General features: G+C 38.2%; 2 protein-coding genes and 2 long non-coding RNA genes across 8 annotated transcripts; 3 read left to right on the top strand and 1 right to left on the bottom strand.

The window, feature by feature from the left end:
• Positions 1–21,354: 21,354 nt before the first annotated feature.
• On the bottom strand, positions 21,355–40,764 carry UBLCP1 (ubiquitin like domain containing CTD phosphatase 1). Of its 3 annotated transcripts, none has more exons than XM_047731442.1 (11): positions 40,627–40,764; positions 37,447–37,644; positions 36,563–36,654; positions 36,076–36,161; positions 35,877–35,992; positions 34,970–35,068; positions 32,341–32,378; positions 31,734–31,832; positions 28,638–28,754; positions 24,222–24,349; positions 21,355–22,456 (listed from the first exon to the last, which is right to left on the bottom strand). In XM_047731442.1, exons 2-11 carry the CDS (start codon positions 37,598–37,600, stop codon positions 22,429–22,431), a joined length of 957 nt encoding a protein of 318 aa, XP_047587398.1. In that variant the 5' UTR covers positions 37,601–37,644; positions 40,627–40,764; the 3' UTR covers positions 21,355–22,428. The 3 variants fall into 3 exon arrangements, with proteins under 3 accessions (XP_047587398.1, XP_047587399.1, XP_047587400.1); XM_047731443.1 differs by lacking the exon at positions 40,627–40,764 and adding an exon at positions 40,369–40,492; XM_047731444.1 differs by lacking the exon at positions 40,627–40,764 and adding an exon at positions 39,099–39,206.
• Positions 40,765–40,979: 215 nt separating this feature from the next.
• LOC125100913 (uncharacterized) lies at positions 40,980–75,381 on the top strand. 3 transcript variants are annotated; one of them, XR_007127695.1, is made up of 3 exons: positions 40,980–41,099; positions 49,727–49,887; positions 75,341–75,381. It is a non-coding gene; the product is annotated as an uncharacterized LOC125100913 (long non-coding RNA). The 3 variants fall into 3 exon arrangements; XR_007127693.1 differs by lacking the exon at positions 75,341–75,381 and adding an exon at positions 66,480–67,166; XR_007127694.1 differs by lacking the exon at positions 75,341–75,381 and adding an exon at positions 54,669–54,703.
• Positions 75,382–82,356: 6,975 nt separating this feature from the next.
• RNF145 (ring finger protein 145) lies at positions 82,357–138,575 on the top strand. Its single transcript, XM_047731441.1, is given in 12 exon segments — positions 82,357–82,641; positions 88,456–88,658; positions 97,147–97,255; positions 109,394–109,485; positions 116,395–116,630; positions 119,334–119,509; positions 123,007–123,147; positions 126,076–126,258; positions 133,115–133,262; positions 134,140–134,426; positions 134,428–134,494; positions 136,957–138,575. Coding segments are annotated over 11 exon segments (2,034 nt in total). The 5' UTR covers positions 82,357–82,641; positions 88,456–88,474; the 3' UTR covers positions 137,368–138,575.
• A 1,281-nt stretch (positions 138,576–139,856) lies between these two features.
• LOC125100914 (uncharacterized) lies at positions 139,857–142,901 on the top strand. The gene is made up of 3 exons (XR_007127696.1): positions 139,857–139,950; positions 140,219–140,424; positions 142,601–142,901. It is a non-coding gene; the product is annotated as an uncharacterized LOC125100914 (long non-coding RNA).
• Positions 142,902–144,179: the final 1,278 nt, after the last annotated feature.

Genomic DNA, 144,179 nt, shown 5'->3' with positions numbered 1-144,179 from the left:
CGAGCCACGCTGGCTTCTCAGCAAGGCCATGAGACCTAGTTTCAGCCCATGATACGTAAGAAAATTTGGCTGGCATTCTCCTGAGAAAAGACAGAGCCAGGGCAAACATTACCCATTCCCTCCTTCCTTTCTTGAGCAGATGAAATTTAAGAAGTCTCAGAGGAAACCCCTGCAATCAGAATGGAAACCACCAGGCTGAGACTATAAAGATAAAAAGACTCAGACCCTAGCAACATCAAGAAGCTGAACCGACCCCTGTAACTACCTACCCCAAACTTCTTGTGTTAGAAAGAGAGACCTATGTGTGTGGTTTTTAAAATTCTGGTAGAATACACATAAGAGAAAATGTACCATTTTAGCCATCTTTAGGTGTCACATTCAGTGGCATCTGCTATATTCAAATTGTTCTGCGACCTGTCACGACCAGCTATCTCCAGAATGTTCTCTTCTTCCCAAGCAAACTCTGTACCCATTAAGCAATCACTCCTTTCATGTTTGTTTCCAAATCAGAAAATGAATAAACTGAAAATTAAATAAAGATATTCTCTTCAACATCTAGCTCCCACTTAGGAGAGGCACCTGACCATGTCTGAAAAAGAAGTTAGGCCAGCCCTGGTGGGAACTGACATTAGAACACCTGAGTCTACTCCTTACGGAGCATCTGATCTACCCCTTGGGACACCCTGGAGCCATATCCAGTGATGCCAAGTGGGGTCCTGGTGATACCCTGCCAGCCTGAAGAGAGGTAACCATGGTCAGGAAGCTTGTGCCAAGGGCAGCTTGAGCCTGAGCAGGACTAAGCTGGGGGTGGTGTTCGGGCAAGCAGCTCCCACAGGAAAGACACCTCTGTTTTTCCTTCATTCACTCAACAATGTTTTTCTGAGTCACACGCTTCCCTGGCACCATCCTCAACTTTCCAGATACAAGGCTAAACAAGACCCTGCTCTCTCATGGCTTCCAGTCTCCAAGGGATTAAGTGCTTAAAATTCTAGACACTGAAGGTCACTTCTTGAGAGTTAAGAGCTCTATAAAATGAGATAATCCGTTTAATGGGGTTAGCACAGTACCTGGCCCATAGGAATCACTCAGTAAGTGGTGGCTATTTCCATGGACTGGCTCTGTGATCTTGAGCAAGTTCCTTAACCTCTTCAAGCCCCAGTTTTCTCATCTGTAAAATGGGATAATAACAGCAACCAGTTCACAGAGTGGTTGTGAGGATTAATGGAATAACCCTTAGAAAGTGCTTATAAAAATCCCTAATCCATAATAAGTACTCAATAAAAGCCGATTGCTAATATTCTTATTATATTACCTATAACCCGAAAAAAGAGTAATTCAGGATCCTATGCTTTTGTGGGGGTAGGGACATGGAGGGACCATAGTTAGGAGGTGGTGACGTGTCTCAGAAGGTGGACTGGGATGGAGGAAGCATTAGTCGGTCAATGAAGAGATCAGTCAAGCTCTTCAGTGTAAAATCCCTTTCTTATAAATAAAATTGCAGAAACATCCCCACATGGGGAATTCCAAGATGCAATGAGCCCAATTCCTGCCTTCAGGGATTTTTGGGTCTAAAAGGGGCAAACATGGTGAATACATATTTTAAAATATAGCTAGGCTGGGATAAGGGTATGTGCATCCTAAAAATTTCTTTTTACAAAGGTTTTCAGCTCCCAGGAAGAGCTTTTTCATTTCCTTTAGCCTTCCTGGATGCAATAATTTGACATAAACCTACCAATTCACCTTACCCATAAATCAGATTTTAATCATCTCTTTCCATTTCATTGCAGTATGGCCCCTCTTCTAGGACAGCATTTGTGAGCAAAATGCATGTGGACAAGACTTTCTCCATAGGGCCATATTATAACCAAGGAAATGAATTTCCTCTCTCAAGCTCATAAAATGCAAAAATAAAATCAGCATTTGGGCTGAGGGCAGAGGAAACCAGGCTCGCATACTGAAAACCCTCCTTCTGCAGGAAGCGAGCTTGGCAGAGCTGATTTGCATTTACCTTCACGCAGGTCTGGGTTCGCAGGTGCGCAGGGCATCCTGGCAGCCGGCCACCGGGGTCCTGTGCAGCCCCTCCGCCCAGGGGCGGGTGTGTGACCCGCTGCAGGACTCTGCAGCTGCTCATTAATCTCCTGGCCTCTTTCATAAGGAACATAAACCATCTCTCCCCTGTCCTTCGCCCCAGCTCACCAGGAGGCTTCCCTGGTTCTTTACAAAAAGGGCCATCGCTAACCCCAGCATGGGGGGATTCCAGAGAGCAGAATATTCTGCCAGTGACCCTGGGGTTTGGAGGAAAGGATAAATTGGGGAGCAAATCTTGGACAAACCATGATGTCCAGTCCACTTCCTCCTTTCCACACCCACCACCCAACAAGCACACAATGAACACTGATGGAATGGGGGCTTCAGTGCCTGGAAGGATCCAGAATGCAGGGGGGTGTGTGCGTGCACCTGGCCCTGGGCAAGAAGACCTCGGCTCAAATCCCTGCTGTCCACTTACCAGCTCTGCTCCCTTAGGTTATTCCTTAATCTCTCCATGCTTCAGTCCCCCCACCCCCAAAACAAGTATGTTAGCAGTGCTGCCACCTCCCTGGGGATGGTGTGAGAATGTAAGGAAACCAGGCTCCCAGCACCCGGCACCTGGCAAGACCTCAAAAGTCAGTTGCAGTTTCTGTGTTTATAAAGTCAGGCCAAAAAGGAGAAGCAGTGCTAATCCCACCGCTTCCTCCCTCTGCGTGGAGATGAGTGCTGGTTCAGGACATGTACAAAAGCTTTCTAGTCCTGACTTGAAATTTCTGTCCTCCCACCCAGCAGCCATCTCCTGGGCCAGCACCCAGCACCCAGCAGTGACATCCCCCACCCAAATCACAGCATGCAGAGCTCTGCTCTGTTTCAGCAACCACTGCACGGGCTCCTGCTTGACCTTATTAAAACATTCTCCAGCCATGGCTGACCTCTTTCTTTGAAATCCCTCCTGTTGCCCTTTTGCAGTCCCTAGAGGCTCACTAGACCCATGGTCTCCTGGCTTGTTCAAGCTGGACTCCCTGTGTCCAAGTGGAAATCTTAAATGAAGTCCCACCCTATACAGGCACTGGGGAGAATGGTGGCCAAAGGGACTTTAGTTTTTTCAGCAATGTTCTAATTCTTTGCAAGAAGAATATATTAGCATAGTCCCTGAATAATTAAAAATGAATTTTTTATAAAGTCCTTTATGGAAAGCAGACAAAAGCTGAGTCGCTCTGGCTGAAGCCCCCCTTCCCCCACTCACCAGTGAGCGCCCTGGGGCCCCACCTCAACACCCCTAAACTCTTCAGAGCCCAGTTTGAAAACCTCTACTTTTATAAAGGAAGAAATTGAAGGCGAGAGAAGTTTGGGGTCTTGCCCAAGCACCCAGAGCCTGATTAAGGCCAGGACTCGAACTTGAATCTGGGTCCCCTGACTCCCATTCTGGCTGTTCCTGACATATTGAGTCAAAATCCCCAGAAGATTGCTTTTAAAATGGCCAGCTTATCACCAGCGAGGGGCGGCACGTGAAAATCTAGGGATTTTCCACAGACACATTCATACTAATCAGCTTCTCAAAATAGTTGTCAGGCTCCTTGGAATGTGGTGCAGGGAAGCCGAAGGGCTTCCTCTGCTCCACTCCATGGGAAAGTGAAAGAGAAGCAGCAAGGACATGTACCCTCTAAGCCAAGAAAAGTCAGGATTTGGGCTGTCACAGCATTGCTACTAGCCCTAGAGCAACTTAAGGCTAATAAGAAAAAAGATGTCCCTTCCTCCGGGCGGACACAACCCCATACCAGAGTACCTGGCTTCCTAAGTGGAAATCAGGCTCGATTTCTGCTCTCTCTCGACCTCTCAACCAGGGCCCTTTGTGCAGGCCACAACCTGCCCAAACACACATGGCAATCCTGGTCATGGAGACAGTGGTAAGTGTTCCATGAAGGAGCACTTCTCCTTGAAGGAGAAGGAGGGCTTTACCTCATTTGTTCATTCATTCATTCATTCATTCAGCAAATAGTTACTCGTGTTTACTGTGCCAGGCGCAGAGGTGCAGGGGAGAATCCATGAGCAAGGTGGGCAGGTCTGCTGCCTCCAAGATCTTAACAGCCTCGGGGCGCCTGGGTGGCTCAGTGGGTTAAAGCCTCTGCCTTCGGCTCAGGTCATGATCCCAGGGTCCTGGGATCGAGCCCCGCATCGGGCTCTCTGCTCAGCGGGGAGCCTGCTTCCTCCTCTCTCTCTGCCTGTCTCTCTACCTACTTGTGATCTCTATCTGTCAAATGAATAAATAAAAAAATCTTAAAAAAAAAAAAAAAGATCTTAACAGCCTCAACAGGGCTGAAGCCAGCAGCAAGGACAGTGAGAGGACAGTGTGGTTTAGGAAAACTCTGTGGAGTTATCTGTGGGGATTGCCTTCACAGGTGCTTGAGGCTGTAAATAAGACAGGTAAGGGGGTGGAAGGATGTAATTCAGCAATTTGATGACATCATCGAGAGCTTAGACGCTTCTCAGCTTTCTTCTCCACTAGCTTTGGTATGCAGGCTTTTGTCCTCATCTGTGCCCCCTCGAGATGGCTGCTGCGGCTCCCTGTGTCATTCCTCATATCATCTTGCCCAAAGACTGGAAAGGCAGTTCCTCCTTGAATACTTGTTTTTAATCAGAGAAGACAGTCTTTCCAGAGTCCTTTCCATGGGCAGACATGTCCATGCCCGACCTACTAGGAGGCTGGGAAAACAAGAATCTGGCAATTGTTCCCTCTGAAGTCAGAGGCAGGCCCTGACGGAAGGAGCTGAGTGGGAAATGGTTCTTGGTTAGGCAACCAACAGTGCCACCCATGGGACTGCAAAGGAGGGACCCAGAACCTCGGTTTGAAGGTGGGCATCGGTGGCAGAAAAATTAATGCCCCCCTCTCCCACAAGATGTCCATGCCTAGTCCTTAGAACCTGTGAATGGGATGAGATCGTCCCAGATAATCCAGGTAGAATGAAGGTAATCCCATGAGCCCTTAGAAGTCCGAAGCAGTAGAGGGAGAAGGGACCGACACCTGAAGCACGAGAAGGATTTGACCTTCAAGCTGTTGCTGGCTTGAACAGGAAGGGGCCACGTTTCAGAGAAATGGGGACCTCACTCCCACAACCACACAGAACTGAATTCTGCCAAGCACCTGAGTTAGTTTAGCACCAGATCGTCCCCCAAGAGTTTCCAGAAAGGAACACAGCCCTGCCTTGTGAAACACTAAGCAGAGAACCAGCCAAGCCCACCTGGACCTCTGACCTTCGTGACAGTAACTGGGTATGGTTGTTAAGCAGCTAAATACACAGTAGTTTGTTGGAGCAGCAATAGAAACTGAAACAGATTCCCAAATGAGAACATATCCATGTTGTGACCGCAAGAATTAAGAGGAATTGCCAGGTAAATGGAGTAGCATGAACGCAAGTCTGGAGGAAAGACATGTTTGGAAACCAGCGGAAGCTCTTCTGAACCGAAGTGAAGTGTGAGGGACAAGAAGGAAAGGAGAAAAATAAAAAATAAGGAAGGGGAGCAAGTAGGAACTAAATCCTCCTAAATAAACTAAAGGAGGTGTGTCCACAAGTGTCAAGCTTGGGCTTCACCATGTGGCAAAAGAAAGCCGTTGAAAGGTTTGAAGCAGATGGTCAAATGAAAATCTGAGCCTATCACTTCACTGCTTAAAACCTGAACCCATCGATGGGTTCAGAGCCCATGTGTGAAATGTGGTCTAGAGATAGGGAGCTGGGGATCACCATTACATGCAAGAAAATCCCCTTCAGCCATTCAGAAGACAACGCCTAGGGGGAGAAGGGTTAAGAACTGAGACATGGGAATGTGCTTTCAAAAGCTTTCACCTCCACTTTGTGCCTTGGGAGCAACCTTGAGTAAGAGACAAACTAAAACTGGGCCTGTCCTCTTCATATCCCGCTGGCTGAGCCTGGTGCCAAGAAGCCCAGGGATGCTCAATAAAGGTTAATTGAATGGGAGAATGACTCAAGAAGGCAAACAAGATGGACCCCAGTGGGCAATTCTCTCTGATTATTTGCTATCAAACGGAGGAAACGTTTACTCTCCACTTTCCTTAAGCAGCACCACTGCCCCAGGATGCAGTCCCGCATGATTTGAATCACTGAATTTAATCCCGATATTCACTTAAATCATTTGCTCACTTTCAAAATGGAACCTCTCCTTGGATGACGAACGCTCCTTTCTTGGGAGGACTAAGACGTCGGATGTCAAGTGTTTCCAAATAAGCAGGCGTTTGATCTCACCATGCTGGGGTGACCACAGAGAAACAGGAGGTGAGTGAACAGGGTTTGGCATCCGCATGTGTACTGTACTACTTTTCATCCCTGGAATTTGTATATAAGGTGTAAAGAGAAACTCATCAAAGGCGACCATTTGACAGCTCGTAAGAGGCCGTTGGGAATGAAAGCCAGGGATAAGAAGATCCTGCCGTCCCTGGGAATTCACGGGTGTCACTGTAGAGGTTTTAACCCACTTGGCCACTTACTAGCTGTATGTAGTTCCCTACCACTCTAAGCATCAACTCTCTTGGCTATCATTTGGAAGCAGTAAGAGCACTTTCTGCAGAGGGCGGAGTGGAGATGAAATGAGATAATGCATGTGAAGAGCTCAAAACAGAGCCTTCCGTATTGCACGTTTTCAGTGCATGTTAAATCGTGTGTTCGTGTGCAGCGGCCCATTCGCAAGGTACCACAAACCACGTGGTGTAAACAACAGATGCTTATGTCTCACTGTTCTAGAGGCTGGACATCCAAGATCAAGCCGTTGGCAAGGTTGGTTTCTTCTGGAGACTGCCGGGGGGGTGGGGGGGGAATGTGTTCCACGTCTCTCTCCAAGCTCCTGGCGGTTTGCAAGCCATCTCTGGTGACCCTTAGCATCTGCTGCCTTACTCGGGTCTCTGCCCGAGTCTTCACATGGCATTCTCCCTGTGCCCACCTGTGTCCAAACTTCCCCTCTTCTGTAAGGACACTGCCTAAGAGACTATCCTACTTCAGGATGCTCTCATCTGAATTGCATCTACAATGACCCTATTGCCAAGTAAGGTGATATTCTGAGGATGTTAGAACATCAACATGCGAACTAGGGGAGGGACACAGTCCAACTTACAATAGAATTATTACTAGTAACATTACTCCTATGCTTGGTTCACATTGCTGAATCAATATACCTATATCTGTATTTAACTTTTTTTATTTTGAATTCATTTCAGACAGAGAGAGAAGATTGCAAAATAGTACAAGAGCTCCCTTTAACTATTACCTAGCTTCCCCTAGTATTAACATCATCCATAATCTTAGTACAAGTATCTGGAGCAGGAATTTAATGTTAATACAATGTGATTAAATAATCCCTAGACCTGATTCGAATTTTGTCGATTGTCCCACCAGTCCTTTTTCAGCCACAGGATCCAATACAGGATGAACACTGCGTTGAATTTCATTCCCCCATAATCACCTCAAATCACAGAGTTTCTTGGTCTTCCCTAATCATTTGTTATCTTGACATTTTTGAAAAGCAGTGATCAGTTATTTTGTAAAATGTCTCTCCACTTGGATTTGCCTGATGTTCCCTCATGATTAAATGTGGGTTCTGCATTTTTGTCAAGAATCCCACACCAGGGGCGCCTGGGTGGCTCAGTGGGTTAAAGCCTCTGCCTTGGGCTCTGGTTGTGATCCCAGGGCCGTGGGATCCAGCCCTGCATTGGGCTCTCTGCTTGGCGGGGAGCCTGCTCCCCTCGACCCTGCCAACACACCCCGCCCCCCATCTGCCTCTCTGCCTACTTGTGGTCTCTGTCAAATAAATAAATAAGATCTTAAAAAAAAAAAAAAAAAAAAAAGAATCCCACACCAGTGCCATTTCCCCCTTCTCAGCAAATCCTAGCAGGAGGTACCCTGAGCTAGGTTATCCCAGGACTGGTGACGCTGACTTTGACTACTTGGTTTAGGTGGTGTCCACCACTTTTCCCCACAAGAAAGCTTCTATTTTTTCCTTTAGAATTAATGTATCTAGTAGAGAGATAGTCTGAGAGTATGTTAGTATGCTCTCTCTTGTCATACTTTTAGCCACAAATTTTAGCATACACTGACACTTGCTACAACAATAGCTTTCCCTGGTGGTGATCTTCTATTTTCATTGTTCTTTCTACATTTATTAACTTGCATTCTACCATAAGGAGGGCTTTCCCTTCTTCCTATATTCTTTTTAACACAACATCCCCAAATCTGAGGTTATATCAGAATAAACCATTGTGTTGACTTTCCCAGGATCCTTGAGTTCTGATTCCTGGGTCTGCACAGTTCTGAGCTATTCACTTACATGCCTGCAAAATTGGGGAAAAAAAAAATCTTCCTTATTCTGCATTTCAACCTCATGGTTTTAGTTCCCATTAATAGAATCTTTGAGGGAACCACGTGCTAAATGCTTTGTGAGGTGAAGACAGTGTTTAAATTATTCAAGAGAACTGCTTTTATACAATTTGGATGTACCCATTTACACATAAAAATTAATGCTAATTAAATATAATTTCCATTTATTCATTAAAACAAATCCCAGAGCATTCCAGAAACTTTAGTTAGCCTCATGTTATTCTAGGCACAACTATTTTTCTTAAAACAGAAAAAAGCCTGACTTCATCTTTTATGAAAACCCTGTCGCACTAAAGGTAGTGCCTTGCCTCTTCTCTTTTGTGGCCACCTCCCCCTGTCCTCCTCCTAATCAGGCAGGCACTCGGTCAAACCTACTGTGCGCCAGCCTCCTCTCCAAGTGCTGGGCCAACACCATGAACAAAACAGCCCCAAACCCCTGGCCTATGGAGAGTCAGGGCGGGAGATAAACTGCAAACACAGTAATGAATCCCGGAAACAGTAGCTTCATGAGGGAACATGAAGCAGTGGAAGAGAAGAGAGTAAGGGGCAAGGGAAGCTCTATTTTCATTCAGATAGCATGGACAGGAGACCCCTCCGATGAGGGTAGGGGGTCAGATGTGACAGAGAGCTGAAGGATGTGAGAGATGAGCACCGCAGTTGGGGGGGTCGGGGGTCGGGGGCTGGGCAGAGAACATTCCAGAAAAAGGATCAGCAGGTGCCCAGTGCTGCTTCAGGGGCAACGATTGGGCCGTATTTGCTAGTGGGAGGAGTTGTATGTCCTTCCCTAAACTGGTGCACTTTTGCTATACATACGCAGCCTTGTTTTACTAAATCTTAGGCTTTTAGTGTCTTATGATTTACTTACTCTCCCCCCACACTCCCGCACTGAATTTTTTTTAATGTGTAATTTTGAATATGTTTCACATGTGGAAGAGTACAGTATATTGGTAGATACATAGATGATAGATAGATATTAATAAAGATACATATACAGAGAGATTCCAACTCTTTTTTTTTTTTGATGATTGACAGTCGATGGCTTTTAATCCCCACCCCTCCTTCTTAACTCCTGCCCCACACCCACATTTGGGCAAGCTCATAAGAAAGCCTGGGTGCAGTGTTCATAGCAGCAGGTCGCCAAACTGTGGAAAGAACCAAGATGCCCTTCAACGGACGAATGGATAAGGAAGATGTGGTCCATATACACTATGGAGTATTATGCCTCCATCAGAAAGGATGAATACCCAACTTTTGTAGCAACATGGACGGGACTGGAAGAGATTATGCTGAGTGAAATAAGTCAAGCAGAGAGAGTCAATTATCATATGGTTTCACTTATTTGTGGAGCATAAGAAATAACACAGAGGACATGGGGAGATGGAGAGGAGAAGGGAGTTGGGGGAAATTGGAGGGGAGATGAACCATGAGAGACTATGGACTCTGAAAAACAATCTGAAGGTTTTGAAGGGGCGGGGGTGGGAGGTTGGGTGGGCCTGGTGGTGGGTATTATGGAGGGCACATATTGCATGGAGCACTGGATGTGGTGCATAAACAATGAATTGTTACACTGAAAAGACATTAAAAAAATAAAAAATCTAAACTATAAAAAAAGAAAAAGAAAGAAAACCTGGTTGCTCCTCCTTTGCTATAGAATCAGAACCAAATTTTGAGTTCAACACACACACACACACACACACACACACACCCCTGCACTGTTCAGTACTAGCACCAGCCACATGGGGCTACTGAGTATTTGAAACATGGTGAGATGTACAATATGTGTAAAACACACTGGGTTTCAAAGATACTATGAAAGAATGTAAAATACCCCATTAATAATTTTATGTTGATTACATGTTGAAATGATATTTTGTATACATTAAGTTAAAGTACTCTTAAAATTCATTTCACCTGTTTCTTTTAACCTTTTTAAATGTGGGTACTAGAAATTTCTACATCACATGCAGAGTTCATATTCGTGGTTCACTTTCTCTTCCTGTTTGAAAGTACTAATACACCAAGGAATTAACAATGGGTATATCTTAGGGTTTTTAAAAAATATCCTTCTTTCATCTTCTCAGTATTTTTTTTGAAAATGTATTTCAAAGTAAAAAAGATACTCTCTTTTCATACAGTTGTCAGTGGAGGTAGGGGAGCTGTTTGGGGGCTCAGAAGAGGAGAGATTGCCCTGCTCAAGAATTCCAGACAGTGAAAATATGTTCCAGTCAGTCATGATTCTAAAACTGAAGTCCAGCCCCTCTCTGCACACGCTCTGTGAGGGTCAGGAAGCCTCTTGGAAGCTTTGGAGGAAATGACTTTCCAAGGGTGATTCTAGAGTTTGCAACTGCATTGATGAGCCGCAGGCTGTCAGGCCCTGGGTCGTTAGCTAGAGGACCTGCGAATCTGGGGTGTTGTCTTACGAAACAAGGCGTGGCTGGCTCCACTTTTTTGTGTACCTCCCTGGGGTGGTCATTTGCACTTAACCCAAACCATGGTCTTTACAAGACTTCAGTGTTTAGATCCTTGTTGACAAACCAGGAGGACCAAGTCAGGATGGGGATCCAGGTGCAGACCAGCCTGCTCTCCTTGGTGATGCTTTGGAACAAACTGTGCATACTTAATCATGAAAAATGCTATTGTTTTGAACAGGTCTGACTTCAGAACATGCCTGACTAGTCCAGCAACTGAGGTCTTTATTGCCACTGACTCTCAACCCAGCCCTTTCTTCCAGAAGAAGAATGGATAGTAAGAGAAGAGGAGCAGAAGAAAAAAAAAAAAAAACCCAAATGGATTTAACTGGATCATCGCATAAAAACCACAAATGTCATATCACTTTTCAGAAAAATTCACCATCTGCTTTCAAATGATTTTGTAATTTGTCTCTTTACACAAATAAATTTAGAAAACTCAATCTGAGTAATTTCAATTCTGTAAATTTTAAAACTTGACTGGGTAAGAAAAATACTGAGTACTGAATCTCAAAAGGCAAGTCTATACAAATAAGCAATTTGTGAGTTTACATTTGGCCGTAGATCCAAAAAAGGGAAGAACTGCACTTTGAAATAATGACAAAGTTATTCAAATATATACAAACAAATGCTCATTTTTGGCTTTATTCTTTCAACTCTATAGACTGAAGCCATCATTAGCTACTAGAATTTGAATGCCAAGTTTTTAAAATAGCTCTAATGAGTATAATTCACATATTACACAATTGACCGTTTAAAGCATACAACTCAATGGCTTTTGGTATATTCACAAAGCTGTGCGTCCATCACCGCAACCTATTTTAGAATGTTTTCAATACTCCAAAAAGAAACCCAGCATTCCTTAGCCATCAGGCTTCAATCCCAGCACCCCTCTCCTCTCTGGGAGCCTGAGGCAACCACTATCTACTCTCTGTGTCTGTGGTTTTGCTTGCTCTATACATATCATGTACATAGAATTACACAATACACAGTCCTCTGTGACTTCCTTTGTAGCATAATGTTTTCAAGGTTCAAACATGTGATAACATGTATCAGGACTTCATTCTTTTTTTAAAAAGATTTTATTTATTCATTAGAGAGATTGAGAGAGAGCACAAGTAGGCAGAGCGGCAGGCAGAGGAAGAGGGAGAAACAAACTCCCTGCTGAGCAGGGAGCCTGATGTGGGGTTCGGTCCCAGGATCCTGGAATCACGACCAGAGCCGAAGGCAGATGCTCAACTGACTGAGCCACCCAGGTGCCCCAGGACTTCATTCTTTTTATTGCTGAACAACATTCCATGGCATTGATAGGCCATGTTTTATTTATGCATTTATTAGTTGATGGACATTTGGGTTGTTTCTGTGTTTGGGCTATTATGAAGAGTGCCCCTAAGAATATTCGCGTACCTAAGAATAATTTTAAACTTAAGTAGTTCTTGCTTTATGGTGTGGATGCATCCAAAGAAAGTGGGTACAAGGCAAACTTCTGCAAAGCAAACTTTGCTTGTCAAAGATTGCCAACCATAAATTGTGTTTTCCCAGGGAAACGTCTCACAGCCTGATTTGGAAACATAAAGAAAGCCTCTCCTAAAACCATTTGGTCCTTTAACATTTTCAAACACACACTACTGCATGCCTACTAAATGTACCATGCTGTTTGTGGTGGATTAATAGTTTCGAAATATTAAACAATATTTTTCTGTGTATTTCTTTGTACCCTCTTCTCCTCTCTCCAGTCAGACATTCCCTGTCTCAGGCAATGGATAACTGAGAAGAGGAGGAGAGGGGAGGGGAGGAGAAAGGGAGGGAAGGGGAAGGGGAGAAGTGGGGAAGGGAAGGGGAGGGTAAGGGGAGAGCAGAACAAAGTAATTGGCTTTTGGCCTTTGAATCTCAAAAGCCTGGTAATAAATTTGGGAACTTAAGTGATGAGTCAGATCAAAGCTTCCTGTCCCTCTGCCCCCCATCTAGATTAAGTTCTTCCAGAATTGAAGAAAAAGGAGTGTAGGAGGAGGAAAAATGAGCCCAGGAGGGGAATATGAAAGAACTCTATGAAGGTCTGTGAGATCAGAGAGCACAGTTAAGGCACGCCTCTCTTTTCAGGTGGAGCCCCTGAGAGGTTCCCAGATCTCAGAGTAGAAATGGCTGCCCGGTGTGCCTGGGGAGAGAGCCTAGACAGCTTCATCGTCTTCCTTTGGCTCCGTTTCACCTTCTGGGAAGGCAGAAGAGTGACTTGCTGCTGCCAAGAGCGGCTCTGAGGTAAGCACAGGGTTTTAGCTCCACTGAGTGTCTCAAGACTGAGGGAAGCAGTTTTTCTGTACATTCAGCACAGACACAAGGGGTGTCCTTCAGACGTCACTCGGAACAAGGGATGATGCAGCACAGACCTATGTGGACTAGTGACGAGGTCTGGCCCAGATTGGGAGACCTTATATCAGCATGGCTAAATACCAACCATAAGACCAGACACCTCCCCATCTCAACCCCATGTCCCCAGTGTCTTGGCATACATTAAGACCACAGACAGACTCAACACTGGGGAAAAGAGAGGCAACTATAGCTGACCAACATTAATTGGTCAATTGGTATAGGTAACAGGCAAAATTAAAAAAAAAATAGGTAAAACTATAATTTACCAAGATTAGGTTTCTACTACTCAGAAGAATAGGGGCTATTAAGTGACGTGTAAGAAAAGTATATTTCTGAGTTAATGGTCTAAGATTTGTACATGTAGGGTTTTTAAAAGAGTACTACTTCAATGATACCAGGAACATAGCTCCGACATTGTCAAAGTTCTTCTTATTCCCTGGATCATAAGATTTTATCTCTTTTCTAGAGGTGACCTACCTGTTCTCCTTGGCCCCCAGAACTTTGGTACCTTCCTGTCCTTGGATATTACCTCAACTCACCCTCCTCATTATATCAGGCCTTCCTATAATATACATCCCAAACTTGGAATCATTTAATGCCTATAATCTTTAGTGGACTGTAAGCTCCATGAGGGAAGGGACCATATCTGTCTTCCACACCCAGGACTTAACATAATGTTTGATACCTAATCGGCTCTCAATAGATGGTTGAGTAGCTTTTTCCTACAGAAACACTCAAGTGCCTAGATGTAGAAGAATTTTTATTGCAGGATTGCTGGTAATAATACTAAATGATTCAAACTAAATGAGCATCAACAGGGAAAGAGTCAAGTGATTTAGAGTAATTAGACTACTCTGTAATATGGAATAATGTGCCTAAGCAAAACAATCAGAGAAAGAAAATAAATCTTACCATTTATTTCAAAGTCAAGTTAGATATTATTCTTGAAATATATCCTGCCTTAGATAATCAATGCCTTTCTTTGCCTTCCTCTCCATATCACAGATAACTGGTTTAATGCTATCCTTTGAAAGATTCAAGTTCAAAATTCTCTACAGTCTAAGGAGTTCTTACAAGGGCCATGATTTAGAAAGTTTGAAAGTAATTATCAGAATATTCATTGATTATCACCAATGATTCTGACCATGATCATCACTGACATTTACTGCATGCTCACGATGCCCCAGGCACCATGCCAACACTTCATAAGTGTCATTCATTTTGAATCTAATCACCTTGTGAAGTATTTTGATACCAACTTTACAGATTAAAAGTATCAGGGACTGTGGCAGAGAAACCATAAAATAAACCTCAATGATTCTATCATTCTATCTCCTGGTGTTCACACCTTTGTGTAATTCCCACCCCTAAGGGTGGGAGGGATTGTCACTTGATTCTAACAGAATATGGCAAATGTAATAGGATGTTGCTCCTAGGATTACTTCATATTATGTAAGACAACTCTGTTCTGGCAGATTGGAGTCAGAGACTCTCCTTGAAGGCTGGATGAGGTAAGTAGCTATATTGGAGAAGCTCGTGTGGGAAGGAATTATGGGAAGCCTCTAGAACCTGAGAGCTCACAGCCACTAAAAAGTAGGGGGGCCATCAGTCATACATCCAGCCATATAGCCTCAAGGAAATGAATTCTGCCAACAACCCGAATGAGCAGATTCTCCCCCAGGCAAGCGTTCTCATGAAATCCAGCCTGGCCGATACCTGATGCATCCTTGTGAGACCCTGAACAGAGGATCCAGCTAAACTGTGCTAATCATGGAAATTGATGAGATAATCAGTGCATGCTGTTTTAAGTCACCAAGCTTGTGGTAATTTGTTATGCAGCAAAAGAAAACAAACACAGGGAGGTTAAGCTTTTAATCCTAGATTCTCCCAGAAGTTATGAAACTGGCTGTCTAACCCAGACCTATTGACTCCCAAGTCCATGCTTATGGGCGCCATACCCTCACCTACTGTCCCCAAGTGCTGCCTTCAAGACTGCGTGAGATCCCAACCTGCACTCCAAAACGTGACTTAGCTGAGTTCCTCCAGTCACTCAAACCACAGGATCATCCGGGACCCAGATCCCCCAGGAGATCCATTTTTTCACGTATGCCAAAGCTGCCTGATGCAGCAGCAATCATATGGGGCCATTTCGGGCCCTATTTGAGACGCGTCAGAGCTCAGTGGCCCTGGAAGGACTTCCTCAACACATGGGCTCCCATGCACATTCACTGCCCTCACAGTGCAGCTGGATGTGTGGACGCTTAGTTACTCAGTGAACTGGATGGCGGCAGGCAAATTGCAGCACTTTGCTTTCAATGGTTTGCTGTTCAGTGGCATCAGTATAATACCTACCTGTGTCCTATTAATCAGAACAGACAATCATCTAGTCTTGAGCTCCCAGAATTCCCTGAGAATATCAGTGTATGAGAAATAATTGACATTAGATATGGTGCTCTGCACTTCTATTACTGTCTGGTGAAGGCATTTGTAAACCACATGAATCAATTTACTACTACACTAAAGGCAAAATGTTATCTAAGAGACAGATGAAAATATCTCTCGTATATCATGGAGACCTAAGACTATTACTAATCCACCCAACATCACTGTATCAGTAACCAGAACTTACAAATTTCTTCTTTACAGTCAGCTTTCATGAAAATATTTTCCTTATATCCTCCTATTAAGGTAGATGGAAAAAATCAATACGGGGATTGATTCTTTTGCAGGGATACAAAACAAAAAGGGAAATAAATATATGTATTCTATTCCGTCATGAGTAGTGTTATAGTTGGGAGCATTTAAAGAAGCAAATGTTAAAAATAATGACATTAAATAAGTGCATATTTTATGGTTTGTTTATTTACACATCTGTTAACTTCTTATTTGTCATAGGTCTGCCAAGTTCAGAAATTTACTATGTACCTGGAAGGAATACACAGCAATAGAAATGCGATCTCTGTTTCCAGAGCCTTTTGATTATATGTATCTAAAAATAACCACACCGGCTAATTCAAGCCCGAAGAGCCACTGAGACATGTCTAGCCATTCTTATACAAATATTTCATCAGTACACATGGATACAGAGAAAAGCCTGGAAGGAAGTGCATCACAATGTTTTTTTTTTTTTTTAAAGATTTTATTTATTTATTTGACAGAGAGAGAGATCACAAGGAGGCAGAGAGGCCGGCAGAGAGAGAGAGGGGGAAACAGGCTCCCCGCTGAGCAGAGAGCCCGATGCGGGGCTCGATCCCAGGACCCTGAGATCACGACCTGAGCCAAAGGCAGAGGCTTTAACCCACTGAGCCACCCAGGCGCCCCATGAAATGCATCACAATGTTAACTGGGTCACCCCAAGATGGTGAGATTATATATAATTTTAAAAAATTATTTGTATTTCTCAAATAAATAGTGCTTAAAAACGAAAACAAAAAGTCTTTTAATTAGGTCTAACATTGACTAAACAGATTCACCAAATCCACCAAAAACAATGATGTACACTCATCCTTCTTTGAGCAAAGAACCAATTAGGGGGAAATAAAGAATATTCACAGTCCCATATTCTTTCTGTTTTCTTGAAACAGTAATATCAGCAATGGCACTTAAGTGTTCATTATTTCCCCCTCAGCAGAAGCTCTGGCTTAGTTTTTTATTTTGTTTATGCTTTGACTAAAATTTCAAAGATTTTACAGCAGTGCATGCTCTGAAAGATTGGATTGTAACGCAGCACCTTTGAACCTGAGTGTTGGAGGAAGGGTGTCTGGGACTGAGAGTTGAGGAAACATCTGGCAGTAGAATTCAGCCACCGACTGAGGGCATCCACTGAAGCCCCGTTAAATGCTGGGGAGGAAGCGGTTATGTTGAGCATAAATACAAAGTCCTCCGTAAATAACTTTCTCTGCTGCCCATGTACCAAACAGCTAGAAGGATGTTCTGTACTCCCTGCAACACTCCCTAGAGAAATGGAAAGGGGTCTTTGACCTTTCTGCCTGCCTGCTCCCCTCCACACCGTCCCAGGCCATGCATGCTTACGCTGCCCGCATCACCACAGGGCCAGCCTCTGGGCAGCAGGGTTGGCTGAAGCCCCAGAGGGCTTTTTCACTAAGGGTGTAGATGGAGTAAGGAAGGTTCTTCATGTTGACTTTCGGTAGGCTGAGCTCTCCATTCGTCAGATGACATACCGTAGCAGGTGGTGAAGCCCCCAGAGGGATGAGTTTGCCATGCATGGTCCCAAAGCCACACGCTCCCTAGGGCAGGGATCATGTCTGCCTCATTCACCACCGGAGACCTGGCAGCTCAAACAGGACCTCGCATGCCACGGGGCCTCCACAGGTAGTGAGGAAGTGATGCACGGAAGGAGTGAAGGAATGCAAACTTTCTTTTGGCACTTTGGAAACCTCTCACCTGGATGAGAGTAACCTCCTAACTGATCTTGTCCTTTCTACTTTTGCCCCTCTACAGTCCATTCTCCACACAAGAGCCAGAATGATCTTTTTTAAAAACAAATAAGGTTCTAAAATTAGATCATGGGGATGGCTGCACAACTCTGTAAATATACTAAAAATCACTGAATCTCATACTTCAGATGCATGAATTTTAGGTTGTGTACATTTGATCTCAATAAGGTGATTAAAAAATTATCATTCCCCTACTTAAAACCCTCCACTGGTTCCCCCTATTTCACTCAGAATTCAGCAGGTTACCTATGGTGACCTGCAAAATCCTATCCCATGGGCTCTGGCTACCTCTCCTACTACCTCTCCTACCCTCTTCTCCCACCAGCCATCACTTACCTCTCACTAGTCTCTGAACCTGCATACCTTGCTCCTGCCTTAAGGCCTTGCCCATGCTCCTGGCTCTACCCACAGTACTCTTCTCCATAATATTCTGAGTGATGCCTCTTTGCATTCTGGTCTTCCCACTCTGGCCCATGCTATTGCCAATCACCAACCTTCAACTCTACTTTCTATCATATTGTTTTTATAGCACTTCTCACTCTCTGAAAATTACCACATCATATTGTTCCCTTTACTCAAAGACAAATTCTGTGAGGGAAGAGAATCTTTTGGTGATTACCTCTGAAGAACGGCACCGACACACAGTAGGTACTAACAAATGTCCGTTAAATGTGGACTGCCCGGTTCCTGCACAGTTTATTCTGCCAAGCCTGTCCAGAAAAACTAGTATCTACCTTAGTACAGCTTTACAAGAAAAATAATGTTGAAAAAAATTCTTATTGCTTTAGAATGATTTTTTTACATGCATGGCAAAATTAGTTAGCTTCTATCTGCAAACAGCTATTCCCAAAATTTTCCACTATCACAAAGAAGTGTGAAGTGTGCGATTTTATATATACACACATATATATATAAAATCGCACACTTCACACTTCACACATACATATATATATATAGTGTTAATATTCCACTATACAAGCTGTAATTATAATGCCCCTAAAGTTTCAAACATACCTACTTTGGGGGGTTTAGGAGCAGGGCTGGCAGATCTTCCAGTCCAGACAATTACTAAAAGCAGCTGAATACTTAGAAAAACATGTAGACTGTAAGAAGTTGTCCTCATTCTACTTTCCTTGTTTGGAACTCTCAGCCATGGTGATATTTGTAAAATATACATACAAAAACATACACATATTTACAAAAAGTTTTCCTTTTACTACTACACTCTTGGTAATTATCATTTCAGGAATGATGTAACTCAATCACAGTCACAACCTCTGAACCACTTCTAATAACATCTAAGATTCACATAAGCTCGATCTCCTTCAAAGTACTTCCTCATGAATTCTCATTTGACCTTTGCAACAGCCTATGGCAAAGAAAAGTGTTATTACTAGTACTTTTTTGAGGAAACATAAGTTCAAAGAATTAGAGAGACTTGTGCAAGATCCCACTGTTAGGAGGGATTCTAGCCAAGGGTTTTTCTGACAAATCACTTGCCTTTTCTTCTTAAGGCCTCATCTGGGAAACTATAGCTGTTGCTACATACTATGTAATAAGAAGTATTAGCAATCAAAAGTGCTCCAGGGAATTAAGACTTGGTAATAGGATTAAGAGGGATTTATATTCAATTAAACTGTTTACTTCATTTTAATAATCTGTATGTTCCTAAAAAGTCCTCAGCTTGGCCTTTACTGTCACAAATTACACACATACAATGTAACTCTTTGTTGTAGCCATACTGACTTATGGAAATAGCACTAATGTTTAAGCAATCTGTTTTGGATAATTTTTGTTTTTGATATTTTTAATGACTGTGTTCCCACTGTTTACAAATGGTTTTATAAACAATAGGTTGAACTTTTAAAGATTTTTCAGAAGGAAATAAGGTTTTAATAAGTAACACTTTATATCAGAAAGTTATCTTCATACCAGCACTTGAGAAGTGCTTGCTTACTTCCAAAGAGTTTTAAAAAATCATCAGTGTCAGAGATTTTCTAAGTTTTACATTCTACATGGAAACTCACAGATATTAAGTAATTGACAGTCTTTTTTTTAAACCCACAGGATGTTTGACATTTCTTTTCTAGTTCTTATCGTGCATTAATTTCTCATAAGTCTTTGATAAATCTGTCAAACTAATCTTCAAGGATTTCTCCTTAAGCTCTAAACACTTAGCATTCCCATCAAGACCGACACAGCTTCTCCAAAGCAATTCCCAAAACTAGTATATCCTTACATAAATTTCTAAGTGTTTATCCTCTAGAGATAACTCTTGGGCTGTTATTCCAGTTAATAAGAGTAAATTCTGATGTAAAATATACTTCAGGGGAAACTGCAACAATTTCTTCCTTGAGAGTTCTGTTGATTACTTGGAATGAGAAAATCCCTCAACCAATCTAGTCACTATTTGCGTGTTTCATTACTATTCTTGGCAACCAACTGTCATTTTAAAACCAAGCAATAACCTACGTAATTTCCGTTTTCCTTTTTTTCTTTTTGCATATCCTTCTTTCCCAGTCCCCCTCTCTCTACACAGCTCCACCTCCTCCACAAAACTGAGTCATTTCACTTTTTGTGAATTAAGAACGTTTCAGTTGCTCACTGTAATGATCCGTGTATCTATTCTTTGCCTTTAAAACGGAGTAACCCCTATGGGTATCATTAGTCCAAATAACTGATTTTCATAAAGGACTTGAGGAGCTACTAGATCTCAAAGTGCCCTCCGAATCAAAGGTTTAATGGTGTTCTGCAATTTTTAGATTAAATATACTTTACTAAGAGCCAACTGCTTAAAAGTTTGGAACGTAATATATTGTAAAACTAACTTGCTGTTTCATCAGCCTATGAATCTGAATTAAGTCATCTCCTGGTTCTGTGGTATGAGCCACATACACAAAGATAGACTGATCTGCTCAGTAAATCATGAGATGCAGAAAACAAAGTAAAACTCCCAATACTCTATTAGAAAACACATGTGATCTCAGTAAGCTGACACGTGATCTCAGTAAGTGACAATGTTCCCCCAGAACTGCTAAATTGTACATATCAGCTAATAAACTTTGGTTTGAGCACCACCTAATGGCAGAGGATTTTTTAAAAAAATCCTACTTGCTTTCTGAGGCTTGCTTACCTTTGTATTTTATATTCATTTAGAAAACGTTCTGCTCTTTATTGAACTGAAGAGTTCTAAGTGTTCAGTTTTCTCAACAAGATTAAAGCCCTTTCCATGCCTACCTTGGAATGATAAACTGCCTTTTATAATGGGAAAATGCCCCAGTGAAATGAATGTTCCAAAAAATTCTACTTCATCTTTAAATATTTAAATTTAGCCTCATAATTTAGTAATATGTTTTTAATTGGATCATTTTAATTATTTAAGTGTTCTCAAACTCTTCTGCACCATATATCTTTATAATAACTTGTCACAAAGAAAACAGCTTATCTTCCCGAAAACATGGTACTTACTAGAACTAAGTAATTTAACATATCTAAGTACCTACTAAAACCAATTCTGAATGAATAACGATAGGCACACTTTTAAACCATACACGTTCAGTTTTTTTTCAAGAGGTCCCTGCTTCAGCCTAAAGTTTGTTTCACTTTGTGATTCAATAAAGAGGCAAAATATTTGGGACAGTAGAGAGCAAAACCAACGTTTTAAAAAAAAGTATTTATTATTTACACCACTGAAATAGTCCCGTAAGAACAATATACACCAAGTTTATTTGAAAGGGTCAGATTCCTTTCAAATACAAGAACTGTATAAAGCAATACTGTCAAGACAAAACAGTGGTCACATTACATATCTGCAGGCGTAAGCATTGCAAATAATTTTTTTTAATCTTATGGCTAAATATTTTCACTGAGACACAGTGTTTACACTTAGACAAGATATAGGTGGAACAGAACAAAAACTCTTTGTTCATGCTTTCTAGGGCTGAACCAGTGAGATGTCCCCTTAAAAATGTATTGCCTTTAATTGCTTTTATGACAATGGTTTTAGGCAGAAGTGCTTCTACTTAGCCATCAAAAAAATAACTTTTGTTCCTTAGTTTTTATTCTTCAGTCTTATGTTTTCTATTTCTCATACTATGAGACACACTTGTATCACAGCTGACGTTTTCCAGTTTTACTCAAAGAACACAGACACACATATAGACCAAGCTGAGACAGCTCAAAATTTAGAGATGTAAATCGTGCACAATAAGAAGAGAAACTGTGTCTATGACAAAAGAATAAAAAATTCTTGGTGATTTTAAGCATACCAAACTAGATTCCTTACACACAAAAAATTTTTTTTGGTTTTAAAGGGAAAAGCAGTAGTTTCAAGATGGATTTGGTCTTAGATTTAGTCAGACAATAACACAAGGAGACAAAAACACAAGACATAACTTGTTTCCAAAGCCACAAAATGACATTGTTGAGTATACATTTTTGTCGACTTGTGTGTGTGTGTGTGTGGAGGGCGGGGGGACTCAGTACTCAATGCTGGAGAAAATATTTTTTAAGAGTAACAGTATATTCATATAGGGGAAAAAAGGATATTTTTAGCATATTGCTATGATCTTCAAAAAATATAAAATTAAATTTACAAAAAACTGGAAGACCAAGTATAAGCAGTCTGATATTCACTGCAGTGTCCAGCACTATCATAATGATTTCTAGCATAAAAGCAAGAAGTTTGTGATCTCAAGTATCCTCAATAACTGCTAGTACAGCTTGTAACTACTGTCCTTGCTTCTTTGACAGATACCTGCAAGAAACAAAGATGTCTTAGCTGAATCATGATACATTCACAATACCATCTAACTCTCTCCCAAAAGCAGTGGTTCATTTTAATAATAAAACTTCTCCAGATGAGTAATAATGGTTAGTAATCGCTCATATCTGCTGATTGTTTTTATGTGCCAACCACTATTTTAAGTACGGATATTAATTCATTCATCCCCACAACAGCTCTGTGAAGAGCTTTCTTCTAGAACTTATTCCTATTTTACAAGCACGAAGAGGCTAAGCAATTTGCCCAAGTTCGACCAACCAGAAAGTGGCAGAGCTGAGATTCAAAACAAGGCTCTGGAAACTGCGCTCCCCTCCCTTTGTACTGCCTGACTTCCTAATGTGAAAGTGATCCATTAACAGTGTAATATCTGAAAAGAACCTCAAACTCATTTAAAGATCTTATTTTTCTTGAGTAAAGACTGTGGGAAACAGACACTAAAGGACTCTGATCAAGAGTGTAAAAATAAAAAGACTTTTATTTACTAAGCAAATAATTTTTCCTTCATATTATTTGATAGGAATCTACCATTAAATTCAAATTTTTACATTTCTATTTCTCACGTTTACAAATTACTACACTCAGCAGTATGGGGGGTGGGGAATGAGGTCTTAAAATCAGAAGACCTGGACATGTTTTAATGGTGCAAAACTTGCTTACTTTGTGGCATTTATTAACTTCATGCCTTTGTTACATCATCAATAATTTGGAGATAAGGATAAAAATGCCTGCCTTACCTTCCTAATAGGATTATGAGAATCATCTAATAAGAAGCTATCTATCAGAGTGATCTAAAAAGCTAAACTGTTGTTATTACATGAATAGTTTCTTTTGTTGCTGCATTAATGCAAGCAGATCTTTAAAAATCAAATTCCAAAAACTGACTTGCAGTATACTATAATCCTGTCCACTTCCCCAGAGGTTTTCCCTGCTTCAGAATCTTGATGTTCATATGCGTGCTATATGTAAATGTGTGCATATGTTTGTGCTTAGAAAAAAGACTAGAAGACCACACATCAAGATGGTTATGGTGGTTTTCTTTAGAAAGGAAAATCATTAAGTGATTGTTTCAATACTGGATTACAGTTTTGTAATTTTTCTGCTATACAGAAAGGTTACCTGTAGAGTGATTTTAACAGGAAACTTTTTAGTGTGTTCTATCGTGACTTTATTTTATAGTATGAGAACAGGGACTACCTTCCTATATGATTCCATAAAACAGTGACCTATCGGGGCGCCTGGGTGGCTCAGTGGGTTGGGCCGCTGCCTTCGGCTCAGGTCATGATCTCAGGGTCCTGGGATCGAGTCCCGCATCGGGCTCTCTGCTCAGCACGGAGCCTGCTTCCCTCTCTCTCTCTCTCTGCCTGCCTCTCTGTCTACTTGTGATCTCTCTCTGTCAAATAAATAAATAAAATCTTAAAAAAAAAAAAAAAAAAAAAAAAAAAACAGTGACCTATCCAGTGTCACAAAATAACTTATAAGTAGCAACACAAATGTATACCAGTCTCAAATCTTCTCTCCTCTAAGTATTAAAGATCTTAAGAGATGCAGGTTTATGAACAAGGTAGAGATTAAGATGAAAGGGAAACAAACTTTTGGGAGAACAGTCACTGCATTAGAAAATAGTTTTAGAATTCGCCCATCTCAAATAAAAGTTCAGAATTATGTGTATACCAGGGTCACCAGACAATGTTTTCATTCACTACTGTGAAAAGGAAATGAATAAACATTTAGCACTTACCTTTCCCAGTATTTGTGATTTAGGTCCAAAAAGTCATCTAATTTTGCTATCTCCTTGAGGTACTGAGTTAACTTTAAAAGTTCTTTGTCTTTATCTCGATTTAGGTGCGCTTTCATAAAAGGCCTTATCTGTTAGAAAACAAACATTCAACACTTCACATTGCAATAAGGAAACTAGCACAAATCTACACTATCCTCTCATTCAAATTCAGTTAACAAGATAAAAATATTACTAAGGATGTCAGTACTAAAAATGACTTCTGCACTATCTCAGTGTAATAAACTGAGAGTCCATGTACAATGTTTACAGTGCCCAGTTAAGAGCCCTTCTACCTCATGTACCTTATTGTTATCTTTGCAGTCTGAACCTGACAACACCAACTTTCTTCAAGCATTTGAGCCCTACATGGCTTCTTACTTTACAAAACTGCTAGATTTTTTTCTCTTCTATCAACTCAGCTGCTTCTTTCTAAATAAATACCTTATGTCACCCAGTTTATAAAAAGTTAACCCAAATAGAAGTGTGATCCAACAGGGGAGTGAGATAAATTTTAACAATAATGATCTTCATTTCAGTATTTTTCTATAAATTTTATATAGCTAATATATTATACGTTTATATAATATGTCCTCTCACATTTTATCACATTATCATTAAAGTCTCCATAAAAATATTTTTTTAATTATACAAGAGTTTTCCCATAAAAAGAAGTCTATTTTCCAAATTTTAAAGGCTGATATATTTTATGATTAAAAGTATTCATTTCAAAAGCATGAAAGTCAGGATGGTAGAGCAGAGAATTGTAATTAGTAGGGGATATTAATACCTTGACTTAGGTGGTAATTACATGTATTATCTTCATAATGATTTGTTAAATTATAGATTTTTTTTAAAAGATTTTATTTATTTATTTGACACACAGAGAGAGATCATAAGTAGGCAGAGAGGCAGACAGAGAGAGAGATGGGGAAGAAGGCTCCCTGCCGAGCAGAGAGCCCGATACAGGGCTCAATCCCAGGACTCTGGGATCACGACTTGAGCCAAAGGCAGAGGCTTTAACCCACTAAGCCACCCAGGTACCCCTTAAATTATAAATTTTAAGCACTTTTCTTAATGTCACAGTTCAAATAGTTTTGCTTTTTCAGATATCAGCTCAAATATCTTTATAAAACTCAAGATAGCCTTCCAAAAATTTTTAATTAATTTCAGATAAGATGATATTCTGGGATTTTCTTCAAAATATTAGAGAGGGAAGTAGGTAGCATACTGAGCAAACATAATCATCTATGAATTAATAAGTTGTTTAAGCTGAATGATGCATAGGTAGGAGCTCCTTGCATAATTCCTATACAGTTCTATTTATATTTGGATTTTTTCATTTTATAAAAATTATTTTTTTATAATCATGCTCCTAAAACACACATATAAGGACTGAATAAATCATACTTAGTAAGGTATTAATATATCCTTATTGTGATTTAGAGAAAATATAAACTGCCTATTAGTTATTAATTTTACACAGTAACACTGAAAAACAGATGACATTTAATTCTGTCTCTGGTTGAGAACAATGAACCTAAAGAAGTCCATACCCTATCAAGAACAGGAAAGGTTTTAAGTATTTCTTTCTTTTTTTTTTTTTAAAGATTTTATTTATTTATTTGACAGACAGAGATCACAAGTAGGCAGAGAGGCAGGCAGAGAGAGAGAGAGAGGAGGAAGCAGGCTCCCCACGGAGCAGAGAGCCCGATGCGGGGCTCGATCCCAGGACCCTGGGATCATGACCTGAGCCGAAGGCAGAGGCTTTAACCCACTGAGCCACCCAGGGGCCCCTAAGTATTTCTTATATACTTTTCTATTATTGGAAAAACACACCACTATTCTTCCACATGTTATACTCCCATCAGAATAGCTTGGTGCCAGGGACCTCCACAGCTGTCAGTCAGCCAGGCTCCCATAACTTTAAGGGCACCAGAGTGAGTCTGTGCAGAAGCAAACACTTGTAGGAGATCCTGCTTCCAAATAGGGAGAGTGGGCAGTGCTGTTTCACAGCAGCAGCAATGAATGTGGGAGATCAAGAGAAGGGTCTTTTGAAGAATCAGACCCTGCTTAAGTCCTGGGGCTGGAAGTAAAGAGGCATGATATCATGATTTGTGAAATGAGTTTCTACATAATCTTGGGTAATATTATAATATTTCAGAGTATTCCTTCATTCAAATAAAAACTGTGAAGACAACATGCTAACTTTTAAACTATTAAGATACAATGTACAATGTGATCCCTAGTTTACCAAGGCCCTGCTAAGTTACTTTTACTTTCTATATATTTGGTTGTAAGCACTATTAAATCGCAAAACTAAAATATTCCTATGACTCTTTTTTAACTTTAAAAGTTAAACTAGTTAAGTGGAAAAAAGTCTACTATTCACTTAACATCACTTGTTCTAGCATAATCACTTATTACTGTATCATTCTTTAAAAACGATCTCACTAGCAGGGCAGAATATATATGACCACTGTAGTCTCATACCAAAGAAACATTTTTAGGAACTTAAGATAGTCTAGATTATCTGCATTCTCTTATATCATTTCCTTATATAAATAAAAATGAAATTTTCAGGGTACTGATTTATCCACGACCAAAACTAAAGTTTTTGTAGTTCAGTACTGTACTCATAATTCACAATGCCTTCTATATTCTGTGTCAAACTTTAAGATTAGCAAGTTTATATCATTAGAAGTTTACTGTTTTAAAAATAAGCAGTCATCTTTAAGATCTCTGTGAAATCTCTTTTGAGACTTCTATCAAGAACATTATGAAACCATAACAAAACACAGAATAGTTCTCAATTTCAAAACTGTTTCTATGTCAATGTGGGCAAATCATTAATAACTACCTTGTTAAAAGAGGTTTTCAAAAAGAGACATGTGAGAGATTATCAGTGGAATGTTTAAAAATACCTCCCCTGAATTAAAATTTGGGGGGATTGTAGACATGTATTTTTAGAAATTCCTTCAATGATTCTATGGAATACCTAGTTAAAAAAAATCCTGTTCTAAAGTAATATGAAAAACTAGACATTTATATCACCTCTACCTCCAGAGATAAGTAGGGCCTAAATGTGGGCTGGGAAAATAAAGTTTGTTCTAAACACATATGAAACTAATGACTGTATTTTTTTTTTTTTTTAAGATAAAGCTTTCCTCAAAAATCATTCTTGAAGATCATGACTTCATCTCTTTTCCTGAACAGGTATTAAACATTAGTTTCATAGAGAATTTGGTTTCGAGCAATTGAAACTTTTTTTTTTTTTTTTTAAAGATTTTATTTATTTGTCAGAGAGAGAGGGAGAGAGAGCAAGCACAGGCAGACAGAATGGCAGGCAGAGGCAGAGGGAGAAGCAGGCTCCCGCTGAGCAAGGAGCCCGATGCGGGACTCGATCCCAGGACGCCGGAATCATGACCTGAGCCGAAGGCAGCCGCTCAACCAACTGAGCCACCCAGGCGTCCCAACGAGCAATTGAAACTTTACTCAAGAATTTATTCCTATACCTCACACCTGGTAAACTTCTCCCAAAGCCTCAAATAGAAACCATTTTTAGAGAGCAACATAATCACCAATCCACCTCAAGTTCTCTTGTTCCAAGTCAGCAGCTTTTATAAGGGTGGCAATTCACTAACAAGATCAGCATTGTCTCTAATCTTTCCTCACACACTAAAGACCACATCCAGAAATGTCAAGTTTCAAATGTTTATCTTACCAATTTTACGATGCTACCAGGATTAAATGTTACTATCATGCCTACACAAGATTGCATATGACTTCATGCGAAGATCACCACTGGCCTTAGGAATCAAGTCACTTAAATTCTAACTCAGATTCTGTCACTAACCAGTTACATACATGATTTTGGGCAAGTTACAAATTTTCTGATCCTCAGATTTTTTATATAAAGTTAAGAAGGGAGACAAAGTGACTGAAATTCCTAGCTCTGGCATTTTATAACTCTAAGATATCTAACTGCCCTGTATGAATTTTCAAAAACCTTAGTTTCAGTTTAAAAAAGAAATAATAAACCCTTACTGCCAGCTTTCCAGCTAACCAGAACATCAGAAATCCTAAGATTTGTATCCCTAATAAATTGCTGCTTTCACTTGAGATGCTGAGAGTCAATGTGAGTAAGCCTATATTGTTCCACAGAGGTAACTAAACAGAAAACACCTGGGTGAATTGGCGAACCAAGAAGGTACCAATGTGGGAGAGAATGTTCAACTGTACATGAATATTCTAAATATGTAAGCTTTCTTGCCTGTGACCATAATACAATACTTCTGAAAATTTATAAAATTCAACAGCGCTCAAGTTCTAGTATAAACTCCAGATTACATAGGCATAGCAAGCAAAATTATGTCTTACCTTTAGTCCATTCTGTGGGTTCATTAGAAAATTTCTTCCTATGTCATCAAACATTATGGTGTTTTTTTTGCTGTAAAACTCCGAAAACTTCCCCCATATAACACCAAGAGGCTTTACCTTAGAACAAAAGTTTAGATTTAACTCAAATTTTATCAATAGTTCATCCTTTCTTAAAAGCAGATATACTTCAAAATGCCCAAACTACATCAGAGCACTCCCTTCCTCCGGTAGGACACTGACCACTCGCTATGTGAACAGACCACAGCTGAGACGCAACACACTGGAAAGCACAATGCATCTCACAATGTTAACTTCTGAAAGGTCCACTCACGTCTACCTAACTAAACCCACTACAAGACTTCCCATAATTTTAACATGAAGATTTGGGGTCAAAAGAGGAGTAATTATTTAAAATAGAAGAATTTAAAGTAATTGTTTGTCTGCTGAGCAGTCACATGACTTCCTAGGCTAATACATGCCCCTCAGAGCTTGAGTGTCACATGGGGGTGTGTTTTCAAAACTAGAAAACCTTTAATAACAAACAATGTGCCCGTTTCTATTAATACAGAACTTAATTATTTTGTAGAGGAAAACCGATTGTCTTAAATTCAGTGGCACAGGTGCACAATTTCCACAGGGCAACTGGTTAACTTCAAAAGCACTATAATTTGCAAATTATTACTTTTATTTCTGAGTGTTAAAATGAGCCTTCAAAAAGATAACTCCTTACATATTCTTACCTGTTGGTACTTGCATAAAGTCTCTGTAAGACCACACAAGAACAGTAGGAAGAGAAGACTAAGCGGCTAGGACCAGGAGGAGGAAGACTTTTCATTACATACTTTATTTTTATTTTTGAATCATATGAGTTTATTTTACACAATCAGAAAATTTTTTTTTAATAAATTAATTTTTAGAAAGTACTTTTTGCTGAAGACAAGAGTCTCTTTTATGGTAATATGAAGTTATATGAGAATAATAATTATAGGAGACTAAATGGTAGTAAATAAATGGTTAAAAGGTTGTCATTTAAAAACGTTTCTCTTTTTCTTTCTAGAACTTATTTTAATATAGAGAGACACTTTTTTCTTAGTGTCCTAGCTACTGCAAAAAATGTTTTTAAAAATTATTTTATTATTCTAAAATATTTTTATTTGCCTTAGTTTTTACTCTTTGTTTACTACTGAAACAAACCCCCCAAATACTTCAAGATAAATATGGAACTGACACAGTAAACCAGAGTCTTCATTTTCTTAGCTAACAAAAGCTTCAAGAAATAGGACAAGAATTTTAGTTTATGACACCCAGGGTTAAAATCCTACATCCTCTTAAGTAGTGCTGTCATTTTCTAATTATGTTAAGTGCCATTTGTTCCCTAAAATGTGGACTACTTTGTTCTCAATTAAAGAAATAATACTGCTGACTGTTAAACAAAACAAAACAAAACAAAACAAAAAACTGAAAACACAGAAAAGCACACAGGAAAATTTTTAATTACGTATAATCCAGTCATTACCAAGGATTTATTTACCTCTGGTCTTTTCTTTCTTTTAAAGATTTTATTTATTTTAGAGAGAGATAGGGAGAGTGCAGGAGCAGGGAAATGGGTAGAGGGAGAGGAAGAGAGAGAATCTCAAGCAAACTCCATGCCTACCACACCCCTTGTGGGGCTGGAGCCCAGAACCCTGAGATCATGACCTGAGCCAAAACCAAGAGTCCAAGTTTAACTGACTGAGCCATCCAGGTGCTCCTCCTCCACTCTTTTTTATAAACATCAATAGCTTAGAATTTATAGTCTTTTGTTAAGGAGAAACCTGAACGGAATAAGGGTTAAAAACTACTTCTAGGGGCACCTGGGTGTCAGTAAGTGTGCCTTCGGCTCAGGTCATGATCCCAGGATCCTGCAAAAGAGCCCCGCACTGGATTACTTGCTCAGCGGGAAACCTGCTTCTCCCTCTCCCACTACCCCTGATTGTGTGCCCTCTCTCGCTGTCTCTCTCTCTCTGTCAAATAAAAAAAATCTTTACAAAACAAAACAATTTCTAACAGTCTGCAAATATTGCTAAGTACTTCTTTATGAAGAATCATGAAAAAATTTTAATCACTAAATATTCTGTTACATCAAATGGCTTCATTCCATTTTATGGATGAACAAAAATTTTTATATCCAATTCCCTACTATTAGATATTGAGGACTTATTCATTTTTTTCTTTAAGTATAATTATCATACAGTGTTATATCAGTTTCAAGTGTACAACACAGTGACTGGACAATTCTATACCTTATTCAGTGCTCACCATGATAAGTATACCATCTGTCATCATACAATGTTATCACATTATTGACTACATACATACCTTATTCTGTACTTTTATCTCCATTATTTATTTCATAACTGGAAATGTGTCTTTCTTTATACCCTTCATCTTTTTCATCCATCCCCTCACCTATCTGCTCTTCAGCGACCACCAGATTTATTTTTATTTTTCTAATTTTTCACTATTATAAACACAACTACATTTAACATTCCCCCAAAAAACAGTGACTATTACAACACCTTCGAGTAAGAACTCAATAACAGGACTGTTACTTGACGAGTAAACAAAGTAAAGAACCCTCATCTTTTTAGCTCAACCCTTTTCTCTAATGGTTATTGTTGCTCTTCTCCAGGGTTACACATACATCACACCAAATTACATGCTTTCTGCTTTTACTTATCAGTTTTATATAGAGCAGGGTGAATATGTTTTGGTTTGCTTCTAGTATCTTCCTTGATGGTATTTCAGTATTTTTTCTCACCTATTCTGTTTTGAGCAACACTATACTCCCATCATCAAGGGACAATTATCCATGATCATTCTTGACAGTCTTGCTCAAGATCCTTAATTCTATCAATAATATTCCAATCTATTAGCCTTACATACATCTTCCCATATCCAACTCAACTGATACTTTACTATCCACTGTTAACTGATACTTTACTAGTATCCAGATGTACTTCTCAACTTTTTCTGTACTTAATTGCATCAACATAAATACAAAAAGTATACTAGAAAATAAACAAGTCTTTAAACAGAAGTAAAATGATTTCTTACATCTATTAATCCTCTCCTTGGAGTATGCACTGTTATCATAGCAGCACTGTCCAACATGAAGGTAATCTTATAATTTGCATTTGTGCTCACTCCCAGCTCCTATAAATCCAAATATCCATGTGGTTAAAATATAATATGAAAAATTCCAGGTTTTCTGAATATTCCAGCTATAATTTCCCATAATGCCAACTTCCTACCCAACTGGCCACCACACCTTGCTCAACAAGTACTAAGTTTTTTAGTTTTGTTTAAGCCAACAAATCAAAGTCCAAAGAAAATAAACTAGAAGTAGATTATATCCCATTATATATTTCAGAAGAACATCACTTCTTCATTACACACCAAAGCAAAAGAAGGGGGGGAAAAGGCATTACTGTAAAATGGGGGTAAAAAGGAATGGAGCTCTGCTGTACTTTTTCTTGAAAAAGACTTAATTACACAATACATTCCACCATTAATCAGACTTTAAACACACCTCTACTCCTGATAATGGCAATTGTTTATCTATTAAATGCCCTCCAATGAGAATGAGATTAATTCAACTTGAAACTTCAAAAAAGACATATACAATTCCAAAACATTCTTAAATGGATTGTCTCACACTTACTTTCATTTTAGCTTCAATCCACTTCATATTTGTTGCGGCTAAAATATGAAGAATGATAATACGATACAAATGAAAAGCTTGAATTTCGTTTAAAAACTTTTTCTTCTGTATAAATAAGTTTTCTAAGCAAGATTAAAAGTTCAAATGCATCACAAATAATAATTCCTAATATATTTAGGATATAATTAAACTTTATTTAGGATAAAATATATTTATATATAATTCCTAATATATTTATGATAATTTTAAGTTTTTATAAACTTACTTTTAGTGCATTAATGCAGAATAGAATGTTAACTTTCATCTAAAAGATACAGGTAACCAATGTTCAAATGAATTTTGAATCTAGGAAATTTATAAATCAAGACCTAAATTCCTGTTTAAAAACAGCCCTGACACTATTCTCTACCAATCCTCATATATAGGGTGCCTGGATCTTCAATTTACTTCCATGTTGCCATGGCCACACAATGCACTGGCATATATATCAATATAAGCAGATTAATGTTATGTGCCAAAAGTTGATGTTAAAGATCACTAGGTCCAGGGGCACCTGGGTGGCTCAGTGGGTTAAAGCCTCTGCCTTCGGCTCGGGTCATGATCCCAGGGTCCTGGGATCGAGCCCTGCATCGGGCTCTCTGCTCAGCGGGGAGCCTGCTTCCTCCTCTCTCTCTGCCTGCCTCTCTGCCTACTTGTGATCTCTCTCTGTCAAATAAATAGGTAAAATCTAAAAAAAAAAAAAAAAAAATCACTAGGTCCAGTAAAAAATCAACATTTTGCCAGGCTCAGGAAACTTACTGAGTCTAGGAGCTTTTAACAATGAGAATGAGACAACTAAATTCATAAATTCTGCTATATACATAACTGCTCACTGCCAGACACCACTGAGTTTTGAGATCACTGATATTAAAATTCAACCTTCAGTTTAATATACCCTTCTGGTCCCACGTTACTGGACTAAACTACATAGCTATTACCAAGTAAAATGTTTAAAAAGGGAAAAGGAGTTAAAATGTTTACAGCATGTGTATGTGTGTACCTATTCTTTTAAAGACGAGAGAGGTACCTGAGTTCTAAAAATAAGAATCTTTAGCACACAAACACAAACTGAAAGAATCACATTACACATGAAACTGGTCAGTTGAACTAAAATTTTAGAGACAAAATAAATAAATAAATAAATAAATAAATAAATAAATAAAATTTTAGAGACTAATATATCTACGATGACAACAGTCATGAGTGAAAAACAATTTTTTAAATTCACTATTTTAGGTCTACAATTTCCAGATGAAAAACAAAAATATTCATAGCTAACTAAAAGGGTTTCCAATTAAGTAATTATTATATATCAGACATAGTACTAGTTGCTATACTGACACTTATTTTTAAAACTACCCTGTAATACAAGTTTACTTATCTTCATTTCTAATGAGGAACTTACGGCTCAGAGATAACTGACCTGTCCAGTATCGCAAAGTAAGGACAAAGTCAGAATTAAAGCTTTAAAATTATTAAAATTTATTCAGCTCCAAAGTGAAGTGCCCCTTTTCAACATACTACCATAAGATATCATAATTTACACAAATAACTTATTTTAAATATAAGATTGTAAAAAATTTTCTAAATTTCTAAGTCTACTTTAGTAATATTTAGAAGAAAACTTTTTTCTCAAATGTCATCTCAGGTATCAGCTGAAGAAAAATTTGTTCCCAAGAAGCTTTCCTCCCTTAAATTAAAAACCAGAAAACCGGTATTTAATCTAAATGGCTGTGAACTCATATTCATACTGAACAATGGGGATACTCTTATTAAAGGAAAAGTACAAAGGAAATTTAAAGACTGAAGTATTATCTTTGTGGTCACTCATCTAAAACCTAGTACAATTAAATGTAGCATTTTTCATGATGAGATTTTATTTAATTCACAATCAGGATAGCTCTTTTCTGCTTTTGGTTTGCCAAGAAGCAACTTTAAATGTCTGTGGTAGGTAAGATATAAATTAATGCACTGTTTCCCTTCTCAATAAACTCTTGCCACAACAAAATGTCCACTGAACTAAACAGTGTGCTCAGCAATGTAGTAAATTTAGTTTCTGGAGCAAACTCATGATCTTATCACAGACCTGTAAGTTCCTGGAATGGTCCACAGACCACAATTTGAGTAATACTGCTTTAGTCCATTTAATTTTCCTTAAGTTAATTCATATTCCTTTATTTCTGAAGAACATCACTGTGATTTTTTTTATACGTCTTTCTCCAAGTGTTTTGAAACTAGAGTAATAAAGAAAGGATAAAGCAACAAAATCCTGAAGCATCAAAGATTCTACAGTAAAGATAAAAAAGAAAAGGTCCTAATCAAGGTGGGGTTTATGAAAATAAGATCATTTTTACTCTGACACCACAATCTACTCTTTCCCCATATTAATCTACTTCAGTGGTACTGGCAAATACATGTATAAGTTTATTCTGTGATGCAACAAAGTCAAATATGTTTCATCAGCTATTTGCTGAGACAAATGAAAAATTTATATTTAACCACAAGTCATTTTAAGTCATATTTTACAAAGCAGAATAATTTATAGAACAAGTTTATTTGCATGGAAATCTAAACAAAAACTATAGCTTACACCAAATAACAATGTCATAATCCTCATATGCAGATGTTAGGAACTCGTGAAGATATGGCCGCATTAATTCTACTCCAGTCTCTGCACAAGACCTATGGTCTAAAAGAAAACCAGTCATAGATGATTACTAGTTTGTTATCCTGGACAAGTACCTGATATATGAAAATTATGAAATGTAATATAAACATTCAAATGCAAACTACTTGAGACTGAATTGCACTGGTTGACAAACAGACATCTTTGAAAACATACAATTTAATATCACTGTGATTCAATTTTAATTAATCAATTTTATTTATTTTGGAAAGAGCAATACCCAGAGTTCAGGCTTATATAGTAAACTGCAAATTTAGTTTTCATATAGTCTATAAAATATAGACGTTATTTTGTGACATGAAAAACAAACTGCTTGTGTTCTGTCAAATAAATAAATAAAATCTTAAAAAAAAGGATCTGAACATAATTAAAAGAAAAACTAGGGGAAAAATATAAAAAATGATTTTTAAATAATCCTCAAAAAATTTAAATGTTAATCAACAGAGAATGATGTGGCTAAATTAAGATACATTCATAAACTAGAGTAGTGGTGACCAAAAAATATGTAACGTTAATTCATAATGAGTAATATTAAATGACTGAGATACTCAAAATATCATTAAGCAAAAGTAAAAAGGATATACATACAAACACACCTAGAAGATACACTTCAAAATATAAGAATAGTTATTTTGGGGGTTTGGGATTACAGATGACTTCAGGATCTTCTACAATGAATGATACACTTTTTATAATAATGTATTAATATAAAATGTAAGGTATTTTATATTGGAAGGAAAAAAACAAACAAAAGGAAAAAAGAGAATTGTTATGGGTAACAGAGGATGAAGCACAATTTTAGCTGACTTACCAAATAACGTATAATCAACATCTAGTACCAAAAGCTTTTTCCCTTCCCTGGGAGGATTCAAAATTTCCACTTTATACTCTTTTACTCTGCGAGAAATTTTCAGTAGGTTTTCTTCCCTAATGGAAAAATAAAATCAGGTGAAACATTCACTTTTTTATCACATTACAACCCATTTCCTTTTATAGTATAAAGCACTTACCTATTTTCTACTTCAACTACTTCATCTTCAATATCAAAGTCGTTAACAACATCATCATTGTCAGGAGGTGGACCTAAGACATCTTCCTATTAAGATGAAAAATAGTTTCGTTTTACTAGACTGTCTTCAACATAACAAATACATGCACAACATAAAAAGCAAATAAAAGATACAGTCTGAGTTCAAGAATCTTTCAAACACACACTATGAGAAAATTTCCATATTTTGTAATCCACTATACACATTTACTGGGCAGATTTACCATGTTAAATTTGACCATTTGCACTACTACTATGCTTATGGCTAACTATATACTAACAAGTTCCCTAGTATTTGTTTTCCACTGAGTTAATACCACATACACTGAAGTTTTTATTTTTCACTGATTGCCAAACTGACAATTTTACCACAATTAAAACCATGATACAACAATGTAATATAAATCATATCTTCAAATGGACAAATGGTAACAAAAGTAAACATTTACCAAGCTCTCCTCACGAGTTCCCATCATCATGATTTTAGTATTTGGTTTCAGTTTGAGAGCTCCAAGCTTAACATCATTTTCTGCAGGTTTGCCTACAATACAAGCAAATGACTGTTTTCTCACTAAAGTTCAGGTGCTAGTTTCACTATCCCATTATACAAAACCCTGACATTAAAAGTTTTGGTACAGATTTCACAGCAGTTTTTTTTTTTTCCTTAAATTAACAAACGGTCACTGCTGAATGCCTAACACACTAAAAAGTAGCAACTAATACAAGATTTGTTTTTTTCCCAACTCCATCTCAGAGGAACACCTTTATTCAACCAGCTAAACAAAATAAATTCATGTTTTATTTTGTTGTTCAAGATGAAGATGTTCTCCAGAAAGTCTTGAACACTGAGCACAAGATAAAACTAGAATTTATTGCTATCCAAGATTCACCTTTCAGTGATATGACAAACACAAACACCATGAAAGTCCCTTTCAGACTGGATATGAACACTACTTATAATTTTTAAATCATCATTTTAAATCATCATTACTTTTGAAGCAAAAAAGATAATTTAGGGAGAGTACAAGAACTAAGCTGTAATGAAAAATCTGTGCTAGAACACCGATGTCAGAAATCACACTGTTTTACCTGAGACTTCTAGGGCCAAAGATTTAACCAGCAAACACCAACTGTCACAGGAATCAAAAGTAATCTTAATAGTGGTGGTATTTTCAAGTAATTTTTAATATTCTTACTTTTATCATAAAACAATTTTAGGAATATCCCTAACAAAGAAATCTCCAAGGGAAAAACTTAATAAAGAGAAAAAATAACTAACATAAAAATTCATAAATATATCAATGCAAAAAGTTTAAAGTGAGGAGAGAATTACCTTTAACTTTAAGTCCAAGTAACTTTTGGCGTTCTGGTAGCACTCCTGTAAGGGTCTTCAGAAACTGTTTGAGATCTAGCACGGTATCATCTTCTGAAAGTGTGGTCACTGAATATTCCTGTCCACCCCATTTTACGATGATAGGGAGGGCCATCCTTGAAACATATGATCAAGCAGCTTTCACTCAGAAAAAGACACCTAAAAAGAAAGGGACACAGAAGTAATTAAGTTAAAATAGATAATAGCAAAGGTGTAGCCAAACTTGTAACTAAGTTTTAGGAGCAATGCAGTTTGAGTCCCACTTTACAATTTGATGGTGGAAAAATAACATTTTCTCCTTACAGAAATGCTACCAGAACACCAAAAGTACTTAGGGCTCAAAGTTAAAATTACTCTACCCTCCCAATTTTTGGCTTAAAGTTACTACTTCCTAAAGATCTGTCCAATTCTCCCTGTTCGACTGTTAAGCTGCAAATGATCAGCTACCTATCCCTCCCTCTCTGTTTGACTAGGTTTATGCTATGATGGAACTTTCATACTCATTTAACACTTGAGAAGTGGCACAGTGAGTTGTTAAAACTCTAGAGCCAGAGTACCTAGGTTCAGATCCCAGCTACCCCACTTATTAGCTATTTGACTTTGGGAAGTTGTCTAGGTTTCCTTATCTGTACACTAAAGATAAGAATACTATCTACTTTGGAGTTCTTATGAGAATTAAATTAGCTAATATTTATAAGTCACATAGACCTGGCACATAGTAAGCAATACATAAATAAGTACTGGCCAGATAAATTTTCTTAACAACTTGAGCAGAAGTGTTCCAGGCACTGTGCTAAATGAAAAGTACAGCCATTACGTGTTTCATATTTAACAAACTGGACAGTTTTAATGCAATGTCATTTAACAGGTTGATAAGAATTGTCCCTCTTTTATAATTAAGGAAATGGGACTTCAGAGAGGTTAAGTAATCTGCTTATGGGCACAGAGCTAGTAACAGAACAGGTCTTCTGACTAAATCTCATGTTTCTTCCCCTACATCACAACTGCTTCTCTTAAATTGGGACCTACAGGAGGCAAGGTGTCAAAGATCAGTAAATACAAAACCCACAGGCACAGATACAAGCATAGATTGGTCAAGTACTGGGTGTTATACTCATCAACAATAGCATGTAGGTCTCTTCTTCCTTGAAACTTTCTATCAATTTTCCTAAATCCATCCCCCCACCTCCAGTTCAGGGAACTGAATTTCCTAATCTCCATTTCCAAATGTTATTGCTTGTTCAATGAAATATTTGATTGCACTCTCCCTGGATTATGACCAGCTGCAGGAAGGCAAATTGTGAATCATAATATGCAAAAGTAACTTAGAAACTTAAGACGTCTTCAACATGTCCACTGGAAGAGAACACCAGAAAAATCACTTATATTTATGCTGTTATGTTTTATCTGCTCTACTGAAATTTACATAAAGAGTTAATTTAGGGCAATGTATTCTGTTAGAGATAACTTTCCCTAACAAATGTTATGATTCTCAATAAAGAGCTAAAGAAGCCTTTTGAGCCAAACTAAAATATGGTTTAAATATTACTTCTCTGTGAAAGTGGAAATAAAAATGAAAATCTCTAAGAACTGAGAGTGCAAACAGCACTTACACAGTTTATGGGGGGGGGGTGGAGTTTGGAGATCACTTGAGCTCCAGATGTGCCTGGACAAGTCATTTCACCTCTAGACCAGTATTCTTAAAGTGTGGCCTCAGATCAATCAACTGCATGACCCTACACGGTAACTTGTTAAAATTACAGTTGGGGTTGGAGAGAAAGGACCTAGCAATTTGTGTTTTAACAATCCCTGCCCCAGCCTCCCCCTCACCCACATCTCGAGACATACTAAAAGTTTGAGAGCCAGTGCTCTAGACTTCAATTTTCCCAGCAAAAAAAGAAAATATGCCAGATGGTGTGGGCTCTGCATGCTTAGTAAAGTAGTATACAAATGTTATACATTGTACACCTACACCGCTAGTGGGAATTCCAAGTTGGCTACTGACCTACTGTACCAAGCATAAAAAAACAAACCCCACCAAAATTTTAAATGCATAGTCCTTAGAACTCCTTTTGAACCTCATCTCAGATCATTCACAACAAAACACACAAAGCAAATCCCTGAGTCCTTTTATGTTTTCACATTTAACCTTCTTTCTCACACAATTCGAATATTTTGTATCATTCTAGACCCTATCAGATTTATAAACCGAAAACTGATTGGGGGGTGGGAGTGGTTGGCAATTAAACCCACACAAGTAAGGATCTCATCTTTACGGTGAACCTCGAGTCAAGAGCAGCTGCTTGAATTAGTTCTTCTGTCTACCATACTGTACTGACTTGCCTAGTCCATTCCAAAACTCCTACCTCGAAATAAGGCGATTGATATTTACTTAACAAGAAGCGTTGTTAACGCGTGAGGTAACACCCGTGACAGCACTTCGCAAACTCTAAAGACGAATGGTGGCAGTGACGGAATAACGACAACATGCTAAACAACGTATCTCACTTGGTTTTCGCAATCCTCATCTCATGACTGCTGTCCGCATTAGACAGATTAGAAAACTGAGAAAGAAAACAACTTGTCCCAGACCACACGACTAAAACGTACAGCAAAGGCGAAAATTTGAAACTAACAGCATTAAAAGTTAACAGCTGGGGGAATTGAGAGGTCAACTTTTCAACAAGCCTACAGCACACCAGCAGCCAACCGCGAAGTAGCGCAGAGACGACAGCTATGGGAAGTGAATGGTCTCGGACAGCATACAAGCATGGGAGAGGCTCAAAACCCCCGAGGCCGGATGCCTTCAACAGGGAAGGTGAGGACGACGGATGCACAAACCCCAGAGGAGGGAGGAATGAAGTTAGGGGACGCAAAACCCACTGGGGATCGAGAAGCCCACGACAGAAGCGAGAAGGCCGGATGGGCGGGCAGAGGCCCCTGCGACGAGCTGGCCGGGGCCGGAGGCCTGGGCCGCAGACTGGGTCGGACGCGGCCCAGGGCGCCCAGGAGCAGCCTCCAGCCCGCCGCGGCCCGCCGCAGTGGTGGCCGCGTCGCGCGAACAGAGGTACTGCGCTGCGGTCCCCCAGCCCCAACGGCCTCTCCATGGGCAGCGCCCCGGGGTGTCCTGCGTCCCCTCACCTGGAGCGCGGCGGAACCGGCAGCAGTGGACGCAGGAACCAGCCGCAGCGGAACCGAGGGCGACCGGAAGTGAAAAACGGGGCCCGGAACCGGCTAACGAACCGGAAGTTCAGGTTGGAAACGGAAACGCGCTGGAGACCTCGCGGCTCTTTCCCGCGTTGGTCTTTGGAGTGGGTAATCCTAGATAGCCGCTGCCCGGGATCTCCTCACCGGGCGAGGGAGCCGGGCCTTATCCGAGACTTTAACTACTGTGCAGATAGCTAGGGCCCCGGCCGGCTGCCGGACCGCCCCTGTTTTGCGCATGCGCCCGGTAAGGGGCGCCGAGCTGGGCGGGTGCTTCAGGTGTATGACGTCTCTGGTATTGTTTCGCTGAAGTCAGAGGAGTGTCGGTGGCGTTACCCTGGCTTCTCAGGTGTGCTGAGACCTTCGTAGGACTCGTGTGGCTTTGTCCTGTTCCGGATGAGGGCTGAAAGGTGACTTTTAAGACTGAAGACTTCACACACACACACACCCACACACCCACACACACCACCGCCACCCGCTCCCCCGCCCCCGCGCGCCGGCACCAGGGGCCTCCAACATTAGTAATTTTAGGAGCTTAGACTTCTACCCATTTTACCCAAAGCAAGGGTAAACTGAGGACCTGCGGGAAAGGGAAGGGGCTCCCCCTAAGTCACTCAGAAAACCAAAGACGCAAATCTCAGTACGGCAGCTGCCTTCGAGATCACTAAAGTATTGTATCGAATTTTATCTCCACTTGTCCATCCTCGCCCCACCTCTGAATTTGAGGAAACCAATTACAAATCCTGACGAAAGAATTGTAGACTTTTGTGGAAATTCAGAGCGGTCCCTATCTGATTCGTACAGCAAGCTTTCAACGTGTATCACTTTGCCTTTAGGCAGAAGAAGAAAAAAATCATTGCAGCTAGATTGCTCAATATGGCACCAGACAAGAGTTAGATTTTGAAAAGGAAGGGAAAATGCGAACACAGTATTGGCTTCAGATATGCACCGGTCTTTGAGTTACGTATATTTTTCCTTCTCCTGACAGTGATGTAACTGATTCATGTTTCCCTTTTGGCTGTGATGGAAGGGAAGCAAAGAGCCAAGTTTTGTGTCTTAACAGTTTTTTAGTTAAGACAAACACTATTTTATGTTCTCCTTACCTCTGTCTTTTGGTAACTTTTATTGCATGAGTAGTGCATGAGAAGCTGCTCATTTTTTAAATTGAAACATCTTCAGTGAAAAGCACCTTCTCCTTAAAAAGGGGGGGGGGGGTGGCCAATGCCTGAGTGGTTCAGTTGATTAAGCATCCCAATCTTGATTTCAGTTTAGGTCATGATCTCAAGGTGGTGAGATAGAGCCCCCCACCCACCCAACCCTCTTGGCTCTATGCTGGTCTTGGAGCATGCTTAAGATTCTATCCTTCCTCTCCCCCTCCACCCTGGCTCCTAAGTAACCCACACATACAGACACACACACACACACACACACACACACACACACTCACTCTCTCAAAAAAAAAAAAAAAAAAAAGGAAAAACCCCAAGTTAAAAGAATTTGTAGAAAAATCACACATTAACAATCCAGTCAAAGAGATTATCAAAAAAACGAGGGACTGAACTCCAGAATGAATTGTAGTTTTCTTTCAACCCAGTCTGTTCCTTGTTCATGTGCTAACCAGCTGCTTGGCCACATTATATTTTTTAATGTTAGTAGAGAACCTTGTTTTTGTTAATCATAAATGTCAACTAAGACCATTTAAATTTTAAATCTAAGCAAAAGGATGCATAAAAAATTCTTTTTAATGATAAAATAGCCATTGTGCAAAGAATCTGATAAGTTTGATGTTACTCAAGTGTAGATAATTTAATGATTGCAAGTCTTGAACAATGATATCTAATGGTAGCAGCCTATTTTGGACAAATCATCCATTTAACAGATGATTTGTCCCTATCTCTGTTTTTCCAAGTCCATTTCTACTTATCTAAACATTCATGAAATAAAAAATTATCTTAAGAACTAAAGGAGCTGGAAAATTATGAAGAAAGAAAACATATTGGTGCAGATGGGGAGAAAGGGGAGCCCTCCTACACTGTTGGTGGGAATGCAAGCTGGTACAGCCACTGTGGAAAACAGTATGGAGGTTCCTCAAGAAGTTAAAAATACAGCTACCCTATCACCCATTCTACTACTAGGTATTTACCCTAAAGATACAAATGTAATGATCCAAAGGGGCATGTGCACCCCAATGTTTATAGCAGCAATGTCCACAATAGCCAAACTATGCAAAGACCCAGATGTCCATCGACAGATGAATGGATAAAGAAGATGTGTTACACACACACACACACACAAAATGAAATATTATTCAGCCATCAGAAAGGATAAATACTTAAAATTTACATTGATGTGGATGGAATTGGAGGGTATTATGCTGAGGAAAATAAGTCAATCAGAGAAAGACAATTACATGGTTTCACTCGTATGTGGAATATAAGAAACAGCACAGAGGATCATAGGGGAAAGGAGGGGAAAATGGGAAGTCATCAGAGAGGGAGACAAACCACAGAGACTTAACTATAGGAAACAAACTGAGGGCTGCTGGAGTGGAGGTGGGTAGGGGGGTTGGGTAATTGGGTGATGGGCATTAAGGAGGGCATGTGATGTGATGAGCACTGGGTGTTACATGCAACTAATGAATTATTGAACTCTACATCTGAAATTAGTGCTGTACTATATGTTGGCTAGTTGAATTAAAAAAAAAAGGAGGAGGGACGCCTGGGTGGCTCAGTTGGTTAAGCAGCTGCCTTCGGCTCAGGTCATGATCCCAGCGTCCTGGGATCGAGTCCCGCATTGGGCTCCTTGCTCATCAGGGAACCTGCTTCTCCCTCTGCCTCTGCCTGCCATTCTGTCTGCCTGTGCTCGCTCACTCTCCCTCGCTCTCTCTGACAAATAAATAAATAAAATCTTAAAAAAAAAAAAAAAAAGGAGGGGCGCCTGGGTGGCTCCGTGGGTTAAAGTCTCTGCCTTTGGCTCAGGTCATGATCCCAGGGTCATGGGATCGAGCCCCACATCGGGCTCTCTGCTCTGCAGGGAGCCTGCTTCCTCCTCTCTCTCTCTCTCTCTCTCTCTCTCTCTGCCTGCCTCTCTGCCTACTTGTGATCTCTGTCTGTCAAATAAATAAATAAAATCTTTAAAAAAAAAAAGGAGCTGGACTCCTGGTAACTAGTAATAAATACAAAATGAACTTTAAAAAAAAAGGTGCTCAGAGCAACTCACAAGTGTCATTAGGAAGAGAATAATTAAATTTCTGCCTCCTGTTGCTCACTAGATCTTTCCTTCTAATGTGTGGAGAGTAATATACTTGTGCCTCACTCGTAATTCTTTGCAGCAACTAAAGATGCCTAGGAATTCTTCCCTAGGTTTCAGTAAGTTATTAGGTCTAAGAGACTAGAGGAAATATGGAACTGCTTTCATAAAACCAGATGATAAACTGCTGACATCACTTTGATCATGTTTGGATTAGAAGGCTAAAGGACTTTTCCTGCACCCAAGCCAGAAATCCACCACCACTTTTATGCCCACGTTCCCCTAACCCATTTACTTTCTTACCCTTTTCTCAGGCTATTTTCACTCTCCTCCCTATTGAAAAACTATCCTTTCTTCCTCCTTCCCTTTCTTCTCTCTCTCTCTCTTTTCTCTTTTTCTTCCTTCCTTCCTTCCTTTCTTATTTAGTTACTATAGCACTTTGTTTCTCCTGATACCTGTTCCCTTGCCTTTTCTCTGACTGCAGTCAGTGTGCTGAAAATGATTAGAATCTGCCCGGTAGGGCACACTCTACAGGCTCTTAATTCAGCCTGGCAAGTTTACTATCTTTCTCTATTTAGCTTGCTTTCCCAAATGACAACTTAAAACCACAACTCTCTTTAAACCTCAGATCTTCCAGTTTACATCCTTGTTCTTGGCAGATGACCTTGTCTTATATTTTTGATAAGAAAATAGAAGGTCTCTGGGCACCTGGGTGGCTCAGTCAGTTAAATGTCTGACTCGATTTCGGTTTGGGTCATGATCTCAGGGTCATGGGATTGAGCCCCATGTCAAACTCTGCACTCAGCAGGGAGTCTGCTTGAGGTTCTCTCCTTCTCCCTCTTACCCTCCCCGCTCAAAAAAAAAAAAAAAAAAGAGAGAGAGAGAGAGAGAAAGAAAATAGAAGATCTCAAAGAGGAATTGCCTTAACTTCAGACCCTGAATCTATGAACTAAATTACATCCTGCACCTGTCTTTGCTCATTTTGCTTCTGTTTTTATATGGCAATTTCCTTCTACCTAAAGCCAGCCCTTATACTTGTGCTCTGGCTCCTTACTTGTCAGCCTTCTTTAAATCTAGTATCCTTTCTGGCACCTGTATTTTTAAACTTTCTCTCTACTGGTTCATTTCCATCAATGATAAGCATGTGATGGTATCTTGCCATCAAGATATCTTTCCTTTCACAGTTGGACATTTCAAAACATTGTTTACATTTGTCTAAACTTAACACAATCTGTAATTCCATATTTATTTCAGAAGATTATTTTTAGTGGCAGTCTCTCACTGTACTGTAAGCTTTGTGAAGAACCAGACCATGTCTGATTAATTCACCATTATATTCCCAGAGTCTAGCATGATGTGGGTTAAAGCAATGGATGAATATTCATGAATAGAATGTCAAGTAATGAGAACTTGTTATATATGATGCATATAATAATGCATATCCATGAATGATTATAATATGTATATGGCTCCTGCTGCACAGGAAAGTTCTGAAATATACACCAAAATATTAACAGTTCATGGCACCATAGGATACATTCAGTATTCATTAGTGAGTGAATTGAAATTATCTCTTGATGGCATCAGAGCAAGTATTTTTTCATCTTGTTTATGTTTTTCTATATTTGGATTTTTTACAATAATTTTGCATTCTTTTTCTTTTTAATATAAGAAAACTCATTAAGGCATTTTTTTAAAAAATTCAAATAATACAGATATATCCTTAACACATAATTTTTATGCCTATCCTTGCAAATCTTTTTTATAATTTAGATGTATATATATTTGTATATACTTTTTAAAAATAATTATAGATTTATAGGAGGTTGCAAAGAGAGAGATCATGTGCACCCTTCACCGTTTTTTTTCTAATTATTATGTCTCTCATAGACTTAGCGTCAAAACTTGGACATTGGTATATTAGTATATGCATATAATTCTATATCATATGTTATCAGACATAGATTCACAAAGCCACTACAATCAACATACAGAACTCTTCCATCACTACAAAGATACTCTTGTGCTACCCATTTATACCCACCCCACCCCCATTCCTCTTACCATTTCTAACCCTTGGTCATTAATCTGTTTCCCATCTTTACGTTTCTGTCATTTCCAGAATATTATGTAAATGGAATCCTACATATATGCCTTTTGAGATTTTTTTTTTCCACTCAGTATAAGACACCTGAGATCTATTCAAACTATTGTCTGTAGCAAAAGTCCATTCCCTTTTGTGGCTGAGTAGCATTTCCTGGTATGGATTTACCACAATTTGTCTAATTATTCACCTCTTTGGATTTTTTTTTTCAGTTTTTGACTTTTACAAACAATATAGACCATTTGTATGTAATATAATTGATATGTTAAGGCTTCCAGTTCATTGTTTAAGTCTGCCAGTTCATTGTTTTCTATTTGTTCCTTCTGTTTTTGGCTTTTCTGTTTTCTTTCTCATGTCTTTCTGTTGGTTATTTCCACATGATTTTGCAATTCCACTTTGATTTGTCTGTAGTGTTTTTGAGTATATCTCTTTGTATAACTCTTTCAGTGGTTGCTCTAGGTATTCCATTACATATACGTGACTTACCACAGTTTACTGGTGATGGTGTTTTACTAGTTTGAGTCAAGTATAAAAACCTTAACTCCAGGGCGCCTGGATGGCTCAGTTGGTTAAGCATCTGCCTTTGACTCAGGTCATGATCCCAGACTCCTGGGATCTGTCCTGGGGTTGGTCCTGGGATGGGGCCTGCATTGGGCTTCCTGCTCAGTGAGGAGCCTGCTACTCCCTCTAACTCTGTCACTCCCCCTGCTATGCTCCCTCACTCCTTCTCTGCTTTTCTCTTTGAAATAAATATATAAAATCTTAAAAAAAAAAACAAAAAACCTTAACTCCACTTATGTTTCTTTACTCTCCACAGTTTATAATTGTCTTAAACATTTCTTCTACATACATTGAAAGCCGTATCAAACAATATTATAATGTTGGCTTTAATCATTGATTATAATTTAGAAAATTCGAGAAGAAAAGTCTATTGTATTTACCCATATTTTCACTCCTTCCATTGTTCTTTCTGCCTAATGTCTCAAGTTCCTTCGATCATTCTCTTTTTGTTTAGAGAACTTCTTTTAGCCATTCTATTAGGATAGGTCTGCTGGTGACAAAATGCCTTGAGACTTTCTTCATTTGAGAATGTCTTGACTTCCCCTTTATTATTAAAGGATAATTTTTTTTTAAAGATTTTATTTATTTATTTGTCAGAGTGAGCACAGGCAGATAGAGCGGCAGGCAGAGGCAGATGGAGAAGCAGGCTCCCGCTGAGCAAGGAGCCCGATGTGGGACTCTATCCCAGGACGCTGGGATCATGACCTGAGCCGAAGGCAGCGGCTTAACCAACTGAGCTACCCAGGCGTCCCATTAAAGGATAATTTCACTGGATACAGAATCTGGGTTGATATTTCTTTTGGCACTTGAAAAATGTGCCACTCTCTTCTGGCCTCCATAGTTTCAGAAGAGAAATCTCATGTGAACTGTTCTTTCCTAGTCTTTGTAAGCTGTTGTTTCTTTCTTACTGCTTCAGGGTTATTATTGCTATTATTATTTTTGTCTTTAGTTTTCAGAAGTTTGACTAAGATGTGTCTTGGTGGAGATGTATTTAGATTTATTGTTTGAAGTTCACTTAGCTTCTCTAATCTTGGCTTATGTCTTTTTCTAAATTTGGGGAGTTTTTCTGAAATTATTTAAATACTTTTTCAGGCCCACCCTCTTTCTCCTCTCCTTCTAGGACTCTACTGGAACAAATATTAGATCTTTTAGAGTAGCCCACAGGGGCCCAGAACTGTTAATTTTTTAAAAATACATTTTCTTTATTGTTCAGATTGGGTCATTTCTATTCTCTGTGTTCAGGTTCACTGATTCTTCTATAATCTGCCATTCTCCTGTTGAGCCCATCCACTAATTTTTTAAAAAATTTCATTTTAGGATATTGTATTTTTTCAGTTCTAAAATTTCCATTTGCCTCTTCTTTATATCTTCCATTTCTTTGCTGAAACTTTTTTGTTTGTTTCAAACATGTTCCTAATTATTTATTGAAACATTTTTATGCTGGCTGTTTTTTTTTTTTTAAGATTTTATTTATTTATTTGACAGACAGAGATCACAAGTAGGCAGAGAGGCAGGCAGAGACAGAGAGAGGAGGAAGCAGGCTCCCTGCTGAGCAGAGAGCCCCATTCGGGGCTTGATCCCAGGACCCAGGGATCATGACCTGAGCTGAAGGCAGAGGCTTTAACCCACTGAGCCACCCAGGCACCCCATATGCTGGCTGTTTTAAAATCCTTTTCATATAATTCCAACATCTCTCTTATCTCTGCTGACATCTGTTGATTGTCTTTCTCATTCAAATTGAGATTTTCCTGGTCGTTAGTATGACAAGTACCTTTCTGCTGTAGACTGAATATTTTGGATATTATGTTATGATACTCTGGATCTTATTTAAATCTTCTGTTTAAATAGGCCTTTTCTGATACCACAGAGTGAAGTTAGAGAGATGCCACTTTATAACTTTCTGTTTGGGGTGCATGCTCATATCCCTGTTAGGCCTTCTTTGTTACCCCCATGTGAGTAGGAAAGGGCACCTCATTACTGTTGTGTAGGAGTGGGAGTTCAGGTTCTCCACCAGGCTTCCACTGATGCCACCCGCCTAGTTGGGAGATTGAAGGATGCCTCATCATTACTCCCTACATGGCCTCCACTGACCTTATGGGTAGTGTGGGGGAGGACCTCATTACCACTGGAAGATGGTAAAAGTTCTGGCTTCCCACAGCTTTCTCTGACACTATCCTCATAGAGGGGTTGGGATAACTCATTATAGTATGACATGAGTGAAAGTCTATGTTCCCCCATGAGCTATTGCTGACAGAGGTGGGGGTGGGACCATGACTTTTTCTGTGATACTTGGTTGGAGTATGGCACTGTGTTGGGGGTCTCCATGAACGCTCTTGTGTACTCACTGGACTCAATATACGGTTGAATTCACTGATGATATTTTCAGCAAAAGGTTACAAAGCACAATCAACAAAGGGCAAAGATTTATAGAGTGAACTCTAGCAAAAACCAGGCACAAAATTCGAAGAGTTCTCTCCCAATAGAATTCCCAGGATGCACTTAATTTTTCCATCAGTGAATTGTGGCAACAAGTATTAAGTATTGTATTCCAGGGAGGTTTTTATTTTTAATTTTTGGGGGGGAAGTTTTTATTTTTTAAGATTTCATTTGTTTATTTTACAGAGACCACAAGCAGGCAGAATGGGCAGGCACAGGGAAAGGGAGAAGCAGGCTCCCCAGGGAGCCTGATACAGAGCTCCATCCCAGTGATACCCTGAGCCGAAAGCAGATGCTTAACCACCTGAGCCACCCAGGCACCCCGAGTCTTCCAGGAAATTATTAGAGACTCAGTACCAAAGGGTTTTTTTTTTTTTTTTTTTTTGCAGTTTCATATATATACCCACTGCCTAGCACCAATTCCAGACCCCCAGAAGGAAAGCAGGTGTACAGCATAAACCATTATCACTTGCGTGAATAGTCTAGGCATAGTGAGACATCCATATCATTTGGAGAAAGTTTAGTATCAATGTAGGGAACAGTTTAATCAGTGATGCTTCTAGACTGTCTAAAGGCCAACCTTCAAGCAAGATTTTCTATGACTCAGACCTCCCCTGTTAATTTTTTTCTGCACGAGTGGTTATTAACCAAATGTTTTTTGTTTTTGTTTTTGTTTTTCCTTGCTAGGCTGTGCCTTTCCCGGTCCTTTGTCTAGAGAGAGCAGGCTTTTGGGAGCATTTTTTGTCTGAGCCTGCTGACATTTCTAGGTTGCCTGCATCTGTAGCACCCAGTCTGAGGAATATGAAGCAAAAGGAAAACCCAGGGAACTCATTGCCACGTCTTTTGAGGTAACTTGCCAGTCTGCTTTGTCTCTATCTTTCAGAGTCCTCATGTTTTTGTTTCCTAATACCATCCAGAGTTTTTAGTTGTATCTAATAGAAGGAATGGGGAGAAGAGCAACAACTCCATCTTGTCTGTGACCTGCAAGTCTCTATATTACTTTTATAATTAAGAAAAAAGAGATTTTAAAATTATTCATTGAAAACAAAATGTGTATGTGACATAGATTTAATTTTTTTTGTTGAATTAAGAATACTTAACATGAGATCTCTCCTCTTAAAAAAATTTCAAGTGTACTTTACAGTATTGTTACCTATAGGCATAAAGTTGTACGGTTGATCTCTAGAACTTAATTTTAAACCTGAAATTGGTAGGCTTAATTTAATATGGGACCTAAAAATTACCAGCTGTAGGAAAAAAGTCATGATTTGATTCTACTTATGCTAATAGTAAAGTTTATTTTTCCCAATTATGAAAATCATACATATTTATCATAGAAAGTTGATTTTATTTTTTTTTATTTAGTAAATGGAATGAGACTTATAAAGTCAATAAAGGTTACAGGGTCACAGATGATCTAGATTCATTTAACTTTGCCATCATCTTATAGGGAAAATATTAAGAGGAGAAGTTTTCCTGTAGTTGAAGTATAAAAACTTAAACACAGCCCCATAGTTGACTCTGCAGACAGTTTCCTATACCAAGTGTTAATAGCAAAACCTGTGCTTCTTGTTTATATCCAAAGTTCATGCATAGGAGATAATACCTTTTCAATCATGGGAGAAATAATTATAAATGTCCCTACCCACCAATTCTAGACTAATGAACTATTTCTGAAATGAAAATTTTAGTATAATATATTGCTAACTAATCAACATTCAACTTGAAGTCTTAAACAAGAACATCATATTGTCATTATGTTGCAGCATTTCACATTATGAGGGCAATTTCATTTATTTGTTTTTTATATCCATGGTGACTCATAAGTGGATAAATTAATATCTCCCATTCTTCAAGATATATTAATGAAATGTCTAGACTGTTACAATATAAACATTTACAGCATGACAAAGCAAGCTTTGATCACCAATAAGCTATCTGTAATGAATAGGCTACCATTATTTTATTCATTATGCTTCTAATTGTCAGGAAACATTTCTTTAGCAATGTGTTTATGTCCAAAGAGCATTAGACAGGGTTCTAGAAGCAACCTTGCCTAAAATTATCCTCCTGACCTTGAGGTAGTCAATTTCCCCTGACCTCAATCCCTGTTTATAAAAATGAGCTTATTGAATAACCAAAAGATTTTTTTAAATTCTGTATTTCAGAATCTCTAGGGTTTAATTCAATAGCTCCCAAACAACAAGTTATAGACCTCTACTAGATTGTAACATAGTTTCCATCAGTCTTCCACTTACAAAATGAGAAAAAAAAAGATCATGTAGTGCATTGGTCATAAAGCCAAATGGAAAAACCATGTTCTTTCTTTTTACTGATAACTATTATTACCTCTCTCTTGTCCACATTTATCTTTCCTGGAATTTCCAGAATGTCATTATTCATTTTGAAATAAACTTCATAGAGAATCTATATTTACTATTTAGAATTTCATTGGTAATGTAAAAGTGATACATTTTTTGATGCTGTATAAATATTACTTCAAATGATTTGTTTTGAAATATTTTTTTCTGATTTTAAATAATAGAAACTTAATCAGCTAGCTTGAGCTAAAAAGATGGGGCTGGAGAGGGAAGAGAGGTGTCAGGAGGGCACAGTACCCAGCATAGGGAATTCATTAAATGTTGTTGAACCAAGAGCCAGGGCAAGTTTAAGGTCCTTAACAATAAATCTATATACCTGATTTATCCCTAGACTACCACTACTAATATCACTCTGATTCCAGTCTCTCTGTCACTCAGCTCCAAATCCCCAAATCCTGAGATAAGATCTTAGTAGCCTAACTTAGATCACACTGCCTCTGAACTGATCACCTCCTCAAAGTGCATCCGGTTCTGCCTGAGCCTGTCCCTGTCCACTGGGGAGGGGTTTCTTGGGGAAGAGGCTTCTCTGCAGGCCAAACAGCCATTCCTGAAGTGGCCTCTACACTGACAGTTAATGGGGTCAGTTCTCTTCCCGACCATTCTCAATATTATTCTTTTTCTCTTCTTAGCATTCTAGCTAAGTCAGTATTCATTTTTCCATTCTCTCGTTTAATGATAGTCACATTTTATCGATAAGCAAATCATTCATTTTCTTTCTCTCCACCCATATCGCAGCTTTTTGGATTTACATTAATTTTAAATTTTGCCACCAGCAAATGTATTTTATGCTGTCACTTACTAGCATTTATAAGAATTATTGAACCATTCCAAATTAATTCATGGTTCTCAAATATTGAAATGTTTCATATTTTAAATTAACGTGAGTCTCTCCTTTAACTTTTTCTTAGAATTGTGCCCTCTGAATTTGATTACATTTTAATAACTTCAATTTTGACATGAGTCACGATTACTATTCTCTTTTTGGTATAGTGAATCTAACTGTAGCTTTTTTCTCTTCATTACTTTCCCATAATAACATTTCTAACAATGATAGATCTAATAATTATATTCCTGCAAGCACCATATTTGTGTTATTTCATTTAATTCTCACAACAGCATTATGGATTCAGATTAAAATTTTTTTGTCCCAAAGCAAAAAAAGGGGGCAAACTATGTTCTGCATTTGGCTATGGTTTGAGAAAATCATTGGCAGCCAGTCTGTTTAAAACTAGAATCAGTTGCTTGGTGGTCTGCTTCTGACCTTGGTTCAATTCAGTTTCTACTGGGGAATGCAACCTTAGGACTCCAGTTAATGTCCACAGATATCTCACTGGCATTGCTTTGTACATGTATTGATTTTTATTTACAATCAGCTGTTAGCACATCTGATGTTTCATACCATTCCTTCCAGATTTCTTTCATAAAGAACTAATATGGACATGGTACTTTAATGACCATGTTACTGGAAAGTTTAAGTTAAACAATTGAAATACTATCTTCAGACTATCTAGAGACAGAAAAAATGACATTCACTTTTAAATAAAATTATAAACACTATCTTAAAAATTACAGTTCTATTGAGCTTCCATTTGCGCAGTTGTGTAATCACATAATGACAGCGGAAAGACTAAAGAAGAGAAAATTGAAAAATAGTTTAGGAGACAAAATTATTGTGTTTTTCTGAATCAGTAGAAGAGGCTTGTTGAGTAGCAGCATCAAAAATACTGTACTTTATGTAGAAATTGAATAAAATTCAAGCAATTTACTAATGAAATTCCCATTTATGTATTGTATATTTGTGAAACACTGTCCTGAGAATTGTAAGTCTATCATGTTTCCATTTGAGCACTTGTATATCACTTAACTAACGGTAATAAAGCTAAAAGAGAAAATACTCAAAATTATTGTATAAGGTAAAATTCTTGCTGTGTTCCTGGATTATTTTAGTGGACTTGTCAACGACAACAACAAAAATAGTGTAATAACCATACCTACAAATAGAATAAAATGGAAGCAATTTCCTTTTAAGATTCATGTTTACATAATCTACAATGGTAAAACAGTATCTTAAGATTGAAATTCTCTCCATCTTCCACTTGAAGGCTGGAATGATCACTTAAGAGCAGTGAAACTAAGAGAAAATATCAAAATTACTTTAGGAGAAAGCAAAAGTGCATTTTTCCTATGATTCTGATTTTTGGAAATATTAGAAAGCTAGATCAATTATGAATGTGCCTCACTTCTGTTTTCATGTTGTGTTGGCAAAATAACCCAAAAAAACCAAAAACCCAAATCCAGCACTTGTTTAGAGATGTTTCTTGTTGCCAGTGGAAAATGTACTAGGCTATGACTATCCCTCTGTGGAAAGGATTCTTGGGGAGGCCCAAACTGGATTTCCAGAAAAAATGACCGTGAACAGGAGGTCTCTTGTCAGGAACCGTTTCCTGGGACCCACCTGTGATACCTGACCTCTGATAGGCGGATGACTTAGAAACTGGGTCAGCTGCCTTCCATTCAGGTGAGAGGATTGAATTTGGCATATTTAAATGGCCAAAATCATATGTGGTATCTTTCTATTGGCCTGTATTTCTGAAAATTTTACATTTCTTAGAGTTGTCCAAGGAAGGTCTTGAGCATGAGGAGCACCAGGACAAGTTTTCTATCTTGCTGTTATGGAGGAAATGTGTCAGGATGGAGCTGGCCTGATTTGAGGAATGTGGTCCACACAGGCACAAGATTCTGGATCTTTGAGCCATCCTAATTTAAGAACGTCCTTCCTCATACCAGGGAATTCCAGCACCTCTTTGAACCTCTGCCGAAGTCCTCTTTTGGAACCTCAGGGACATAAAGATACTTTTTGCGAAGTTGAGATTTAAATTCTTCCTAAATCATTATTTCTCTGAAGTATGGATTTTATTTTCTTACTGAATTTTTTTTTTTAGCCAACAGGTATCTCACCAAACATCATGAGCCTTTTTTCTCATGATAATTGATAGTCAAAGACTCAATGATTCCTTCTGGTTTTCTAAAAGGATTTGACTTATATTCTGTAGGTGTCTACCTCTTCACATGCATAAAGGATCTTTTCCTCTGCTTTGGACAGATTCTCTTCTTCCTTTCCAAAGTAAATCACTTTAGGTGGAGTGCTTCATAGTCATTTTACTTTATTGATGCAGTTTAGAAATGACTAAGTTTCTGCTGAAGCTCTGGAATCTCATTTTAAAACTGGACTTTTCTTTTTTTTTAAGATTTTATATATTAATTTGTTAGAGAGAGAGAGAGAGGCAGGTAGAGGGAGAAGCAGGCTCCATGATGAGCAGGGAGCCTGACATAGGACTTGATCCTAGGATCCTGGGACCATGACCTGAGCAAAAGGCAGATGGTTAACCAACTGAGCTACCCAGGTGCCCCCAAAACTGGATTTTCTGACTGCAATGAAGCTTGTGAGTTTTTGTTGACTACTTAATATGATCTCTAAGTACACTTACTATTTTTACTTCTTCAGATAATTTAATGTATATTTTGTTGCTTTTTTTTTAAGTCTTTAAAGTCACATTTACTTTAGCCACATAAATCCAGTTTATTCAAAACTCCAGTTGGCCAACGTAAATAAATCTTCATGACCTTAGATTAGGCAGTGGTTTCTTAAATATGATACCAAAAGTGCAACTAACTAAAGGAAATATTGATAAGTTGCATTTCACCAAAAGTAAAAACCTTAATCAAGGACACTATCAAGAAAGTGAAAAGACAATCTACAAAATAGGAGAAAGTATTTGCAAATTCTTTAAATCCTATATCTCATAACAGTCTAGTATGCAGAATATACAAGGAGCTCTTACAACTCAACAGCATAAAGACAAACAACTCAATTACAAATGGGCAAAGGAGCTAAATATTTTTCCAAAGAAGATATATAGATTACCAATAAACTTATAAAAAGATACTCAACATCATTAGTTGTTAGGGAAATGCAAATCATACCTATAATGAAACTTCACGCCCATTATGATGGCTATTAAAAAAAACAAGATAAATGTTGGCAAGGATGTGGAGGAAATGGACCCTTGTAAACTATTGGTCAGAATGAAAAATGGTGCAGCTAGGGAAACAATCTGGCACTTCCTGAAAATGCTAAACATAGAGTTACCGTATGATCCAGTGATTACACTCTTAAGACGTATACCCAAGAGAATTAAAAATATATTTTGAAACAAAAATGTATATGTGAATGTTCATAGCATTATTTTCATAGTCAAAAAGTGGAAACAACCTAAATGTCCATCAATGGATGAATGAGTAAACTGTAGTAGATCCATGCAATGGAATAGTATTTGGTCATAAAAAGAAATGGGACTGATACATAGATAAACCTTGAATGCATTAGGTTAACTAAAAGAGGCCAGATACAAAAGGCCACATATTGTACGATTCCATTTATATGAAGTGTCCAGAGTAGGCAATTCCATAGAGATAGAAAGCAGATTAGTGGCTGCCAGGTGGTGGTGGGGGCAAGACTGGGGAAGCAGGCCAGTGCTTATTGAGCATGGGGTTTCTTTTTGAGGTGATGAAAGTGTTCTGAAATTAGAGAGTCGGCATGATTACACACATGAGTGTAGTAAAACATTGTAAATTGTAGTGTTACAAATTGTAAACTTTAAATAGGTGAATTTTGTGTGAATTTTACCTCAATTAAAAAAAATTTGTTAATATCCTATGAACTCTCCATTGTCTGATGCATTCATTATATCCAGTTCCAAGATCTTATTCATGTTCTTTTTTCTAAGAACAGCAACCCAATCTCCCATCTTCTGCAAGTTTTTTTTTTTTTTTTTAAGTTCATTCACTCTTTCTTTCTCCATCCTTCAGCTTCTTAGGGAAGCAGATTTATGCTTTCCTGCAGGTATGCATTTTCATCCCAATCATGCTTTATTGCCACTTTGAGTTTTTCATTAGCTGTTGTATTTTTAATATTGTTTTGGTTGCAGCTACTTGAAACTGGATTCATTCTGATGCATTTTTTTTTTTTTTTAAAGTAGGCTCCATGCCCAGTGTGGAGCTCAACAGGGGGAGTAGGGGGAGTGGGGGTGATGGGGAGGGTGTTGAGCTCACCACCCTGGGATCAAGATCTGAGCTGAGATCAAGAGTCAGATTCTTAACCAACTGAGCCTTCCAGGTACCTTGTTCTGGTGCATTTTTAAAAGATTAAGTCTCTCTTATAATATCAGCCATCCGCTTAACTTGTTCCAAATACTTCGATAATCTCTTTGAAGTCTCTTTTAGCCCCAAGTAAAGAGTTGGATATTTCCAGGTATTAATTAGTGGCCACAAGTTTTTGTATTGGTGATCTTGTTGTCAAGCCAGGTTTACACTAAAAAATATTGAAACCCTCCAAATTCTCTGTGAATAAGGCTAAGCTTCTGAAACTATTGATGTCTTTTCTCCATAAGGGCAAGAACTCTGATGGGCAGTCTTTTGTTTTTATTTGCATAAAACTGTATTTTTAAATAAAAATCTGACTATGACTAGAAATACCATTATATCTCACAGTTACTGGTGGAGATCTGTGAGAAGCGTTGTTCTAATTGACTTTCATTCTTCAGCTCTTGGCTCAAATCCCTGTTCCTCTTGTAGGCTTTTGTGAACTCAAGAGACTAGGTGATTATGAGCTCCAGAGAAACACAATCTTTTCCTTCAGAAACTTACCATACTTCATAATCACATGCCCCATCTCCACTGAGAGATAGCCATCCTCCTGAATTTGGTGTTAAGCATGCCCTTCTTTGCTTTAGAGCATGCCACGTATGTATGTACTTCTAAACTATTATTCAGTTTTGTCTATTCAGCTACATCAGTTAAATTGTATATGGCATTCTCTGACTACTTTTACTCTTTCAGGGTTCAGCCATTTTATGGGTGTGCTTGTATTAATTTTCACAGCTGTATAAAAAATCCATGACATTGATAGATCTCAATTTTATTGTTTATTTTATTGTCCATAGAAATTTAAATCTTTCCAAAGTCTTTACATATTGGGAACTATTATGGGCTATTATACATTGGAGTTTCTTATGGTGTCTTTTGCTTTACATGTAGACAGATATTTTAAATTGATACTTAGGGAAAGAATTGCTTGGTATATGATCCGTGCTTGTTTGACTTCACTGGGTGATGCCACATTGCTTTCCAAAGTTGTACCAACCTTTATTTCCATGGAGAGACTATGAGTTCACCCTGTCCTAAAAACCTTGGTAGTGTCCCATTTGTCCAGTCTAGTGAGTTGAGTGGTTTCTCGTTATGGTTTTAATCTGCACTTCCCTGATTACGGATGGGATTAAGCTCTTTTCCCCCCATTATTGACATTTTGATTGCTGCTTCTGTGAAGAATCATTTTGCCTATTTTCTATATGGTTGTTTGTCTTTTCCTTATTGGTTTATCGGAGTTGTAGATTATGGATACTAATATGTTGTGCATTATATGTGTTGTGAACTATCTTCTTCCAGTTATGCTTTTCCTTTTCATTCATTCTATCATGTCTTGTTGAACAGGAGTTCTTAATTCTGAGCATGTTCAGTGTTTTACCTTTTCCATTATGGGGTGCTCTCTTTGTATCTTGTATAAGAAATTTTTCCTTAGCACAGGTCATAAAGATATTCCCTATTTTTTTTAAAGCTTTCAAATTTACCTTTTATATTTGATCCATGGAAATTAAATTTTGACTATGGTATTAAGTAGGAATCCATTTTTCCATGGTCTTGTTTCTCTCTCGTGTAAAACAAGTCTGAAGGTAGGCAATCTAGCAATGCTACTCCAAGGTATATACCCTGGAGAGAGACTACTGGACAGATGGACCAGGAGACATGAACAAGTTCATTGTAACATTATTCATAAGAGCAAAAAAAAAAAAAAAACCCTGGAAGCAACAGAAAGAATTTAATATTTAATATGGAGAACTAGTTTAGAGCACAGGCAGAGCTGAAAATGAGGTGAGGCATCTCCAAAATCAACAGCTGCAGGGAGCTGCAAGCCATCCCTAGGGAAGAAGACAAAAGGAGAGAAAGTGTCATTAGAGCCTAGGAACCAGGGTAATATGGCAGGATCTGGAGGTTAGAAGAAGAGCCTCCAGCACCACTGGAGCCTGACTGTGCAGTCAGAGTTGCCCAAAAATGCTGGAGCCATGGCAGGGTATGAACAGCAAGAGCTGGAGTGGTCACTGCCAGAGCTGCTGCCCAAAGCAGAGAAGTAAGGAGAAATACTCTGCCTTCTTCCCCTCGTTCTGCCCTCTAGTCTACCATCTGTACCTCTATTGGCCAAACCTAACCAGAAGCTAGTGGGTAAGGCAACCCGAGAAATGTGGGCTATGAGAGTCAGCACCCTGTGATACAGAGGTAAGCAGAGGGACGGGGAATGGATCTGAGCACTAACAGGCCCATAACAGGCACAAGAGACCTCTCACTTCTGGCCCTAATGTATCTTCCTTCTCATTTCTATCACTCCCTGCCCCCTTGTACTATTGTCTCAGTCATGTCAGGTTATTCAATATTTCTAGACTATGCTGTGCACATTCCCATTCGCTAGCCCTTTGTTCAAACCATCCCTTCAGCTTGGAATGCTTCCTTGTTTCCCTTGAAGTCTTACTCATCCTTCAAATATTAGTTTATGTTCTCATCCTTGAAACCTTTCTTCCCAATCACATTTATAAGTTTCTCACCTTTCAAACATCCTCTAAGTATTGGGGTTCCTAGGATTCTGTCTTTGGTCCTCTTTTTATCTCATGTTACTGGGTGACCTTAGTGAGTGATTTCATCCATCCCCATGACTTTCAACTTCCACTGAAATAGTGATGATTCACAAATTGTGTCTTTCCTAAACACCAGACCCACATATATAGCTACTTATTAGACATTTCCACTTGCCTTTTTAAATAATGCCTCAGACTCAGTATGTCTAAAACTTAACTACCAAATTTCTTCTCCTTGTATACTTCTACTATATTTTACTCAGTAGCCCATGGCCAATATTTAGAAATCTCCCAGTGCTACTCCTTTCCTCTGACCCTTCCCCAATTATCAATCATACCAGGTTCCATCATTGCTACCTCATTTACATTTCTCAAAGATGTGCTCTAAAAATTTGGCAATGTATATTAAAGGTCTTAAATATATGTCATGGGTTGAATTTTGTCTTCCCCAAATTCATATGTTGGAGTCCTAACATTTAACACTTAAGAATATCATTTTATTTAAAGATAGGGTTATTGTAAATGAGGTCATACTGGAGTAGGGTGACCTCCTAATACAATATGACTGGTGTCCTTATATAAAGGGAAATTTTGGTCACAGAAAGGCAAATAGGGAGAATGTTATGTGAAGATAAAGACAGATTGGGACAAAGCAATAGAAGCCAAGGATGGCCAAAGATTCCCAGCAAACCACCAGAAACCAGGATAGAGTCATGGAACAGATTCTTACACACAGCCTGCAGAAGAAATCAACCTTCTGACAGCTTGTTCTTCGATTTCTAGCCTCCAGAACTATGAAACAATAAAATTCTATTGTTTAAGGCTCTTGGCTTGTGATACTCTCTTCCAGCAGCCTAGAAAATGATTATAAATATGTGTACTCTTTGACTAGAATTATCACACCTAGTAATTAATCCTTTGAAAATAATTGCACAAATGAACAAAGGACAGCAATAGTGTTCACAATTGTATAATGGGAAATAACTTAAGTGTCTTAACAGTGGGACACCAAGTTCATCAATTATGGTATATTCAAACAGTGGGATACCATACAGTTTTCAACAGTAAAGTACGTATAATGGTTGAGAGAAGAAAATATTCACAATATAATTAAGTTAAAGGGGGCTACAAGAGCTATTATGAGGCTGTGTTTTTGTGTAGCTTAAGTGTATGTGTGTTATAAATGCATAGGGAAAATTCAAAGTATAGTAGACATATTTGCGTCATTTAGTAGAGACATTACTTATAGTAGTAGAATTTCAGGTAATTCACATTTTCATCTTTTTGTTTGTCCACCTCTTAAGAGATGTGATTTAAAAATTACCCAGTGTTTCTAGTTTTCTTTCCCCACTAGTCTTTTATAAAAAGGATATGGTCTTTGCCTGGTTAAAGTCATAATCTCTCCCTATCTTGGGAAGGAGGAAGGAAGAAAGAGTAGGAGGGAGAGGAGAAGGGGAAGAAGGAAAGGGAACTTAAATTGATTAAAGAATTAGGATAAAAGATTAGGGAATTTAGAAAGCAGACTTGTCAGTGTGAACTGTAGGAGAAAAAGTTTTGGGGAGGTGGAGTTATGAATGAGAGAATCCAAAGCAATACAGGTTGTGGGAGAAATGTGGAAGAAAGAAAAAGGACATAGGAAGAATGCACCTGGGGGTCAGAAATGAGATCCTCTGAGGATCTGTTGATAGAACACATGACTCTTGATTTTGGGGTCATCATGAGTTCAAGACATTGAGCCTAGAGCTTGTTTAAAAATGAAAACTCTAGAAGAATAATAACAACAAAACATCAAAAAGGGGGGGGGGTGATCCTCTGTAAAGATTTTTGAGCAATGGCAATTAAAGCTCAGAATTTCATTTCATTTTTTAATCATTCTTAGCTGTTTAGACTATACATTTTTGAATGCAATGTCCATCGAGAGAAAAGACCCAATGAGTCTAGGATTTATAGTTTATTATCTTCTATAATAAATATACAGACTCCAGTTCACAAACTGAAGTATGCAAGAAATGTGACTTCATTTTTCTTTATCTGAGCTTAATTTTTATTTTTTTGTAATTATGCTACCAGTGGCAGATGTTGCAAGTTTTCTGAGGTAACATTTAACTGGAGTTAGAGGGTAATCACAGGCTTAGTTAGTGTGATCATATAGGAGGCCCACCTGGGCCTCAGTTCTTAGGACAGTTGCATCTTTGAGATGGGCATCATCCCATCTTGTCTTTGGTCATCTGTCCACCCATGTCTTTTCTGGTCTGGTGAATCTCTTTGCTAGGGACATGCTGTTTTTGAGGCAAAGAGGATACTCACTGGCTCTGCTTTATTCCCTGAACCACAGTGGGCCATAATTACTTTACTCCTTACCACATTGGGCTGTGGGTAAACTCTGGGGTCTTGTCACATTCAGAGCTTAATATGGGACTGAGGTAGAGGCCCATAAATCCACTTAAGTTACCAAATGAGAGTCTGTCACTCTGAATTCTTTCTAGGGTTTCTGCCGTTACATCTTATACTCCCTAGCAATGTCCCAGCACATGCCATGAGTCCTTCTGACTTCTTTCTCAAGGACACTTAGCAATATTTATCTCTTTTGCATTATCTCCAATTCTCCCCTGCCCCTTGGCCCTGGGAAGTCTTGTCACAATTTTGTGCTTTTTAGATTTGTCTTACGCTTCTGAGCATCCCTTCAGTGTCTCTTTCTTAGACTTTCATTCTGTCCTCTGTCCATGAAATACTCAGCTTCCTAGCATTCCATCATTGGCCCACCATCACTCTGTTTTTCCAGGTTCCTCTTCCACTCCCAGAGATTTAACTACTACTTCTATGCTGACTCTTGAACGTACAGTTCCCGCCCAAAATCAATGTCCAGTTGTTATATATCTCTTCTTGATCTCCCACAAGCCAATAAAAACTCAACTTCTTTCTGTCTTTGTCCTGCATATTCTCTCTCTCTCTCCCCACCCTTTCTCATTTGGATATGATTTTAAACGATGAGGTTATTAAGGAAAAGTGCTTAGTGCTCTGAGGGTGTTCAATGGAACTATTTGTTGGAGATAGGGAATGGGGATGCAAAGAAAGGATTTCTTACTTAAATATAACTGCAGCTGGTGTTTCTGTACCTGCACAGCTCAGGAATCTGACCATGTAATTTCTTTGCTCTATAACTTGAGGAAGAACATGCAGTGGTCTACCCAGGGGAGTGGCCACTTGACGGGCTATTTTATCTTGTTTAGAATTGTTGGCAATGTAGTCATTCTTATTATTGTTTTCAAATATTCCATAGACAAATCACCCCATTTTTGTCTTTTGGTCCACCCAGGATGGACCATTCTAGTTGCCTTCTCTTTAGTATGTCATTGAGAACCTGGAGGTCTCCAGCCTCTTCTCCTTATTCCCTTCTGCCTTTCCAGTAAGGATCTGAAGATTCCTTTGCTATTTTTCATTTCTCTTGTTTTTATCGTGCTCTCTCCTCTGCCTGAAATTCCCCCATTCCATATACATACTTCATCTGGTTTCCCCCTACTCTTTAAGTTCAGTGTCACCTTATCCAGGAGGCTGCCTCTGCTCACTCAAATCTGAGTCCTATGCCCCTTCTTGGGCTTCCATAATATCTTCTAAATACTGAACTCCTGCATTGTCCACATTGTACTCTAATCTGTTCATGACTCTGTCTTCCTTGGTTATTATGCACAGAACCAAGACAGTCTTACTTATTTATATCTCCAAGATCTAAGGAATTACTTGTCACTTAGTTTGCCTTCAACAGAGGCTTACTGAAAGAATGAGAAAATGAAACCATTTTTTATGTTTTACTTTTTTATATTATTAAGGGTTAACACATTTAGTGTTTTTGAACTATTAGATGTACAAGCTGACAATAAAGGGTGTTTAGTATTATTCTTAGGACACAAGTTATAAATTCTACAGAACACTTATTTTCATGGAAAAAAAATGTTTGGAGCAATCTCTTAGTATCTTAGTATCTTCTTCCACTTCCTTTCCTGATGCCTTTAAAAAACCCTATATGAACTTTCCACATATCTTTTTAAGGCCTGGGTCAGTCTTCACACAGGCTGCCTTGATTCTGCAGCATTCACAAATTGGAGGACATTTTTGAGTTTTAAAGAATGTTCTCTAGATCTCTATAGAGCTTTTGTTTTAGCAAGACAGTTATGCTCAATGACTGAAAGTTTGGGGTTTAATTATTATTCCATTCATTTAACTATACCAGTAAATGGTGATAGAATTCAGAATTCTGAGCTACAATAAGGTGGAATTTTAAAGAGACACTTGAAATCCTTGACAGCTGAAGCAGGGAAATTTAAAATACACATGTCAGGGAACCAAATTTTGAACTATTCTCTTTGCAGTCTTCTCCAAAGAGATGTGCTTGGAAATGACTCCTTTCTCCAGGGGAGAAAATACAATCTGCTTCTCTTTCCCTATTGCTGCCATTAAGAAACCACCAAGTCTTAGAGATTTTTTTCTCCCAGTGTCCCTCATAACTATCCCATGTATTTTAACTACAGCAGCCTTATGAATGTTCCACCACTTCTTACCAGATTTTATGTAGTGATTCTTTAGTGTTGAAATATTTTTAAAAAGCTGGAAGCAGTCGTGTTCTAGTAAATATATCACAACTGGCTCTTTGGGGAAAGAAGCTCTGTTTGTAGCACTTGCCAATTTCCATGGTGTAAACACTCCCACCAAGGCAGATTTCAAGCTACCAACTTAATGTCATTGAATGAAAAGTTGGAGAAAGGTGCAAACATTTAGCTTTCACGAGCCAGTGCAAGCCGCTACAGGTCCATTCCAGCACACCACTGTCTGGAGATTAATTTTTCTCAAGCACCATTTAAATCAGGCTACTCTCAAATTCAGGAATCTGCCTGGACATCTAATGCTGATTGTGGAAACTGCAAATATGGTCTGTTCACTTTTCTCATTCACAAGTCCTATGCAGGCCACTTGATTGAAGACTGCATTAGCCATTTAGATGACCCCTCCCCCCACTCTGGCCATAAAATTCTTCTCCAGACAGCACCCAGAGTGATCTTTTAAAACGCCTTATTTGATTATGTCACCTGGAGGGAGGCAGTGTTGTGCCAAACCAGGGACTCTGCCAGCTGTGTTCCGTGAACTGTAGCCCCCAGGCTATACACTCAGCTTTACTTAGCACCTCTGGCCTCTGCTTAAAATCTTTGGTGGGTTTTCTTATCTTCTGGGATTGTGTAATACTTGTATTTGTGTAATAGATGGTGTAACGTGGCCTCTGAGGAGCTATATGATCTGACCTAAGGCCCCTCTCAATCCAGCTCCGTCTATTCTGTTCCAGCACATCAGGCCTTTCCCAGGGCCCCACCTGGAACTCTCCTCTCCTTGATCTTCCCATGGCAATTCCTTTTTCTGAAGTCTCTGCTCTTGAGACACTTTCTAAGGGAAGCCTTCCTTGAAGCCCTAATCTAAATTAAGTCCCTTCAATTAGTCTCCTTTTTCTTCTAGACAAAGACCATTTATTAAAAATACGAATAATTTATTTTCACAAAAGAAGGCTTTGTAGTTTACTGTTGTCTGTTCTTACATGTAAGTTAAAATGAATGCAGGGGCACCTGGCTGGCTGTCAGTGGAGCCTGTGACTGTTGATCTCAGGGTTGTGAGTTGAAGCCCGATGTTGGGTGTAGAGATTTCTTAAAAATAAAATCTTTAAAAATAAAATAAACACAATCTTGGATTTTTTTTTCTATTAGTCTCTTCCATGACACCATATTCTTTCTGTTTCAAGACACTAGAGTGGGTACTGTCAGTATGAGTTTTTTGGTGTCAATGGCAGTTATGTCCCGAAAAGATTATATATGATTAGTTTTTTTTTTAAAGATTTTATTTATTTATTTGACAGACAGAGATCACAAGTAGGCAGAGAGCCATGCAGAGAGAGAGGAGGAAGCAGGCTCCCTGCCGAGCAGAGAGCCCAAGGCAGGGCTAGATCCCAGGACCCTGGGATCATGACCCGAGCCAAAGGCAGAGGCTCTAACCCACTAAGCCACCCAGGTGCCCCGATTAGTTTGGTTTTAAAAATTAATATTCTCCTTAAGGTTATAAGATCAAAAATCTATTCATCTATAAGCTTTTAAATTCCAAATTAAAATGACATCATTCTATTTATAAGTAAATAAGACTTTTAACATTCCCCTTTATTAAAAAAATTTTTAATAGCCAATACACAGTGAGTATTACATTAGTTTCAGGTGTACAACTTAGTGATTTGACAAGGTTATATATTATTAACATTTGCTTTTAAGAGGGACTTGATTAACGTGTAAGCCCAGTTACAAACTTAAGTTTCTCAAACATCTAAATTACATTTATAAATTTAATGTAATTGTTTTTACTTGAAGACATTCAGTGCCTAACAAAAATACCTTAAGTAACTGTAATATATTAAACACATAGATATGGCAAATATTAGGTTCTCTTAAACATTCCAGTGCTGTCTTTAATAAAATTTTCTTATTAACTGAACTTAAAAATCACAAGTCTAATCAACTGTTCAATTACATAGTATAAATTGAAACCACAATTGTTTGATTCATTAATATACTAAATTCTCTGAAACACAACAAGTATTCCAAATAGTAAACATACCCCTATTATTCCTCTACTTACCACAGATATATATAAATACAATGGGTATGAATTAATCAGTCATCATCATTTATCCCATTATCTTTAATCTCAATTCTAAATCTTGCTGGAATTAAAATGGACATATGAAGCAGACAGTTATACTATACCACACAATTTAGGGTTATCTTTTGAGGAGGAGGGCACTGGAGATACTTTGACCCATGATTTGGCTGGAACTCAGGACTTTGTGTTCTCCCAACATGCCAAGGCCTGTCTGAGTTCACAGTAACAGGGATTCCATAGCCAGCAAGGGTCCTCTATGCACTTCTCTAATTCTTGTCAAATTTGAATCTATAGCCCTTCACCTAGGTTGTTTCACTTAATGATTGGATTCATTTAATCTCTTAAATTGTTTTCTAAATTAAATTATTTCTAAATTCTTATTCTTCCTAGCATGCCAGGCTCAGCTCTTTTTGATATTTAAATAGGATTTTACCTATCTCCTGTAGTTTTGTTCACTTGTATTTAGTCACAGGGTTAGATTCCAATCTACAAACTCAGGTACGCAAAAACTCTTACTTTTTATATATATATAACTCACCTTAATCAATAATTTGACTCTTCATTCAACCAGGAATTGAAAACAATATTTGAGTCAGTACTCACCCCTCCTTTTCTCCCTGGGGTTTTATATAGGTTCCTGGGAGCTTATTGAGTGCCATGACATTAGGGAAGAGGAATCTAGTCTCTGACAGCCATCCATTCAAGCTAATCTCTGCTGTGAAGTCCCTCGTCCCCTCAGTTTCACAGGAGCAGCTCTGCCTTGCTCCTTCCAAACACCCCATAGACCTGAGACTATCCATTCTGCTGCTCCTGCACCTTGCTGAGCTATGGAAAATTCTTTGAAAACCCTTCTAACAACCAATGTGTGCTATGATAAATAAAAGTATATATATTTGGCCTTTGTTTCTGGTTCCTGGCACAGTGCTCCTAAAACTCTAGAAATCTCCTGATAGTATTTAGTGTCTTTTGTCATTCATAACAAGCCCCTTTCCACCATACCTGAATTTATTCTAATGAGATGATTCTTGGCCTTTAGATAGCTCCAGGATGGGGGCTGTTTACCAGAGGAATCAACTACATGATTAGAAGGTTGGAAATTTCTGCTGCAGCCCCAACCCTGGTGGGAGGAGAGGGGCTAGAGATTTGAGTTCAATCACCAATGCCCAGTGATTTAATCAGTCATGCCTCATCATTAAACTTCAGTAAAATCTCTAGAACAACAAGGTTTGGCGATCTTGCAGGTCGGTAAGCACATCGTTGTGCTGGGAGGGTGGCAAGCCTGGAGAGGACATAGAAGCTCTGTGTACCCCTCCCCACTCCTTGCCCTATGCATCTCTTTCATTTAGCTGTTTCTGAGTTACATCCTTTATAATAAAACTGTAATGGTAAGTACACAATAGTTCCCCCCTTATCTGTGATGTTACTTTTTGCGGCTTCAGATACCTGTTGTCATCTCTGGTGGTAACCACAGTCTGAAAGAAGATGGTCTTCCTTCTGATGAATCATCAGGATGGTAGTAGCCTGATGCTATATCACAATGCCTATGTCCTTCACCCCACTCCATCTCATCACGTAGACATGTTTTCATATCACATGATCACAAGAAGAGTGGTGAATATAGTACAATAACATATTTTGAGAAAGAAACCACATTTATATAACTTTTTTACAGTATATGGTAATAATTGTTCTATTTCATTATCGTTGCTCATTCCTTACTGTGCCTAATTTATAAATCAAATCTTATCATAGGTATGTGTGTATAAGAAAAACATAGTATATATAGGGTTAAGTACTATCTGTGTTTTCAGGCCTTCCCTGGGGGTCTTGAAAAGTATCCCCCATGGATAAGGGGGACTAGTGTAGCACTTTCCTGAGTTCCTTGAGTCATTCATTCCAGTGAATTACCAAACCTGGGTGGGGAGGGTTCATGGGAACTCCCAAACAGGTAGTCCCCTGGACAGGTGCAAGTAACTTGGGGACCCCATTTGTGGCAGGCATGTGAAGCAGGGTCATTTTTGTGGGACTGAACTCTCAACTTGTGAGTCTGGCTAACTCTAGGTAGTTTGTATCAAACTTGAGATGGATTGTTGGATGCCCAGTGAATATCAGAGAATTAGAGAATTAGTCGTCAGAAAATAACAGAGTTGCTGTCAACAAAACAATGCAATGCTTCTTTCGAATATTACTCCTTTTAGATCACTTTGGGTTTCTGCACCAATGGGAAGCACAGGTGATTCTGTGGGGCTCTAAAGGTCAGGTGCTTAGACCTATCACAAAGCCATTTCTTCTCTGAAGGTCAACTTTCTGAGAAGGGGAGCATTGTTCTTCTCCACTCTCATGTGCCAGAAACCTATCTTGGATTTCTGTCACTCAATGAAGTATGACATGGGCAAGGAGATAGGATTGAGGCTCCCTTTTCCTGAGATCCAATAGCACCTAAGCTCTAATGACTTTCCTTCTGACCTACCTCTCCTCCAGTCTTTGGAAATATTTCTAGTCTGTAGACCCAGAAGCCTTTCTAACTCATCAGGTATTTTCCTAAATTGCTGTTCATCCCATGTTCTGTGCTTTCTGAGACCTAGATTTTGAAACTCAAGAGCTAGGACAAGATTCCTGTTAGTTATGTATTGTATTCCACTGTGTTATATCTTTTTTGAGTCATTACATACAGAATACTGGGCTGAATGAATGGGTAAGGGCCAAAGGGAAACAGATACTACTAGGGATAAAAAACACATTGATTAATGTTACAAAAATATTAACCTTGTTCTATTTCATTATTGTTCTTGCTCATTTCTTACTGTGCCTAATTTATAAATCAAATCTCATCATAGGTATGTGTGTATAAGAAAAACATAGTATATATAGGGTTAAGTACTATCTGTGGTTTCAGGCCACGCTTTGGCAGTTTGTTTGGCAATTCCAAAAGTTCACGGAATACTAATATTTGATGTCAGGGTTATACTAGTTTATAAACACTGTGAGGGCAGAGTTCATGTCTCTTGTTTATTATTGTATTAAAAATACATAGAATAGTACCTAACACAGTAGAAATTCAATATTTGTTGAAGTCATAAATAAACGTAAACCCCTTAGGTTGGTATTCAGTATGTTTAACCAAATGATGTTAAATCCTTGCTTTGATAAGCTAATTTTACTTCTCTATTGACCAACTTTCCGTGTCATAGTCTAGTTATAGCCTCTGTTTGTCACTTATTCAAGACTACCATCACTATTTTGTTTTCCTTGCTAAAATTATTATCTCTCCTCTTTAATAGTTAATCAGCTTTTCTTCTTTCAAACTATGCCTTAAAACTCACCTTCAAAAAACTTTCTGTGATTGACATTACTTGTCTACTAACTCAGTTTCATTCATTCTTCCTTTTAAAATATATATATTAAACAGTTGCTATGTATTAGACAATTTGTGGCGTTAGAGGCAAATAGAAGATGGAGAAAGTCTTTGTTCAAATAACCAAATACATAATTAAGGTATTTCCAAATAGTAGTGAATGCTTTTAAAACAGAAACATAGGCTAGCATGTTAGAAAGTGACTGGGCATAACATTGGGTCAGGATTTAGGTTGAGAACTTCTTGAGTGATGTTTGAGGTGATGTTTGAGCTCATGGGAAGATGTGACGGTGCAGCATTTTCAACAGCATTTCTGGAGTGAAGGCGAACAGGTGCAAAGTGCCTGGTACAGGTGTAAAGTACTCCTGGGAATGCAGGGGTGAGATCATGACTGGAGCTGCATAAGCAAGAAAGGGAGTGGTAGGAGTCAGGGTAGAGAGGCAGACAGTGCTGGATCAAGCAGGGACCTGTAGGCTAAGAACAGGAGTGTGCGTTTTGTTCTCAATATAAGCTGGCATTTTGGACTCTTTGAAACTTGGGCATGTCACATTCTGATTTATGTTTCAAAAAACTCATTTGGCTGTTGCGTTGGTTATACAGACTGCAAAAGTGGAAGCAGAAAGACCAGGTAGAAGATACTTGCAGTCACTCGAGAGATGGAACTAGGGTGGTAGCGAAAATGGAGCAGACAGATTGGGGATCTATTCTAGAGGTAAAGCAAATAGGCTTCCTTGGATTTGTTGGGGGTGGGTGGGAATGGAGGCTGGGATGGATGTGGAAAGAGCAAAGTCAAATTTGATTTCCAGATTTTTTTTTCTTTTATTTGAGCAACTGGGGATTGGTGCCATATACTAAGATGTGGAAGCAGGGAAAGAAAGATAGAGATGGGAATGGTGGGGGGGGGGTGGGTTGTCAAGCATTCTATTTGGTTCATGCCTACGATGCATATTAGACATGTAGGAGCAGATGTCAAGTTTGAAGTTGAATGTTGTATGAGCCTGGAGCTCAGTGGAAAGCCAGAGTACATAGCAGTCAAGAGAAACAGCTATGGATCCTGCCTACCAAGTTTTAAATCCTGGCTCCTTTTATGTGGGCTTGAACAATTTACTTAACCTCCTTATGCTTCGCTTTCTTCATGGGGGATAAAATAATATGCCACAAATTTGTTGTAATGATTAATTAATATACGATTAACTACAAGCTTACAAACAGGTCTGGCACATAGTAAGTATTCAATAAGTGTTAACTACTATTATCAGTATGGGTACAGGTAAGGGCCAGAACATACATTTGGGAGGCATCAATGGAACTTTAAAACTGTGGGATTAGATGATATCCCTCCGGGAGAGAATGTATTTAGAGAAGGCAAGGGGCCCTGAGCCAAGCCTTATTAGGTACCTACAACATTGCTGAGATAGAGGAAGCAAACTAGCCCCAGAAGGAGAATGGGGAGGAGCAGCCAGGAGGAAGGAGGAAAACCAGCAGTGTGCAGTTACGGAAGTTATATTGAGTTGAATGGTGCCTGCCCCAAGTCATTTCCATCTGGAATCTCAGAATGTGACCATATTGGGAAATATAGTAGTTAATTCAGATAAGGTCATATTGGATAATGGGATAATGGTGAACCCTGAATCAATGACTGATACAAGAAGGCCATTTGTGACAGACAGAGATTGGAGTAATGTGTTATCTCTAAGTTGAAGAATGCCAAGGATTCTGGGAGCCACCAGAAGCTGGAACAGGTGATGAGTGGTTCTTTCCTGGAGCCTTCAGACAGAACATGGCCCTGCTGATACCCTGATTTTGGACTCCCAAGTCTCCGGAACTGTGAGAGAATAAATTTCTGTGGTTTTTAGCCTCTCGACTTGTGGTTCTTTGTTACAGCAGTCCTAGGAATCCACTGCAGAAATCAAGAACTAGAAGTGTTTTTGAAAGAAGATGACAGACTCTCTGGAATGCTATTGATAGTAGGAGTGAGTAAGATGAGGGCTGGCCAGGGACCAATGGGACTGCTGATGAGGAAGTCTTTAATGACCATGCTGGGAATGGCTTCAGTGAGGTATTTAGGGTGGACTTCCAGATGAAGTAGGTTGAGAGGCAAATGGAAGGTGAGGAAGTCAACACAGCGCCTGTAGACAACCTCTCAGATGATCTTTGTACTGTTTTGGGGGTGGTGGTTGTAGGACATGAAGTTAAGGGAGGGATTTTTTTTAAAGCTTGCCATCCTAAACATGTTTGTATGCTGGTGGCAGTAATCCATGAGAGATGAAGAGAAGTTCATGGTACAGGGAAGAGGGGAATTATTGCAGGTTCTAAGTCCTCGAGACAACAAGAGAGGTTGTGATCCAGATGGCTAGAAGAGGGTATGACCTTTGAAAGGAGCCAGGAACCCTCTCCCACAGAGGAGAAGGAAGGCCTAGAATATCACCACAAAAGCTGGTCGATCATAGCAGAAAGACGAGGAATTTGATTGACTGTGTCCATCTTCTTAGCTACTTACTAAGCTACTACTACTAAGCTACTCACCAAGCTACTACTTGAATGGAGGAGAGTGGGTAGTTTTGGGGTTTTGAGAAGAAAGCAGAGTGAGCCCCTCTGGGGAGTAGAGAACAGTCTTACCAAGGCAATGCAGTGGATTTGTGGAGCAGTGCTGAAGGCTAAGCCTTGAGATTCATGGTTGCTTTTGTGGTTTATCCAGCAATAGTAGCCTCTCAGGTGCAGCTGCCCAGCAGACAGTGGGGAAGAAAGTTAAGGACATTTATAAGTGAGAAATTTAAAGGATACACTGTAGAGTCTATGCTGGGTAAAGAGAGATGTAAGGACATAAATGTATGTAAAGAGTTGGTAGGGTCAGTGGATTAGAAGCTTGAGGCTGAGAAGAAAACATGAGTATATATAGAAAAGCATCACAATATTTGTAGGAGTGATCAGAGAAAAAGATGCTCAAAATTGAGGGTTTGGAAATTGATGTTAATGACAGTTTAAGACATAACTATGAGAGAAAATGAAAGGGAAGAAAAGATCATTTAAGTGAGAGGGTTAAAGGAAGAGATTAAGAAGGGGAGAATGAGAAACAGCTGCTTAATAGGCATGGGGTTCTGTTTGGGGGCAATGAAAATGTTTTAGAACTAGGTAGAGGTGGTGTTTGCACAACATTGGGGATATATTAAATCCACTCAATTGTTCACTTTAAAATGGCTAATTTGACGTTAGGTGAATTTCACCACAATCACAACCACAACCCTTTAAAAAAAAAAAAGAAGGAAAAGAAAAAAAACCCTATATGGATTATCTATGTTGAAGGTTGAAGTCACCAAGAATAAGGACACATTTAATCCTATAAAAACTCAATGAAGTGAATAGGATAATTATCTTCATCCTAAAAATGAAGGAATATAGAAGTCAAGTAACTTGCCTAGTGTCACACAACTAGTCAAGAGTAAAGCTTAGATTTAACTGGAGTTAGGGTTCTAGACTCTGAGATGTGGGGGCGCCTGGGTGACTCAGTCAGAAGCATCTGACTCTTGGTTTTAGCTCAGGTCATGATCTCAGGGGTCCTGGGATTGAGCCTCCTGCTTTGAACTCCCTGCTGAGCACAGAGTTTGCTTGTCCCTTTCCCTCTGCTTCTCCACCTACTTGTGCTCTCTTTTCTCTTTCAAATAAATAAAAGTCTTTTAAAAAATTAAAAAATTTAAAAATAGACTCAGATGTGACTCTGTGAATAAACTAGTTACTTCTTCTGGTATGGTTAGTCTGATAGGAAGCAGGGTACATTGTGGTAATTCATGTGAACCACCAGTACAGAGCCAAGAACACAGTAAATCCCCAATAACTATTAAACTCTTTGGCACAAACTCCTCAGTATTGCTTCATTTCCAGTTAAAGGCAGACTCCATAGCATGGCATGGAAAGTCTTTCCCCAGGTTCTAAATAGACACCAGTTTACTTCATCTCTCCTTACATTCCCTCTGTATACAAAATCTTAGATCTGGTCATAATTGTATAGCTTTTCATTTCTTGCATGTACTTTACACTTTGGGGGGTATCTGATTTTGTTACTTGCTAGCCCTTAACATTTTTATTCAGAAAATTTATTTTATTTTCCCTGCCCTCCAGGGCAAACTTGGACAGATTCCAAGACTTCTTAATTAATAGGCAGTCCTACTCACTCTAAGTTACAAACCAAAGTCTTGATTTGGTAATTAGAATGTGTCCAGTCAAGAGATTAATTAAACGCTTCAATCTCCCTTCAAACATTGAGGATTCTCTCCATATGTGAAGTGGTGGACTTCTGCTCTGTCCCCACTTCCTTCCTTCCTTTGTACCAGCAGCCACATCAGACCCCACCTGAATGGAAGCTGCCCCAAGCAGGGCAGGTCAGGGATGGGGAAGTTCACACTTGTTGGTTGCCTTCAACTTCTCTGAATCTGTCAAGTAGCTAAACTTCAATCTTTCTCTCCTGGTGCCTGGTACACATTCTTCTTCCTCTCTCTCTCTCTCTTTTTTTTTCCCCACTAGAAGTTGATTGAGAAGGATATATGGATAATACACCAGGAAGTGACATAATTGATGAGAGAGGACCCACAATATCTTTGATTTGCTAATGGCTCCAGGATGCTAGCCTGTGCAGTGACTTAGAGAGGAGACCTGGTTATAAGTGTACTTAGGCTGCTTCCAGAGTGGTTACTAGTTATTTTGTAGAGTCGGAACAATCAGTGACTGCTATTGATATATCAACAAGGAGAAGCTAGCTCGTGTTTTATAACTGATCAACTAAGGCAAGAAACTGGTGACCCTTCATGGGTTGTTTGAAGATTCCCAATTATAGTATCAATGACCTCGGTGGAAGCATCTCCATTCTAGGTGGTCACATGTGACCCTTGGAGTTGTTTTTTTATTTTTTATTTATTTTTTATTTTATTTTTTTTAAAGATTTTATTTATTTATTTATTTGACAGAGATCACAAGCAGGCAGAGAGGCAGGCAGAGAGAGAGGAGGAAGCAGGCTCCCTGCCGAGCAGAGAGCCCAATGCGGGGCTCGATCCCAGGACCCTGAGATCATGACCCGAGCCGAAGGCAGCGGCTTAACCCACTGAGCCACCCAGGCGCCCCGGAATTGTTTTTTTTAATCTCTATCCAACTTCTTACTGCCAGGCCCCTCTTCTTTTTAGTCCTGTTGTACAGGACCCCAGACAACTGGGGCCAGACCTGTTTCCCATGTGGTACACATCTGCCCCATGGGAAACACCCACATATCTCTTGCTTCCTTTGACAAACTCTAACAATGATCATCTACCCCAAGACGTCACAGGTGGCTTTCTCTTTCTCAGATGTGCAGCAGGCACCAGCCCTTTGCAGGGGACACATTTCAAACTCTGTGAATGGTCCCATTGAAGATCTCAGCACCATTAGACCAGAGGAGGAGGCAGTGTCCCCATGATGTCTCCTTTGCTTGGCAGTACTGAGAGCAGAAGCTCTTTCCAAAGAAACCTTTCCCAAATCCTCTTTCTGCTCACACTTTTACACCATTTAATAACCTTGTCTGGCTAAATCGGTCTAGGAATCTTGAAACTAGCTTGCTCACGTTCCTTTTATAAATTATGCCCACAGGAGAATTTGCTTCACACCCATGCTGACATCTGATTCTATTGTTTTGGCACCTCACTTGACACTGAGGCAGGAAGTGTCCCATGCTAACATCCTGAAATGTGTATGTGAAATGTGTGCTCTTCCCCTCCTTGCCTCACTCTTTGCTCACCAGCTGATTCTTATCTATTTTTCAACACTTAGAATGCCTTTCCCTGGGGCGCCTGGGTGGCTCAGTGGGTTGAGGCCTCTGCCTTCGGCTCGGGTCATGATCCCAGGGTCCTGGGATCGAGCCCCGCATCGGGCTCTCTGCTCAGCGGGGAGCCTGCTTCCTCCTCTCTCTCTGCCTGCCTCTCTGCCTACTTGTGATCTCTGTCTGTCAAATAAATAAATAAAAAAAAAAATCTTAAAAAAAAAAAAAAAAAAAAAAAAAAAAGAATGCCTTTCCCTTCCTTCCACCCTAGTACCCCACAGAATGGGCAGTTCCATCCCATTTGTATTTCCATGGTCACTTTTTTTTTTTTTTTAAAGATTTTATTTATTTATTTGACAGAGAGAAATCACAAGTAGGCAGAGAGGCAGGCAGAGAGAGAGGTCCATGGTCACTTTTGCCCACCTTAGTATAACCAATCCATTTCACTTTATAGTAAAACCATTTATGTATCTGTCCCCAAGCCCAAGAGATTGGAAGTTCTTGGGGACAGGGACTCTGGAGATTTACTGTTACATATTCGAAGACTAACATAAAATGTAAATTACCATTAGCAGTAGCATCAAAAACATAAAATTCCTAGGAATTAATGTCATAAAAGGTAATATAAGACCTCCATGTTGAAAACTAAAAGTCTCAACTAAATCTCAGGAAACTTGACAAACTTGACAAGCCAAAATTCTAAATTTGATTCTAAAATTGACAAGAAAATGCAAAGAACCCCTTCTTTCTCTTGAAGAAAACAAAATAAAGAAACTCAAGGGAGAGAACTTGCTTTACCACCTCTCAAGAATTGTTGTTTAGCTACAGTAATAGAAACAGTTTGGTATCCACACAAAGATAGACAGAAAAACCTGTGAGATGGAATATTAAGTTCAGAAACAGACCTACTGAAATATACACACCCAACTAGGGATGGCACTGTGGAGCCGGGGGGAAACAGACTTAAAAGAAGCATTCAACATAAAAAATACATTAAATTAAGAATTTATGTTCATTAAAAACACCATATAAGGAAAGAAAAGAAAGTTATGGAACAAGAGATTTTTGCAGTGTATATATTTGACAAAGGGCTTGCATTCAGCATATAAAGGATTATAAAACAAAAAGCAAAAGACAACCTAGGAGAAAATTGGGCAAGAGACCTGAACAGTTCACAAAAGAGGAAGTCCAAAAGGCAAGTAAACATATGAAAAGGTATTCAACCTCATCAGCAATTGGGGAAATGCAAGTTTAAAACCCCACTAGAGTGTTTAAAATTTGGAAGACTGACAATATCAATTGTAGGTTAGAATATAGAGCAGTAGGAACTCTGAGGGATTGGTGTTGGGAGTGTAAATTGGTGTAAGCACCTCAGAAGACAATTTGGAGTCATGTAAGAAAGCTGAATACCTGCAGACTATGGCCCAGCCATGCTCTTCTAAAGAAATGTGTGCCCATGTGCACTGGAGACAAGTGCAAAAATGTTGATAGCATTGTAATTTGCAGTAGCCCCAAACAGGAATTTGGGTGTTCGTGAACCCAAATGTTCATATATAGCAGAATGAATCAATACATAATGTTCTCTGTGTATGAGAGAATTGTATGCTGCAATGAAAATGACTGAACTACAGTTTCACACAAAAATATAATTGACTCTCAAACACAACGTTAAGCAGAAAAAGCTGGTCACCAATCATACATACTGTGTGATTCCATGTATATAAAATTCAAGTACACGCAAAACTAAACAACATTGAGAGATTCACCCTTAGGTGGTTAAACAAAGAAAAGGAAGTGACTATATTAAAGTCAGAAAATGGTTACCTTTGTGGTGAGATATTGTTATGGGAAAGAGTATGTGGGGGATTTTCCAGAGTATTAGCAAGCTTCTATTTCTGGAGAGTGGTTAAATAGTTGTGTCTTATAATAAATTTGTTAAGTGGTACAACTGTGTTTCTACTTAGCATAATTTTTTAAAGTTAAATCCTATGTCTATAAGAGCATGTTACTCTAACAAATTAAAAGGATTGAATGCCTTAGGATTCTTTTAACTGCAAATAAAAGAAAACACAACCCAAACTGACTAAACAAAAAAAGGTAATTTATCAGCTATTTTAGTTAACAAACAGGAGGGGGACATGCTGGCTTCAGATGAGTCTTAGAACAGGACTCAACAGACTATGACCAGGTCCTGGTTTCTTTTTATGTTCTTTTACCTGTATTGAGACATTTTAAGATTCTTACCTTTTGGATCCAAGATGACTGCCTGTAGTCCCTGAAATTATAGGATTCCTTTTTTAGATCTAGCAGGAGAGAGAAACTTTGTTCTCTCAATAGTTCAGTCACAAGTTCTGGTGTTAAGTCTTGCCCTGAATGACTCAGTTCATGGGTCTTTCCCTGGACTAATCACAGATAGGATAAACTGATTAATCCAGATAGATATGGCTAGAATCTTCAAGGTGGTATTAAAAGAGAATAATAGATGTTGGGGAGGCAACTAACAAATGTCTATGACAATCAGTATCCATTTTATTTAACTGAATATCATCATGCTTGAAAAGCAACACAAAATTTGTATTACTACCCATCTCAATCTCCATCAGAATCAATACAGAGAATGTGTCTGGGTTAGGATAGAGGTACAGCAGCAGAGCTCAAATCTGAAAATAACAACAACATACATTTTCTGCCCTGCTGATGTTAGCGATTCAAAACAGTGACAAGCATTCAGGTTGACTAAAAGGAAAGCTGGTTTGTGTAAGGCGTAACAACTCGAAATGAGTGAAACTTAATTGGATCTTGGTTAGGACAAAAGTTAACCTTTAACAGGTATTTCAGGGAGAGCTGTGGTAGCTAAGTAGTTAAAAGTGGTAGGAAATTAGTAAAAGATTAGGGAATTCTAATTCATTTTTTAAGGTGTGGTAAGGTCATTTGGTAATATTGGAGAAAGCTGTTATTTTTAGAAGAGGCAGGCTGGAGTATTAAGGGGTACGGTGTGATGTCTGCAACTTTTAAATAGCTTAACACACAACACACACATACAGATAAAGCAAATATTCAAAACTAACAATTGTAGCATCTAGATGGTGAGTATATGAGTGTTGATTGCAATTTTAAATTTGCAATTTGAAACTCTTCAAGATAAAAAAAGTTGCGGCAATAAAAAAATGTTTGGGGGAAAATCTGAAAAATCCAAACCAAACAAAAATAGGACCTGTTTCTGTATATTTTTTTCTTCCTGTAGTCTCGGGCATTAGGTCTACAGGAGGTAGAGAAAGATAAATTTATTTTGTTATTAAAACAGCATAGGGGCACCTGGGTGGCTCAGTGGGTTAAAGCCTCTGCCTTTGGCTCAGGTCATGATCCCAGGGTCCTGGGATTGAGCCCCACATCGGGCTCTCTGCTCATCAGGGAGCCTGCTTCCCCCTCTCTTTCTGCCTGTCTCTCGGCCTACTTGTGATCTCTGTCTGTCAAATAAATAAATAAAATCTTAAAAAAAACAAACAACAGTGTAAGTTCTATTGCTTTTCCAGTTATCTATGGAAAGTATTTATTTAGCATCAACTGTGTATATGCATTTCTTACTGTTAATAGGGAGTTATAATTTTATCTCTATCTGATTTTATTACAGAATAAATGTTGGCAACCAGATGCCAAAGACAGAGGGAGCCACTAATAACATATATTGAGGGCTTATTTTGTGCTAGGAATATTAGCATACATTGTTTTATTTTTTTTATTGTAATCCTGTGAAATAGTCATTATTCCTGTTTTACAGATGACACATGGAAATGTTTGTAACTTATGAACACTTGGCACAGGGTCCCATATCTAACAGGTAGGGGTATATGAATCTAAGAGTAAATCTCTCCTCATACACTGCTGGTGGGAATGTCAAATGGAGCAGCCACTTTGGAGTCTAAACAGTTCCTCAAAAAGTGAAACATAGAGTTACCATATGACCAGGTAATGCAATTCTACTCCTAAGTATATATCTAAGACAAATGAAAACAGGTGTCTGCACAGAAACTAGTATATGAATGTTTATAGCAGCACTATTCGTAAGAGCCAAAACGTGGAAGCACCCAAATGTCGATCAACTGATGAATGGCTAGACAAAATGTGATATAGCCATACAAAGGAATGTTACTTGGCAATAAAAAGAAATCGAATAATTATACAGGCTACAACATGGATGGACCTTGAAAACATGTTGCTAAGGGAAATAAGGCAGACACAAAAGATCACCTCTTATATGACTTAATTTATACGAAATGTCTGGAATAGAAGGATTAGTAGGTGCCTAAGGCTGGAGAGAAAGGAGGTTACTGTTAAGGGATACAGGGGTTTTGGGGGTTTTTTGTTTTTGGTTTTTGTTTTTGTTTTTGTTTTTTTGGAAGGGGGGGTGATGTAAATGATCTGAAATTGATTGTGATGGTCGCACAGCTCTGTGAATCTATTAAAAACCATTAAGGTGCACATTTTAAAAGTGTATTGTATGGCATGTGAATTATATCTCAATTATATGGCAAAAAGAGTTAATTTCCCCTTTACTGAACCATGCTGCTGAAGAAAATATAGTTTTCCTCTTAGAACTGACTTTCAAAATCAAACCATGAGGGTAGTCAGGTTGAATGAAATTTTTATATTATCATTTAGACTCTTCTATTCAAGAAAGGTACCTAATTTTGGAATTACAAAGAGAAAACCTCGAAGTGCCAATAGGAATAAAGTGTGGAATAAATGAATAAATAAGTCTCATTTCCCCCATATTTCCAGTGTTGGCTGTCTGAGTTTTTTTGGGTTTGGGCCCCATTATATGAAGTCTGTTACATGAGCTCTTATTTCTGGATCTAGAAGGCATTTTGAATTGGCTTTCAATTTTCTGCAGATTTTCAACAGAGAACAATTTCCATGGGATTATTAGCAATAGTTGGTTTTATAAGGCATTGAGGGATTAGTCTTTCCGAATGGCTAGGGCTGTAACAAATACGCACTCTTCCAAACTTTATGCTGACTTCCTTCTCAATGTTGGATACATTTAGTGAATAGGAAGATAACCTTTGGATTCCTGAATGGTCTCCCATTCCACAGTCATAAACATTCCAGTTCTTTCCTTCTAGCCCTGAAGCTAATTCCTTTTATGACTAGGTTGTAGCATTTGGGCATTTTCTTAAGCCTGGCCCCAGGTACGTTTTGTTTCTGACCTTTGCTGTTTTGGGTGCATTTGGGTGCCTCTAGAAAGTACTTTCTACACTGTGACTGCTTTTCATTTGAGCAATCTTCTCTACAGTCCCACCCCCAGTTTTTCTCTCTGCTTTTTTCCTTTTTAGTTTGATTTGGTTACCTGCATCTGGCAATGGAGAGCTTTCCCAAAACTGGATTAGCAGCAATATAATAGCAGTAACCCTTTCATTACCAGAGTAATTGTCTTTACTCGTTTTGAACTTTAGCATTTATAGGCAGCTGCTATAAAATTCAAAGGTGAAAAAAACATGTGACTTTTTCCTGCTTTTACAAGTCCAGAGTACTTATTAGTGAGGGTTATAGGACTTTGAAGCCATTTTTTTCCTCTTTAAAAAAGGAAATGTGAGAGCTGAGGTAAACTTCTCCTCCATTTAAACAAAACATACAAATCTGGTAACCATACTAAAGGAATATTTTAAAGATTGTGCAATTTACCCTAAAAGTATAAATAAATCCAATTAGAATTTAAGGTTATGTAGATTTTGACTTCTTTGTAATATGTTTCTTGCCTGAGGCAATAGTAAAGTTGTTAAAATGGGAAGGAAACCAAGGAATAAGGCTTTGCTATCTTGGGCAGTTTTCTAGTCTAGTCATTAGTCATGTGGCCTCTGTAATTTCTTACTTACTGGGGTACATATAAATAGATTCATAAAACTGCCCCTCTAGGATGTAGCAGGCTTGATTATTCTAAAGTAGTCTAAGGCATCAGGATGGAAGGTATCTATAGAGAGTTATGAACACATTTCCCAGAAATTTTAAAGCTTCATTTCTATAGAGCTATCAAACTAGTGGAAGTTCCTCTGAATCTGATTGATGCCTCCAGAGTTACATTTGCTAAATGTAGAGCTTGCTTTTACAATTTTAGTAAGATACAAAGGTTGTGAAGAATTGGAAGTTTAACATTTTAAAACACAGGACAGAGACATGAATTTCCAAGGAGGGACCCCAACGCAGAAATCTAGATTAAAGTACATTAATTTCTCTAGTAACATGCATAAGTTGAGGTTTCACAATTTCAGGATGATCCAATATAGTGGCAACCTTTTACCTACTACTGGGTGTGTATCTTCTGTGTACAGAAGTCTCTGCCAACATCAAAGGCTAGACTAGTTTCTAGTAGCGACTGGCTCTCCAGGAACTAACCCAAGACTCAGCAAGGAACAGTGTAGGGTTTTGTTTTGTTTGTTTGTTTTCCGGGGAGAGGGGGGCAGGTGGGGGTGAGGAATTTGTGGAGAGTCGGTGAGGTCCTAGAAAAATTGGGGAATAAGGAGTTCTGGCAAAGCTCAGAAGGCTAGCAACATCCTTGTTTTGTTCTGTGCACGCACAACGTACTTCAGGGCTTTGTTTTGGGAAGTGGGGAACAGTTTCTGCCCTTAAAGATATGCTGACATTTAAATTAAGGTAGGCATGCTGATCAGTGGGGCCCTCGGGAAGGGGTGTATACACTGATCTCTGTTTTGATCTTTGAAACAAAAGAAACAAATACTATTTAATTTCATACTACAGTAAATTTCTTTGAACAAATTCTTTAAACCAAGGGGCGGAAATTTAAAATTAAAGATCGTGAACATTTACAATTCATTTATTCATGCATCCACTCACTTATTCAACAGAGGCTTATTCTGTGCTAGGCATTTACAAGCCATCACAGACTTGGTCCCTGACGCCATGGAGTTGACAGTCTAGCCCAGTCAGTGAGGGAATTAAAAAGAATTCTGGTATCATTGGTACTGCGGTTGCACTGAGTGAAGATCAGCCCCTCCAATTCTCCCACGTGGTCCCGGCAGGTGAGTGTGGGTGTGAGCGCGTGTGGCTCCCGGTGTTTGAGGAGTGTGAGAGCACAAGTGTGTCAGAATGGCGCGTGTCACAGTGCGCGTGCAGGTGTCGGCGTGGTATGCGTCTCCATAGCTGCCTGAGCCCCGCGGCTTGGGCCGCTAGAGGCGCGTGTCTCCCGCCCACGTAGTGGGGGCGGCACAGGAACCACCCGGCCTGGGCGATTGTGAGTGAGCGCGGGCGCGCGCGGGCGCGCGCGCGGGCGGGGTCAGGGGGTGGGGCGCGGTGCGCGCAGGCGCAGAGCTCGAGAGCGGGCAGCGGCCGCCGCAGAGCGCCGGGGGCGGGAGGATCGAGCGCAGTAGGCCATGGCTGCCATCGGCTGTTGAGGGGCTCGGCCCGCGAGCGCCTGCCGCCGCGGACGATGGTGACCGCACGGGTCGGGCCGCTGCCGCCGCCGCTGCCGCCGCCTCCCAAGACGCTGCAACCAAGGGCCGGCGCGGAAGAACCGCCGCTGTGAGCCGCGCCGTCCCGGCCCCCGCCGCCCGAGGAGAACGGGAGGGCGGGCGAGAGAGCCGGGGAGTTGCGGAGCTCGCCTGCCCGCCGGCGGCGCCGCCCTGCGGGGAGGGAGGCCACAGCTCGAGGTGACCGAGCCGTCCGCCCCGGCCGGCCTCTTCTTATCCCGGCGCGTCCCCGCCCCCCGCCCTTCGCACATCCTCCCTTCTCCCCTCCCCCACCCCTTTGCCGGCTCCTTCCTCTTCTCCCGCTTCGCCCCTTCCTTGGTTCACCTCCCTCCTTCTTCCCAGCTTCGGCGGCGTCCCCATCCCCTTTTCACCCGTTGCGTCCCCTCCCTCCCGTCTGTCCTCCCGCAGACCTCTCCCCCGCCCCCCACTCTTTCCGACTTTGCCTTCCCCTCCCTGGGCCCGGTACTAGAGCCCCCTCCCCCAGCTTTCGGTCCTTGTGCGCCGCCTTCCCAGCTTCCCACACTCCTGAACACATCCCTCACCTTACCGCGGCGTTCGTAAGATGCTCTCTCTCTGAGCTCTGCTCCGTCGCCTCCCCAGGACCCCATTTCGAGGCCTTTTCTAAGCCCCTTCCTGAGCTACCCATTTTCTAGCTCCTCCTTTCCAGCTCCTTTTCTCCAGTTCCACTTCCAACTTTACGTCTTTGGCGTCTTTGTCCACTTTGCTTCCAAGCTTCCCTCCCATTTTTCTTTAGACTTATCCTTCTTTGGTCTACTCAGCCTCCTCCTTTCTCTTTTTATGCGGTTTGAGGTTGTTTGGGAGTTCGGAAAGGCCTGCCAAACCATTCTTCGAATGGGGGCCCATTTGCTTTGCATCCCATCTGTCAGCCCTATTTTACCGTGAGAGCGCTCCTTATCCCTTCCTTTTTGTCCCCATCGCTTCCTCTCTCGCCTGCGATCCCTTCCTTCTCCACCTTATTCCTGTTCTGCTTTTTCTACCCAAGACCCTTGCCCTCCCTTTAGGAATGAGTCCCCTAGCTATTCGGCGATGATGAACTTCGCCCGCGTCTGTGTTTGCAAGCTTTTTGGTGCGTGGCGCCGTGGAGCGAGCACCCTTGGCCAGACGAGGGGAGCTCCCTGGCGCGGGCTTCTCTACTGGCAGAGTTTTTGCGAACGTAATCCCCTAGCCCCGCGGCGGCAGCGGCCCTGCTGCTGCGCTGCCTGCTTTGCAGCGAGCTGGGTTGGGGTTACTATAGTTCAAACGCCAATGAGATCAGCAGGCAGAGCGCGGGGGGGCGGGGAAGACGGGGGAGGAGGTGCGGGGAGAAAGGAAGGGGGCTTTGCAGTGAGAAGGCATCAAAGATTAATGGATGGCTTTGCATCGCCGTCTGCAGTAAACAGGAAACTAGTTTAAAAGGAAAGGAGAGGACTGTGTGTCTTTATTTTTTAAAATACGGACTGTGCCGATCTACTGAATCTTGAATCATACCCAAAGGATGAGCTGTTGGTGCTGCAGTCGTGACCCAGGCTGAGCGCCCAATGGCAGGGATAGCAGTTCTTATTCCCTGCCTGGCCTCCTAAGAATTGAAAGATGGTCCGGTTATTCAGAGAGGACTTCATATTTTTGCCACTTTGGAGATACCGAGAAACCACAGAATTGCTAGTAGTTTATGTGGAAATCAGGTACATACAAAGTTAGCTGGCAGTAGTGTGGGAGTGGGGAGGACCAGCTATATTTAACGCATGTGCCAATGCTTATGTAAGACGTGGCGTTCTCCTCCCGGGTATCTCTTTGGGGGTGAGTTTACTTATGATTTTAGCCTCTAGTTTTGCCCTCTAACATTTTCAGGGCTTACCGTCCTAACATATGGACAGCCAGAAAACCTTTCTTGAGATTGGTTTTAGCGATGGTAGAATTTTTTTTTCATTGGATGGATAAAGAAAAAATGATTTTTTTTTTTTGATGGGAGAAAAAGGTGTAGAAACTTCCAATCTTAAATTTTCTATTGTACTGAATTTAAAATTGGATCATACAGCTTTCTTATATTTGCTTTTTTTTTTTTTTTTTTTTTTTTTAAGGAGTTTATCTAGGAGATGTGAATACCCTCTTTTTGGTAAGATCGAATTTTCTGTTTCTTTTTCTTAACATAATTCTTCAACAGACAAGCTATGACTTTAAAAATGTACATTTTCCGAATAGTTCAGGATGATTTGTTTGATTTCTTCATATTCAAAACCAAAACACAGTGTTTTTAGGAAAGTGTAGAATGAGACTCCTGTGTTTCTTAACCCACAGATATGAATGGTGAACTGTGCAATGTTATACTTGAACAGGACATTACTGTGTAAGTAGTGATTACTGCTTCCAAGCCTGGGAAAGTCATTTAGCGAAATCATTTTGGTCCTGTTTTTGGTTAGCATTTGTTGAGTCTTTTTTTGCTGTTTTAGGAAAGGTTTTTTGTTTTTTTTTTTTTTTTTTTTTTTTTAAAGCTGTTCCACTGTGTAAACCATTTTTAAGTTTGAGTCCCATTTAGTTTACATTATTTGCTGAGATGTTGTTTTGGCATATTACTTTCCCAGTTCTTAAAACATGTAAGGAAAAATATAAAAATCTTTCATGGAGGAGAAAATTTGTGTGACTGTACAGGGCAGGAAATAGCTTATATATTTGGCTACAGGACTATCAGGGCTTTAAATTTTCTTTGCATTCAGTTCCTCTGCTTATTTTTAAGGATTATCTAGTATTGTTTTGATTTTAAGAGAAATTTAAGCTCCTTCTGACTTGGAATATGCTCATTAGTTCTGAGAATAACTTTCAAAAAAAAATAAATTAGGCTTGAACCAAACATCATAGAAGTACAATCTTTTTTACCCCAGGAGAGAAATCTCCATTTTTCCTTCATGCTTCTAATAGAGTGGCTTGGCAAATGTGAATGAGTTCAGTGATTTTATTTTATTTATTTATTTTTAAAAAGATTTATTTATTGAGAGAGGGAGAAGGGGCAGAAGAAGAGGGAGAGAGAATTAATCTCAAGCAGACTTCCTACTGAGTGGGGAGCTCCAGTGGGAGGACCGTGCTGGGCTGGATCTCAGAACCCTGAGATCATGACTTGAGCTAAAATTAAGAGTCAGACACATAACCAACTCAGCCACTCAAGCACCCGATGTCAGTAATTTTAAACAAGATACATGTTTCCATATTTTGTTTAGATGTTAATTTAGTGTGGGGTGCTGGAGTGTAGTATATGGTATTTATTTGTGATGGTGATCAACATATCATGTGGCCCTTATACTTCAGAAAGACTCAAAATTATAAAGTTCAGAGGGGAATTTTTTATTTTTTATTTTTATTTTTTAATTTTTTAATTTCTTTTGGTCTTTCCACAGCTTTTATGGGTAGCATTTTAGATTTTTTTTTTTTTTTAAAGTAAGCTCAACATCCTGTGCTGGGCTTGAACTCATGACCCTGGAATCAAGACCTGAGCTGACATCCTGTTGGATGCTTAACTGACTGAGCCACCCAGGTGCACTTGTGGGTAGCGTTTTCTATTTGATTTTCCATATATTGAATTTGTTTCTCCCGTGTCCATATACAGGGCCAGCTTGCCAATGACTTGCTAAAATGTCACTTACATACAGAAATAAATGAAATGTTTAATGAGCAGTAGAGTTGTTATTAAGTGGGCATATTTCTATCCAAGGTCCTCCTTAATTCAGACATTTGAGTCTTGGATATACTAAACAGTAGAATTTGGGGATTATTCTCCAATATTATTTGGTAATGAGAGCTTTAGGAATTCAAAATTTTCTTTTTATTCTATTTGTGAGGCAGGAATAGTGATAATTGAGAGGGAACTTATCCTCTGCTAATGGCCCTCTTTTGTAATAGAGATGATCTTCTGTAAGAATTAGGGAGCTTCCCCCTGCCTTGTTCAGATCTTGATTTGTGATACAGGAGTGGTTATTTGTTTAATTCTTTTTTTCTTTACCCTTTTGAGAGCTATAGCAAATGGTGAAAGTGGGTACATTAAAAAAAAGCAAAACATTAAAAAAGAAGGCTCCAAGTCAGATGAAATAAATACAGACTACAAGTATTAACTCAGTAGTAGTCCCTACAAAAGCAGTAGTGACTTATATTGGATTCTAGAATATGGGAAGAGTTATTTCTCCATTATAATATAAAGCCTCTCAGTGATGTTATTATCTCAGTCTGTGATGATTTTCACACATGCCTGGTGGTTTGTGAGAAAAATCTGTTGTTTGTGTCCTTTGAAATAAACCAAACTGAGTTATCTGTTTGACCACCTCAGTAAGTAGTTATGTTCTGTGTATTTTCTTAGTCATCTAGATAGCTTAGATATATTAACACTTTTTACAAAGGAATTTCTATTTTTGATGCCCAGTAATGGCTATTCTACAACATTTGGCAAACGGAAAAAGAAGGGAATAAAAATCATCTTAGCCCTACTATTGAAAGGATGTTAATGTGATACTTTGGTGTATTTCTTCTCAAAAAAATTTTTTTTTTTTTTTTAGTAATATCATGAGCTTTGAGAAGTTGAAGTTCCTGAATGCTGTAATTTGCAATAAATGTTGATTAGAGTTTTTATTTTTCAGTGCTTTTTTTCCCTTTTAGGACACAACATTCAGTTTTGGCTCTCACAATATTTTTTTCTTATGTAGGAAAATTATTAAATTGGTCTTGTTCATTTAAAGTAATCAGAATTTAGTTTATGAAAATGTTTATTTTGCATTCTTGGATATATCACTTTTGAGTAATGGGAATGATAAATGATCACTCAATGATCAGTACAATCAATTTTCCAGTGAGTGAAGAACTTATAATGGTTTGTTAAGTTGAACTTTTTTCTTAACTGAGCTAGGAAGCTATGAAAATTAGGGGGTAAATTGGAAATACTGACAGATATTTAACCATAGCATAGCAGTCTGTCACTAATTTTCTTCAGAAGTAAATGTTTTCATTTGTCCTGTAATGTCTGAAATTACTGCCAAAGCCGGAAATTTTAGCTCTGTCAGCAAAATTCTTAAAAGGATATTGTCAGAACCAACAATCCAGAATTATCATTACTCTTAAAATTGTCTTTAACCCACTTCTGTTTGCCTTAGTCTCATAATTCCTCAGATTGATTTAAAGCTCTGTCTTATAAAGGAGTGTTGCACAGAATTGTCCTTTAAATAATGGATTGTCCTAGATATCTTTCATCACCTTTCTGCCCCCCCACCCCACTTTTTTTTTTTTAAATTCTACTCCTACAACTCATCAACAGCTGAGCAAAGATAGGGCTACAAGACTCCAAAGCCTGACTTCTTCCATGTGCCAGCATATCTGTGAATCACAGGAAGAATTTGATGAGCTTTGTTTCCCCACTTTGAAGGCAGATTATGGGAATTTCAGATGGAGATTTTAACTTTAATATTGAAGGAAACATTATTGCCAACTATGTTGTCTTTACCTGTATCATGAGTTCTCTGAATTATACCTATGTCATGTAAATTCAGTACTTCAGTTTTAGTTGTAATACAGAAAAGGATAGACTGTGAGATACTGCAAACTAAATATGTAATCATCAAATTTTTATTGAATCTTAGGCTTTTTCATATAATAACCACTTAAAATTTGCTCTTTTTTTTAGAGCTACATAAATCTCAGTTTTATAGGAGTGAATTTTTCCTTTCAAGTTAATTGGACAAACGCTATAGTATTATTAGGGTGTTTTATTGCTAGTGCCCAGAGTTGGAGTTAAGCTTTTTAAAAACAAATTTTGAGGCCTTATCACTTAATCAGATGGGAAGACCTAAAAGAGTCAATGTGAAAACACAATACAAGGCTTTTTTTATGGATACCTGGAAGTAGTAGATGTGATTAAGAGTTTTATATGTTGTATAGTATGTGACAATCCATTAGATTCGTAAGAGAATATCTAAAAGCTATTTGAGGTGACTTATTTTTGTATATTATGTCTTCTGAATTTAGGTCTGCTCCAAGAAAAAACATGGCTGCAAAGGAGAAACTGGAAGCAGTGTTAAATGTGGCCCTGAGGGTGCCAAGCATCATGCTGTTGGATGTCCTGTACAGATGGGATGTCAGCTCTTTCTTCCAGCAGATCCAAAGAAGTAGCCTCAGTAATAACCCTCTTTTCCAGTATAAGTATTTGGCTCTTAATATGCATTATGTAGGTAAGTGTCTATATTATCTTTTCCTTTCTTTTTTATTTGTTTGCTTGTTTATTTTTTTAGAGAGAGGGAGCATGCATGGGGTTGTGGGGAGCAGAAGGAGGAGGAGAGAGAATCTTAAGTAGGCTCCATACTCAGCACAGGGTTCCATCTCACAACCCTGAGATTGTGACCTGAGCCAAAATCAGGAGTCGGACACTTAACCGACTGAGCCACCAGGCACCCCTACATTACCTTTCCTAATATTTTAGTGAGCATTCTGATTTATGTCTATGTAGGTTTTAAAATTAGAGTAAAATGAAATTTGTTTACATTGAGATGACAGTGATACAGTCATTGATGAATGATTAGGAATCTTGTTTGTAGTATAATTTGTTTTACCATTGCATATGGGTTATTAAGGGTAGAAGAAAACAGACAGTTTTGGATTTATTTTACTGGATAAAGCTAGAAGGTAGAATGAAACATTTTAGATTTTTAATATGATGAAATGTAAATAACGAGAACTACCTTTGTAGGCATTTGGCCTGTTCTGATTTGTCTATTTTGGGTTTTGTTAGTACTTCAGAGCTTTTTAAATGTAACATTCTTTATTGTCCCAGAACATTAACATCAGTTGAACACAAGGCATTTATTTCAGTTAAATGAAATGTTGGAAATAACATTTATAATATTTTAAAAAAATAGTCCTTGGAATATAATTGATGTGATTTGGAGTTAGTAGTAAAAGCAATATTGAGAGGTTAAAGAAGTTAAAGTCAAGAAAGTACAGGCAGGAGGGGCACCTGCCTGGTTAGTCAGTAGAGCATGTGACTCTGATCTCAGGGTTGTGAGTTTGAGCTCCTCCCCCTTGGGTGCAGAGATTACTTAAAAAAAAAAAAAAATCTTAGAAAAAAGAAATACAGGCAGGAAACATAAAAATTCATCTAGAATAAAAGTCCAGATTTTTAATTTTTAGGTTAATTTTTCATTTATATGTAATGATAGCAATAATATATTTTCATTTGACATTGCTATTGTATAACTCAAGATGCGGTTTGAATGATGTACTATAGTGGCTTAATAATATTTTTATTATTAGAATTGCCCCTGCAGGTATATGTTTTATAAAATTGTGAAGGGTTTGTCCTGTTTCTGTGAGATTTATGTTTATGTATAGAATGACTTTTAGGGTTCCAGATCTTAGTCCTGAAACCCCCTTATAGCTCTAAGAGATTTCCAAGTAAGCCATTGTGGGGAAAAAAGTATGGTAGTAGAAAAGGCAGTGCACTAGAAGCAGAACATCTGGGTACAATAAATTCTTCTCTTTTAGGTGGCACTACCTTGGGAAATTCTTTGAAATGAGAAGGTTCTTTTATGCTGCAAAACACTATAATTCTCAGCCCTTTATTAAAGGCTTTGTATGTTAGCCAATTTATGGAAAATAATTCCAGTCTGTTATAGAAGAACAATTGGGTACTACTTGGCTTAGATTTTTAGCTTAATCAGCAAAGTAATTCACACTGTGGTTTAAAAAAATGTGCTTATCACATACATTATTTCTGAATAGGTTGAAATATTTATTTTAAAAACAGCTGCCTAATAACCAGAAACATTAATTTTAGCAATTGAATGGGTTATTGTACATTAAAGTTCATACTCTGGCTTATAACTTTGGGAACTCAACTGAGCCTTCTTAAATACACTTATTACATGCTGTGGTAGGATAAGCTCAGTGATTACGTGAGTAGACATTTTCAGCTTGAACAGTTTTTTGGTTAGAGTAACTTCTGTGTCAGACTATTTAGGTAGTTACATAATGTTCCAGTTTACTAGATTTCACCCTTAAATACATTTTTAAAATTCTTTTTTATAAAAATTAGTAATGTGCTTATACATTTATGTTAGAAAAATTTCAAAACATAAAAAGTGTTCAGTGAAAATTGTGTTCCTCCTTATCTCTGGTCATCATCCACTAAGTTTTCTGAGCCCAAGCAAGTAGCTATTTTTATTTCCTTGTGAAAAATTCTAGAGATCTTTTTATGTACATATGTCAATATAAAGATATTGGTAAATATAAATATGTAGCAATAAATATATGTATGTCTTCCTTTTTGTATAGATGACAGGATAATATACACTGTTCTCGACCCGTTGTTTAACTTAATGATGTATCACAGAGCCATTACTACTGTTTTTATATTTTCATGAAATAAAGCTTTGTACTCTGTTTTTATGTTGACTCTTTCTATTATGCCAAATTTTAAGATTCTGATTAAATGTTAAGGCCTCATTCTCCCCTCAGCCCTCCAGTTCTGTTTTGTAGTGGCATAGTATCCTTGTATGGTTATATCATAATTCATTGAACTAATTACTCTTTTTTGCCTTTTCATTTAGTCTTGTACTAAATAATTTTATATAGCTATAATTTTGATAGGTGCAAATATAGCCTTGAGATAAATTACTAGAAGTGAAGTTTCTGGGTGAAAGAGTAGACACATTTGTAATATTGACTGATACTGCTCTCCATAGGGTTTTACTGTTTTGTACCTATAACAGTGTTTGAGAGTTCCTGTAGTTTTATATCCTTATCAAATCAGTGTTCTCAAACTCTTACATTTGGCTATTCCAGTAGGTGAAAAATGGGTGTGTTCTAACTAGTTTTTATTTGTATTTCTCTTATTATGAGTGAGATTGTATTTATCCACATGTTTAAGAAAAATGTGTGAGAGTTGTCAGTTTATGTCCTTTGTTCATTTTTCTTGGGATTTTAGCCCATCCCCCTTTTTTTCCCCAAAGGCACAGGCAGCGCTTTACTGGGGCTATAGCTCAAGCTGAAAAGAGACACAGCATGAACAGAGAGTAGTTAAACTGGCCTTCTCTGGATTATAACTTTTTCTTGCTGATTTGTGGGAGTTTGGTATACATTAGGGAAATTAGCCCTTTGAATTCAAATTACTGGGTTGAATTTCAATTTGGATTGAAATTATTTTTTCCTGTTTTGGTTGTCTTGATTTTTGGTTTATGATATATATATATATATATATATATATATATATATATATATATATATTTTAATGCAGAATTTGTTTTAATGTGGTCGAATTTTTTTTTAATTTCTTTTTTTATAACTTGGAATTTTGACTCAATTACTAGAAAAGACTTCTCTATCATGTTTTATTCCATTATTTTTGTTTCATTATTTACATCTTCTCTTCACTTAGGATTTTATCTGCATGTATATTGTGTTACGGTAAAATTTTTTTCCTCAGGTAGCTATCTGGTAGTCTCCATGTATTTATTAAGTAGTTCAACTTTTCCTGACTGATTATTATATACTAAATTGTCACATCTATTTGGTTTCATTTTTGAATATTTTTTCTTGTTCTTTCAGTGTGTGGTCTTACTGAATACCTAGAGTATTTTATCGTCTGGACTGAGTCCCTTTGTCTCTCAGAGTTTTTCTGACCCTCTTTGCTATGTGAACTTCAGAATTACTTAGTCGAAGTTAGGATGAAGAGATAGCTTAAAGATGCTAACTCTTCTCTGTGTATGAATGTAGAGAGCCTCCCTATGTTCCAGATTTCTTTTGAGCCTTCTGGAGTGTTTTAAAGTTTTCATTATAGCGGTCTTGGGCATTTATTGTTAAATTCATTCCTAGATATTTTATTTTTTTTATTGCAGTTTTCCTTTTCCCCTTTTTATATCCTTTGTTATTAAGAGCTTAAAAATCAAGGTGTGGTTAAAAGTTCGTGTTTATGGAATATAATTGTACCTTCAAATTGAGAAGTTTTCCAGTGTGGGTTATGAGAATAGCAAAAAGAAGTGATTGTTTAAATATAATTGGTGGAATGTTAATTATTGAATTGTATTGCAAAGTGTAGGATATAAAAAGGGAAACAGAAATAATATTGAAAAGGCAGAGTGGAGCCATTTGTGAAAAGACCTGAATACATGTATTAGGTATTACACTTAATTTGGTGGATAGTGATGGGTCAGCGAAGGATTTAGAGCAGGTGAACTGCATTTAAGAAGAGTGATTAGATAGTGTTGTACAGACTCCTGGTTGGGGGTGGGGATGGGGGGCAAGTGGAGAAACCAGAGGTAAGAAGACCAGTTAAGATTTTAGGCAAGAGGTAATGAGAGCCAGATTAGCTTTGTTGAAGTTGGAAAGGAAAACGTGGATATGAGAACAATTCCACTGAAACTGCAATCACTAAAATGATTAGTGACTAACCTAAAATGTAAAACTCGAGCTTTATTTGTGTCCTCATTCTGCAGACCCTCCCATGTTTATGAAGTTGTTGACTGCTTCCTCAGAACAGTGTTCCTGGTTTCTAACTTTCTGACCATTCCTTTTGACTCTCTTGGTTTTTTCTTTAGACTTGTTAAGTGTTGATAGGGCCCAGAATTTGTGTTTAATTTTCATCTTTTGTTGTGTGTGATCTCACATAGTTTGGGCTGTAAATCTCTATGTCCACTTTCCGTTGCTTTTTTGACCACCTAGTGTGTTAGTGTTCCTCCACTATTATCCCGTGGTACCCAGTTTGTACCTCTACTATGCTGCATTCTAAGGATCCTTGTGTTAGTCTACCTTCTTAACTAGATTGTGAGCTCCTTTAAGGTAGGAATGGGGTGGTTTGTTATCTCAGTATTCCTAGCTCCTCACTAGTGCCTGGTACTGAATGGATTTCTAACTACTGTTAGACATCTTCACCTAAATATTCTGTAGATGCTTGAGTTTATGGTCACTGAACTCATCATCTCTACTTCAAACCTCCTCCTCCTTCTGTGTCTCCTGTCTTAATAGCAAAGCTCTCCTCTTGATTACTACCCAAGCTAAAACATTAGAATCATCTTCACTTCCTTGTTCTCAACCACTCACCCATAGATCACCACTAAGACTTATTTAAATATCTTATAGCTGACCCTACCAACTCCATACCAAAGTTGCTGATTTATTTCAGGTCCTCAAATTTTTTCTCCTCACTACTAAAATCATCCATAAATAGCAGAAATTCATACATGGTGTTAGAAACATTCATTAATGTTATTTTAAGTAGGTCATCATTTTTAAATGCTGCTGGTCTTGCGTTTTAATTGTAAATTACTGTTGCGTTAGCTTCATCATTATCAGTAGAGTTTGATGTGGTTTGTTGAAGAGTGACTAGTGATGCATATTTGTGTCAGCCGTAGTTTTGGCTTTTATTTTTCAAGTAGCTAGATTACATACATGTTGTAGTTCAGATAACTAATTCATATTGTTCTTGGTTTAGCAGAATTCATCATTGTTTAAAAAACTTCTCGTGTGATATATTTTGTTGTTATCACAGAGTTATTATTCCACTGGAATATGAAATGGGGGGTATAGGTGAGGCATAGTGTTTTTGTTGTTTTGGTTTTTGTCTTTTTTTTTTTAAGATTTTATTTATTTATTTGAAAGAGAGTGAATGAGAGAGCGTGAGAGGGAGGTGGGTCAGAGGGAAAAGCAGACCTCCTGCTGATCAGGGAGTCTGATGTGGCACTGGATCCGGGGATTCCTGGATCCTGATCTGAGCCGAGGGCAGTGGCTTAACCAACTGAGCCACCCAGGCGCCCTGTTTTTTGTATTCTTTTTTTTTTTTTTTTTTTTTTTACAGCTTTATAAACATATATTTTTATCCCCAGGGGTACAAGTCTGCGAATCGCCAGGTTTACACACTTCACAACACTCACCATAGCACATACCCTCCCCAGTATCCATAACCCCACCCCCTCTCCCAACCCCTTCCCCCCATCAACCCTCAGTTTGTTTTGTGAGATTAAGAGTCACTTATGGTTTGTCTCCCTCCCAATCCCATCTTGTTTCATTTACTCTTCTCCTACCCCCTCAACCCCCCATGTTGCATCTCCTCTCCCTCATATCAGGGAGATCATTGTTTTTTGTATTCTTACCTCACCTATAGTGTATCCAAAGGATTTGAGAACTGATGGCCCAGTCTGCACTCCTTTATTATTGTGTATGATACTGAGGTGTTAGTCACCAGTTCTGTTAGCATCATCTGCCAGTACTTTTTAATTTTATTTACATGAAACTCTAGTGTAACCTACAGAATTTATTATTTCCTGAAAATATCCTTTATTTTTTTAATGGTTTTCATGCCTGCTATTCTTTTTTCCAGGAATGCTGCTGCTTTTTCTTAGCCTGGTAAAGATCCATTCACCCTTCTAGGTCCAGGTCATACTTAATCATTTAATCAACCACAGCCCTTCTAATATTTGTTTATTGTAACACACTTTTGTCCATGTTTATTTTTGCACTAGACTGTGATTTCTTTATTCTTTGGATCTTCCATGTCTAGGAATGCATATGGGTCACACTTTACATGTAATAATTGGTTGAGTGACTGGATAATTGAAAGATTGAATAAATCAGTATGTTCATTCTAGAGGATATTTTTTTCTTTTAAGGTTTTATTTATTTATTTGACAGAAATCACAAGTAGGCAGAGAGGCAGTCAGAGAGAGAGGGGGAAGCAGGCTCCCTGTTCAGCAGAGAGCCTGATGCGGGGCTCGATCCCAGGACTCTGGGATCATGACATGAGCGGGAGGCAGAAGCTTTAACCCACTGAGCCCCCCAGGCGTCCCGTGTCCAGAGGATTTTTTTATGAGATGTGCGTGAGAAGGGAAAGATAGGAATATCTGGAAAGGAAAATGATAGTTCATTAAAAGAAAATTTAAGGAGAGATTTCATGCAATAGATTGAATCCTTCAGCTACAAACACTGAACATGCTTGCTTAATGTAAGAAACATCCTTTTAAATACCTCTGAAGTCCTTTGAGATAGGGATTAACAAAATAAATTGGAAAAATTATTTTAGGAAATTAAAAGCAAATAGAAATACCTATCTCTAGTTTCTGTTGGATTGTTCTTAAAGTTTGGATGTGCAAGAAATCTGAATTCTACCTCTTTAGTCTCCAGCATTATTGCTTCTGTTTCCGTAGCTTTAAGCATGATTGATTTCTTAGCTGTAAGTATGAGAGGAGCACTGGGTACTGAGAAGAGATTACCATGCCCTGATAAAGACTCATTAGTAAGTAGAAAACAGTTATAGGAGATTAGACTGGAACCAGATGTCCTAAGACCTAAAGTGTCAGACTGAAAAGTTAAGAATTTTTGAAGGTTTTTAGAGCAAGAGAGTTGTCTAGATGAAAGGGTTGGTTTTGTACTTAAGTACAGGATGAATGAGGATGGAAAGAGACTGCAAGAAGAATAGCAGTTGGTACACTGTATATTACAGAGTGCGCTGGCTGGGGCATAGGGACTGGAAAGGATGGGTGACACGAGAGACTTATGGGGAAGACTCAGCAGGATTTGGTGGTGACAGAAAAGATGACTTGGTTTGAGTCTGAGTGAATGGGATTTAGGAGAAAAAGAGGCCGAGCTAGCCAGTTGAGGGAGGAAGGGGGGAACTCAGTTTGTACATGTATATGAGAACATTTAAGTGGTGTATGTCTGGCATCATGAGATATGAGATGTCTTAGAATAAGAAATGATGCCTTTTGTGTGTGTGTACTAGGTAGGTTCTCAGTAACTGTTGATAACATACATTTGGAATAGTATATTTGAAGCAACAACATAATTCTTTGAGTTAGATACTTTTTGGAGAGAAAAGCAGTTGTTCAGGGACTAAATTTCCTGTGTTCATTTGGGAGAGTAAAAAGAAAGTGGAGGGGAGAATTTGGAGGTTTAAAGAAAATCCAAGGAGCCAGTTTTGAGGGTGGCCGCTTCAGGTGCTGGGACAAGGATAAGCAGGATGTTTTAGATTTGACAAGTAAGCAGTTGACTGCTGAGGTTTTTTAGAGTGGAAGTTAGTAAGCAGGGCTCTGTAGAGTTTGTAGGTTGTAGAGGATAAAGAGGGAATAGTGGATGGCTAGAAAATGGAAGCACTAGTAGAGATAGTTTATAACATTGTCTGTGGAATGAGAAAAATAGGTAATAGAAAAAGGAAAAATCAGCACGAAGAGAAGTTTTTCTTCAAGATTGGAGGAAGAACACTATACATCCATTGAAAAGAGAGGTGAGCATTGGTGTCAGGGAGAAGGAAGATGTAGGAGATAGAGGGTATTTAGGAATTGGAAAAGTAAGACCTTGAGTCAAGTGGAAGAGGCAGCCTTAGGGACATTAAGGACAGTTCTTCCTCTGGACTAGAGAATAAGAGATTTGATGTAGAACAAATAAGCGGACATCAAGGAAGGGTAGATCATGAGAGGAGTCCTTTTGTACCTTTGTGTGTTGTTTTGATTATAAAGTAGAATAATGTACAAAAAAGTGAAAAATGCTTTATTTTCAACAGATAATCCATATGGTTTTTACTGTATTAAACTTATTTCAGTAGTGAAGTAAAAAACTCAAAGTTGTTGAAACCTAATTGTAAAATAATTTACTTTAAGATCTTTTTTTAGTATGATTAATTGGGAGGCTAAATTAGAATTGTATTTTATTTATAATCTCTTTTTATTTCTATTCCAGGATATATTTTAAGTGTTGTGCTATTAACCTTGCCCAGGCAGCATCTGGTTCAGCTTTACCTATATTTTTTGACTGCCCTGCTCCTCTATGCTGGGCATCAAATCTCCAGGTAAGAATGTGACCTCATTTTTGAAATGTATGACTGAATTTAAAGTTTTTCATTACTGAAAACTTATGTTTCATGAGCACTGTTAAGAAGCTATGGCTTTGCTAAGTATCCCAAACTGTTTTTTTAGTATTTGTTTCCTAAATAAATATTTTTGTATTGAATTAATAGCTGGGGTTATGCTTCAAATTTTATTTCTGCTTTTAAAAAACGATCTTAACATGAAGTAAGCTTTGAGATTATGTTTACAGAGATACTTATGAGCTTTTCTAAATTACCTAAGAAAAGAATTTATAAAGATAAGCTGAAGAACATTTGAACAATTATGGACTTGATTACTTTCACTATTTTAGGAAGGTAGTTTATGCTGCTTGAGAATTGGTGCAACTATGTATATAGTGGATTTATATAAATTATTTGGTGAGGTTCATGGTATAGCCCAGATGTTCTGCAACTTTTAATAATGTGTTTGCTTAGGTCTGCTAGTCCTAATTTTTAAGACTGTGGTCTGCTAGGGAAAATGAGCTTCCTCCTTTGGAACAGAGTGTTAAAATACAGGGAAACTAAAAGCCATACAGTAAATGTAATGGGCATAAATAAATTTGCTGGGTATAATTTATTTTCTTTTTTTATAGAGAGTGCACGTGTAAAATGTGGGGGAAGGGGAGAGGGAGCGAATCTTAAGCAGACTCCACACCCAGTGCAGTGTCCCATGCAGAACTTCATCTCACAACCCTGAGATCATAAGCTGAGTCAAAATCAAGAGTCAGACACTGAACTGACTGAGCCATCCAGGCACCTCTAATTTTTTTTATCTTGTTTGAAATGTATAACCATAATGAAATATACTCCCAGTCCTAAAAAGAATGATGGTTACTTTGCATATTTAACAAGATGTAGCTGTCTGGAGGTCTGAAAAACAGATTTTGGTGTGGGCTTGAAAATCTTAAGATAGCATTTTTATATTACTAGAATTGAATGGTTGATGTAGAAACTGTATTTACTCTCTGATTATAAAATAACACTGTTCACTATAGGTGACTTGGGAAATACAGAAATTTAAAGGCAGTAACAGTCAACTGAAATTACACCACCCAGAGACAGACCTGTTAAAATTTTGGCATTTCCTTCCGATTATTTTTAATATCTTCCAGTTTTCACCACTTTCATGGATATGAAAGAGTGAAAATAATAAAAGTCACTGACTCTTACCCTTGTTGTTGAAGTAGGACCTTCATCCTCCTCAATACTTACCCAGTTGTTTCTCAGATGCGCCAAAGTGCTCTGTAGAAACTCAGTCTTCTTACATTCCATTCCTCTCTTCCTATCTGGTCAATTTCCTCTACTCAAAATGGTACTTGGAAAGTGGTGTTTTGCTCACTGACATCTGCTGTTTTGCCCAGGGTATGTCCTCAGGTGTCAAAGTTGCAAAATCTGGAGCTACCAGGGTAGTGCTACATTTCTTGCAATCCTAACAGTGCTTCACCTAAAGTGAAGACATGAGTTTTCTAATTTTGTGTCACACGAGTATGTCTCTGTGTCTTGGACTCCTTCAAGGGAACATGAAGTAGATTTGTAGCGTCTTTTTCCACATAGCCTAGAGTTAGGAGTCCAGGGGCTAGTACTAACACAGACAACATGATGTCCTTCCCACTGCAGCACCACCAGCCCCAAACCCTACATAGTCTTTTCCTGTGGCCTTACCCAGGACACCTCTGAATCTGAGCTCAAGCTCCAGGTAGAGATACTTCTCTATCTTTATTCATTTTTAAGCAAAAATTGTGTCTGTAGAGTATAATGCAGTAGAGTATATATGCTTCTTTTTAAAAATTTTTTATTTATTTATTTATTTTTATTTTTATTTTTTTAAAGATTTTATTTATTCATTTGACAGACAGAGATCACAAGCAGGCAGAGAGGCAGACAGATAGAGAGAGAAGTAGAAGCAGGCTCCCTGCAGAGCACAGAGTCTGATGCGGGGCTCGATCCCAGGACACTGGGACCATGACCTGAGCCGAAGGCAGAGGCTTCAACCCACTGAGCCACCCAGGCACCCCGAGTATATATGCTTCTGATTCATCATTTTTGTGTAGATGAGTGCCTGGCCACTTATAAGTGCCATATCTTTTGGATAAGTGGATGGGTGACTGGAGAGTTTCAAATGCCATGTTCCTTATTTATTACTCTATAACCTCAGTGTCATTTACTAGAAAGATAGTTCTCAGTTTCCTTACCTGTAAAATGGTGGTAATATCTTAAGGGGCTATTATAAAGATTCAGTAAGATAAAAGATACAAAGCTCTTAGCATAATTTTTGACATGTAAGTACTCAGTGAATTTTTTTCCTTTTTTTAAAAAGTTTTTTAATTCCAATACAGTTTTAACATACAGTGTTACATTAGTTTCAGGTGTACAATACAGTGATTCAACAATTCTATACAGTACTCAGTGCTTATGATAAGTGTACTCTGTAATCCCCATCACCTGTTTCACCCATTCTCCCTCCCTCTGCCCACATCCCCTCTGGTAACTTTCAGTTTGTTCTCTATAGTTGAGTCTGTTTCTTGGTTTGTCTCTCGCTCTCTTTTTTCCCTTTTGTTTTGTTTCTTAAATGCCACATATGAGTGAAACCATATGGTACTTGTCTTTCTCTGTTTTGCTTAGCATCATACTCTCTAGCTCTATCCAAATTGCAGATGGCAAGATTTCATTCTTTTTTTAATGGCTGGATAATATTCCTGTGTGTGTGTGTGCACACCACATCTCCTTTATCCATTCATCCATCAGTAGACACTTAGGCTGCTTCTGCAGTTTGGCTTTTGTAAATAATGCTGCAGTAAACATAGGGATGCATATATCCTTTTGAATTAGTGTCTTTGTAGCTTACTGTAAATACCCAGTAGTGTGATTACTGGATTGTAGGGTAGTTCTATTTTTAAATTTTATTTTATTTTTTTAAAGATTTTATTTTTTTGACAGAGAAACACAGCGAGAGGGGGAACACAAGCAGGGGGAGTGGTAGAGGGAGAAGCAGGCTTCCCGCCAAGGAGGGAGCCCAATTCCATGCTCGATCCCAGGACCCTGGGATCATGACCTGAGCTGAAGGCAGATGTCTAACGACTGAGCCACCCTGGCTCCCCCATTTTTAAATTTTAGAGGAACCTCTATACCGTCTTCTGCATTGGCTGCACCAGTTTGCATTCCCACCAACAGTGCAAGAGGGTTCCTTTTTCTCCACAGTCTTGACAACCCTTGTTGTTTCTTGTGGTTTTGATTTCAGCCATTCTGACAGGTGTGATGGGATATCTCACAGTTTTGATTTTTCTTTCCCCTGCTGAGTGATGCTGAGCATTTTTTCATGTGTCTATTGGCTCTCTGTATGTCGTCTTTGAGAAATGACTGTTTGTGTCTTTTGCCCATTTTTTAGTTGGACTACTTGTTTTTTGGGGTGTAGTGCTCATTTTTTTTTTTTTTTTAGAGAGCAAGAGCTCGAGTGAGCAAACGGGTGGAGGAGCAGAGGGGGAAGGAAAGGGACAAGCAGACTGCACACAGAGCACGGAGCCTGCCATGGGGCTTGATCCTGCGGCCCCTGAGACCACAACCCAGGCCAAAATCAAGAGTGCTCCCTGTGCTCAGTGAATTTTAACTAACATTCTTACGTTTTGTTTTTATTGTGCAACAGTGTTTTATGAGCATTCTTTTAAAAATGACTTTAAATCAGAGTATTTCATGGTACCACTATATAATGGTAGCCCTTTAGAGTTGATAGGTTTCTTTGATTAATCTAAATCCTAAGTCAAAAATCCTTAATCCTTAATCCAAAAATCCTTAATCAAAATCCTAAACTTGAAGATAGAGGTATGAAAATTGTTGCTTTTATTATAATTCTGGGTGAGAAAACAATGATCCTGCCCTCTCCCTCATGCTTTTTTGGTTTCCATGTGGTTTAATGGTGTAGTGATGGCTGAAAAACATGTAGCTCTGTTTTTATATATAGTATTACCATCCAGATTTTTTTAGAGGTCAAACTTCTGTTATGTAAGGATAAAGAGAACCCTGACAATGTCACAAATGAAGACCAGCCTCTTTCTGACCATTCTTCTGGTGGAAGTTTTAACTTTTGATTTTGATTTTTAATTTATAGGAAAGTTTCTTCTAATGTTTAAAGTTTATTTTTATTAGAAAATCAAACTTATTTTAAATAAAAAGAATTATAATAAAATTTTACAGTATACAAAAATATTTCCCATTTTTTATTTCATTTTGATCCTTATTAATAATCCTTTTGGATTTATAGAAGAAAAAAACAAAGTGGGCAAATAGCTGGGAAGGAACAATCTCAGACTTTAACTTGAATGTAAGTTTTCTGATTGTTAGCTTATTCCTCCTAGGGAGGCACATTGTTAGGGGAAAGAAAAGGAGTTTTAGATTCAGACTGGGTATGAACTAGTTTCACTACTTAGTCAATATGTTACTTTGGTAAGTTGCTTTTTTGAAAATGTAAAGAAAGACAATGCCCATTTTATGGAGTTAGGTTTTGTTTATTAAACTAACAAATTTCAAGATGTTTTAGAATTTTCTAAATTCTAAGCATGTTTTAGAATTTTATTATTATACTGTATAGTATATGGTGCTGTCTCAAGTTTAAGCAAGGATGTATTATCCTTAAATTATTCATAATATGTCACATTTTAAATATTGAGGCTTGAATGTATTACATTTATGAAATCCTAAGGCTGAGTTTTAGTTTAAACATGTAATGGTTCAGATTTCATGTGGCAACTTTATAAAGTTTATAACAGCTTTTTTTTAAATAACAGCTTTAATGAGATAAAATTTACATACCTATTTAAAGGATACAGCTCTACAGCTCAGTGGTTTTAGTATGTTCACAGAACTATGCAAACCATCACTACGATTGATTTTAGAACATTTTCATCACTCCAGAAAGAAACCCCCACACCCACCCGTGGTCACTCCCCATTTTCCATTAATCTCCTTCCCCTCAAGCCTAGACAACAACGGTCAGTCTATTTTCTGACTCTATGGATTGGCCTATTGGGGACATTTCACATAGACACAGTATGTGGTCTTGTGCCTTGGCTTCTATCACTTAACATGTTTTTGAGGTTCAGCCATGTTGTAGCATGTATCAGTACTTTTTCTGTCCAAATCATATTGTTATATGAATATACCACATTTTGTTCATTTATTTATTGATGGACACAGGTTCTTTCCACTTTTTGGCTAATATGAGTAGTGCTCGTGAACATTATGGGTAGGTTTTGTGTACTATTTTGCATATACTTTAAGGTGAAATTGCTGGATCTATGGTATCTGTGTTTAACCTTTTGAGGAACTGCTGGTACTATTTTATCTCCCCTTTTTTTTTTTTTTAAAGATTTTATTTTTAATATCTACACCAAATGCAGCTCCAACCTACAACCCCAAGATCAAGAGTTGCATGCTCTACCTGCTAAGCCAGCCAGGTGCCCCTGCCATTCTATTTTCCAAAGTCGTACTATTTTTACCAACAATGTATGAGGGTCAGTTTCTCCATATCCTTGCCAACACTTGTTAAAATCTGTCTCTGTTAGTATAGCCATTGTAGTAAGTGTGACATGATATTTCATCTGGTTTTGATTTGCACTTCACTGTTGGTTAATGATACTAAGCATTTTTTCATGTGTTCATTACCATTTATAAATCTTTTTAGAGAAATGTTTATTCAGATCCTTTGCTAATTGTTTAATTGGATTGTCTTTATTATTGGGTTGTAATACATCTCAATTCTAGATAGAAGTCCTTTATCAGTTATAGGATTTACAGATATTTTTCACCATTCAGTCTAGTTATATCAAGGCAGAGTGTAGTATGGTACTAAGAAGGAAAATCAGTATTTGGCTAATTTAAGTAATTAATTATTTAAGTAATTTATTTGGTATGTCAGAAACTGGCTATATAAAAAGTTATTGCAAATTGAAAATTTCATAAGCTCTTGAAAAGCTGGGTTTCTGTTTTCCCTTAAGGCATGTACTCAAATAGGGGCGCCTGGGTGGCTCAGTTGATTAAACATCTGCCTTTGGCTCAGGCCATGATCCCAGGGTCCTGGGATCCAGCCCCACTTCGGGCTCCCTCCTTAGTGGGGAGTCTGCTTCTCCCTCTCCTCCTGCTCCTCCCTCCAGTCAAATAAATAAATCTTAAAAAAAAAAAAAAAAAGACATGTCCTCAGATAATGAAGCTGATTACCCTTAAGTGAATAAAAACTTCTTTAGAATATGTCTAGAATGGATATTACTTATAGTTCAGAGGAATTAAACTTTAGAAAATCCATGACCTCAGTTGATATAGTATGAACATTTAATATTTTATTTTCTATGTTTTCAGGTTCCTAACTCTTAAAATTACTAAACTGTGTTTTCATTTTGAGTGATTGTAAGGAATATATTTTCCAGGACCAATCCTACTTTAAAATTGAGACTATCCAGAACAATAGGGGAAAAAAGAAAAACTGACAACTGACATGACCATTCCTATGGGGGTATCGTCTTGATTTACGTCACAGTGTGTGTTTTTTCTCCTAAAATTTTTAAGCCCTAGTATTCTTTTTTTAATTATTTTTTAAAGATTTTGTTTATTTGAGAGAGAGAATGAGAGAGAGAGAGAGAGCATGAGAAGGGGGAGGGTCAGAGGGAAAAGCAGACTCCCTCCCAGGCAGGGAGTCCTTTATGGGTGACGATACGGATCCTCAACTCAAGGATCATGACCTGAGCCAAAGGCAGGCACTTAGAGTGGGTTAAGCCTCTGCCTTCAGCTCAGGTCATGGTCTCAGAGTCCTGGGATGGAGCCCCACATCGGGCTCTCTGCTCAGCAGGGAGCCTGCTTCCCTTCCTCTCCCTCTCTGCCTGCTTCTCTGACTACTTGTGATCTCTGTCAAATAAATAAATAAAATCTTAAAAAAAAAAAAAAAGGCAGGCGCTTAACCAACTGAGTCACCCAGGCGCCCCTAAGCTCCAGTATTCTTAAATTCCTTGTTTTATTGTTAGATTTATGAACTAACATGTCTGTTTTGTATGTGTGTAAGTTGAATTAAGAGACCCTGGGTTTCATGTAAGATTGAAAGTGTACTCCTTTGGGGCACCTGGGTGGTTCAGTGGGTTAAAGCCTCTGTCTTCGGCTCAGGACATGATCCTAGGGTCCTGGGATCGAGCCCCACATGAGGCTCTCTGCTCAGCAGGGAGCCTGCTTCCTCCTTTTCTCCTCTCTCGCCTGTCTCTCTGCCTACTTGTGATCTCTGTCTGTCAAATAAATAAAATCTTTAAAAAAAAAAAAGAAAGAAAGAAAGTGTACTCCTTTTCATCCTGGTCTCTGGTATGTAAGTAGGATTTCAAATGTAAAACTTCCCCAAAAGTTATTTGTATGTAAAATACAGATAATAAGCTCCCCATTTCATGAAAGTTTGTCTCATTTAAGGTTTCTGTTACAGGACTATTAGCATTTCGGGCCGAGTCATGCTTTGCACTGGGGACAGTTGTGTATTATAGTATGTTGGTGCCTCTGCTCCCTAGATCACAGAGCACACCCTCTCCAGCAGTTGTGAAACCACAGAGTATCCCTAATTGTCAAATATGCTTACCTGGGGAACAAGATTTTCCTCTGTTGAGAACACTGCTGTTGAATACACGAATTGTTAAAATGAATTTTATCGTTCTGTACCCAGCTTTTAATTTTGACGGGAATAAAATTGACCCATTTCAGTGTTTTATATATTTTCTTCTTTTGAACATTATCTGCTCCAGACACTAAATATTTCTGTAGGGGGTCACAAAGAAGCTAAGAAAGAACAGTGTAAGTAAATGAACGATTACTAGCACATTGTTTAGGGTATAGTAGATACTCAAATCCAGTGTTAGAACATCTCAGTACCTGGGATCCCTTAAATTGCAGTGCCTTTTGTTTGCACATATTGCATAAGAAAGCTTTGAGAGCTCACGGCTTAATTCTCTGTAAAAGTAGATTAGGTTTCTCTGGAATTAACAGTTTGAAAGCATTAAGTGGCCAGAATGTACAAATTGTTCTAGGTAGTTAGGTTCCTCAAGAGATTGTTACAAGGTTAGTTGGTGAGTTTTGGTAAGCTTCTAGATTTTGTTGTTGTTACTTTGTGTGTGTGTGTGTGTGTTTTGTTTTTTTTTGTAACTTGTATGCTTCTCCTTATAGCAAGAATTTTTCTAATTGCAAGTTATCCTTGAGGCCCTTTTCATATATCTCATACATTCTTATGCCCCCAAACAGTTTTAGTCACTGGAGAATAGGCTAGCACAGGGGATCAGAGAAGTAGATTTTCAGTGTTTAGTTTATTAGTGCTCGGGGTTGATTGTCAGTATTGCACAAATTGCACAAATGAAAAAAGTTTAAGAAAGGAAGGATTTTTTTTCAGTTATAAGTAGACGGCAGGGATTCTTGCTTCTGACCAGTTTAATACATTTTACTATTTAAATGTTCTAGATTTAAAAAAAAAAAAAACCCAACTTTTAAACAGCTTTAAAAAAATCAAAATTGAAAAATCAAATACTGCTTTTGAACATTTCATCTGATTCAGTCTTAAAAGAATTGTTAAATTTTGTTAAAAATTAGAATTTCATGGCTGTTGCATCAGATTAATTTTTGGACTAAAAAGACTCATGGAATTTTGCACAGTACCTTCTCTGGATCCTTCTTACTTGGCTTACTGTCTTATTTGAGTGACCCACTCTGTTGAGACACTTGAGTAATCAAGTTTTCGTTCTCAGCGTGGGATGCTGTGAAGTCGTTCATAACTTAGATATAGAGATCTTTGTTCAAACATTGATCCCTGTTTTAGTTCTTCCATACAGTTTGGGATGCAGTCCAGATTCTTCTTTCAGAAGGGACAGCTCATTGTTCCTTCTGAGACCAGTAGTTCAGCCCTCACTGAAGCCACTGCCTTGGCTCTGGTAAGCCTAGCTCAGCTGACCCAAAGAGGGATTACAGGCTTTCTGGGCCTGGCCCTCTTTGCTGAGGTGGGGCTTACTGGTGAGTCAGCCAAACAGGGAGGATTTTGAAGGACTGCTTGATAGATAGGAGTTGAACAAAAGAGAAAGGGTCTAAGTTGCCTAGAGAAGGTGTTAATTTCTATGGTAGGATGGTTGGTTCAATGGCTCAGGTCTCACATTAATGAGGGAGGTTGCAGCATTGAGGAGAGCTATTCTTAGGGTCCTAGTGGATTGCACCATAGAGAGCTAGTGGGAGGAAGCTGCTTAATACCATGGTGTTGTCATTAGGGCCTGAAGGTTGGTTATTCTTCTGGAAGGCACATCTCCCTTAGTGTCCTATAATCTTGTCAAATCACAAAGTCATGAAATATGGATACCGAAAAAGAATTAAAAAGAAAATCATTCTCTGTTTTTATAGCATTTATCACAACTATAATTAATTATTAGATTAAATAGTATGTTTGATGTTTGTTTTTCCTCCTGGTTTGTTAAGCTCCATGGCTAACAGGATTGTGTCTCTCTTGTCTGTTGTAGTGTTCCCAGAGTGTAGCAGTGTGCTAGCAACATATTATGTATACAGTAAATTCTTTTTGAGGTTAAAAGAAAAAGTATAGAGAATGTTAATTTTCCTTACAAATTTCATTATGTGAAGTTAGAATTCTTAAAAGGCAAAAAAAGCTGTAAAAAAAGGTAAACTAGTAGGAAACAATACAAAACCGTTAAATGTTTCAGCAATAAGAAATTGTGAATAGCGAGTTTGCTGTGTTATATATAAAACATCACTAACATGATGACAAAAGCAAACAAGGGAGAGAAGACATCAAGGAACCCAACTCTGCAGTTTCTCTCCCTCCCCCACTCCACTTGAGAGATCTCCTGGGGACTGAGCCCTTTGGGAGCAACTTTTGGCTTTTCCTGAGAGAGAAGTAGGGCTTTTGTAGGTACCCCTATTCCCCTTTTATTGAATTGACATAAAATTGAAGTGAACAATTCATTGGTATATATTAAATTCGTAATGTCATGCAACCATCACCGTTATCTAATTCCAGAATATTTTCATCACCCCATGGTAAAACTCAGTACCCGTTATGTGTCCTTTCCATTTTCCTATCCCCCAGCCCCTGGCAAGCATCAATCTGCTTTTTGTCTTTGTGGGTTTTCCCTCTTTGTAATTGGACCTCTTGGAGGGGGGTCTGCTGTGGCCACAAAGAAATTATTTGGCTTTAGAGACCTAGGACTCAGGTTAGAGCTTTTCAAATAGAAATTTCTTTCTTTAATAGTATTTTCAAAGACTTCGTAAATGTTAAGTGATATTTTTATGTGTATTTTAATTTATATTTCATAATTCTCTCAATTCTTCAGTTTTCTGTCCCCAAACTTTGTAAAATATGATAAATTCACATTGATAGTTACCTAGTAATGTAGTAATCAGGTATGTATATGTAATTTGCATATATAGTATTTATGCCTCTCACAGAGTTTCAGCCACTGACGTCTGGACTGGGTAGTCCTTTGTTGTGGGGCTGTCCTATGCACTGTAGAATGTTGTGGCAGCTCTCTTAATCTGGCGCTCACAGCAGCCCCAGCCCTTCTAAATTGTGACAACTAAAAATGTCTCCAGACATTGCAAAATGTCTGTCAGGGTCAAAATCACCCCTGATTGACAACCACTGCATTAAAATCATTGTTCTTGAGAATTTCAGTAAAAAGAGACTAGTGATTTATTATTTACTATAAATAGTCATCAAAGAATGATAGAAAATTGCCAAATCACCCATGAATCTAGGTCCATTATTGACTTTTTATAATTGTCCCCCAAACTACTTCCATTCATAAAATATATTTTAGTTTTTAATTTTGATTTTTTTTTTTTTTTTTTTTTTTTTGGCAGTACTCTCTTTGCGGATTATGTAAGGGTCATATCTTATTTGGCTGTGCTACCCTAAAGGATTTCAACTTGATTGCCTAATAGGAAGTAATTTCATGAAAAAAGTAAATACAGCCATGGGTTTGTTCAGATATACTAGAAACATTCAAACTGTTTTAAGTACAATGAACAAAGCATTCAGTAATTGAAGAAGAGGAGAATTTTTTTACACAAATTTCCTTATCTGTTGTCAGGAACTTAAGACCATAGTCTTCTAGTGTTACTACTTAGCTTACTGATAGTAAGTTAAATTTTCCTTTCCTGTGCTTCCTGGATGTGCACTGAAAGTTCTGTTTTCTTAGTTTGTAAAGGCTCTTTCCTACTTAGATCTTATTTCTCAGTACTCACATGTTAAATGAATTTAATTTTAAAAGAAATAGTAGATGTGATTTAAAACTTACTACAAAATGGGCGCCTGGGTGGCTCAGATGGTTGGGCATCTGCCTTCAGTCCGGTCATGATCTCAGGGTCCTGGGATCGAGCCCAGCATTGGACTCCCTGCTCAGCAGGAGGCCTGCTTTCCCACTCTCTGTGCCTGCTTCTGCCTACTTGTGATCTCTCTCTCTGTCAAATAAATAAATTTTAAAAAATCTTTTAAAAAAATTTGTTTCAAAATAAATCTGTAGCCTACTTACATGTTATAAACCTAATTTTAGATTCTTGAAAGAGTCAAAAGTGATAGTTTTTAAGGATTGTTCTGCTGTTAGCCAGTTTTCTAACTAGTTTGTGATTTACTTGTAAATAAGTACAAGTACAAGTGGGGATAAAACTTTGGGGAAAATAAGATAGGCAGGATGGTGGAAGGGAGCCAAAAGAGGGGAAATTTGATGTAATACTATTGATGTAGTATTATCAGTTGAGCAGTAGGGTTGAGGGATGGTGTCTCAGTGGTTTTTTTTACTGGGAATAGTTATTTAATAAGGCCTTGGGAAGAAAGAAAATCCCATATAGTAGTGCTTTGGCTGTCTTTTCTGCATCATAAAATTCACTTTTGGTAAATTCTGATCCAGTGCATAGAAGAAGGAAATGAAGTGCATCCTTACGTAATTCTTTATACCTAATTTTTTTCTCAGTATACATACGGAGAAAGATGTCATTAACATAATACTATGCTTTTTATAAGAATACTGTGCTTTAGCTGCTTTTCTTTTCCGTATGTGCTTGGAGTGTATCTAAAATATTTTTACCATTTTACGTATTTAGGGACTATGTCAGGAGTGAACTGGAGTCTGCCTATGAAGGACCAATGTATTTAGAACCTCTCTCCATGAATCGGTTTACCACAGCCTTAATAGGTAAGTATTATAAAAGAACTAAAAGTGTAGGTGGGGATCAGCTAGTTTTACTATCTTCTTTACATGCTTAAAATCATACATAGTCTATAGGTGCTTGTATTTTTTAATGATATTTTAACTATTTGGAAGGTTAATAAAGCTAGTTATTACTTTGTGAGATTAAAATTAAATATATAATGTTTTAAAATTCTTTATTGTTATTGAAAGCCATCACTTTAGTCAAAAATAAATTGCCAGAAACATCAAGAACTTGGGACACGATCGAAATATTTAGGTAGCACAATGTTAAAAATAGGCATAGTGGCTAATAACCCCAAACAGTGTAGATACAGTCCAAAGTGACCCTACCTACTGTGACAATTGCAAAAAAGGAAGTGAGAGAAAACGAATTTTGTGACTCTTAAACTCATCCATATAGAGGATGATAAAAGGCTGAATATTAGAAAAGGAGGATTTCTGTAGAGAGCTCTTTTCTCTGAAATACCTCCCCAACCGTTCACATGTCAAGAATTCAACAGTAGACTATTTGGAGAGTAACATGTCTTCTGTGGCTTAGGGGGGATATTGTAAAATCTCAAGCTGCACCATCTAAAATTAGCTACATGTAGCTATTGAAATGTGGCTAATCCAAATTAAGATACGCTGTAAGTCTAATACACCCAATTTCTAAGACTTTGTATAAAAAAGGTTGCAAAATGTCTTGTTAATTTTTTAATGTATGTTGAATGTTTATATGATAATATTTGGGGTTTATTAGGTTTAATAAAATATATTATTAATTCCACCTGGTTTTTGTTGTTGTTGTTCTTGTTTTACTTTTTATAAAATGAGGCTACCAGAAGGTTAAAAATTTAAAATGTGGCTCATAATATAATTCTAATAAGATATCAGTGCCAACAGTGGGCTGGCTGGCTCTTGAATTTTCTGACTATGGATGTAGTGAAAATGTCTTGTGGAGTTCTCTTGTATCTTCTAATCTATGTGGGCCAAGGGTATTAGTTTCCTGTGAACTAGAAAAGAGCCCCCAAGAGTCCATGGGATTTTTTTAGGTCCTTCTAAGAGAGCCTTTAGAAGAATAAGAAGACTTCAGTGGGGATTGAATTTTCAGGAGTTAAGACAAGAACTGAAAACTGAGGGTATATAACAAGCAGTAAGGTTAGGAGAGCCACAGTGATGGGAACAATCTCAGAAGAACCCACAAAAATGCACAGGAGAAAAGGCAAGGAGTTAAAAAAAAATTTTTAAGTGGGGGGCCAGTACGAATGGGGAGTGGTGTGGAGGGGCAGTGGGAGAGAGAATCTTAATCTAAGCAGGCTCCATGACTAGTGCAGAGCCCAGCGCAGGGCTCTCGATCTCATGACCCTGAGATCATGACCTGAGTAGAAATCAGGAGTCAGAGCTTAACTGACTGAGAGCCACCCAGGCGCCCCAAGGCGATTTTTTTATGCTCCAGCTTCATGTGCACCCACACCCTATCATTGTAAGAGCATAGGCCAGGAAGAATTTCCTACTTCTTTCTCCTTCTTCCTTCCCTACATGCTTCAACCCTGGATAAGTCAGGAAGAGTGGGCAATGGTGCTGTTAGAGAAAGAAGACAAAGCCTGTCATAACCTTCCCACCTCTCTCACAATTGTGGGTTTTCAGTCTTTAGTCCTGTAGGAGGCCTGAGCTGTGGAGTAAGGGAGAAGCCTCAACTTTAAATCAGTTTCAGAGTATAGGCTGTTGTTCAGTTGAGACTATAACCTCAGCTAGATGAGAAAAATTATAGGACTTGCCTTAGGGACAGGGGAACACTAGTCTTCCTTCACAGAGTGGATTTTAAAAGACAATAAGAGGAAAAAAATTCTGCTTTATGACTGTATCCTAGGAGTTGGTATATTCAATAGTGGTAACTATTGTGTGAAAATACAGCTGACCCTTTAACAACACGGGTTTGAACACGTGGGTCATCCACTTAAAATCCAGTACTGTTTAATGTATTTGCTTTTCCTTATGATTTTTTAAAATAATATTTTCTTTTCCTTAGCCTACATTATTGTAAAAGTACAGTATGTATTACATATAACATACAAAATGTGTATTAATTGACTGTTACTGGTAAGAATTCCAGTCAACAATAGGCTATGTTAGCAGTTAAGTTTTTGGGGAGCCAAAAGTTATGCAGGTGTTTTCAACTGTGCAGCTTGTTGGCCCCCAACCCTTGAATTGTTGAGATGTCAGCTATATTTCCTAGGTCAGAAAGCTTGTCAAGTATTATTTTTTATTCTGTGATGATGCAATATAGTATAAATTTGAAACATCTCCTTAAATTCTCCTACCAGTGGCTATGATCCTCTGTTTACTCAATTAAGATTCAGTTAATTGGAAATAAAATCCATAAGCAAGTACTTTCTACTCATTTTTTCCATTTCATTAATGAACTTTTAATGAAAAACTGAGTAATATTAATACGCCATCATTTCTTAGAGTTGCAAACTTCTTGGAGCTATTTCTAATAGTGGAATCCTGACATTAAGAGCTTACTTTGTGATTTTGATTTATTCAGAATTGCTGATTGGAATAGGCATATCAACTTAAACAGCTTCCAGTTCTTCTGTTGCTGCAGGAACGATTTCCACTCCTTCCTTTCACCTAAATAGGAGGAGGAGTGGTCTTATAGAGGATCCTAGCCTATGAGTCATATTCTTCTATGAAAGAAGATAAATGAAGCCTGTAACCCCAGAGTTGAGTACTGAATGTGCTGGCATAGACTTAGGGGAATTTTCAGAGTGTAGAGGAAGTTTACATCATGCTGAACAAGGAAATTTAAATATCACAGCTATGAGTACAGTGAGAGAAATAAGATATGCCAGGGTGAAAATTCCTAATCATTCCCAATATTAAAAGCATTTCCTCCAAGTACTTTCTTTTAGAATTTTTGCTAATTTTTTAAAAAAGATTTTATTTATTTATTTGACAGAGATCACAAGTAGGTGGAGAGGCAGACGGTGGGGGAGGGGGGAACAGGCTCCCTGCTGAGCAGAGAGTCCAATGTGGGGCTTGATTCTAGAACCCTGAGATCATGACCTGAGCCAAAGGCAGAGGCTTAACCCACTTAGCCACCCAGGCACCTCGAGTTTTTGCTAATTTTTTAATCAAAGAAATATACTTATTTTTAAAAGCCAAGACCTACTGCAATTTTATGATGAAAATTGGCTCTCTCCTGCACCACTCCTCTCCACAGTCCTGTATCAGTTCTCCAGAGGCCTTTCTCCTTTCTAAGTCACAATAATATCTTCCCTGCTATTACCTCTTTTGTTCTTCTCTGGAAATTCTGTCAACTGGATAATGTTCCTCCTACATTGACTCCCTAATTTACTTATTATTCTGTTTTCCTTCCTCTCTCTCTGTCTTTTGTTTTACTTTCTGAGGTTTCCCAACTTTATCTTCCATACCTTTTATTGTACCTTTTTTGTTTTATATTTTTAATATTCAGGAACTTGTTTTCATTGAATGCTTCTTTTTACTATGACAGCCTTTTTATTTCTTAGATATATCATTTATCTATTTGAAGCTTTCTTTGATTCCTTGAATTATCCATTTCCCCTGAGATCTTTCTTCTATTTGTTTTGGTCTTTGTGTCATGGGATAGTAGTGTTTTCTCAAACCTGGATTTGAAACACCTGGTTATATTAAACAAGGATTTATAAATACTGATGCCTAGGCCTCACTGAGGCTGATTAAAGCATAAGTTTTACTTAAATACCTAGGAGTCCTTGACTGATCATTTGTATTAAAGTAAGTTAAGTTGTTGATTGGAATCTTTAGATTTACCAACTGGCATGTTTCACAGTTGATGTTCAAGCGGAATTGGCTGGTTTTGAGTATTTGTATGTGTTTTTACTTGGACTTGATCATCTTCCCCGAAAAGGAACCTCCCCTTGTAGGGGAGGCTGTTGTTAGTGACTAGAAGGTGTGACAATAAACAAGGCAGCAGTGCTTGGATATCTAGAGAGATCTTATCTCTCAGGGTGCAGGCTTTTGTGTTAATCCCCTCTTTTCATATGGGCATCTCACTTCTGCTTTGGTGTCCAGGAACCTGTTCTTGTTCTCTTCAAGGTGTAGGCTTTGGTCTTCCTTCTAGGGTGTGGGAAAGAGTCGTGGCTGGTGAAGTTAATTGCCTGCTACCTCTTCATTCTCTGTCCTTTAAAATGTTCTCATAATTCAATTGATGGCCTTTCCTCTGCTTTTTGTTTTTGTTTTTAGTAATATGGGTTTTCCTCCTTTTATGCTTTTATGGCTATTTTTCACATTATTTAAATATCAGCTCTTTAAAGGCTAAGATTAATACTTTGTGGAAGAAAATACCACATGTTACAACATGGTAGATTTTTAATAAATGTTCAGCTTTGTGTAAAAATGGATGTCATTTTTGTATTCTTTTTTTTTTTTTTTAAGATTTTATTTATTTATTTGACAGAGAGAGATCACAGGTAGGCAGAGAGGCAGGCAGAGTGAGAGGGGGGAGGCAGGCTCGCTGCTGAGCAGAGAGCCTGATGTGGGGCTCGATCCCAGGACCCCGGGATCATGACCTGAGCCGAAGGCAGAGGCTTTAACCCACTGAGCCACCCAGGTGCCCCCATTTTTGTATTCTTTTAATAGTATTAGACTGAACACAAAACTAAAATCTCAGAGCATTGTTTTGCTTTTCATTGGCAAGAAGGAAGAGAAATTGACTCAATGATTCTCAAGTTAATCTGGCAGATAACAGGTTCAGGAATTTTCACGAAGTTCTAAAGGGATCTATGGAGGTTTGTCTAGTCAGTGAAATGGAACAGTGCGGTATTGTCATCAGAGTAGATCATTGAAAAGAATAACAAGGGGGAATCTGGGTGGCTCAGGTGGTTGAGCATCTGACTTTGGCTTAGGTCATGATCACAGGGTCCTAGGATCAAGCCCCATGATCCTAGGATTAAGCCTGATGCCATGCTCAATCCCATGGCCCCAAGATCACAACCTGAGCCAAAATCAAGAATTGGATGCTTAACCAACTGAGCCACCCAGGCACCCCTCAAATGTATTAGTTTTTAAATTAAAGAATACTGAAAGAAAATGTAGGTGATTATTTGTATAATCTTGAGTAGGGGGACCCAAGCGATTTAACCATGACACCAGAGGTAGAAACCATCAAATAAAAGATTGATAGGTTTGACCATTTATAGTAAAATATCCTATACTATAGCAGAAAAAAAGTATTAAAATATTCAAATGGACACATTGGGAAAATATATAGTCATAAGACAAAGGAAATTAGTATCTTGATCAGAGAATTCCAGAAGCCTACATTTCTCTAGTAAAAATGGCCAAAGAATGTGAAAAAGCATTTCACCAAATAATTGCAAATAATTTTTAATACTTATTTGTAATTGGCAGTCAGCAAATGCAACTTTTAAAATGCTTAGGAAATATTCCTTGCCCTACCCTTCCTTAAATTATTTTTACTGCTGACAAGTCGTTGGGAAAACGGGCACTGTGTACAACTGGGTGTTTTGTTCTGTAGGGCAGTCTGATAGTGTATGTGTCAAAAGCCTGAAATAGTTCTTTGACTCAGTAATTTCACTTTTAGGAATTTAGTCTAAGAAGATATTGGGAAATGTGCTCCAAATAGTTTATACAGGGATGTCATACATGTATAGGCTTATTCATAACAAAACATTTTATAATTATGAACTATTTGAAAACAGACATATGTTAGTACTGTGTCATATGGATTTAGTGTAATAAACCATACAACTAAAAACAACCATGTATATATACTTTCTGGTATAGAGAGAGACATACATGCATTATATGTATTACCTGAAAAAAACTGATTGTAAAATCGTACGTACACTGTAATCTCCTAGAAAACATTTGTGTATGTTCACATGCATAGAATAAATCTGAAAAGGGTAACAGTATGAATAACTGATTTTTAAAAAATATTTATTTATTTGAGAGAGAGAGCGAGCAAACTTACATGAGCAGGAGGGCAGATGGAGAGGGAGAGCCAATTTCAAGCCAGCTCCGCACTGAGCGTGGAGCCAGATGCCAGAGCTCGATCTCACAACCCTGAGATCGTGACCTGATCTGAAACCAAGAGTCAGACACTCAGTCAGACACCTCTGCCACCCAGGTGCCCCCAAATACCTAATTTTTATCAAGCATACCTAGGTTTCAGATACAATGCTAAGGTTCTCTATGCAGTGCTTCGTTTAATGGACCAAAGGTATTAACAAGCTATTTTTGTGTGATAGGATTATAAGAGATTGAAAATTTTTCCTGTTTTTATTTCTCTGTATTTTCTAACTCTTCTATAATGATCATACATAATCCTCTGGGAAGAATTTGTTGCTTGAATTTTTTAGTGTTGACTTTCACTATTGAGTCATTTAGAAAGAGGGCTTGCATAGTCCTGTAAAAACACTTAAAGCTTGAAAAATCTCAGAATGAGTTTTGTTGGAGGGTGATCTTAGAGAAGTAACTATCTCTGGAATTTTACGCTATCACCTATAGACCAGGACAGTTAAATATTGAGGACCCTTATAAAAAGAGCTGTATATAAACAGTAGTAACTGAATGACTATAATATTTAGTTAGATGTTAAAAAAGCCTTTTTCTATATTATATATGTCATCCAAAATGTGGTGAAGACCAGTGGATATTTGTGCTGCTTTTTTCATAACAGTACTTAGCTAGGGAGTTGGTGCTCAAAAGTGACAGAACATGTGAATATGTAATTTTGGTCAGGTGAGGTAAAAATTTGATTTAAGTTATTAACTAAGAGATCTTAATTAGACTTCTTCAACAACTGTGTCATCATTTTCTTAGCAGTGTCTTTTGTTTTTATTTTGTGGATACCAAATCTTAAATATGTTCTCCCCATTTTAGGTCAGTTGGTGGTGTGTACTTTATGCTCCTGCGTCATGAAAACGAAGCAGATTTGGCTCTTTTCAGCTCACATGCTTCCCCTGCTAGCACGACTCTGCCTTGTCCCTCTGGAGACAATTGTTATCATCAACAAATTTGCTATGATTTTTACTGGATTGGAAGTTCTCTATTTTCTTGGGTCTAATCTTTTAGTACCTTATAACCTTGCTAAGTCTGCATACAGAGAATTGGTTCAGGTAAGACTGACAACCACAGACAGCTAGATAAAATTCTACATAAAAATTAGTTCTATTAAAGATTTAGTTCATTCACAGTGGTGGTCATGGTAACGTTCTGTTAGATAGTTTCTAAGTAGCAACTGTTTTCAACCTAATTAGGAGCATCTGGGATTATGAAGAAGTGTTCTGCAGAGAGGCAGTGAAGTAAAGTGAATTTGTGGAAGCAGAGTGTCTGGGTTTTTACTCTGGCTCTACTGTTTACTAGCTGTGTAGCCTGGGGATGACGGGTAGTCACTTAAGTTGGCTTATTCAGTAAAATGGAACTAATAGTACGAGTCCTACTTAACTGGTAGGGCTGCTGTGCGATTTAAATGAGTTCAGTGCAGCAGACAGTATTCAGTCTGTGTTAACCATTATAATGAAGGTGAAAATAATACAGAATTGAAAACCTAGAGGTAAAAATCTTTGTTTTTCTTCTGATTAAAGTCCTACTGTGATTACAGGTTTTTATCCTTGTATTTGCCAGTTTATGTAAACTGAGAAGTTAAGTAGTTCTGGGCTATCATGTGATGGATTTTTGTCTAGATATACTGATTTTGCCAACAGGATATGCATCTGCCTTTCCTACTTTTTTAGCCTTTGCTCTAAAACAGATTATTCCCAGATAGAAACAATAGATAAGTATTTCTATTTGACTTGATGATAAGTATAAGTATGTAAAATAGATATTAAAGCTGACATTGATATAAAAAGAGTGCTAAAATGGACATTCTTTTCTACATTTTGACTGTGTGTATATGACCTTAAAGTACAGGAGGCTCTCAGATTGATAAACTGAAACTACTGAGTGAAGTGGGTTTTTTTGTTGTTGTGCTCCAGGGCAGATTTCCCAGAAAAATTTCCCTGAACTCTTGGCTTTAGGCTGATTCTGCCTTCTTTGTTCATCTTATGTAATGATTAACTTGAGCAATTCTCTTGAAAGTAGGTCTTTCAGAGAAGAGGAACTTATTTTCATACTCAATGAAGAGCTTTTTCATGAGGAATGGTTATAGTTGTATTCAGAGTAAGAATGACTAAAATATGTATTTTTTCTTTGAAATCAATCTACCCTAGTTTGTGGGAAACAGAAGACAATCAGTAATCATTAATTGTATACTGTTTATTTAATCACCATAAGGACAGAGCCCTCATTTCTCAATGTCCTGTTTACCTTTAAGATTCATGCATCAGTAGATGTCGTAGTTGAAGATAAATTCTAGGTTATGAAATCCACAACCTGGAAAGGGTTGGATAGGTAAGGAATGGAAACTATCAGGCTTTTTAGTCATCTTTTCCTTGAATGGAAAGGAGAAAAAGTGCCCTCTACCTCTCAGTGATCAATTTGCTGCTAATAATAATTTTGCAACTAGTTGGACAACTTGCTTTTTCTTTAAATATTTTCTAGTAGGGAAAAAATAGAAGTTAATCTTGACTGGATTTTAGAGAAAGCATTTGATTTATAGATCAAAAATTTAAATTTGGAATAACCTGCAGGTCATTGCATTTTAACTAATAAAAATATCTAGATCTACCTAGAAATAGGAGTTAATTAGAAATCAGAAAAACCTGAAGTCCATGTATTTTAATTTAAGATAGTTGTATTTTTTTTTTAAGGTTTATTTATTTATTTTTTTGACAGATTGAGAGAGAGAGAGATCACAAGTAGGTAGAGAAGCAGGCAGAGAGAGGGTGAAGAAGGCTCCCCGCTGAATAGAGAGCCCAAGGTGGGGCTCGATCCCGGGACCCTGAGACCATGACCTGAGCCGAAGGCAGAGGCTTAACCCACTGAGCCACCCAGGCTCAGATAGTTGTATTTTATTGAAACATTGTGATATCCTGTTGAGAGTTCTGGCAAGATGATTTGGCTGTGTAGGTTAGAGTTTGTAGCCTGCCTTGCAGAACCCTGTTGTGTTAACCAGGGTCTGGTCCCTGGCATAGTAACTCTAGAAACTTGGTTACATGTATGCTCTCAGGCTTAATCAGATTATGAGAATTAATTCCTCCTAATTAATCGCATAAGAGATTGTTTTACAAACTGGAAAGCTAATTTACTGATTAGTAGATTAATAAACTTTTTTTAGTTGTACCTTTTTTCCTGGTGTTAATGCACTAAGCAGATCAAATAAATTGAGAAGTGTTTGATAAATACACAGGAGTAGCAAGGGGAATTGATCTGTCTGGGGGAAAAGACTTGCTAACTATCTCCAGTAGATTAAACTCCAATGTTTATTCTGTCTTCTGTTGATCTGTTTCTCCCCTGTGACATTTCTTGAATACACCCGGAAAAATTCTTCCTTTTACATTGCCCCTTTTTCTAACCATTCACACACTATTGCTTCATTTATGGTAGTGTGGATCATTTTGATTTAGAGATGAGTAAGTTTACAAAGTCTACTCAACCTATCTTTGATGTAGTTTTACTCTGAAAGTAACTTTACTCTGAACTGTAAGGGCAGTTTATGGTTGTCATTTGATGAGTGTGTGCAAGTGTTAATAAGGATGCAAAATCAGTGAATTTTAGAGAATCTACTATGTACAGAGCTAACTTTAAAGGAATTTAATTGCAACAATCTCACAGTGAAAGAAAAGCAATTTAACTTCTCTTTAAGTACTTTAAACTCTTTTGTGTTTAAAAATGTTTATTGAAGTGAAGATATTTTCCTATCTCATTTTCTTATTCAGGTAGTAGAGGTATATGGCCTTCTAGCATTGGGAATGTCCCTGTGGAATCAGCTCGTAGTTCCTGTACTTTTCATGGTTTTCTGGCTCGTCTTATTTGCTCTTCAGATTTACTCCTATTTCAGTACTCGAGATCAACCTGCATCACGGGAGAGGCTTCTTTTCCTTTTCCTGACAAGGTAATTAATGGGAACGTGTGATACTGTACATAACCTTAGGAAGAGAAGACTTTGATCTAGGAATAGCTAGTTTTGCAATTTTCTAGTTACATTAGAGTGTACTCTATATTTAATTAAGATAGGATTTTCACTTGGTGGATGCCTAGGTCTGGCAGTGCATGCAGGTGCTAAGGTAATAATGGTATAGATGGCTTTAGCAAATGATTTGTGGAAAGGTATATAGCAAATTTTAAAAATATTTTTCTAATTTCAAGTTAAATTATTGGATGGGTAAATAAAGCATATGTTGCTAAAAATAATTGTCAATTATGGAGTACTTAATATGTGCCAGCCACACTCCTAAACACTTTTCTTCACACATAATCTTGACCACAACCCTGAGAGATAAGTGCCTTTGTTATCATTTACCATTTTCATAGCTGAAGAGACCGTACAGAGAGTACTTTGCCCCAGGTGTCAGAACCCATCTGAGTTCATACCCTATGACTTAATCTTGCAGCTAACGCTCTGTTGTTTTTAATGTTTTGCTTCATTCAATATAGTCAAATAATTGGAGAAGTAAGCATATCATAATGCTTTGCTGTTTGCCCCAAAGGAATTCCAAGACTTGGTTTTTAAGATTTAGTTTAAAAAAAAAAAACATAGCCTTAAGTCATTGGAGTCCTTTTTTTTACTGAAGTATCTTAGTTGGGAACTATATCCACATTTGTCATTTTTCCACTCTTTGAGTTTGAATCTCAAGCCCTCGGACTCCAGCACATGGCTGTCTATCTTCATTCCCTGGCACAGACAGGCGAGAATGAAACTCTGCCCTTCAGGAGAGTACACAGTACAAAAGCAGACAAAAGTGTTGAGTTGTAGTTAATAGAGCTGTTGTTTCTCAGCCAACCAAATGGTGGAGCACTATGCAGTGAGGGGCGTAGGAAGAATGCTACACAGTTTTAAGTATCAATAAAAATGTCGTAGGACAGTACCTATTTCAGTAAATAAGCAGAATAAACTTACTGGCACTGAGGCAGATTTTGTACTTTCTAAAAATAACACTTTCAGTTGATAAGTAGCTTCTGTAAGCATGCAATAAATTGATACCCAATACATTTTATTTTATTTTATTTTATTTTTTTTAAAGATTTTATTTATTTATTTGACAGAGAGAGATCACAAGTAGACGGAGAGGCAGGCAGAGAGAGAGAGGGAAGCAGGCTCCCTGCCGAACAGAGAGCCCGATGTGGGACTCGATCCCAGGACCCCGAGATCATGACCTGAGCCGAAGGCAGCGGCTTAACCCACTGAGCCACCCAGGCGCCCCCCAATACATTTTAATACCCAGTTCATTATTCATGAAGTTTCACTGCTATTGTTTTTTAATGTAAATAATATGGAAGTTTTGTGAAGAATTTTTAAGTGATCCAAAAAGTAATTCAGTTTAAAGAGAGAAATAGAATCCTTTGGTTAGGATAATAACCCACTGTGGAATTGGGATTGGTCATGTTTTAGACCAGATTATTAGCCATTAAAAAGCACAGTCAGATCAAGTGTAGCATAGTGTGTAATAGGCTTCACAAATCAGTAAGCCTATGAATGAATTTGGACTTATTTACAAAGTTTGAAAGTAATACTGAGATTTTTAGATGAGGTTTAGGTGTCTTTTCAAAATGATTTTTCTCTCTGTTCCTTTTTATACATAGGCTAGATTACCCCTTCTCAAAATAGGAAGTTTAAATTTGGTTTTTAACAGAGAAGTTCCCTTATGGTTCTTCTGTTAATTTCCATTCCTGTAAGCGTCGTTCATTGTCCCTGATGCTCCTTCCAGGTTACATTGGTGTGTTGCCTTACCAAAGAACAACTTATTTACCAAAGGAAGATCACAAGTTTATCAGCACACCCTGACTAAACAAACCGACTAAAAAGCACATGTAAATAAAGGGCTTGTTTTTGCAGCCAGAAAATAGAAACTAAAATCAATAAAACCTCTCACTAAAGAGAGAGAAGAAGAAAAGTTTTATCAAGTTTTCCCAATTCTTTTACTTCCCCCAAATTAGATTGAAACGTTTTGCTTTCTTAAGTATGTTCTCTTTTGAAAAATATCCTCCTGAAAATGTAATTAAATCATACGGTTTGGTTGTAAAAGATTTCTCCAAATACGGAGACAAGAATAGAGAAATAGTATGGAACATCAGTAAAATTTTCAGACTTCCAGTGAGAATGAAGTAAAATTTTTAGTATATTTTTATTTATGATTATCACTTTTTAGTTACTAGACAATTTGTTTAAACATCCTGTATAGGGATTTCTCTGAGAAGAGGTCACATCTTGGGAAATTAGATTTGTAAGAATGCCATACAGTCATTCTTTTAGCTATCAACCACCATAATTTATAGATATTTTGACTCCTTAAAGAAAATAAGACATTTTTTTCTCATCGTAATGTACATTGGTCTTTGGAAAAGTAGATGTTTTCATTTAAGAACTTACTTATAAGGCAATTAATTGTGTAGGAAGGATAATTATGTAGCAGAAGCACAGAGCTACATAGTAAAAGATAGGTATTGATTTGCCTGAATGAATTCCTCATTGCCTGAATGAAGTTCTTAACTGAAATTCTGAAACTTATTTGAACATTTGTTAAATGCTGTATAAATGCTAAATCCAAATTATTAGTACATAATACTACATATGTTTGTAAAATACTTAATAAGTTAGTATCTAAAATGTTCAGTGAAAGTATTGAATGTATTGCCATAAAGTCTGAAAGTGTTTACAAGCTTTAGGTAGTGTAAGGTCTTCCAATTCTTCTTGTAAGTGGTATTCATAGCAAACTTTTATGTTAAAAATTGATATTAAAATTATTTTTAAATGGTCTTAGGCTATATTCTTGGATATGCTTTTGAAATAACACAGAAAAGAATGCAATTATGTAAACCTAAATTAAATTAAAATTTAAAGTATCAATAATATGGAAAATACTGTTACACTGAGAGGAGTTGGGAGCTGCAAAGTCAGTATGGGCCTTCCCTGATAGCAATTTGGTCAAATAAGGAGTTTTGACTATTATATTAGCACAAATTGTTCACAGTCTGAATAATTTGAATAGCCAGCATTTTTCAGAAGGAGCTATGGGCATTATACGAGTCTTTTTTGAATATTATCAGCATGTTAATTATATGTTTCTTAGGGTTTGAAGAAAATTTAAGCCATTACTGCTTTTGAAAGAAATGATAGATAAATAAAAATAGATAAGACTTTGTTTCAGATGTGGTGCTATGTACGGAATATTTGCCAGAGATATTTAAAAAAAAAAAAGTAGGTTAGGATAATAGAAGAATGAATTTAAATTATTAATGAAATGGTTAGGTGATTTTTACCTCAAATTTTGGTGTGGGGTGTTTTAATTGAAGAGGATCAGGTCAAGGTTGGTGGTTCTGAAGGCTTAAGATGGTTTTATTTCAAATGGAAAATTCTTATCTGTCAGTATTTCCCCACCCCCCTTTTCCTAGTATTGCTGAATGCTGCAGCACTCCTTATTCGCTCTTGGGTTTGGTCTTCACGGTTTCCTTCGTTGCCTTGGGTGTCCTGACGCTCTGCAAGTTTTACTTGCAGGGTTATCGAGCTTTCATGAATGATCCTGCCATGAATCGGTAAGTTCTTGACTATGGATATCTCTAGACATTAAATATTGTATAGAACTTGAAGAAATAGTGATGAGTTTCGGAGGAAATAGAATTTTGAAATTTTTTTTTTTCTTGAATGGTTGCAACTGTTTGGATTTAAAATACTTTGAAATATTAACTGAATTTCCATTTGTAAAAGATGGATTTTTACTATATGTACATAACAGTATATCTTGGACACGTTCCTAGATTTAAGAGATTTGGGGGGGGGGCGGTTGGGGAATAAGGGGCAGAGGGAAAGAGAGAATCCTAAGCAGGCTCCACACTCAGTGCAGAGCCTGACATGAGAGGATCAATCTCACAACCTGAGATCATGAGTCATGAGCTGAAATCAACTGACTTAACTGACTGAGCCACCCAGGTACCTTGAAAGATTTTTTGATAGCCTGCTTTTTCCCATTGAAGTTTAAGTATAGCCCTGTTAAAATCAAATTTCTATATTTGATACTTGAAAAAATTTTTTGTGTGTGGACATAATTTTGATACTGATTGAAGTTTCAAGGGATACATTAATGAGAATGTAGAATGGTTAATCTAGTTATTAAATTGCTAAGGTCAGATATTGGGAAACCCTATTTCTAGAACTTATCACAATTTCTGTTAATATAGGAATTTTTAATGGTTTCATTTATATAAATTTATATAAACTCTTAAAATTTTAAGTCTTTATGGAATGTTTAAGAATTAGTAGATGGGGGTACCTGGGTGGCTCAGTAGGTTAAGCCTCTGCCTTCGGCTCGGTCATGATCTCAGGGTCCTGGGATTGAGCCCCGCATCGGGCTCTCTGCTTGTCAGGGAGCCTGCTTCCTCCTCTCTCTCTCTCCGCCTGCCTCTCTGCCTACTTGTGATCTCTCTCTCAAATAAATAAATAAAATCTTAAAAAAAAAGAAAAAAGAATTAGTAGATGGGGAGTACCTTGTAAATTGGAGGAAACATTTTTTTTTTGGTGTACATTATTTTTTTTATGACAGAAGAGAAAAAAAACCTAAGCTTTATAATCTTCCTGCTAGTCCCAGCTAACACCTTTATAATGGCAAAAGAGGGAGAAGGGGAGGAAAGAAAAATAATTCATGTATAAGCTCATAAAATTCACACCATTCAGAAAATATGAAATGGGAAGTGACAACTCTTTTTCCCCTGCTTGCCATTTCCTCTCCCTAAAGGTAACAGCTTATAATGGTTATTTTTAAATTTCTTACGGGGAAAAGTATGCATATATGTTTTTGCTACTCTTGTTGTTTTTGTTTCATTTCCACATACTATACACAGTTTGGCCCCTTAGTTTTTCACTTAAATATGTTTTGGATTTTTTTTATATCAACACAAAGACATCCTCATTCTTTCTGATAAAGTCATAGTATTTCAAAATACGAATGTATTTCTTTTTTTTTAACCCTTAATTAGGAAACTTTCAAATTAACAAAGTTGAGAGAATAGTAAAGTGAACCTCCATATACCTGTGACCCATCTCCAGTAATAACAGCCAGTTTTCTGTCATGCATGCCCCTATCTACTACAGTTACTTTGTCCCCTCCATAATCCCCAGCTGCCCTTGGTGCAGATCCCAGATTTAGTATCATTTTACCCATAAATATTTCAATCTCATTTGAAAAAGCATAAATATAATAGCACATTCATTCCCCGTAAGAGAAGAATTCCTTGACATCAGATTCCCAGTTGTGTTCATATTTCCCTTTTTTTTTTTTTTTTAACATTTTGTTTGGTCAACTTCAGATCTAAATAAGGGCCATGTTGCAGTTGGTTAATATTTTTTAAGCCTCTTTTAATATTTAGGTCCCTGTTCTGTACTTTTTCCGTTTCATTTTATTTGTTGAAGACACCAGATTGTCCTGTTTAGTTTTTCAGTTTGGATTTTGCCAATTGTATTCTTGTGATACCACATAACATGTTCTGTTATTCACCATATTTTCTCTTACATTTAAATTTTTTGTAGTACATCCATAGGGTAAATTATTACCAGTAAGATTATTGAATTGAAGGGCATATACATTTTTAAATTTATTAGCGAGTTTTTCTCCAAAAAGGTTTTATCTGTTTTATCTCAATATTAGCCTCCCCATTTTTTTCTCACAATTCCTTGTTGGTGGTTGGGTCACCAAACTTTGATATATTTGCTCATTTGTGGTTTTGAAAAACTGGACTTAGCCTTAGTTTGTTTATTTGTGAGAGTTCTTTGTAAATCAAGTCATTAAGATAAAAAAAGATCTCAGGATTTTGTACATATTTTCCATATGGAAACTGAATTTCAAAAAAGTTTATAGTCTGCTTAAAGAGACCTTTCTACTCCAAGACTATGAAGACGTTCACCTGTGATTTTATTTTTTATAATCAAGATATAGCTTATATAAATCTACAAATGGGAGAGTATCTGGCTTATTATCAAAGCCTGGCTAGAACACTTTTATTTATCTTAGAAGTTGCTTTTTAGGGGTGCCTGGGTGGCTCAGTGGGTTAAAGCCTCTGCCTTCAGCTCAGGTCATGATCTCAGGGTCCTGGGATCGAGCCCCACATCCGGGCTCTCTGCTCAGCAGGGAGCCTCCTTCCCTTCCTCACTCTCTGCCTGTCTCCCTGCCTACCTCTGATCTCTGTCAAATAAATAAATAAAATCTTTAAAAAAAAAAAGTTGCTTTTTATCTCCTCATTGTATGCTCAAATAATAGCTGTTAATGTTTTGCATGCATAAAATGGTGTATTATGACTATGTATTACTATTATATCGGTATTCTATAAAAGTTAATATTCTGATGAGGTTTGTTGTCTAAGTCAGACCAGATCACAAATATGTAACAACAATGTAAGTCTTTGAATTATTTTTTCTTGGAATGAAATGAGGTTCTGACTGATTGCTTTCCTGAAAACATATGCTTTTTCTAGGGGCATGACAGAAGGAGTTACGCTGTTAATCCTGGCAGTGCAGACTGGTCTGATAGAACTACAGGTTGTTCACCGAGCGTTCCTGCTCAGTATTATCCTTTTCATTGTCGTAGCTTCTATTCTGCAGTCTATGTTAGAGATTGCAGATCCTATTGTTTTGGCGCTGGGAGCATCTAGAGACAAGTAAGAAACTTCCTAAAAGAAATTTTTATATTATTCTTTATATGAGTTTGTTGTCTGAAGATTTAGATAATGTTTAGAGACAGAAAATGAATGAATAATTGGTATTAGCTTAAGGTGACAAGTTTACCTTTTTATTTTCTCTATGTGTTTTGATTTTTCTGTTTTTTTCTCTCAAGAGTCTTACAGTTAGAAATCACATCAAAGGCCAATTACAAGTCAACTTTTTCTTCAGAGAAATTTAATGCTTTTTATATTTGTTCAGTTTTAAAATGAAGAATGGAGAGGATCAAATTTAGTCCAGGAAATATAGTAAATAATAGATTTTCTGTGTAGTGCTAAAGCAGAGAAAGCATTGAGAGAATAGAGAAAATCATTTGAAGGAGAGAGAAATAAAGGCTCTTGGGCAGTCATAAAGATAGGCATTTATGGAATAACGGCCTCATCAGATGGCCTTTAGACAGTTTTAACTTACTGAGGTTTTAAATGGGGATTCTTGATACCTTATGGGACCAGGTAAAATTAATAGCTGCATTCATGTTCATGCCATATTACAGAAGTTCTCTTAAGGAATAAAAGTCATTATTTAGGTGCGCCTGGGTGGCTCAGTGGGTTAAGCCTCTGCCTTCGGCTCATGTCATGATCTCAGGGTACTGGGATCGAGTACTGCATCGGGCTCTCTGCTTGGCGGGGAGCCTCCTTCCCCTTCTCTCTCTGCCTGCCTCTCTGCCTACTTGTGATCTCTTTCTCTCTGTGTCAAGTAAATAAATCTTAAAAAAAAAAAAGTCATTATTTAGCTCTCTAAGATAGAATTAGGCTTACTGTAGCTTCTGCAGGGGCATTCTGTAACGAATTACTAAAAATTCAGCACTGCTGTTTCTTTCCAGCATTTGTTGGTATTCCATTCTGCCGAGTTTTGAAATACCTGAATTTATTGCTTCTTCAGTAATGTTTTATGAGTAAGGGAACAGGCGATCTTTTGGGAGATAAATTTTTGACAGCAGATTTTTCAAAACATTTCAAATTAACATTTTAATTACAGTTCATCAGATTTGTCTTTTTATCCCCATATCCCACATTGCTGAACATTCTGAAATTTTTCTCAAATGGTGGCTTCAAGAATCTGTTTAATTTCAGTAAGCTCAGAGCTCTTGATTTGTTTCAGATAACCATTTTAATTATAGTTATTTGAGGTTTGGTTTTGAGGTTTACGGTATCTCAATAGAAGCATTTCATTGTTGAACTCAGCTGTGAGCTCGGTTAAGTAGCCATTTAAATGGGTTGTTTTGACCTAAGTACAACACTATTTTGTCATTTCTGGCAGTATCATTTAGTAGTATTACTTATACAAATTAATTTAGCATATACTGATAAGACTAATATAATACTATAGAAAATATTAGAAAAGAGAAAGACATACATAGTTCCACTACCATAAGAACCAGTAAGTAAATCGAGTTCTGATTTCCACCAGGATGTTGAAGTAGCTGCATTACTGCCTTTTTCCTTCAAGGTCAAATGGAGAGGAAGTTTAGAAAGGGAGAAGCCCTGTGTGTGGGTGGGCGGTGGTTATTTTGCATTGATGTCAGTGGTGTTGGTGTGGGCTGCAGCATTAGCCTAAGCCAGAGTGGCTCTTGGCTATGAAAGCATGAAAAAGGGTTGAATTGTTAGGGTTAGGTTCTTCTCTCTACCATTGCCCGCGGTAAATAAGAGTACTATCAACAGCTATATGCCGGTACTTTTTTAAAACAAGTGAAATGGAAGAGTATGAGAAAAATGTAACTTACTAGAACTGACTAAAGAATTTAAAAACTTGGATAGTTCTGAGCTGTTAAAGAAGTGGAAGTAAATGGCAAACATCTCAACCCAGATGGTATTATAAGCAAGTTCCAAACTTTGAAGGAACAGATTATCCCTATTTGAAATACACCCTTCCAGACAATAAGAAGAATACTCTTAACTCATTCTTTGAGGCTAGTATAATCCCTGTTTTGAAATCAGACAGACAACTTGAGAAAGATGAAGTTTTATTTCACTCGTAGTAGGAGGTACTATGCAAATTTTTAGGATTAGCTGGAGTATGGACGGCTTGAGCACTGGAGCAGAGAGCCCCCAAACAGACCCATATATGTTGGACTTTGATATATGACAGGGGAGGCATGTCCAATGAGTAGGACAGGTGGTACTCTTCCATAATGTTGCTAGAAAAAAATGGTTTCTATTTGGAAACGGATGGAATGGGTTCCTATCTCACACCATTAAACAAAGAATCAGCCCTGGAATGTTAGAAACCTAAAATGTCAAAAACAAAAAAATAAATCTCACATAGGCTAATATATTACAGACTTTCAAGTAGGAAACAGTTTCTTAAACTGACTGCTGTGGAGGAGTGAGACTAAGTATTAAGAAGGGCCATGGTTATGAAAGGGAAGAGTTATAAATCTAATGATTACAATTAATAACTTTTTAGACCTAAAGTTAACTTCACAAACTGGGAGAAGATATTCATAGTATTTGCACTTGCCCAAGAATTGGTATCAATATACAAACAGCTCAAATGAGCAAGAGAAATGGATGAAATACATTTTTATCTTTAGGTTTTTAGTGAAAGAGGAGACACCTGAAAATGAAGAAAGGTTCAGTGTCATGTAAATCAAGACCACGCTGAGGTGCTGTTTTAAACCTATGGGATTGGCAAGGAATAAGGGAAGGAAGGAAGAAGGGAGAGAGAAAGAAAAGTCAGCTGATTAACTAGAGTGGAAGAAAGCCTAGATGGCACAGTATCCCTGGTTTCTGGTGGGAGTGTCAAGTGGCATAATCACTTTGTAAATAGTGTGGCCACTCTCCTCCTACATATATACTCAAGACATTCTTGCACATGTTCAGTAAGGACATACAGAAGAATGTTCAGAGCACAATTCACAGTAGCAAAAATCCAGGAACAAGCCAAATGACAATCAGACAGGAAAGTGGGTGAGTAAATGTGATAATAGTCACTGTGGAATGTTAGAAATACAGTGACACAGAAAACAATATGCATAAGTCATAGCATTATAAAGTTAAAAAATAAATCCCAAAAGTTGACAGTGTAGAATGTTAATTTTTATGTTAAAAATTTAAAATATACCCTTTAGGAATACGTACAAATTAATAAACAAGGACTATAAAAGGAAAGCAAGCGGAGAGAGTAAAGAACACAGATTCAAGTTAATGCTTTCAATGGGTACAGGGAGGCAGGATGTGGAATAGGCAGGCCTGCTATATGGTTAATGTGGTTAATTGTCCAGGCCTCCCTTTTGTATGGAGAGACCGGTTTCGTGAAGGCTTCTTACAATATTTAAGATAGCTAATTAGATTACTAGCTCAGTAGAAAGAGGGACACCCACAGACCAATGATGACAATGCATCCTGAATCAAGGATTATGACTAATTCAGAGTACTAGGGATTGAGAAAGGAAATGAAAAGTATCTTAATTCTCAAATTAGAGAAATAATTAAGAGATAATATTGATAGTTCATAATAACACTGCTTCTATCATTTAAGAAATAATTATTAGAGGGAAAAATGCTTCACATGTCTTTGGAATAGCTTGGACTAGATGTAATTTCCAGTGTTTAACCTAAAAAGGTGTCTTAGTTTTAGCCATAGAGATAATTGTTGCCTTTATCTGTAAATTTTATTCAGTTTTTAACAAGGAATTTTAGGATAATGGTCTACTTACTCAAATTACATAGTAGATTTTCAAATGACAAACGTTTTTAAAAAAATGGATTGGGTGAATGTAAATTTTTTTTTTTTTTTTTTTTTTTTTAATTTATCAGAGAGAGAGAGAGGGAGAGAGAGCAAGCACAGGCAGATAGAATGGCAGGCAGAGGCAGAGGGAGAAGCAGGCTCCCTGCCAAGCAAGGAGCCCGATGTGGGACTCGATCCCAGGATGCTGGGATCATGACCTGAGCCAAAGGCAGCTGCTTAACCAACTGAGCCACCCAGGCGTCCCTGTAAAATTTTTTTTATTTTATAGTGCTTATTAATGGGATAAGATTTCAATGTTTTCTGCTATTCATTTTATATTTAATTTTAAATTAGATTTTAATATTAGATTTTAATAGAATTTTAACTGCTTAAATAAGGATATAAATATATCTGTGTATATAATATACACACCTGTGTGTGTGTGTGTGTGTGTGTGTGTGTGTGTATTTGTGTATATTCACACTTATGCCAAAATTAGACATAAATTATAACTCTTGGGATAATGGTGTTCATCCTTCTCTGTGTAATTAAAAATACACATTGTGTCTATATGTAAATATATTCCTATTTTATATAAATGGATCATAGCTTAATTTTTGAAAAATATATTTAAAGCTTTAAGGCAAATTAGCCTGTTAAAGAAAATGATTTATAATTTAACATCTAATAAAGTATAACTACTGTTACAGTAATTCCTGCCTGCCTGCCTTTCTTTAAAAAAAATAAAATAGAACTTTTTATGTTTTGAATCTCAGAGCAGAACTACTGGCAAGTTTATGTTTGTCCCATAACTTTGGAAGGTAGAAAATGTTTGCAAGAAAAGGTGTAAAAGAGTTCCAAAGTACCTAGCTTTAATTTTTACCATAATAATAATTCTTCTCTGAATTACTAATTATAGAAAGTCCCATACAGTCTAGCATTTAACTTTGTGTGTGGTTCTTTTCCTTATGCCACTTTTTAAAAAAATCTCCTTCAGACTGCATAGATTTGAGATCACATATAATGATATTTAATTAAAACATTAATTTTTTTGCAGCCATGAACTCTTAAACAATTTGGTTGAAATCTATATTTCCTCAATGATTAAATGAATAAATGTTCATGTTTTATAGGAAGTCAGTAATAATTTTAAGTCTTTGTTACTCAGTTTACATAGTTTACATAGTTTACATAGATTGTAATTGAGTTCTGTGTTTTGAGAGAGAGGAAATCTGTTTTGGGTTCACAGTGATTTCTTTCTAGATTTGTGATCACTGTGTTAAAAAATTACCCTACCTTTGGCTTTTACTTACCCAGGATATGGAAATATCTATTACCTTTTTTTAAAATACTTTGTGGCAGCCCTCTGTCTTCATAAAGTAACTATAAGTAAACTTAAAGGGGGTGGAATTCTCCTTTTTTTCTGTTGTATGGAAAGCTTTTTCAAATTTCTGCTTAAGGCACTTGTTAGGGAAGGGTTTTGTTTGTGTATCTTTTAAAACTTGGTATACAATCTGTCTTAAATTGCGCTGTATTTAAGGAATGATTTATTAGAATATTTTGATGTGTGAAGAGGTACACAAAATTAAAAATTATGTTCCTCCTCCTTTTGCCATAACGGGGGCTTCTTCTGTATTTGTATTCTACCGTTGACAAGTGGGGTTCAGGTGGAATCAGAAACTGAAATCTAAGTCTGAGAAGTCTCTTGATTGGTGTCTTAAAAGCATAAAGTCTTATTGTATGTAAAAAGTATATGTATAATATATTAAGACACACACTAAGCTGTATATAAAGTATATATATACATTAAGCTATGTATATGAAGTTATATTTTACTTACATATATAGTACTCCCCTTGATATAACCATGATCACTTTTGTCCTGCTTATATCATAGGGCTTTGCATTTGGGTGGATAGATAGGTAGGTTTAAAAAAAAAAAAAAGTAGTAATAGATGGCAGTAGATGGAAAATAATTTGAAAAATATCAAGCAGAAATAAATTTTCAACTTTTATTTGCCCCTTCAAACAAGTTGAGCTTAAAAGCTGAGCTATGTGAGGAAGGAGTTATTGTTCTTTTTTTAAAGGAGTGTAAATTTGGGTGATAAGACATTTTTATGTGTATGTACATACGTATTATTTAGATAATAACTATTTAGATAATAAAGTATAAATAAAAATATTTAGGCATACAACATATAAATATCTATATCATTGAAATAAGACTACAATTTTAGTGTATGATTGCTGGTACCAGTGTTAAAAATTCTGAGAGGATCAGTGATTCCTGGAGAAGGGATTCATGTTACCTGATTTGTTCAGCTTGAGCTAGCTTAAGGGGTTTAGAACAAGAGAGAGGGGGACAGAGGCATTTCTAGTGGGATGTAAGAGTGCTTGTGTTTTTCTGGGAGTACAGTTAATTAACCATCTTTGTTTATAGTGAGGAATAGGGATTGACAAGTTGGACCAAAAATATGGGAGTTGAGGGTTCAGATATGAGGCTAGGAAGTTTAGAGAAGGCATTGACGATATTAATGCTAGTCGAGCTTTAGGAAGATTAATCAGGCGGGCAGTATCCAGGATAGATTGGAACTAGGGGAGGAAGACCAACTAGTAGGTCCTAAAACACAGTGGTTCATAGTTTTCCCGCCCCCAGCCCTGACAGATGTGAGGATTAATATAGCTGTTGGAGAACCATTCCTCTTAGTAATACTGTGCTTACAGTAGCAGAGATTTCCATCACAGGTGCAACAGGTGAGAGGAAGATGTCTCATGACTTGAGATCATACATTATTGTGAAGGGTTAATGCTCCAAAAGCCTGAAATCACTTTGAAATTTGTAGGAATGAAAATGGAACTGAAAGCTAACTATTAAAAAAAAAAAAAAAAGAACTGATGGTGCTTGGGAATTTTGACTGAGTAGAGAGAAAAGGTGACTCAGGTGGCTTTGAAATACCAGGCCTATGACCCTTGTCCTAAAACCTAGTATATAGTGACTGGCAAGGAGAAGGATGCTTAGTAAAGCATTTGGGAAATGTCAGCATGGCCCAAGACCTATCAGTTGCTAACATGATTGTTGTGGTCCTGGGTGACAGGTTCTTTAAAGGACTGTTTTTGTTTCTCTAGGAGTTTATGGAAACACTTCCGTGCCGTGAGCCTTTGTTTATTTTTGCTAGTGTTCCCTGCTTACATGGCTTACATGATTTGCCAGTTTTTCCACATGGATTTTTGGCTGCTTATCATTATTTCTAGCAGCATTCTCACCTCTCTTCAGGTAAGCCTAGGAATAATTAACTTTATATAATAATTGAATTTTCTTATTTTTCCTTCCAGAAAAGGAATTAAACTTTTTCAAGATGAATGATTATAAGTGACCTGTTTAGGTGATTACTTCCTACCTTACTTATCAGAATAACATTACACTGATATGAACATAGAAGTTAGATAGTAGATTATTAAAATATCACACCTATCTGTGTCACTGTGTTTTTTTTTAAATCAAGGTAATTAAACTTTGCAAATGTTTAAAATGATACAGAACTATCATGTAAAGCTTAAATTGATAAGTAACTATAAAATATTAAAAGATTTTATAGCTTGTCTGGAGCACATTTTTTTAGTAAATACCCACTCAAAAATATCCTTAGTTTCATGATTTATGTGAATATGTGACATGTGTAATATACACACAGATACATACAACGGATAATATTGCCCTAGAAATAATAAGCTTATTGTAACTTGAAAGTGGATCTTTGCTGCCTGATCAGTAAGAAGTAAAAGAAAACATAACACTGGCAACAAAGATTTATTCATCGTTACTTTAGAGATAAAGGTTCTTTGAAAGTTGACAACAGGATTGGGAAAATTTAAAGAGAATTTTAATGGGTTTTGGTGATCTCTGGGAAATGAAAGGGTGAGTCAGAAAAGTGATAACTAGTCAGAATTATTTTAAGAAAGTTACATCTCAGGATACGGCTTTTTGGTATCAAATGCCTGGATTACTGAGATTACCCACATTTTAATTATACCATGGTTTCCTCTGATATTAAATATGGCATCCTAAAACTGTTAGGAATGTTATTGCTTAAAGTCTATGAAAAGCCTTTCTTAGTGGTCATACTCTGTTTTAAAATACATGTATTTTACAGGTTTTGGGAACACTTTTTATTTATGTCTTATTTATGGTTGAGGAATTCCGAAAAGAGCCAGTGGAAAACATGGATGATGTCATCTACTATGTGAATGGCACTTACCGCCTTCTGGAGTTTCTTGTGGCCCTCTGTGTGGTGGACCTATGGTGTCTCAGAGACCATCTTGGAGAATGGACCGTAATGGGCTCAATGATCATCTTTATCCATTCCTATTATAATGTGTGGCTTCGGGCACAGCTGGGGTGGAAGAGCTTCCTTCTCCGAAGGACGCTGTGAATAAGATTAATCATTACCCATTGCTACAAAAGAGCAGCTGGAGAAGCACAATGATATATGTGCCATCTGTTATCAGGTAACTCACACAGTAGGAATCCATTTGGGTGGGTTGGTGTCTCGCTTGGGACTTTAACCACATTAACCAAATTTAAGTTAAATTTGTAGGCAGTATTATTTCCTTGGTTAAAAAAAAAAATAAGTCTCAGAATTATTAAAGACCTGATAGAATATTTCCATTTTATTTCTGAGTTAAGTTTTAATTTAGTCCCTCAAGTTCTAATTTATTGTTATTTTCAACATTGCTCACCAATAATAAAGGAAAAACAGGTCAGGTGTATTTATATTTACTCCCAAATATACACACACACACACACACCACACACACACACACACATCCTATCAAATATATATGATCGTTCAGGAGTCAGCAACTTCTGAAAAGTGGTGTGCCAAGATTCTGACACCTTTGCTTCTGGTATTTCCAGGATGGGGAAGAAGTGAAGTATTCATTTACTTAACATAGGTAGACAGAGTATATGTTTACCTGTAGGTTGATGGCTACCTGAGATGGATACAAGCCTTTGTGTCTGGAAGTGGGAACTAGAGGGTATGATAGAGTCAGTTAATCCGTATGCCATTGTAGTTTGCCTTTCTGGCATCTATGAAGAGCTGATGTTGCCTTCTATTTTAAAATTGAAAGGTAGTATTGAAATGAGTTTGGAAATATCACCGCAAAAAATAGGCCTACAGTTTATCGTCACCACTAACTTGGGGAGGGGGGGTGGTTGAGGAGCAGCTTTTTATAGCTAAATTGTGCTATTGGAAGTATGGATAGAATAAGGGCAACAACAGAAATTCTTTAAAATCACTCTTAAAGAGTGTAGGCTGGTGGAATAAAACGAGATAGCGTCAGTGAGTATGAGGGAGTGGTCTTTAGCCAAGGCTGCTTTACAGTTTAGATGGGAGTGTGTATGTATTGGTGTGTGTTTAAGACTACCTAGCTCAAGAATTTAGTCCAAGAATAAGATGCAACTACCACTTTTTTATTCTTATTAGAACATACCTTTGGGTACTCACAAAATAACGTCTTCCGAGTTTTTGTATTTGGGGGACTAAGGACTATTGTAGGTTCCCCCCTAGTGAAGTGGCCGTTGTCTTAGTTCTGTTTCCTTTGTGCTTGGTAGCATCGTTGTATGTGGGACGGAGCACGTCAAAGACAGGGCACATCGGCTTCAGCAGCCAATGTCTAAATACTCCAACCCCGGGATTTAAGAGTCTCCTTTTTGTATTTCCTGTTGCCACATCACTTTTTTGAGGTGCTAGAACTACCTGCTGATATCACACAGAAAATGAAAGTCAAATTGCTTAACTTCCCAGCTGGCTGCTTTTCCTTGAATGGCTTTCTGCTTAAAAGTTGACTCCCAGATGTTACCAGTTCTTGGCAAGGAATTTCTGTGACAACTACAACTCCTTGTTTTGGGACTTTAAACAAAATTAATGGTTGAGTCACTACATGTATATTCTTAACAATTAAATCATGTCCTCAGCATTCCCTCCCCGAATATATATTCTGCAAGGAACATTAATGCAAAGTAAACCACTTCTTAATCCGATGATTATCAAACTTGAGTGTGCCTAAAACTTACATGTGTGGCTTGCTGCAACTGTAGATTTGTGAATGCTGTCCTTAGCTATTCCAATTCTGTAGGTCTTGGGGGGCCCAAGAATATGCCTGGTTAGCAAGCACTCCGGGTGATTGTGATGCAAATCGAGAAGCTGTGGCTTATACAGACCCTATTTTGAAGACTGCATTACATACATTGTCCCTAATGAAATTGCCACTTCCTTGCCAATACCCTGGTGTTATGTGGCTGATTTTGTCTCCTTGCCAGTAATTTCATCATGGAATAATCTATTTAGCTGTGTTGAAGCATAACTGTGGGAAGTCCTGTCTTCATCAGATTTTCTCAGGTTCTAATTACACTAGTGCCATGCGGGGGGGAGACCCAGCGATCACACTGCAGTGGTTATGTGATGCTCATGTTCCATATGAAGGCAAAAGCCAGTTAAGAAGTTCGTTTCTTGGGGCGCCTGGGTGGCTCAGTGGGTTGAGCCGCTGCCTTCGGCTCAGGTCATGATCCCAGGTCCTGGGTTCGAGCCCCGCATCGGGCTTTCTGCTCAGCAGGGAGCCTGCTTCCTCCTCTCTCTCTGCCTGCCTCTCTGCCTACTTGTGATTTCTCTCTGTCAAATAAATAAAATCTTTAAGAAAAAAAAAAAAGTTCGTTTCTTTCTCATTTTTGATTTTTACCTCTTTTTTTTAAACTGCTTAGCCAGTGGTTCTTGCACTGTTGGTGTAAAAGTGTCTCTGAAGGCAGGAAGATTATCGCTGTAATCTAAAATGAGTTTTATTCTAAAATCTGTGTTATACCTTTTCTATGGGGAATTGTGGGAAAGAAATGTTGGAACTAGAACTTTTGGGATTAGCAGCAAAGATTGTAGATAAGGGCATTTATTGAGGTATCTTTCCCTCCCTTCTAGGACATGAAATCTGCTGTGATCACACCTTGCAGTCATTTCTTCCATGCAGGCTGCCTCAAGAAGTGGCTATATGTCCAGGAGACCTGCCCTCTGTGCCACTGCCACCTCAAAAACTCCTCCCAGCTTCCAGGGTTAGGAGCTGAGCTAGTTCCGCAACCTCAGGCTGGAGTCGAGCAAAATATGCTTCAGGAAGGAACTGAACCTGCAAATCAAGAGCATCCTCCAGGGACTGGGATGCAAGAAGGTTCCAGGGACAATAATGAGTGCATTGCCACTAGATCAGATAGCCAGGAAGGGACTTGTGATCCTAAGGAATATCCTTCTAGTGCGAAAGATGAAGCATGTCCTGTTGAGGTTCAGCCTAGAAGAAAAGAAAGCAGAAATAATGCTTTGATACTCTGGAGAAGTTAACTCACTATGATATTTGAGCCCAGATTGAGGAATGAATGTATGAGATGATGAGGCAGAAAACTTGACATTCCAAGGGTCTGATCCAGGAAGTACTCTCAGTGGAGACTGCTTGCTTTCATCCCCTTGACATTTTGGGAGAAAATTGCAATGTATGCTAATCAAAATGTATTTATATAGCCCATGCTGATATTTGTAGAGGTCTGCCAAGAAAACTCACCTCAACAACTTCAGAAACTGCCCCTGATTTGTAAGGGATACATAAAATCAGATTTGAGTGCTTGCAAGGGGCTAAAGAAAGGATAAAGAGCATGAAGACAGCATGGGAAGAAGCAGGCAGAAGCAGAACTGACATTTAACTTTCTATGGGACAGAATCATTCTTACTACAAAGTATGAGTAGTGACCAGCCCTTTTCACCACCCCCCTTTCCCTCAGTTAATTGGAACTCAGTCAGGTGATAATTGAGTTTTGTACAGCACTGAAATGAAATCAAAGATGTAAGAGCATTGATTGTATTTCAAGATTGAAGCACGCTCATACTTCGTATGTGCTTTAGGGGAGGGGGTGGGTGGGCACTGGGCCTTGCGGGTGCATTCATGTAATCTGAGACTCTTGAACTTTATGATGGAGTCTTCAATATTTTGATGTATATGGAACTTTTGTTAATATATTGTATACTGTGTTGGCTGTGTGAAGTAAACTAAAACTCTAATGAATACTTTGGGGTCCACGTTAGTGTAGGAGACCAAAGTGGGAGGGGTTTTAGGGCACTGATAAAGGCCCGAAGTGTACTTTTCAATCCTGTGTAATGTTTAATTCTTGCAACTGAATCAAAACAGTGTTAAATTATGGCAATATTTGCACTTGGGGAATGAGTACATAACTGTATGATCACACTCTGCAAATGCCACTTTTAAAGCTGTTAATAGACTTTGCACCTTTTCTTTGACAAGTTGTGTCATATTTAAATTTTTACATTCATCATGGCTACAGGTAGAACTGGGGAGGGGGGACGGTAATTTTTTATGGGAATTTTGATATGAAAAGAAACTAGTCATTTATTTATACAATAGGCTTGGCTCAAAAAGTGTTTTTCAGACTCGATATTCCTAATGTGGGATGTGACTTTATTTTATTTTTAGTAGCAAATTTGGATGTAGACCTGACAGACATAGCTGAATGTCTTAATAAATTTAAATTTGAAGATAACTGTTTTGTTCCCGTGATGATTATTATTGGAAGGTGTTCGAAATTCTGTTCTTAGGAGGTTTTGTTTTTATCCAACCAGGTTTCTTATATCTCTTTCCCTGTCAAAATGCCTTGCAGATGGCAAAACGTTTTGATTGAAAATGACCAGCTCTTTGAAATCTACACCAGTGGAAGCAAACCTAGCTTTGCATTAGAAGCCTTTGGGGAGTTTTTTTTTAAAGCACACATTTCATGGATGGACCTAGAGGGTATTATGCTAAGTGAAATCAGACTGAGAAAGGCAGATGCCATATGATTTCACTCCTGTGGAATCTAAAAAACGAAACACGAATAAGCAAACAAAAGCAGAATCAAACTTAACAATTGAGAGAACTGATGGTTGCCAGGCCAGGGGGAGATAGGGAGAAGGGCCAAATGGGGGAAGGGGAGTTGGAGGTACACAGGCTTCTGGTTAGGGAATGAATAAATCACAGGGACAAAAGGTACAGCACAGGGAATACAGTCGAGAGTACTGTTGTAGCGTTGTGTGGTGTGCACCGCAGAACATACAGAGATGTGGAATCACTGGTGTACACCAGAAACTAACACAACATTGTGTGTCAACTATACTCCACAAATTTTTAAGAATTACACATATCTGAACCTGACTTCAGACCTACTGACTCGGGCTCTGGGGGTTTCTGAGAATGTGCTTTTCAAAGCTTCCTGGGTTATACCAACAGTTTGATGTTTGGAAAAGAGAGTCTAGAGTAGAATGCATTTCTCCCTCCGCCTGGCTGACGTGGCTCACCGCGTTGGCAGATGGCCTCCTCTAGTGGTAGGCTGGCAGTGATCTCTGATTTAAAACTCGTTTTTATCCTTTGAGCAAAAGGTCCACGTTCAAAAGTGAAACTTTTTGGTTCTTTGAAGGAAAAAAAATACAGTTAAAGTTGAAATCATTTATGGCATAGCGAACTTGGCCATTTTCTTTTTAAGATTTTATTTATTTATTTGACAGAGATCACAAGTAGGCAGAGAGGCAAGCAGAGAGAGGAGGAAGCAGGCTCTGCTCAGCAGAGATGAGCAGAGATGGGAGGCTCAATCCCAGGCCCCTGGGATCATGACCTGAGCCGAAGGCAGAGGCTTTAACCCACTGAGCCACCCAGATGCCCCTAAACTTGGCCATTTTTTAAATTGTTTACACTTCCGACCAAAGGATTCTGTTCGTACAGACCATAGGGAAAGTAGTCACCTGTAAGTAGAGGCTTCTTTGGCATCAATTTGACATTTAATACGATTTTTACCTCCTCCTAGCATGGAGATGCCAGCTCTACTTACCAAGCCATATGGCCTCTCCGTTCAGCAGTCCTGGTGGACAAAGAGCATTCTGTTCAGTGTAGGTATCCTTTTGTTTCATTCAGGAGAGCTATATTATGTAGTAACAACCCTCCTCCAAATCTCAAGTGGCTTTAAAGCATCCAAAGTTTCTGTCTCGCGCACCCTGCCTACGTGACTCTGGAGTTGGTGGGGTGCCCTATGTGGGGCAGACACTTGGATGGAGGCTGCTGGAACAGCCACTGTTGAACCTTCCTCATGGTCATGGCTAAGACGAAGGGCTGGCAATTCGGTGGATGCCTGCCCCTTCCGCTCATCCCCCCCCACAGCCTGAACTGTGGACTCACCAGCACAGGAGGCTGCAGAAGTTGGGTCTCCCCTCTGGGGCTTGGACAGAGAGCACGTGAGCAGTGCTGAGGCCCGCCACACCGTGGCTGAAGCAACGTCTAATCGTCCTTGCATGGTATTCAAACTTTGGGAGCACACCTGTTCGAAGTACACTGGGAACCTCTGACTTCATTTACTACTTGCTTTGGTATGCTGGGATTGTACCACTGTGTAATGCCATCTGCATTTCAGATTTTTTTTTTTTTTAAGATTTTTATTTACTTATTTGACGGATAGAGATCACAAGCAGGCAGAGAGAGGGTGGGGGAAGCAGGCTCCCTGCTGAGCAGAGAGCCCGATGCGGGGCTCTATCCCAGGACCCTGAGATCATGACCTAAGCCGAAGGCAGAGGCTTTAACCCCTGAGCCACCCAGGCGCCCTCAGATTTGTTTCTTGATCATTTTTGGAGTAGTTTACAACTCATAGACTTTTGACTTAACACAAAAGTTTAACCATCTTTACTACTGAAGAGAAAAAAAGTTAGATTTAATTTCTCTTCCATTCCACTTGATCGAATTTAAGTGAGAACATATTACATCCTTACTGGGGGGGCGCCCTTTTTGTGTCCACTTACTGATTTCCACTGTTTTTCAGACCACGGGTACATATATTCACTCATAACCAGTTTTCTCTTAAAAGGCTTTTTATCACCTTACAAACTTTGACCTCAACGTTAGTACTCAACAGTCTGAAGAGTCATACCAGTTATTAACATGCTTTTCCACTTTGTGGTGTTTTCATGCTGTAAAACTTGTTTCAGGGGCGTCTGGGTGGCTCAGTGGGTTAAAGCCTCTGCCTTTGACTCAGGTCATGATCTCAGGGTCCTGGGATCGAGTCCCGCATTGGGCTCTCTGCTCAGCGGGGAGCCTGCTTCCCCCTCTCTCTGCCTGCCTCTCTGCCTGCTTGTGATCTCTCTCTCTGTCAAATAAATAAATAAAATCTTTAAAAATAAACAAACAACAACAACAACAACAACAACAAAAAACAAAGAAAAAAACTTGTTCCAGGGATTTAAACCGTACTATTGGCACAGTGTGCCTCGAGAGGTCTGAATTTCAAACACTGGCCCAAACACGAGGCTCTGAGATCCCCTCATTAAGGTTCCCGTGTTTGTCTCTGAAGTATGCCATATTTTCATGAACACTTGACATCAGAGACATTCTGCTTTCCCTAAAGGTTTTGACATTATGTCAAATTGTGAATTTAGTTAGTGGAGAAGGAAATTTTGTAGTTTTTCAAGTTTAAAAGGGAGGCCTTTTTTCCTACGGATCCAATAATGGGACAAGAGCCTTACAGAGATTTAAAGATTAATAACTTGAATATTCGAAGTTTTGGGAAAAACACCTTTAAGAAAATAAGTTTTATACTCTAGTTGTTTCTACTCTGGCTTTCATTTAAAAAAAGTCTAATTTTAGAATCATGGCAGGTTGAAGGTAAGAATTACTGGGTTTCAATTATTTTTTTAAATCCTATTTTTTAAAAAAATACATTTTCCCCTCATTTTAACTCTACTTATGATTTAGAAAGCAAAGTATTTTTTTTTTTTAAGATTTTATTTATTTGAAAGAGAGAGCATGAGCAAAAGAGGCAGAGGGAGAAGTGGGCTCCCCACTGAGCAGGGAGCCCAATGCAGGGCTTGATCTCAGGACCCTGGGATCATGACCTGAGCCAAAGGCAGACGCTTAACTGACCGCGCCATCTGACGCCCCAAGGAAATCAAAATATTTAAGAAGAGTAAAAATCACCCATAATTTCACTTTTGGAATTAGTCGTTTCAAACAGAACTCCCCTTTGTTGACAAGTACACGCCCTCTCATGCAGGAGTCATTTTTGCTTCTATTTTTAAATTCTGCTGCCTGTTGTTCCGGTTCTGAAATTCAAGCACATTCCAAACAATTCTGTAATTCGTCCATTAAAGTACACCTGTTTCTCCCAACTTTGAACGTATAGAATGCTATGCCTAAAGTTGCATTTACTAGATAATGCTTGCTTGGAAAACAATAAACAATACTAGGAGCAGATTACAGAACTAATTATTCTTGTGGCCACTCAGCAAAAGACTTCTTTCTCCAGCAGATTTGACATTCGGTTGCAGTATGGTTCAGAGCAAAATCGGGTATTCTTAGTAAAGACTGAGTAAACGCTGTTATTAACCACACTTCTAGAGTCCTATCCATTTTCCTTGCTCTTACTAAAACTGATGGTGGTGTTCTTCTCCTAATCTATTTTTTATGAATGTTGACTGTTTGACCCTTAGTTTTTCTTTCTATTCTTAATAGATATAAGCAAAGCCTTGCTTTTCTGTTGTTTTATATGTTCTAAAGGTAAAAAGAAAATGGCTTCTGACCAGCAGGAAATAATAACCCAAATGAATCTAGAAGAACTTCTGTGTCAATTCTAGGTGGAATATTCTATTACTTTCCGACTAATTTGCCAAATTTGCCAAACTGAAGTCATCTCTCTGAGTGGCACAGAGCCTGCTAGTTTCCTCTGACAGTCATTTACTGGGCCACTTGGATTTAGGAAGATCGGTACAGAAGAGATGAGACAAGGCTTGACTAAAAGCTAGAGCTCTGGGCTATAATTTTTATTCCTGTATGAGCTGTGTGATCCTTGGCCAGACTTTGTTTTTCTGGGCTTCAACTTCATCTGGCAAAATGATCTCTGAGGTATCATTCTGCTCTTAAGATTTTGCTTATCTGTATTTTTTTAAACACTTTTTTTTTTTAAAAGATTTTATTTATTTGACAGAGATCACAAGTAGACGGAGAGGCAGGCAGAGAGAGAGAGAGAGGGAAGCAGGCTTCTTGCTGAGCAGAGAGCCCGATGTGGGACTCGATTCCAGGACCCCTGAGATCATGACCTGAGCGGAAGGCAGCGGCTTAACCCCCTGAGCCACCCAGGCGCCCCTGCTTATCTGTATTTTTAATCTTTACCACGGACTGAGTGATAAGCTTCATGTGTGTTTTTTATTTTTTTTTTTTTAATGTGCTGTGCCAGATATTAAACGTAGCAAAGTTTCGGGTTACTACAATGTTTCTAGTGCCTGGGACAGAGCAGCAACTTTCTAAATATCTGAGTGAAGAAATGAACTTTATATGTGACTCCTTGTATAAACCCCCGAGTTAAAAAATGGCAGAGAACTCTGTTACTTCTAGGGGCAGAGAGTGTAACACTACAAGCCAGTGAGATGAGGTCATTTCTGTGACTGGTTTTTCATTACCCAACTGAATTCAGATACAGAACTCAGAGCTTTCTAGAATAGAGATTACAAACCTGGGGCATTCAGGTGCAATCTGGGCTGATGAATTTTTTCTTGGTTTTATTGTTTGGCCTCAAAGGTGCACTTTTAAGTGACTTTTTAAAAAAATTTTTTTAATTAGTTGCCAACCATTTAAAAATTGCAAGCCTATACATACAAATCCAATTTCTGGCTTTTCTTGGAAAATCGGAAGAGCTGGCTGCACAAGGTTACCCATTCCTGACTGGCAACAGTTGGCAGGAGCAGAAGTGGGTCACGTGGGCTTTCCCATTCACCCCAGGCCCCCTCCCCGCCACTACCTGCCCCTAGAAATTAGATTCTTATCATCAGACTTCTGTCCAAGTAGGAGATGACAGCTCAGATTATTGGCAAGTGTGGCTTCTCATTTAATGACATTCTAGAGTACAAATATTCTATATGGATCAGAGTAAAAAATAGAAGAGAACCTGGAACACTGCAGATAAATTTGACGTTCACTTGTGAAAGTGTAGAATCTGTATTTTCATTTTTCTTTAATGATAGTCATCATTAAAAAAAAAAAAATCAGCGACCAAGTGTCTCATTTGAATGTATTTGCAGTTTGGGTCTACACTTGACGTTTGTGTTTCCACCACATGATTGCATGGACCTGGGCCCGTGTT

Source organism: Lutra lutra, chromosome 5, assembly GCF_902655055.1.
Source record: "Lutra lutra chromosome 5, mLutLut1.2, whole genome shotgun sequence".
In the NCBI taxonomy this organism is placed as follows: domain Eukaryota; kingdom Metazoa; phylum Chordata; class Mammalia; order Carnivora; family Mustelidae; genus Lutra; species Lutra lutra.
Note: the sequence above shows the minus strand (reverse complement) of the source record. Positions and strands in the feature narration are given on the sequence as shown.

Bases quoted from the DNA above. Each gene is read 5' to 3' on its own strand.
- UBLCP1 (XM_047731442.1), bottom strand. From the start codon at position 37,600: ATGGCCCTCCCTATCATCGTAAAATGGGGTGGACAGGAATATTCAGTG. The intron at 31,833-32,340 runs GTAAGTGTGAGA...TTGGATTTATAG, and splicing joins GGATTGAAGCTAAAATGAAA to GAGCTGGGAGTGAGCACAAA. The intron at 22,457-24,221 runs GTAAGTGCTAAA...TGTTTCTTGCAG, and splicing joins AATCACAAATACTGGGAAAG to GTATCTGTCAAAGAAGCAAG.